This window comes from Chlamydotis macqueenii, chromosome 1, assembly GCF_036417535.1.
Source record: "Chlamydotis macqueenii isolate bChlMac1 chromosome 1, bChlMac1.mat, whole genome shotgun sequence".
Taxonomy (NCBI): domain Eukaryota; kingdom Metazoa; phylum Chordata; class Aves; order Otidiformes; family Otididae; genus Chlamydotis; species Chlamydotis macqueenii.
Genome location: NC_141556.1, coordinates 169,151,492 through 169,295,670, shown reverse-complemented (window position 1 = coordinate 169,295,670; position 144,179 = coordinate 169,151,492). Strand labels below are relative to the sequence as shown.

Genomic DNA, 144,179 nt, shown 5'->3' with positions numbered 1-144,179 from the left:
CCCATCATAAAACTTCACACCTATATTATAAAGCAGGTAGGGAGTATAAGGAGTTAAATGCAGTAAGAAACAGAAATCCTTAGCAAATTGTAAGGAGACTGGTGTTTCAAGTTTCACCTCCCCAAGTAAGGACGAATGTAGAGTCCTTTGGGAAAATGACTAATGTAGAAGGAGCAAAAGACTCTCTTTCTTGGAATAACAAAAATACACATATATTTTAATCTCTGTTCTGGCTTTCATAATGCAACTACATGCTTTAGACTCTCTGGTGCTGTCAGCAAAAATTAATTTTAAAAGTAGCACACATGAGTGACTTCAGCCTTTGGCTTAATTTAGTTTTTCACTAAGAGCCGAGATAAGATGTAGCTGTGCTGAAGAAGGATGGACGGCTGTACACTATATTGTAGGAGATGACAGTACTAAATTAATCATGTTCTATCTGGAATTTGCAATTCTTTCAGAGAGGCTCAAGACAATATAAAAAATTCAGTGGTAACAGTGAAAGTAGGCAGGAGGTTGCAAGGCAGAAAGCTTCAGAGGGCACTTTAAATGTGAAAGATGCATTACAGTTTCTCACACATGAACAAGATAGCATGCCTTACTAAAAATATAATAAATAAGGAGTGTGTTCTGCCAGATGCAGCTGTGAAGGGAGCGCTCTCCCAGTCAGATGTACTGAGCGTGATTGACACCCCCTTAGCTTTGCTGTGATATGACTAAATATGAAAACGAACAGCCTCGGAACAATGTTTGCATTAGGAACAACATACCATTTTGTTACTCTCTGAAGCCCAGCAAATATATCAAAAGTTTTGGTACAAGTACTAGAGAAGTCAGTCTGTTCCTCAGTCATTATTTCACTTTTCATTTGCTCTCCTGCTCTCCTGCTTCTTCTCTGCTTATATTTTCTTTTTTTTTTTCCTTTTTATTTTCACAGGATTGTTTCATTGCTCACTCATGCTACAAACATCAGGTGAATGGAGGGAGATGTAAATTATCCTATTAGTGGTTCACTGCTGATAGTCTGCTGAGATTTGAATAAATATGTGCATCACCGGCTGCGGCAGCAACAGGAGGGAGGGACAAGTTCTCTCTATTCAGGTTCCACCACCATCCCTGCAAGGGCTTTCAACACACACATGGGTTTTGTGAGCCTGCAAAGCTCACTGCTGCAACAGGGACCCTCTCCTTCCAGATAGTAAAACGTAAAAGAAAAAAGTCCCCTTTAAGTTTGGCAATAAATGGGTAACTAGTTAGTTTCCTTTTCCTTGCAACCTACCTGCCACAGTCAGTGGATTACAACCAGGTGTTGAAAGTTGCTCTGGGAGTTTCCACAACAACCAAAGCGTCTTCAGGGGAGGCCCAAAGTCAATTCTGTTTCTAAGGGAAGATTGCTACTGACTTGATCAAGATTAGTGAACAAAAGGCTAAATAAGATCTTCCTTTCCCATCTGAACACACTATTGATGCTTCTGAGACAGGGCCTCTGCGAGGGTGTGTACGGGCTTTTGACTGTAGGGAGGAAACTTTCTCTCACCAGACTGTTATCTTTGCATTCGGGGATACAGGGATGTGGGGAAGACACCAAGCTTTCACCAGATAGCCGTCTTCAGACCATTTTTAATCTTGATGATAAGGTGGACTGTGGTTGTTTATTTTATATATATGATATATTATAAATAATATATATTACATAGGTGAATGTAAGACTATGGAAACCATGGGAAAGACAGTAAAAAATATATGGGAGGAAAACATCTAGAGTACCTTTCCCAAATACAGAGAAAGAGTATATGATGAAACGACTTCAATGTGGATGAAAAGCCAAGGAGCACAGTGAGATGGCGATAGTGACAGTGCGAGCGAGAGATGCTCTGCAGTATAAGGAAGCAGATTCTGAAATCATTGCCTTGTGGTTTCAATTCTTCTGGCAGGTCCAGCTGCATCTTCCAATTTCTGGTTCCAAGACCTTCTTTTGCAACTGAATTTTTTCTCTGAGATCACAACAAAAATGACACCTCACACCTTAGCTTGGGAGCAAGAAGTCTTGGAAAAAATGTAGTGCCTTAAAGGATAATTTTGGATCTCCAAATCTCCTCCTCAGCAGAGCATCTGGAGTATATTGGCCAGTTAAAAAGTAGTTGTGGCTCTGCATCAGTGCAAATCAGCCAAATCAACCACCTCTAGGCTTGATTTTTCACTGTACTATTTGTTCACTTTGACCTCTTTTGGCTCTTTCTACTTTCACCCATCTGTGTTGCAATCTGGGAAAGAATCATAGAATGGTTAGGGTTGGAAGGAACCTTCAAAGGTCATCTAGTCCAATTCCCCTGCATCTTTGACTAGATCAGGTTGCTTAGAGCCTCATCCAACCTGGCCTCGAATGTTTCCAACCTGAGAACAACCTGAGACCCCACAGGGGAATGTTTAATATGCCAATAGCCCTGTAAGTAGATCATTTAAAGAGCAGAGCCAGATGGGCAAATGAAACTGCTGGGCAAACAAGTTGAGTCTGTCATACTGCTGATTCACTCTATCAAAATACTTCCATCCAGGTTAGTTACAGGGGAAGACAGTATTTCGTTGAGTTATCGTTCATGTCTCAAAAGATTCACTTTTGAGTTACCTGAATCTGGTGATTGTAACCGCTTAATACACTAGTTATTAATAACTGTTTCATTACACTTGAATCATAATTGCTCACATTCAATTTATGTACAAAATTTCATTTAACTAATGGAATTCATTTAATTATAGAACACGTGAAGCACGTATGGTATTCTAAAAAATCTAATCATTTGTAACAAAGATTGATAAAACTCACATAACATCTCACTAGATAAATTTTCATTACAGTGCTTAGAAAGCAACTAATAAATCATAAAAATTCTTCAGAATTCTTTATTTTCTCAAAGTATGCACACTGTAAGTGTTGTAAAGATAATCTTGCCTATAAGCCTCTCATTCATTCCAAAAGGGATCAATTTCTATGCAAAATCAAACATATTCTCAGCTTCTAAGTTATTATTTGTGTCTCAATAGCTTTCATTCCCTTCAATTTTTATAAATATTAATTTGATTTGGAGTATATTAGTACCCCTTTATAAGTTTTAGGGTTGTAATAGACACAGTGGGTCCCAACCAAGCCAATTCATGACGTAGAACAGATGGTGGTAGTTTGTTTAAACAATTTTTACTGCCGCCTGTTCTATCCTTGTTTTAAATGTCCTTCACATTATTATTTCCTAATTTCATACTGTTATTAACAATTATATGATGTTGGCTTTTTTTTTTTTTTTTTGCTTTGCAGACAATTCACCTTGACACATGAGCTAATCACTTCCATCACTACGAGTTGCAGAGGTAATTATTTTTTAAGCCTGAGCCTTTAGGTCTCTCCTTGTGCAGTAAATGAAGGTGTGACTGCAGCAGGAACAAGCAGCAGCTATTTATGCCAGCTTTAATCTTGTCAGCAGGTGTAGCAGGAGTAGAGGAGCCATGACTGACTCTTGAGACTCTGGACTTCTGCACTGAGGTCTCTGCTACTACCATGTTGTTATCATCCTTAAAGATAGTGACAGAGCACTGTAACACCACTGTGAATGTGAACTAAATCAGTGAAAACTTGGACTTATCAAACAACCAAACCTCTCTTTTTCTGTGTGGATATATTAAAAAGAGGAAACAAGGCTCTGTGCAAGTTGTCTTGTTACAAAATTACATAGAAGGGTGAGGGTAACTCCAAAGCAGTGTAATAATAATGATTGTTCTTGAAAATGCTTCACTGGAAAATTACTGTCTGATACTGCCATCACTTACAAATAAGAGTGGAAAAGTTATCTTTAATCATTGAGGTGGCTGGGAAGGAAGAAGTATAAACTCTTACTCAGTATGCAGCAGTTCACAGACTTGGTGTGATAGTTGATTTTTTTTTTTTTTGTGAGATTTCATATTAAAATAATTTTAGAGTGACAATATTCTGATGCAGAGTGTTTAAACTTTTAGAGAGCTATTTTAAAACAAAACTTTGTTCTGATTCATCAGTATGTTTCTTTGTAAATTGACAGATTTTTTTTTTCACACAAGTAAATACCAGTTTGTAGGTAGTTCAGTTTTTTTTCTAAGCAGCTCAGTATTTCAGTGTTCCTTCTACAGCAGCCAGGAGTTGAATCCCTGCTTTAAATGAACAACGAAGCACCACCTGAACTCTAGCACTGAAGGCAGTCCTTCTATAATTAAGGTCATCTTCCCAACATTAGAGTAAGAATGTTTTAAATTAAATACTACAAAGCATGTACACATCATCCAGTCTACAAAAATACATTAAGTGGGCATATGTAGCATAAAATGATGTTTATCGTGGATGGAAATCAGTACATTTTAAAAAATGCATGGTAAGCATTCCCAGAAATTGCTCTTAATACAAATTTACTTACTAAGTGGGAAGCTCTTCCATGACTAGGACAGAAAATGTTCCAAGCATGGAAGCAAATTATTAGTGCTCTTTTCTTCCTTGCGAAGTTGTGCAAATCCATGATGGGTTATCACAAATTAAATTATTTTCAACTCTAGGAAAATGGATATTTTTGTTTTGTGTTACATAAAATGTGAGGGGTTTTTTTGGGATAAAATCTTAGCTTCTCTGGTCTTCTAGCAGATTGAGATAAATCAACCATATTCCCCCAAAAAATTTATTTGCCAGCCTGTGAAAACGGCAAACTCTCTCTCTTGTCTTCACTAGGATTTTACATTATAGCAGTTACAATATGTTTACTAAGTGGAAGTAAAGAGCACTTTTTTTTGTGTGTTGGTGTACATTAAAAGTGAGTTTCTTCCTCTTTCCTGGCATGAGAGAATCTGTAGGAGCTCATACACACCCACTACATTTTCTGTCCTCCCAGTGAAACATCTTTCTAAGCAAGCAGTCTGTATAAGTGACCTAAAAAACACGTATTGAGCAAAAATGATTTTGACTTTTCAGTTTGGTTGCTGTTCATGTATTATGGCAACTTACATAGCCATACTTACTTACATTGCAAATTAAATTTTATATAACTTGGAAAAGTACACCAATAGCCAAAATGTCTTCAGTCAAGGATGAAAACATCTTAAGCCTTCAAAACCTGGGCTAGGGTAGAAAAAACTCGAACACCTTTCTTGCTGACTTCTGTGTTGGAGTGATACAGGATTTCTACTATTGTGTTGGACTGTGTGGCTTTTGTGGACAGATTGGATGAGCAAGGATCCACTCAGTCCTTGAAGGTATTGGCCAGAGCTTCACTCAGAATGTGGAAAAGATTTCACTTGATGCTGATGCATTTAAATCTGAAAGAATCTGAAAACCTCGTTTCCCTCCCAAAGGCACCAAATAAACAGAATTAGTTAAGCCAATTCTACAGTATTTTCTCCTATTTAAGAGCATGTCAGATTGCTCCCATGACACAGATATCCAGTCCTACCCTTCCAATGGGACCTTCAAACTTTGTCCTATGCATTCTTGCTTCTCCTGATGATCCTGCTTTCTCTTCTCTGCCTGAGCACAAGAAGAGGAACAATGCTGGAGATGACTGTGTCATACTTGTATAAAAAAATAGTCACGGAGAAATCACTGCAAGACTGTCTCAGAGAGCCTCACTCTTCCGTAGGTGTGATGCAGAGGCATTAGTGACCTTAAAGCACCTTCTCCTCTTCACATCTCTTCCAGTTCCTCCTCTTCCTTACCCCTGCAAAACCGCTGTCATTACATGTCCAGTGTACCATAGAATCATGGAACAGTTTGGGTTGGAAGGGACCTTTAAAGGTCATCTAGTCCAACCCCCCTGCAAGAAGCAGGGACATCTCCAAATAGATCAGATTGTTAATCTCTTGTTGTAATCCTCAAATTGTACCGCTCTTCCTGTTTCCTGTTTTATTTCCTTTTTTTAATGTTACTCTGCTATTTCTTTTCCACCCTTTTACTCCTACTTTTTTTTTTCTGCTTTCAATGTATTGCATATTTTAGCCAACCCTGTCCAGTGGTGGTTGTACCATCCCACACAATTTCTTTTTCCCCAGAAATACCACCCACATTTTTATTTTTACCTTTACTTTTTGTTAATGGTCAGATACCCTCAGCATCCCAGGTACAGTGCCACTGGCTCAGTATCTTCTCCACCATAGCAGTTTCTTCCTCCACGTTATTTTGTTTTCCTCGTCTTCTGTGTCTTCCTTTCTCCTGACACAAAACATTTCCACTCAGTCCATAAAGTGATATATACTCTTTATGAGTTCGCGAGGTTCTCCACAGTCAATATTGTACTTGCCACTATGACTTTTTTGGGGAGGGAAGAATTTGCAGAGATTAGTATCTAGTGAAGATGGGTGATATGCCCAAGGGTATACTTTGTGGAAAATTTCTCCAGCTGGACACTTAAAGCATAAGAGGGGTGAAGCAGCAAATAATTAAAGAAATTAACCAGGAGTAGTAATGTAACAGTCTTTTTCTTGTTCTATATGTGCATATATAAAATCTAACATGATAATGGCAAACGTAGCCAAATGCATGCATTGAAAAAATGTTTAAGGGTAGTTATTTAGTATTCATTTATAAATAACTGCCATTGTTTAGCATAGTGTGCCATCTCATACTAGTGTGCCATAAGGCCTAACAGAGAGAAAGTTCTTGAGAGAGAGAGAATTCAAGGCCCTGATGTTTTAAGTTGTTTTCACATGAACTTATCATGTACACATGCTTTTAAGGCATATTCATTTTCTAGTGTTTCACTGTAGACATAGAGAGTGTTTATTATGGTGTTTTTTAAAAGCTGGTGGTAGTTCTGGCCCTGTTTTTTGCTGTTCAGAACTCTTTCCAGCAGTTTGATTTTTTAGGCGGCTACTATTTTTGCTTGACTTTCGCCTGAAGTATAAATGTTTTTTTGGAAAGTTAGAGCAAAAGTGGAACAGCCATGTTGACACAGGGATATATTCCAGCCTGCTTCACCTGGGAATGGAGTTAGTTGAGAAGAGTATTCAACCAAGGTTGTTTGTAGAGCTCGTCAAAGGATGCCTCACTCTTGTGATGGTGATAGTAATCCCTTCTCATGTCAGTTCCTATTAAGTCAATGGCAGTGTAACCTTTTTACTAAGAGTAGCATAGATGATAGAAACTCTACTTTTTAATTAGGAAATACAATACACACAGACATAAGTCTAGGCAGGAACTCTATTCACAGTTACTTCTTTTATGCCACTACTCCTCATTTCGCATTCTGTTTGCTTCTGCTCCCTAGTCTTGAGTTGGCCCTGATTTGAGGTATGAGGTGAGGAGAGGTTCTTTGTGGCAAAGTGAATAAAAGTTTAGATTAAACTAACTTTGAAGTTTAAGTTAAGTTTTCCATTAAAGAAAAGCATAAGAACTCAATTTTATGCTGAATGCAGTAAAATACCCCGATTTTAGGAGCTTAAGGAGAAAAACAAGGACATGAAAAGGTAGATTTGCAGAGAAAGTCTTTGTCCTCTTTATGGTAACCTATTGATTAGGGCATGCATCCAGAGTGTGAGAGATTTGGACACCAGCCCCTTCTCACATTAATATTTAATAGTTATACAAAAAAGAAACAGCATCTTAAAAGAAACTAAGAACTTAGTATCATTGCCCTGTCAAGTCAGTCCCTGGGGCAATGGGAGACTGATAGTCAAATATCATCACTCGGAAGAGTGAGTTGGACCTAAGGCTCCTATATCCTGGCACATCCCAAATGTCAGGTTGCTAAGTAAAGGAGGAACAACTTTTCTGCCAATATATCCTACCAAAGTTCACCAACTCTCCTCTCTTTCTTCACCCTTGTTTACCGCAAGGTAAAAGGTCAGGAGAATGCTTGAAGAATGAGACCTACAAGTCTGAAAAATAATATACAAAGGTTTATAACATTACCTCTGCCCTTACTCAGCACTGCTGGGGAGTGGTTTCAGAGGTATGTGGACACATTATAACAAAAATAACACAATTGTTATTCAAATTAGTATAATGTGTTTCACGGAAAATGAAATCAGGAAATTAAATTTAAAAACTCTCAGCTAAATTTAAATCAAATAACTCTTCTTTTTCATTTTAAAAAGAAAAACACAACTAAAGAAAACACATGCAAAATAACTAAAGGTAGTATGAATTCAGAATTTGTGGATGATGGTTAGCATTCATCATTCTTTTCTCTTATATGTGTATGTGTAAGTATGTATAAATGTATGTCTATTCATATGTATTCTATGGCATATATTTATATGCTTTCAACTATGTTTATTTTCCTCTTCCTATTAAGTTTGTCACCAATAGAAAACACTTTTAATTAGAACGTCTTTCTCTTCTATACAGTATATCCTGTTTTATATTATCAAGAAGAATTGTTATTGAACAAAATAATGTACCTATTTTTAGCCTTGCAAACAAGCACATGTGATCAGTCAGTCTAGACACATCCATATGAATCCTTTTCCTACTTTCTACATCCTTAGACTAAATTTGACCACTTGCCCAGCATCAGACACAGAGGACAGAGGTTTCAACAATGAGCAGGAGCAAACTGCTCAGTGTCTAACTTAGATCTTGAAGCAGGATTAACTTGATTTAATTTTAAGGTGCAGAACAAAGGAATCCTCTTAAGTTAGGCAGCTGTTCCCAGTCCACTGGAAGAGTGAGGTCCAGTAAGGTCTCAAAAAGCAGGAGATTACAGGAGATTACATCCAAATTTAGAAAAATTTAAGTTTCCTTCCTTCAGGATTCTTTGAAAGCATCTCCACACTTCCCTTGACTTTATTTTGAAATCAAGTGTTTACAGCTGTAGGAATAAGTCACTCACACTGAGGTATCGGGTGAAGTTAAGTGTCTGTGTAAGTGAAGCAGACTGTTTTCAGTACTCTTTTTCTACAAGTTCTGTAGGTAGAGCCTGGGATTCAGATATACATAAGTTCACCTCACAATAACTTTGGGTTTTGTGGGGTGATAGCTGGAGTCAAAGCAGTCTACATTTTGCTATCAAAATAACTTTTCGGAGGAGAATATAAATACGCATGAAGATGGTACGAAAATAATTTTCTTTAGGTCAAGTGTTCATCCAAAATTCTTGATTTTGAAAAGTTTTCTAAGAAACTCCTAGTGTAAAGTCACTTTTTGTGTATACTTCTGAGGTTGATAGTTAGATATGCAAAACAAAATATATATTCTGTGTATTTAAACTGTAGGATTGTTCTGCAGTTCTTTATGGGACTTTACAACAAGGTATTCACAAATTGGCAGCCTCCCCTATCAAGGCTTGTTCCTTCAAGGAGCAGACATTTAAAGAAAGTTCAGATAAACAGCAATGTAAATGAAGTTCTTCAGGAAGCACTGCTTTACCTGCAGCAAACCAATATGCATGGAAAGGTTTCCAATATCTGTATTCTACATTTTGGCTGAACATGGGCCAAGAGGAAGTGGACTAGAAAGCATTCCTAAATCTTGCAATACGGAGAACAGGAGGTTACTCTTCTGGAAATATGTCCTTTAGCTGGAACAAAAGCTCAGAGGAGTCAACTCCTCTCTTGTTCTGGTTGAACTCCTAATTTATGAATCTGTAGAAATATGGACCTTGCAAATGCTTGTGTTCATGCCTGCTTCATTTCAAGGGTAAGCAGCACAGCTGAAATCAGACTACCAACACTCCTGGAGTTCAGAATACAGAACGCCTTTGCAGAGCTGGGCACATTTGCTCACTGCACCTTTTTTAAGCAAGCCAGTATATAATGGTGGTGTCAAGGAGGAGGACATAGGGCACTGGCAGCAGCAATGGCTGCAAGTAATAAAAACTGCTTTTCTAATTGGCTGCAATAATGTTTAAATTTTCCAATAAATAATATTCACACCCATCACAAATAAGCTGTAGGTGGAATGTTCCAATAGACATATTTATGTTGTATACCTAACAGATTACATTTACAGAGTTATACTGCACGGCAGGGAAATCACTCTATACAGAGTAACAGGGCAACAGCCTTATGGCCATCCGGTCCCTTTTATAGCAAAGCACTTAGGCACGTGAGTATTTATTTCAGTGGAGCGGCTCAAGCTTCATATTATGAATGTGTGTTGCTGAACTGGGTGGTAGAGCAGTGCAGAAACCTAGCAACCTTTAGGAAAATATTAATAGGATCCAGGTGGGCTGTGATACGCCCAAGTTCAAATGAAATAGGGAAACTAATTGCTTTCTTCCTTGGTCTTAATATTACACCCTTATGCTACAGGTATAACTGTTAGAGATCTTATTCTTTGAATGTTAAGAATTGCATTCTGCAGAAGAGTAAATGTGCTCTGTCAAGGAAATATACTCACAACAATTAATTCATTTTTTTAATTAAGAGATTTCATACTCCTTGGTACGTTAAGCCATGCAGCTGCTAGTGTTTACTGCAGCTCTGTGTGTGTATGTGTTTGGCCCTTACTTCTGTCAAAATGTTCTCCTCTGAGTATTTCTGTTTTTCCTGTTCTGTGCAGGGATGCATGAGGGAACAAGATGAAACCTGACTAATATTGTTTGGTAATATGGTTGTTTGCAGTTTATTTGTTCTCTGGTGGATTTTATTATAGCTGCGGAATTTTTACTCATTAGTTTAATGGTGGTTATTTTGCAGTTTTCTTTTATCCTGTATTTTTTATTGAATCCTTATTCACAATACCACAGTGATTCGAATATGCTCTTCATGATGCAAAATTTAATTAGATACTAACTAAGTAAGTGGTCCATTAAAATATTATTCAGATTGTACAGGGAAATATTTTGGTAAACATTTTCTTTAGAAGTTGACTTTTTGGTAAGGGAAATGGAAAAAGACAAATGAATGTTGCTGTTTATTTTGTCTCTCAGCATGCAAAGTGTGAGATAGTGTGCATCTGAATTACAGCTCCATTTGCAGTGGGGGAAAGGACCTTGCCATTAGAGGAATCACAGCATCCATTTATTATGCAGTTCAGGTCTATGTTGTAGTCCATCAAAAAGTATTTTAGGAGAAAGATGCTTATAATGTAGCAGGGAGCTCCACTGTTTGAGTGATTATGATGATGGTGCATCGCAGTTGCTGAAGCCACATAATACGCATTGTTGGAAAACGTCCTGAAAAAGATTTGAGCTGGAAATAAAGATATACATTGTGTGTATTTAAGTATGGCTCCATTCACTAACAAGAGAGGCTTTAATTATACATGAGTTTTCACAAACAAGTTAGTTCAGAGAGTGTTCAATTCACAAAGGTCTCTTTGTCTATACTCTGGGCTCCCCGTTCTAAGCAGTTTTGCAGCTATTGAAACAGCTGCACAGTTTTTGATTTGGTCATGGATACTTTTAATGTGCACATAAAATGGAGAGGAGAGGGAGGAAACGTCTCTCCGCCAGCTCCATGCAGAAGAGCGAGCCAGCTTGGTATCTGAAGAATACTGAATGGGTCTGTGCTAACCTCATGGAGCTGGAAATCAGACCTCCCTAAATCACACACATAGCTTTGATGGCAAGTGGTTTGCCAAGTGGCAGCACATCCTTTGGTGACGAGAGAGAGGGAGAGAGACTCGTTAGGTAGAGAGGTGAACGGGAAGAGAAAAGGTCAACTGTTAGAAGGGAAGAACAGCACATGAAGCGAAAGGACTAGGAGAAATGTCAGAATTAAAAAGGAAGGCAATTTCTCTCTCAACAGTGTACTGAAATCTGTTAGCCAGAGATCTGTGGTCAGAGGCTGTCTCTCATCCCTCAAATAAACTATTTATTTTAGTACCATGAGGCTTCTTTCTGCTTTCAAGAACGCCCTGGCGTGAAGCACCAGCTGCTATCTGTTCAGGTGTGGCCATGGGGAAATGTAGTCAACATTTCAGTCGTGGTCTTCATGTACACATGGAGTGTGGAAACATTTATATCTAGGAAGCATGTTTAAACCAATGTTATAGGTAAAGGGAAAATTAAAGTGGGAGGCAGAGCTTCAAACTGGAAGATGCCCGGCAGAAGCTCTTATTCTTAAATGCTATCATTTGGCAGATCAGTAAGCCTGTTGAGGGAAAAGTTCATCTGGGAGTTGAACGGGAATAAAAGACAGAGTCTTAGGGGAATGTGGAAGAAGTGAGCCTTTCAACATGACTAGTGGGATTTTTTTTCTATGTTAAAGGATATCTTCCTGGTCCGAAAAGGAAGCCAAACCCAAGTAACATTCAAAGTGCTCTACATGGGAGAGCGTCATGTCCAGGAAAGACGAAGAGATCTGAGGACACCTTTATAGCCAAGACTGGTTTCTCGAAGAACTATTTCTATTGGCTTTCTGGCAGGTCCAAAAACAGGTAGATTTTTCCATCAGCATAATGGATGATATCTCATTTGTTATGAATTTACATCTTTAGGCTCACCTCCCATGTGAATTGTTTGTAATGTCACTGCTTGTGTTGCAACCTTTCTCTCCTCTGGGGCAGGAACAGGAACTCCTGCCTATTTCTATAATGGCTTACTTCTACAAAACTTGTAAAAATGTAGCACCTTATCAAATGGGGTTAAAATTGGATAACATATTTCAAATTATTATGGTGAGAAAGGCAGATACATATGCATATATGTGTGACAATGTATAAATGTATAGACAATCACAGAGCACTCTTATGTGAGCTTCATATCCTTGGGAAACCAGATAAATTACAGCATTTCAGACTGAAGAAAATAATTATGTTTGTCTTTTGTTGATCTGAAAGGTTGAGAATTCTAGTTGTTTAAAGGATATCAATAAGAATTTTGGAAATTAACTAACATTTCCAGGCTTTTTTTTTTCTCACAAAGTATTTGCAAGACTATCTTGGTATTTCCAACTTTGTGGTTCTCAGCCCATTCCAAAACTTCAGTGGAAAAATTACATCTAAATCTGAAAAAAACCCCAAACCCTCCCCCAAAAAAAGAACAAAAGAACCTCAAGTATGGATGCAGATTGCTAGACAGTTTTTCCTCTCTCCCATGTCGTGTTGGAGCAGTTGAAGTCCCTGGAGGATCAGGATGCCTTTCTGCTATAGAGATTTCATACATGCATGTTGCTTGGTCCCTATGACCTCTTACATAGATGGACAAGACAGCATCATTTCTGGGGAAAAGTTCTTCTCCATTTCCATTCCTTACCTTCCCCCAAGTAAGCATGGAGAAAAACATAGCATCTGTGGGAATCTGTGTCTGATAGCTGTGTGACTTGTTGAAACTCTTAGAGAGATCCTAGAAATTAGTCTTCCTATGAGAGCCAGATCAGGCAGGGAAAAATAAAAAGGCATTGCAGGACATGAGGGTGGAAAAAGGTGACTATTAAGCTCATGTTATCCATCTCAGGCTCCCTCCCTCCCTCCCTCTCTCCTGCATGCAAAACATGATCAGCTAACTGGCACTTTAGCTTGCAAACAGAGAGCAGCAGTTTTCTCTTGTGTGTACTGTTTCAAGTTTCAGCAGGGCTTGAGTAGTCTTGCTTTAAAATGTTTATACTTTATTCAGAAAGCTTAATTGGGAGTTTTTCCTATCATAGCTGAAGCTATGGATAGAAAAAGTTTTAAAATGCTAGAAAATTACCACTGGCAAGTAATTTTTAAAGCACAAGGCAGCACAAATTCTCTACAGAAAACCAGCAGTCAAGGACTATGCTGTATGGACAGTGAAGTCATGTTTTCACTGCACTTGTATTACAACTGTGCCAGAGATAAGTGATCCCTGATCTCATCTCCTTTTTTTTTTTCCTATGTAGTTTAATCAGGTAATATCACTCCTTTTATGTTTTGAAGAGTAATGGAGTAATTAATGACACTAAAAGATAGTGTGTACTGTAATGTGAATGTTTTGGGCAAGTCTACCTCAGCATGGGTCTTTGTGAAGCAGGTGTGATGCTGCAGGTGACATGCCTGAGATGCCTGCTCATGCTTCTTCGGTGGCTCAAACACAACTGTAGTATCCCACTGCCTTTAATCTCCTTTCTGCTTCCCTCTTCCTCACTGCCTGGCAACATTCCTCACTGAAGACACTATATCCACTGTTTCTGGTATCTAGCGCTGCAGACGAGTGTTACTCTGCCAAACTTACTTGCTACACTGAACTATGCAACAAAAGTGCCTTCTTCCTTTGAGCTATGTCTCAAACCAAAGAGATTTAAATAAGAGACTTACAGATAGGAGCAAAGGAGAAACTGTGGAGAACTCAAGGATATTTCAGTGACAACAGGGCCCCTTCATTAGGTGATTTGATCAGGTGCATTTCTAAAAAAGAACCCAAAACTTATAACAGGTCTATAGTCTTTACCATCAAAATGGTGGTTGCTGCTGAAGGCATATGTTTACATAAGAGTCTAGAGGAGACAGTTTCTCATGCAGGTTAGCATAAGACCCTTCTACAGAAGCAAATGCTACAGAAATTTAGTAGATCCCCAGAGAGTCTACCTGGTCATCTTCATGAGTGTTCTGGTTTTGTTAGTGAGGGGGGGCCTAAGGTGGTAGCTTCTGTAGGAAACTGCTAGAAGTCGCTCCCCTTTGTTCAGTGGACTCGGCCGGGCCTAGGGCGGACCTGCTGCTGGCCAAGGCCGAGCCAATTGGTAGCAGAATGTCCCATGATAACGCCTCTGCGATAACGTATTTAAGTAGGGGAAAATAGGAAAAAGAGGAGGAGAAGATGTGAAGCAGCTGAGCGGGGGGCAGAGAGGGGGAGGCGCGAGCCTCATGGGCCTTGCAGGCCTCACCCTCTGGCCTCCCGCCGGGCAGCCGACTGGGCCCAACTCGGCCCGGCCCGGCTGCAAGAAGTGGAGAGGAGATGAGAAGTGAATAAGATGTAAAAAGGATCCTGAGAGGCGTCTGCCAGCCTGTTGTGAGGAACGGCTGCAGACGCCAAGGTCAGTTCAGAAGGAGGGGGAGGAGTAATATGGCTCCTGGCCAAGATTCCTCTGCAACTCGTGGTGAAGACCATGGTGGAGCGGGTTGTCCACCTGCAGCCCATGGAGGTCCACGGAGGGGCAGAGATCCACCTGCAGCTCGTGGAGGACCCCACGCCAGAGCAGGTGGAGGCCTGAAGGAGGCTGTGGCCCATGGAGGGCCCGCTGGGGCAGCTGTTCTGAAGGGACTGCACCCCGTGGAAGAGATGACCCACGCCGGAGCAGTTTCACGGAGGACTGTGGCCCGTGGGAGGGACCCCACGCTGGAGCAGAGGAGGAATGCGAGGAGTTCTTCCCCTGACAATGATACAGCGGCGTAAAACAACGCGTGATGAACTGACCGCGACCCCCATTCCCTTTTCCCCCCCCGTGCCGCTCGGGAGGGGAAGGTAGTAGAGATAATGTTAAGCCCGGGAAGAGGGAGGGGTGGGGGGAGGTTATCTTGTTCCCTGTCTCATTCTCCTGCTAGTTTTAGAAAATAAATGAATAGTTTTCCCCAAGTCGAGTCTGTTTTGCCCGTGACGGTAACTTTAAGGATTTCTCCCTGTCCTTATCTCAAACCTTGAGCCGTTTTTCTTATATCATCTCCCCCTGTTCTCTCGGAGGGTGGGGGGAGCGGGAGAGAGACTGCGTAGTCTGGTCCTGATCAGGGCTGAACTACGACAATGAGTAACTTGGGATCCTATCATGAAATATAGTCCCACTAAGGTCAACAGGTAGTATAGTTACTTCCAAGAAGTAATTTCAATGCTTCTGCTGTTTTGATGCTTTCAGTTAACTTTTCTTCCAGAATTTCTTGTGAGAGATCAAGCTATTGCAGGCACACTAAAACGAAGAAGCTGATCTAGATATTAACTCAAAACACAGGTCTTTGTATTAAAACTTATAGTGACTTGTAGGGAACGTTTTAGAGGAAAAAGAAAGACGTATGAGTCCATTTGCGAAGCTGATATGCTACATAGTCAGTTTCTTCTAACTACTTTTGATCTCAAAAGGTGCAGACATGGGAAACTTTCTGTGGAGTTGGTGAAAGATGTGATGTTGGCACGGAGCCATTTTAGTTTATGGGAAAGATGAATGGGCTTTGTAAGGTGTTACTAGTGGTGCTGTCCGTGTGTGTGTGTGTGTGTGTGTATATATATACACACTTTAACATACTGCCACTTAGTGATAGGAATGCAATACGGCAAGGGAAGCTACACTTGGCTTCCACGGAGGAGTAGACATCTGCCATAAAAAACCTCATTTATTTTCACCCCAGTAGGTATGCTGGGGAAGTGGGGAGGGGAGGTGTTGGTTTGGTTTTCCTTGCATTTGATTTGGTTTTTTACATAAATAGTTTGATGAGAATCTTTCTTTTCCAGTCGTCAGAACTTATGAAGCTATTATTAGTTGAAGTCAACATTCCTCTTAGATTAAAGCCTTTTACTTGTATATTTACACATTCTCTTCATTGCTTCAGACATCTCTCTCTCATGCTTTGCCTGCAGTCCATCTTGTATTTAAAGCTGATTGCAGGCCTGATGTCTAGAGAGAGAGGTTGTCTGAATCTCACTGAATCCAGTGAAAATTAGCCTCAGAAATAGGGCAGAAGAATTGAGTTCCTATATTTTGTCTTGATCCTATCTTGACTGCCAAGCTATGTTCCCTGGATTTTACTCTGTGTGAATTTTCTAAAAGCATAAAAATATATTGTCGGAGGGACTGCTACTGATATAGGATTTTGTTTTGTCATTATTGTCCTGAGCATGAGATAAAATGACGCATCTCGGTTTAGTCACAAAATATGTAATATTCCCTCACTGTAGGACTAATTTTTATTATGAAACTTACTCTCAAAGATTAGAGTTTTTCCTGATATTTCAGTCCAATTCAATATTACCAAGAGTGACTGGGTAGCACACATTTTCTCTGTCATGAATTTGACGAGCTGCACATTAAAACTGTTTCTTTGGGGGGTTACTCCCATTTTTTCATGTGGGAAAGCTTTATTTTTGCTGCTGGAATCTATAGGAGAAACTATTGTCATCTCCTGTGTACATTTATTATGAGCTAAACTTTTTTTATAACATGGCTGATGCTTAGGTTTTTTTTTTTTTTTCCCTCTGGAAGTTACTCTGATAAAATTTTAGAAGGCAGTGTTATCCTGTTTTGGTCCTTGCTTTAGTCTGCTAATTTCCATTCTAAATGTGAACTTAGACCTTGTCTTTTTTTTGTCTTTTATATTATGATAGAAAAGTAAAGATGAAGGATCTTCTCCTTGTAATTTAGACAGAAAGGGATTGATTTGGAAAGAGAGATTGCTCCTACTACAAGTTACATTTATGTTGTCTCTCTGGTGAATAAAATGAGGCAGGTATCTAGTTCTTGGGAAAGTCCTTCTATCTCTTTGATTAGTTTTAGAAATTATAGTAGTTAAAAGATCTCTTCTCCTGGTGATTGCTTTGTATTTTTCCACCATTTGCAGTAATAATTGCAAAAGTGGTGGAATGTGAGGTTTTAACCCATATTTTATGGGTCACAAATGGGCTCTAAAAACACTGCAGTCTTGCAATTTCATCTCAAGATAATTATTAGATAATGCCAGTAGTAAATTATTTGCTGCTCATATACTTCCTAATATTCACTACTTGCAGGTAATTATTCCACCATTTAAAAAAGAAAGTACATTTGAGACTATTTGCTATCACTTTTTAAGAATTGTGCACATAATGAGCAAACCATTGCCTCAGCATTGCATACTCAAAGTAGCCATATCATTACAGATGCTGAACTAGAATCAGATGTGCCTCTGTCAATCCAAAAGTCTTGGAGTTACCGACCTGCATAGAGTTGCCTCCTCATCCCTGATGGATCTCAGTAGAATCACTCTGGGCTCACATGGGTGTAAGAGAGGCCAGAACCTTCCTTTTTTGTGTCATGTCCTAAATGCACCTAAATGGCTCCATCAAATACATGGGAAGATTTTGGTTCAGAAAACCTGTTTTGGTTCAGTTATCTTGTTCAGATGACTGCTACCCAGTATAGAAAGAACTCATATAAGACTTTTCTGTCTTAAAGTAGATCTCAAAGGCTGAAAGAAAGGCCATTAAACCATTATGACAGCACAAGCACAGGAGGTTTAAACTTCCCATTTCCAGGATAATACTGTAAAAATAAGGAGGATTTTCAACTTGCTTTTTTAGAAAAGCTAACTCACTTGATGCTGGCTGACTTTAACCATTTTACTGCAGAAAAATCAACCACATCATCGCCTATAACTTACATGCAGAGTAGACTGTGCATGATATTTCTAATCAAATCCATATTCTATTCACTTGTCCATTCCAGAGACCTGAAAACCATCTCTTCTGTTTTAAATTACAGTCAACTGAGGCAACCCAGATTGTTTCCTTACTACCACAGACTCAGCTGCCTCCTGCAAAAAAATACTCATAGGGTGAAGTAAATTAAATGATAAAATTAGTGGTAAATTAATCTAAAACACACTCTTTACCTCCAAGAAAGCAAGATTAGAAAGAAAAATATGTTGACAGCAATTTCAGTGCTAACGTATTGTGCTGAAAGCTCTGCATGAAGTTAGTTGGTTCTGGCACTGACAAAATTACTCAGAAGTATTCAACAGAAGTGCCAGGATAGCCCGGACTGAAGCATTCAATATCTCTGAGAATTAAGGTCTTCTGCAGAAGTCTTTACAATGTCTTATCACTTTTAGTAACAGCATCTGGACTCCATTTCTAGGCAAACTTTTTCTGTAAATAAATCTACCACATGATGCCTCATATATTTTTGTATTAAGATCTGGAACCTCTACAAAATAATAATAATTTTTTAAAAAAGTTTTAAGATTCTATTACATTGTGTAAAGCCTCAAAAGAAAAAAAAAAACCAAACAAACCAAAAAACCAAAACTGCTTCAGTTCTGACTACCAGTAACAATGGCTGAGTCACACGAATAAAACTGTACCCACTCCTCAGAACTGGGACTTAAGGAGTCCCCTCTACTGAACCCTCCAAAAATGGGTCCCGTTCAGTGTATTGGCAGTGCACTTTCCATCACTGGAGACTTGAAGAAAAGGAAATAAATCCCAAATCTGGGAGAAGTCTGTATCAGTATCAGGTTGTGGTTTTTTTTGTTTGAATTCTCCCTTTTTCACAAGACTCATTGCTTAAGCAGATGCCCCTTACTAAAACTGCTTCGGGTAGATGGAGGGGATTTGTCACAGCTGTGCCTGGAAGCTTACAAGGCAGGCTGGCACGGTATCTGTGTTAGCTAATGCCATCAGCATCTCTTTCATGAGTACTTAAGTCATCCCAAATTTTTTAAAAGACTTGTCATTGTTTTTCATGTAGATAAAAGCTTCATTACATTTCAGGCTACCGATGCTGCCTTCTTCATGAGTTAGGTGATGTTAAACACCACTAAAAATTGATAAAGAATCAAATCACTGCCTAATTTACAAAATAACAGTCAACTGACACCACATTAAAAGGCTGATCAGCCTTCAAAATTATTACAGTGTGTTTATTTTTTAGATCATTTTTAGTCTTTGAAATGTCAAACGCAGTGATCCATCTGAGCTGCAAATGTGGATGAACATACACGGGAATGTCATCCTCTTGGAGAAGAGTTGAAAGCAATTGCACATGGATTCATTACAGAACTTATACCTGCTCTGCATAAAATTCATGAAGAACAATGTAACCAGCCAGCCTTCATTCTGCTACTTAATCAGTTTAACTTTTGAGAAGTATACTAATGTTTTATCAAACGCGCCATGCAGGAAAGACAGGCTCATTGTACCTGCCCTCTCCTGCTCCTTCTGTTGCTGAAGCTGATGAACCTACAGTCCTTCATCACACATTTCTGATGCAAGTCTGATAGACTATTAAAACAAGAGCCTAAAGCAAGTCTCCTCAAGTTAGCTCTTGTTTTAAATAATAATACTCAGGCTTCACAAAAGAGTTGAGCTTCTGCAGCCAGAGTTCTCTATAAATAGGGCATATGGACTCACCAATTCCATGTACAGGGGTAGCTAGGAAACTAATGAACTTTGGGAATATGCAGCCCTGCTTATGGGCTCTGTAGAAACCGTTACTTTTTGTGGATTGCAATGGCGTTACACGAGGTTTTCCACTGACTTTGCAATTCCTTGAAAGGTTGTGGTTGTTACCAGTTTTATTGCAGAGGCTCATGCTGTGCAGTACTAAGCAGATGAGCTCCTTGACCCCAAGTGAGCGCTGAACAGTGCATGGGAGAAAACAGAGCTAAAATTATACTGGAGTATAAGAGTGGAAAAGTGGAGTACTTAAAAGTCCTACCAGAGCTGAAACTCTTAGTATGGATAACGTCTGGAGAAAGCAGTGAAAACCTTTCACTCTGTCACTGCAAAGAGTGAAGGAAGAGGTTGGGTTTATTTCTGAATAATTTAAATTTGTAAATAATTTTCTGTTGACTTGGGCAAAAATAATTAATTATAAACTCACCATTGACGTATGTGTGGTGAATTTTTATATACATGACTTCCTCTAAATTGTAAGGATAGGGTGGAAATTGTTTTCCACAGTTGAATGTCTTGGTGCAGTGTGGTTTCATTGAATAAAGTGGTGTAGAAATAATTCATAACAATGTCAACTGTTTTATTTAATGGAAAACCAGATCGTCTTTATCTCTAGTATCCCATTTAAACAGCTTGCTATTATAGATGGTTTATGGAATTTTAAAAAGATATAATACAAAATACAATTTGTTTCTTTCAAGCTAATCTGAAGAACTACATTTTTGATCACACAGAGAACAGGCAGATAATTCATTTTAATAAACTATTTTTAAAAACCATGCAAGCAAGACTAGAATGATGTATACAGAGTGAGAGATAAAGAATTCTGCCTTGTCAGATCTGAAAGCATGTATCCTGAAAAGTTGTTATTAAATATGGTTAATAGATTGAAAATGCAACATTTGTGATACTGTTAGTGCTAGAAAGAAAGCTGATATTAAAGCTCTTACCATCAAAGCACTCAAGAATCTCTTTAAATCTTTGTAAAATCAAAAGACGTTAAAATCCATATAATGTTATAGATGTACCTACATCCTTTGTTGAATATATATGGACTTGAATGTATGCCTTTCTGAATGTGGGTATGTAACCGGTTCATAGGATTCCTATGCACAAAGATCACCCAGCATATGATATTTAAAAGCACAACAGTATTTATCGCTCTATTATAGCCTTGCATAAGCAGTTACTAGCACAATCAGTTACAGTTCCTAGCATAAGCAGTTACCAGTGTATTGTTTTCCCTTTGTGAGAGTCTTACCACCCCGACTAAGCCAGAGACACCGCCGAGCAGGAGAATGATGATCAGCGGGGTCAGAGCAGAGCAGGGAGGGAGGTGCAGCACTTTCAGGGCGTCCCCTGTTGTTCGTAGAGTGAGCTCTGGGTCCTTTCTGTCCCTCTGCTCTGAGTCACCTCTGTTTATACCCTCAGCAGGTTCAGTGGAAGAGTACTGACCAGGTGTTGATGCACGCGTGGCCAGCGCATGCAGCAAGGCCTGCCAAGTACGTGCCCTGCTGTCTAACAGTGGTTCCCGGATAGCAGCAACATCCTGCTCAATAACAACCCTCCTAGCTCCCCTCTCCAAGGTCACCTTCTCACAGCTGTGTGCAGCTCGTAATTTCCCACAGTGGCCCTACATGGACGATCACTGAAATCCCTCACACAGGGTATCAATGGGAATGTAATGTTAATTATTTTTTCAGGAGTCGTGATTACATTACAAAACAACAGACTTAGTGGATGTGTAATTCTGGTCCCGATGTGCTATCATCAATAAAAGTTTACCAGAAGCAATTGTCTCGAGAGACTATAAAGTGAAACATTTTTGGAGGCATCTCCAAATAAAACTGTGTAATTAGTAACCATTATCTCAAGTGTCTAGAATAAAAGATTCATTAGCACTAGATTTAAATCAAACAAAAAGGCACCAACAGTTTTCTCTCTAAATTTAAGGTTTAAATTGATAACAATTTTACACTTAATTTCAGGCTGTTTTCAGGTCTTGTGTTCCTAATCTAGAATGTTTGTACTTTTTTTCCACTGGTAAATATTCACATTGTTTTCTTCTGGCAACCCTTGAGACCAGCAATTTCTCCATCATGGATTGGATACCTGGTTTTCCCTAAGATCTAATGTATAAATAGGCAGGCACAGGTTGAGCTACCTCTTTTTTTTTTCTAACATCTTTCGGGATGGAGACACCAGAACCAAACACACCATACCAGCTGCCACACACTGTACCAGTTGCCATGTCACATCCTATAAACTGGTATCTCCAGTTTGAATACGTCTAATGTGTATGTGACAGGGAGGTGTGCTTCAATGTGGTTGAAATATTGCACTGAAAACTTGCCTTCAGTACATCATATAACTTAATTCTCAAAACTTCCTCCTTTGTCGTATTTAATGTATGCATTCCCTCTTGCAAGCTTGATCCATGTAGACCCATGCCAAGTCTTTGTCTCTTTTGTCTTACTTGTTACACCTTCAATTTTGACAATTTTTATTAAGGGCAACCATCCAGTTTCTAATCCATTCACCACTGGCTCTGTATTTATCCTGCAAAGTGCAGGCTTTTTTCTGTCACCACAGTTCAGAACAACATTCACTGAAATTTTGCTCCAGTCAGAAGAGCAACATCAGCATTATACAATAAAATGTATTTTCCATAAAATCAAAAAAACATTTGAAATTAACTTTGCTATTACATTTCCATTCTTTATTACTTGTGTTCCACCTCAGCCATTCTGCAGGAGAAACCTCAGGCTGAACGGCCTACGGTGATCCAAGCTCAACCTGTTTCGTTATTATCTCAAATTTTTTTTCCTGCACGTTTTCTTACAGAGAATCTTTCATGTCAAAGCAAAGCACTAAGCATTAATCATTAAAAAGAAGGCCACAAATGAAAACTTTAAAAATAACTAAGTCAGTTATAATTTTAAATATCCAGGCTTCTGTCCACTTTTTTTTTAATATATTTTCCATTTGTAAATAAAATAATCATAAATAAATGAACTGTTATTCTTCCTGTTCTAAGTGTTGAGACAATTCAACACTAATGAACTAAATCTAAAGGTAAGATGGTGTTAGCTTTTGTTTTAAATATTTTTTTTTTAGCTAGGTATATGTGATGAAAGCATTGTGCTCACATATACACACACAGGTTATTTTTACTTTCACTTCTCTCAAATTAAGCAAGGATTAATTTCAAAAGAATCAGGCTGCTGCACATTTAAACACTTTAAAAAGAGATAGTTTTCCAGTGTGCAGAAATATAGTTATTTTTGATAAGTCTCCCAAACTCTGATGAATTACAGATATTGACTACTCAACAGAGGAAATTAAGGCATTTAATTTTATATTCATAAGAGAATATGGGTGCAATTTTATATTCATAAGAGAATATGGGCGCATAATTTTCACTTTAAGAAGCTAAGAACTGGGCATAGCACATAGTTGATGTCGAAGGTCTGACAACTTAGACTTGCAACAAGCCTGTTTCAATAGTTCTTATATTTCCCATGTTTTCAGCCTGTTGAACTCTTTCCACTCCTACTTGTTCTTTCCAATATAAGAAGAATGAAAACTCAAAATTTAACAAGGGGAGAGAAAAGGAAGAAATACATCAGATTTGTCATTTACTTTTATAGAAATCTGAATGTAATAGCATGATTTGGTCTGCGAATTTCCCTGCTGATGTTTCATTATTCTTTGTCAGCCATGTCCCAGATTTTGCAGTGTTAGCCCACAAATACACTGTTTGTCCATCATAAGCAAGCAGTCATGCTGAAGCAGTGGTTGTTGGGTTTTTGGGTGTTCAATTCTTTCCGTGAAGACTTTTTTTGCCATGACTGCCCTGACCAAACTTATTTCCTTCTTGCGACTCCAACCGTGTCAAGAGCAGTGGAGATACAAAATGTTTAATGATTTTGAACTAGAAGTTAGATGCTTTCGAAAATGATGGAAACAGAGGAGGAACTCATACTGAAGCTTCCTCGTAGCTCAGGATGAAGTCAATCAACCATGTGACACAGTTCTACTGGAAACTAAGCTTCATTAGTTCTGGTGCTCATGGTACTACTTGTTTTTAATTAAATTACTAAATGAGGGATTACATGCAGAGACTGCACTGATACTGTAATTGCTTCCAGTGATGAAATTCAAATTTCAAGCCATGAGCTTCTGTAATACAAATGGATCTTTTATCTAGCCAGAATGTAGAGCTGCAGTCAGTTACAAATAAGGTCATAACACAACAAAAGGGCTGTTCTGATGTTAACGTCATGATTGTTCTGTGACCTTTTCAAATAAACATGCATTTAAATATGCGCTCATACCAGTGCATGAGTCGCACAGAAACTAGAGCTAAACTTGTATAATAACAACAGCTGTCAGTTTTCTTCTCTTGCAATCCAAGTATACGAGACATAAAACCCCATTTTAACAGATTCAGGGTTTGCAAAGGTAGTAAGAGCCAACAGGAACATCTATTCTGACCTCTGTCATAACAGTGGCTCTGGAACTTCAGTCAGTCCTTTCTGCACCATGTGCAGTAATTTATGGTTGAACTACAGCAGAGCATTTAGAATAGAGTTTCAGAAAGAAGATTCATCCTGCCCTCAGCTCAAAACACATGGAGAGGTAGGTTATTCCAAAACTCCAGACTCAGGAGCTGAAAATGCTTGTGTGCAAGAGTGGAGCACGGATATGGACATTCACTCAACAGAGAATTGGCTGAGCATTGTTTTTAAGAAGACATCAAATCTTAATTTAAGAACATCACACAAGAGCGAATCACCTTCTAAATTACCCTTGTTAAAATTTACCCTCGTTAAAATTTCCCCACAGGACTTGAAGAGCTTTCCTTTTATGTAGAATGTGTCAAGTCACTACTTTACCTTCTTTTTTTTTTTTTTTTTTTTTTTTACTAAACTAAGAATGGCTTACATCTACTCATATAGGACATATTTTTCAGTTTTATTTTTATTTTTGCAATATATTGACATACTTATCATGGTGCAACTAAGCACTGATCAGCTGCTTGCTCGCTTACCCTGCAGTGGATGGGGGAGAGAAATGGGAGAGTAAAAACTAGAGAAAACCCATGGGGAGAGACAAAGGCATTTAAATAAGTGAAGAGAAAAAAATACAACAAATAAAACAAGTCATGCAAAGGCAATTATTCATCACGTCCCAGCAGTAGAAGGACTTCTCCTTCAGTTTTACTGCGGAGCACGACATCACGTAGTGTATCAAATACCCCTTTGGTCAGTTGGGATCAGCTGCTCTGGCTGTGTCCCCTCCTAATTTCTTGCCCACCTCCAGACTACTCGCTGGTGGGGCTGGAGGTGGGAAGAGCGAGAAACAAGGAAGGCCTTGAAGCTGTGCAAACACTGTTCAGCAACAGCTAAACCACTGGTGATTTATCAACACCGTTTTGGTCACAAATCTGAAGCAGAGCATCACACAGACTGCTAGGAAGAAAAAGAACTCCCTCCCTTAATGAAAGAAAGAAGTCTAGACCTTGGATTTGATTCTTATGGTTCGCAGAGCACTGATACCCTGAACCATGTATCTGTGGAGCAAAGCTGTAGGTTGAAGTTTCTACAGTAATAATTCAACTTAAATTGCAATGGATTATGATGAAGCTAAAGAAGTACCCACCTTCAAGTTTCACAATTATATTTACTTTACAACACAGATCAAAAAATAATGAAATGCCACTGGTACTGGATGAAGTATATGAAGTCAAGAAAACATCCACTCAATTACACATCTGTAAAAGAAAAATAAATGTAAGTCACTTTTCTGACTGCAGCCACATTTTAAGTTACAGTTGCTTAAACAAACAATTTTGATACTGTCCCTTTTTTTCCAGGACAATGGTTTTCCCTGCAAATCCTGGCTCTATCTCTGTCTGGATCTTTAAAGATGACTGTTCAAATTAATTAAGTACGTAGCTCATCAAGGTATTAGTTTGTGTTATGTTATGTGATTAAACACTTAATCTCCGCAAGCACAAATGTGCACAGATGAGCAATGGCAAGAGGGGTAACCCAATTAAAACCCTGCCCAGTGACTTCCAGGCCCATCACAGGAGAGATGGCAGCCCTAGGAGTGAAACCCATCACCACGAGACAAGGGGAGTAGCTCTCCAAAGCACTTTTGGACTGAGGGGTGTCACTACCTAGGGGCACAGGACGTGTTATGAGGGGCAAGGGAAAAGCGTTTTGGGATTGCACAGGACTTACTGTAGGATGTTCAGAGGAGGAAGTAGCTGGTGAGTAGGCAAAGTGGTCCAAGAGCCAGAGAGTGTGTGAGGGTAAGACCTTGGGAAGAGTTGGCTACTTGAAGCATCAGGAGAGTCCCATTGGCTTCTGGAGAGATCTTGGCACTTAGGGGTTGGCTGAGAGACCCATGTGTGGGTGTACATGAGGCACCCGGAGACAAGAGGATCCAGGGGCAGCCACCAGCCAGGCTGCGTGTTGGAGCACAGTTACAGCAAAGATCTACTTTGCATATATATCCGTATTTTTCCCACAAATGGACCTTCATCCTCATCAGCCAGAGGGGAGAACAAGATGAAGCCATAGGTGCTGTTTGTGTTCATGCGTGTCTGTCTGTGTTGACCTATGTGGCCGAACAGGCATGTGTATTTAAATACACGCACTGTATACATGCAATTGTACACACGCCTACTGGGAATGCATACCCAGCCTTGCCACTGGTCCAAGCTGGGTGCCTGGAGCTGTGGCAACCTTGTCTCCATGGAGCTGACAGATTTGGTAACTCTGACGAACCTGTACTGACTTCTCAATGTATGTTGTTTCACAAATATTGAAGACTTCTGGATCGGCTTCAATCTAAAAGTACTACATATACGGAAGTGTAACAGTCACCTTTGTTTTGCTCATTCATGTTGAAGTGTCCCTTTCTTTATTCCTTTACTAACGCCTGCCTTTCTACCACGTCTATGTTCATATTTTAGTTTGAAAAGATATCTGGCAACTTACTTTATTAGAACATAAGAATGTTTTTCTCTAGATTGGTAAAGTTCATCGAAGTTCAGAAGTACCTTCGGCTAGACAGGTAAGAAATACTGTTGTCACCTCTATTGTCCATCTCTTTACAGCACATCGATAGCATTGCTCTGTCTCTGCATGTGGAAGGCAGGCCGCTGAAATCAACTGTGGACGGCATACCGGAGATCCCACTTATTTTATTATTCGTATTAACCTCAGCTCATCTTCATTTTATGTGACTATTTTGATTCTGGTATAAGGCAGTTTTTATTATGTTATGTGTTTGATTATTGTTCTTCCACCTTACACCCCTAAAGGTCCCAGTGGCCTCCATTTCTACTGTTTGACTCTTTGCAGTGTTTCAAAGTAACCACCGGGTGCCTGTCCTTTTTAGCATCTAATTACAGTTTGTAAGGGCTTGATTACCAAAATGCATTAAACAATAATTAGATAAGGATAATTTACATCCAAACAATAAAGTTGAAAAGAACAATATAACTGGTAATTGGCCTTGACCAAGGTAAATAATGTCTTCTTTTTTATTTACATTTGGTTTTCCCCATAAACTGCCTACTGGGTTGTACAGAAGTAAGAGGCTAGCAAAAAATCTGAATCCCCATCCATCAGTATTAATCTCACACTTTACTGAGGCCCCATCCATTTATCTTTCCGACACAAATTAGAAATTCAAGAGTTTTAACAAATGAGCCTGCAAATGTAAACTTATTAGGCCATATATTTTTACTACACACTGTGCAGTGCCCTCCACAAAGCTGTCCCTTCAGAGAGTGTTTTCCTATTTTGTGTTATTGATGGCAGCTAACTAATCACATTTTTAATGTTGTCTTTGGGGAGGGCTGTTTGAGTGAATGTGCAAACTAAACTACCCAGAATAAATCTACCTTATTAAATGCTTGAAATTATGTGTCTTTTACGATAAAGAAACTCTCAAGCATTGTTACATTTGCTACGCTTCTTTTTGCAGAAATCAAAAGACCGGGATTAATTAAAATAATACATCAAAACAGGGGTTTGTGCAGAACGTGTCTGCGCGCGAGAGAAAGGCCAAGAAAAATTGGTTAATTGGTCTCCCTTCATCCCTACTCTCTTTCCCTCCATTGAAATATCTTTAAAAATAGCTTTTAAACTAACCTTTTTTAGCTAAATGTTGTAATTGTCCAGGCTTTCAGAGAATTTACTAGTGAATGGATCAAAATGCAAACATCGAGACACAACCTCCCTCCTGCACTTGTCATAAGAGTTTGTCAAATCTTCTGCGCAGCAGGGAGACTCTCTGAACAAAGCATTTCAGAGCTTTAAAAATCCGGTTATTTTACTGATAACTAATTCCTGAAAGTTTCTGTTAAGTGATAGATTTAGTTTTCTACCTGCTTTTTTTTAAGGCGTAGTTGTTTGTATATCTCTTGGAGTTTGCATAATTTTAGAGAAGACTGGGAGAAGAAGAGACTGATCTGAATGGCATAGGCTTTTCTACAAAATAACTTTTAAGAGCTTTTAATATGCACAGATAAACATCTTTGATCAACGATATCCATGCTGTTTTATTTCATCATTCTTGGTGTTTAACAAAATGATGTAATTACTTTACTACTTTGCTAAAAGGAGGGTTAAATCATTTTAACCAATGAACAGTAGAAATGCTAATTGTCCTTTTATTGCTCCCTTCCCAGCAGCAAATACAAACATGGGCGATATCTGGATTCTTATCTTTAAAAATCAGGCATATTGTCTGTTTCCAAGATCTTAGCAATGATGCTGGCTTTGTTTGATTGGGATGTTCAGGACTGTTTAACGTAATACATTTCATTACTAACTCCAACAGAAAACACAGAGAACATTTTCTGGTTTTCAAATAGGTAAGAAATGAAACTTAAGGACTAATGATTCTAGTTTTTTTTTAAAAAGGGAAATATTAATTTTAAATATTCTTCCTCATATAAAGAAAGGGTGATGGTCTTACAAAGCAAGGCAGGGGATGCATTTCACTTTGCCTTACATATGTAACAGTGCAGATGTCTGCTTCCACACTACTCACACTTCAAAATCAGTTCCCATTTGCAGCAGTCGTTTATAGCAATGGTTCCATGAAAATAAAAATCAAGCACCATAGTTCTTGATATCGCTTCAAAGGAAGAAAAGAATAGGCTACTTGAAAGGTACACAAATTTTATTTTACTTTTCTCTATTCTTGCTCACATACTCCAGTTACTGCAATGGACCAGTTAGTCATCATTTTTCTTTTCTTATTTAGACTTCAGATTCAACAGTACTTGGTAATTAATACATTACTTGGAATATTTTGTATCAACTGTATTTTTATATTAAGCATATGGTTTTGCAGCTGTTGTCCCAAGCAGATTTATTAGATGTAGTCAGGTTTTTAGCAAATTACTTGAAATTCTGTTTGAATTTTTTTATTATTATTAATATGTACCAATTGAGAATGCTGTAAGTGCCACTATGGTAGTAAAATTATCTAACAGAATTTCAGAGCAATGAATATTATGCCATTTCAATACAATATATATCCTATAAATAGCACTCTAATGCATATGAAATTACAAATACTGTTATGTTGTCGAAATCCTATGGCTTGTGCTATAGAGGAGGTCAGGCAAGATGATTATAATGGTCCCATTTGGCCTTATGATCTATGAATTTCCAAGAGTTATAGGTATAGTTTAAGTGCACCCTCAGCATGAGTTGCCTTATTATTTAGCAGAAAGGGGGAAAAAGTAACCTTGTTCATGCTTATACTATAATACAGTAGGTCAACACATGTTTTACTCATAGGGTAAATAAGTTTTCTTTTTTATATATAAAAATCTAATGTATCTCTTTCTTGCCATATACCCACAGACCATGGAGATGTGTATGTGTAACTTGCTAATCTTTCTGTGCGTGCTTATGCTTTAGCACTTAGCTATAGTCAAGAGCTAAGCTCATGGGAAGGGGCTCAGCTTTGTATAATAGAATATATAGGGAGAGATGGAGCAGTTGTCTCTCTTACATGCTGATGAAGTTACTTGCAATCTAAAGCAAAACAAAAAGCAAGTTAATGGAAGTTTGTTTGTTCTAACACCGAACCTAAGAGACTGAACTAAGGAGAAACCTTTATTTACCCAAGTGGACCTGGGAAAATGAGAAAATCCCCATGAATTACACAAGGGTACTCACAGAAGCAGGGCAGATTGTTTTTAATCAAATATCAATAGATATCTAGTTGAAGGATAAATGGAAAGTGTACATTTTATTAGAGCTGAGGGAATAAGGCAAAATATTTTCCGTTAATACTTGTTCAAAATTTTAAACGCATTTTTTGTCCTCGCTCTGTTCTGTTTCTCTGACTTGCCTAGCAAAACATTTTATGGATAAGGATATTGAAGGATACAGAACTTGAAGAAATTTTGCCATGTAGTTTTTGAAATCATAAATCAGCCATTCACATCTACATAAGACACAGATAAACTTACTGAAGAAAGTTTAAAATCTAATTTCCCTTTTCAGAAACTGTCATTTAAGCTCTAGTGTTACAAATATTTTGGCTGCAAAACCTACCCTGAGAGTTGATATTTTATAATAATTATTTTGATATTTTAGAACTGCCAGAAAAATGTCCATTATTTGCATATGTCTAAATACCAGCTTTTCCTATCAGGTTGCTTTTAGAAGCTTTCAATGGTCTTTATAGTTTTGTATCCACTATGTCCACCTTCTTAAATGATGATAGTTATGGGCAATTTAGAGTATAAATAACATTGATACAATTGATACGTAGATGATTTTTTTTTTGCATATTTGTATAGACAATTGTTTGGCTAATTGTTTAACCTCCCCTCACAAAAAAAAAAAGCCACATGACATTCAACACTTCTAATTGGTGACCTTTTGGTATACATTATAAGAGGTGATGTGTAAATTATACAGATAAGAGAAGGTGATCTGACATAGAAGTATGATAGCAGTTGTAAGTACATTAGGAAAGCTCAGTCAAACTCCAGAATTTTGAAAAATCACAACAATTTGAACAATACAATCCATGAGCTTTCAATGCTAGTTCTAAAACGGGTCTTAATTTCAAATGAATACAGCACCTCCGTAATAGGCTGCCACAAAGTACCCAGAAATAAGAACACAATTTTATTTACTGTTCCATTTTGAGAAGAAAATAGTCTTCCTTTTGAAATAATGTATGTTCCTCCTATATAAAATCAAAAGCAGACATTTTCAGGGTTTATAGGAGGACAAGATAAAATGGCAAAACGCAAAGGCATACACCAGTAATAGACTGCAAAATCAATTTAAGAAGTGCAACTGCAGTTGTCTTTCCCGGGTTTTTAATTATGTGTTTGTTTGCCATGGTGGCCTAATTTAGTCAAGTAGATGAGCCAACATTAAAAGCTGGTAGGAGAGGTAAGTAATCCCCAGGGTGGGCTGCTTGTGTAGAGAGTTTAAAAGCTCCATGTACAGAAGCAGAAGCCAAGGCAAATTTGAGAAGGGGGTCCACATGATAAACAGTGAAAAGCCAGCAAATCAAATTTTTCACAATTAGTTGAACAACAACTGTGACAGGTTCAGCGCTTAGCATTTTCATTTGTGTGTTCAAATTTGGTTATCCGTCCTCTTTTATGCAAATGTGATGTGACAGGAGAAGCTGGGAGCACTCAAGCAGGCCGATCACTCACAACAGGAGCTAGGTCTGTTCAGCTGAGAGCCCTGGATTAAATGGACTGGGTGCTGAGGGATAAACGACATACGCCAGGCTGAAAGCCTCATGAAGTGATTTAGACCTTCCACAAGATGATGCCCAGAACATCAATTGCACTTTATCCTCAAATGTAAAAATAGAGGGGAGAAAAATATCAGCTTCTGCTAGTGAATGACCATGCCTATAACCTCAGTAAATCCAGCATGCTTGTTGCCTACTAGAATACAAAAGTTGGGAAAACTACCTCTCATAATCACTTATGCACCACCACATCACTGTACACCTCACTGTGGTGTTTTTGTGCCTGCATGAGAGATCCAGAAAGCTGATTAGGCAATTAAAGCATTCACCCTGCTTTGACAGATGGGAACGTAGCTGAGGAAATATACACAGACACAGAAAATATTTTCACAATGTATGTGCAAGTAATTTGACAACAAAAAATATCTGGTCAGAGAATTCTATCCTGCCACAGAAGGTACAATAATTAAGGTGATGTATAGTGCCAGAAAGCATACTTACATATGAAGGGCTAAAGGCAGTTTATAGGAAAATGCAATTTTATAGGTAGACTTGCCAGGAAAGTATCACAGCTTGCCCCTTTGATTACAGCATTGCATTATAGCTAGGTTGATTTTGAAGGTGGCTGATAATACTTAGCAGATAGTTCAAGAGACCTCCAAACTTCACTAATGATAGGAAAGTTTGAGTATAACGGCATATGTGTATTTTAGCTTTAAGATTTTTATTAATTTCCTTTAACAGGGCTTCTTCTAACTCTGTATCTCACAAGACCATCATGTATTTTACACTTCTCGTTAAATCCAGTAGTTACTATAGTCTATAAATTTTTGATTGCTAATTGCCATTTATTTGTGCATTAGGAAAGTACTAGGATTTCATTTTAGAAGTATGCTTTCTCTCTTTTAGCTAGTGACTTTTATTGCTAGAGAGGATGGATTCCTTGCAGAACAGTGTTGTCGACTGTCGCTGCCTTTCCCAAGAACAGATCTTCTTTCAGGCCCCTCCATCTACCAGTGGAACTAGACTCCACTACCTGCTGCTGTTGGACAAAGCTTGGCATAAAGATACTGCACAACTTGGACCACATCTGAATTAGTAAAACAAAAAGGTCCAGCATATGTCATAGGCACTGGAACTTTATTGTCTGTACTATTAAATTGCTAGGCCTTCGCATCACAGAGACCTGGATCAGCTATCCCAAGCCAGAAGACCATGCCCAGCAAAGAATGTAGATGCGGTTGTCCTGCTTTGAAGCCTAATAGTGTGTATGAGAGTTGTTCCATGCCAGTTGGCCTTAGCATCAGAGAACAGTCCTAGCCATGTTTAATTCACTAGTATCGATGTAGACTAAGAGGCTGAGCACCAACATTCAGACAGGGAACAAAGGCACTGAAATAACCTGTCTCTCCAGTGAGTTCTGCTAAAAAAAAAAAAAAGCTACAAAGACATGATGAAATGTGATAATGTCAGGTAGGCAGCAGACTAAACCACAGCACGACTGCATGACACCAAGGCATTCAGAAGCCACCACAGTCTACTACCTTGCAATATTTTCAGGCATGGTACTACAGGCAGGAGCAGTTGCAAGAACATTGACGGGCTTCTCTCAACATTCACTTGTTGGGGTAGAAGTGCAAGTTGTATGCAACTGTTTGTCCTTTGTCTTACAAACACTCGGTGTAAAATTCAGAAGTACCTAATAGATCCACATCATTTAAAGTTTCATTCAGTATCTTTGCAATCAAAATTACAGAATTTATGCTGAGGGTTCCTAACACGATTCCCATAATCACTAAATAATACTAAACAGAGTGGCTAGAGAAGACTACTTATTTTGCATTTGGACATTGGAAGGAAACAAACTGTTGAGTTCTTCAAAAGGCAATGTGTATTTTTGCAAGTAACAGTACATATGGTATTTGGGTACATTTTAAAGATTTGCTTATGTTCTACTGTCAGCTTTGAGAACTCTTTAAATTGACCAGTGGATCTACAGAGATAAAAGTAGAAAATTAGTTTTCATTGTGATTTTTGGACTCCAATAAAGATGTAAGATTACAGTCTACCTTTCCTTTCATATTAATATTTTCATTTTGACTACTTTTGGTTACCTGATTTTAGAAAGCAGTCATCAAAGCATCAAAGCTGGGCCCAGTCGGCTGCCCAGCGGGAGGCCAGAGGGTCAGGCCTTGCAAGGCCCACAAGGCTCGTGCTTCTCCCTTTCTGCCCCAGCTCAGCTGCTTCACATCTTCTCTTCTCTCTTCTTTTTTCTTTCTGTTTTCCCCTTCTTAAATACATTATTGCAGAGGCGTTATCACAGAACATTCTGCTACCAATTGGCTCAGCCTTGGCCACCAGCAGGTCCGCCCTAGGCCTGGCCAAGTCCACTGAACAAAGGGGAGCGACTTCTAGCAGTTTCCAACAGAAGCTACCACCTTAGGCCCCCCCTTACTAAACAAAACCAGAACAAGGAGTCAGGCACTGAAATGCTTTGCACTGCTAAAGTGTCCACTTTTAAGGGTTCAATTTACACGGGGTCCTGTTAATGTAACTGTAAGAGTTTAGACCTGTACATTCCAGCTTGATGACCAATAAGGATCCTATATTTTGATTCTACATCAGCTCATCATCATTCATTTTCCTATCTGAAATTACGGTCTGCATGCTAAGCGGCTCATGTAACTGCTTCCCAACTTGCTCACTCAGGCAACAGGGTGAAACAGTCTAAATAAAGGCAAAGATCCGTTACTTGTCCTGTTCAAGCTAACCTAACTTGGACAGGTAGGCTTGAACACACAAACACTGTTTGACTAGAAAAGGACAGTAGCCTTTCAAAACAGCGACTTATTGACAGCACAACACTCTCCATAGGGATTCATAATAAGGAACACTGAATCCTGTTATCCCTAAGCCATGCAGAAAGAACCAGTAAAGTAAGGTTTCTGTAAACTGTTAGGCATCTTGGATGTTATTTTAAAATTCCAGATGGAAGCCTTTGTGAAAACACAGGGCAGAGAATCAGTATTTCATTGCCCAATTCCATGGATTTCGCAGCATTTCCCAGGTCTTTTATAGAAAGTCTTTTCTCTTGTGCAACAAACTGGGCTGCCCACAGGTGTGGCAGACAGTGGGTGGACTGCAGGAAAGGAAACACGCACACAACCAATTGTTTGGGCAAAAACTCGAAATTTCAGCTTCCATCTGCCTCAGCATCTCCTTCTAACAATTTAATATTGGTAGTTTATTTCACCAACACCCAACAAGCTTCAACAAAACCAGCCTTGACACTGCCTAACCTAAGTATATAGGTTACAGTATATTACATCCCTATACTTATCCTACTCTCTTCCCACCTGCTTGGTTCTGTCTGGCTAAGGTCCCTATATGCCCTCAGAATTGTCCATGTTCCCTTTCAGTGGTTTAACTTGTCTTCACAGATCCGTTAGAGGCAACTATCCCTTCCTGCTGCAGCTTAGCCTCAGAGCTGTATTACCCAGCTGGCAAGCCTGAGTTCTCCTAGAAAGTGAAAGTGCAGGCACCATAGCCCCGCTGCACAATGGTGATGTGGAGGAGGAAGCATCTCCTACTTCACACAGCCTTTAACACAAAATTACTATAATCAGAACAAACTAGGCGAAGATCCAAAAGGTCTGACAAAATTCTTCCAAGGCTCCCAACGCCTCCTTGGGAGGTGATTCTTAACTCATCTGAGTGCCTTTCCACTCCCTACCCCATCAGAACCACTGAGGGATACACCAAAAGGAGCCAGAGCACCCACAGCGAAGTCCCTCTTTATTAGGCCATTAAGACTATGTTTTTATTCACTTCCAAATGGTTACAGAGGGTCAGCAGAAATCCAGGGCCATGCTTTCAATTTAGGAGGTCTCTACTGGACCATAGCATGCCTTGTGTTTGTGGGGAGCCTGTGGAAGCACAATGCTTCTGCTTTCATTCACTCTTCTGACCTTCTGTGGAACCGCTTCAGCTTCCACATTTTGCTCACAAAATGCTTTGTTAAATGTTTTGTCCTGGCTCCTGTAAATTGGGAGAAGAGAAAAAATCAAGAGCTGAAGCCTAACACACAGAACTGCACCATGTTGCCAGTGTCCCCAGTGGAAATCGCTCAGGTTGAACCAGACCTGTGGGATGAAGAGCTCTGCCCTCGCATCCCCAACACTAATGTCTTTCCAGCCAAGCTGGTGAAGTACATTGGGAAGGTAATTCAGTTGGACTACTCTATTTTTAAAAGCATAGCCCAGCTCCTCAATTACTGCATTATCACACAAGTAACTGCTCTGTCAAGCACAAAGGATGGGCAGGAGTGACCAGCTAGGGTCATCTTTAATGCTGGTGTGGAACAGGACAATTTATGATAATATTTTGTGCATCTTAGTCTCGGTCATGAAAGAGTTACTCCTGCTCTATCCAGGAAACGAGTTATTGAAAATCACTATAAAGTTCAGTAGTGGGCAGAAATTATTTAACAAAAAGATTCGAAAGCTAAGATAGCTCAGTATTTGTTAATTCAGGGTGACTCCAGAGAGTAATTCATAAGCTTCTAAATTAATATTTTTAAGGAGGTCATAAAATGTGAACTTTAGTAACTGCTACAGCCAATCAAGCTGCCATCAATCCTGCTTTAGACTACTAAAACACTAGTAATTACTTACTCAAATTACTTTAAAAGTTTAACAAAAGCTTATCTACGGATAGTGTAGCATGATATACTGCCATCTTAAAAATGGCAGTGTAGTGAATGTTACTGGGTTAATCTTTTTATTATTTCAGATTCCAGTTTCTATAACTTATTCCCCTAATAGAAAGCTACATCTTCAGTGTTTTCCTGGCAAGCTGTCTTCAAAAAATTCAATATATTATAAATTTGCAGTGAACGGCCGGTACAAGACCAAACACATCAGTATTTTCAGTACAGAAAGTATTACAGTAAATGAGGATGGAAAAGAAAAAGCACTTAAACTCACTTGAAAGAATGCTTAGAGACAGTTCAATGGAGAAACAGAAGAAACGAATATATTTTAAATTATTTTAATATTGAAGTTATCAAAACATAAATTTAGTGAAGACATACAAATAATCTTCTGGCAAGTTCACCAACACAAAATTGCAAATACAAACAGCATTAACCTGTTAAAAGTTAGCAAGTTCTAATGGTGACTTATGTTCCTTAATTTTTCACTATATACCAACAGAAAAAAAGCGCTCAGTTTTCATTCTGCTACACTGCCAACATCCTTATATAATTTCTAATAGAAAAATTATTTTGTAATTCAGGTCAGGCACTAAGTCTGCTGACCAGCACTTGGCATGTTAACCATCTCTCAGCTTCTTCCACCATAAAGGCTACTGCTATTGCTCTTTGCTCTTTCATTTCACATTTTACAGTAACAGAATACTTCCAGACATAAATTTGTCTACACCACAATAATACATCTAAATAAACTATGTACAGGATATTGCTTCTGGGAACGAAGAGTTCCAAACTCTAAAATCAGAAAATGAATGCCTTTTTCAGATTCCAAAATGTAGCTTTGCAAACTAACTGATGAAATTTTACCACGGGGAAAAAAAAAAAAAAAAAAACTGCCAACAGAAGTATTTTAAAAGAAGACAAATTTTTTAACCTGAAAAATACTGAATAAGTACTCCTGGGATATAGCTGCAAAAGAAATTCTATATTCTCTCTGTGGCAAGATTAACCCATTTAAAAGGTGTTCCAGTAGATAAGCAGTTTTGGTTCTTTTTGGTTCCATATCCAGTACTCAGGCACAGAAAATCCATCTCTGTGAACATCTGTATTGCACAATTCTATACTGCAGCAAAGTTTCCTAAACCTGCTCACTTGCTACTTACTGGGTATTTCTATTTTTGTGTTGATAAAATTTGCAGTTCTACTTAACCTTACACAACTTGTTTTTTGTCTTATACATGAAGGGTGGTACAGCCTATAGGAGAATTTTGAAAAGAGCAGCAATGAGAAAGGTTAAGATTGTGCAATTTTGTAAAAAAATAAATTGTATCCTACCACTCTTCTCTTTTTTTCTAAGGTAAAATATTACAATGGAGAATGTAGATGGAAAAACTTAATTAAAAATTGTATCAAAATAACACATGAAGATAGGATATCTTTTATGTGCTACCAAACTGGTAGAAAGACCATATGGAGGATATATAATTTTAAACATTACTTAATACCTCTTCAAGAGCAGCAGTGGGTAAATATTAGCAATCTACTAGATCTGAATGCAAACAGATAATTGTGATTTTAAAAAAAAAAAAGTAATTTTTTCAAGAAGAATTTCTCTTCTCACAATCACTTCTGGCAAGCAAGGTTTCCATCTTTAAGTGAATCCAAAGATACTGACGTCTTGGAAATTTTCCAGCATTTGTCTCTCCATGGGTGATGATACAGCTGACATCTTGCAAGAAAAAAAAAGAGCATATAATAATCTCCAGATAGCTGAATTTGTGAGTTAGGAGGAGCGTAACAAAATTTGTAATACCTCAGCAGTTTCTGATATCACACTAATGACAGAAAGGGGAAACAAAACAACACAGAATGAGTCATGTTGTTGGCCTAAATGTGATTTGTGTGCATGGACATTGCACATTCAAAGTTTCAAGTGTAGAGATGCATGGGCTACCAGTAGCTTCCCAACGCAATGGGGCAAGACAGTACCAGACAGTATATTGGTAGTACCAGGATGAACAAGTATTCCATACTGTATTTGAAAAATTGTTCATGTACTTACACCTCACCAGTTGGTGGAGCTACAGTAGTAATTCTTTGATGTATTTAACATGAGTAGACCACAAAGAAAAAATAACTGGCTACAGTGTTGAAATTTCATCACATCACATTAGGCTGGCAATTGATTTTGCAGTTTATATAAAAATGTAATATCATCTGCCATTTCTGCTCCTCCACTTTCCAGCAGTAAGCTCTAGCTTTCCATTTACTGCATATCCTCTATTCTAGATCATAAACGCATGCTTAGAAGAATAATTTTTATGAAAAGCTTTGACAAACAGGATGTAGCTACCCAAAGTTTTCTATAACTTCAACTGTAATCTGTCAAAAACTAATTCAACTCCCAGAGCAGAAAAGGAGATGGATATATGCATCTTGTAACAGAGAAATTTTCTTCTGTTTTATTCAGATTTAAGCACCTGGAGTCATGTTTTATCATTGGTACTTAAATCTAAAGAGAGATACTTTGTTTCAGTTCACACAAATAGAATTTCTGCTGACATGGCAGAGATGTATACAGGTTTCTGCAAGAAATGCAAATATTAGTATGAGAACTGAAACAGGAAAAATATCACAGAAGTGTTGAAATGGGAGCAAATTACTTCCAGTTATTGTGTTTCACTTATGTAGCCATAGTGCCCTCTAGCAGTCGAAAGAGAAAATACAGTGCTTTATTCTCAAGGGAAAGAAAAAAAAATCCACAAAATCAGAATTGCCTCTTTTTTTTTTAAGCAGAGAAAGGATAGTTTCCAAATGTGAGGAAGAACATTTCTTCAGGTTAAAAACAAGGTACTTTAATGGAAAGGACACTTCTCTGAGCTTTTAAGGCAGCAGAGTCCTGCAGAGCTGGGAAGCTCTGTAAATAGAGAGTTCTTGTACCCTAAAGGCGTTTCTGTGCTTCTGCAGATCTCTCTTACACCATACACACATTAGCAACATGCACATGATTTTGGAAAAAGGATAGCAATTTTTACATGCATAGATCAACATACTTTTTTTGTGAAGTCTTTGTTTTCTCTACCAGGAGGAAACATTTTGGCTAAAACATCTTCACTGCACAAAATTCTGTGCAAGAATAAATTATGACCTTTATAACCTAAGAAATTTTTCTCATTTCCCTAGAGAGCAAATTATTGTATAGAGAGAAGAGTTAGTATGCCTTAGAGCTGAGAAATTTTCTGTCTAGCTGCAGATCATTAGGAAAACATTTTTGAGAAGTTAGTGTTTCTTTTTTTCTGTGCATTTAAAAGAACATTAAGCCTAAAAAGCAGAAGGCATTCTTTAGCAACTAGGAAATAGTCATCTGTATTGGTCGAGTTTTGAGGTCTGTAAATAACACTTCAGATTTCAAATAATCTCCATAGCTTGTCAGGAGGAACCATAAACACCAGTTTGCTTTCTTCCTCCCTTCCTTTTTAAATAAAAACATATGCTAGATGATATAAAAAGACCTGACTTACCCATCAAATTACTATCCAAAAATGTGATGTGAAAGTGTAACATAAGAGAGTAAAATAGTGTAAAACAGTGAACAGACAATTTTACCCTCTCTGCATCCCAAAGGTCAAAATAAATAAATATGTGTACTGCAGATGTTTCTCAGAAAAAATAATTTTTGAAGAGTATACATGTCAAACTTTTTTCCTTCCTGTTGCTGACAGGGAAATACTAAAATCCAGCTCATCAACTAGCACAGAGAGATTTGCTGGATTTGTTATTCCAGTCTTTGCCAGAGAAGTGTGAGAAGCTGAGTTAAGTCTGTTGTAATAACAAAGCAGGAAGGATCTTGGAATTAAAGAATTCAAACTAACATAAAAACTATTAAAAAATACCACAGGGTCAGATGAGATGATTTTCAAAGACATCAATTGGTCTCAGCATTACAATCTTACTGTAAGAAGAAAAAAAAAAATAATGTTCACTCACATGGACAAAGTACTAACATTTAGATAAGCTTTAGCATTAACACACACAGAAGCATTTTACAAATGACCCACTAGGAAAAAGAGAAACTTTTTGTGCAGTATGTTATTGAAATCTCTCTCACTAGTGTTACAATTAGATCTAAAGAGATTTTAAATAAGAGACTGAGATCACTGAAGTCTATTTTTGCTGCAAGTATTTTTTATGTCTACAGATTTAAAACATGGTTCAGACTAAAACATGCAGAGACATATTAAAGTAAAAAATGAAAATAATTATTGTATAAAACTACAGTATTTAAGCAACTGTGTGACAAGCACACTAGTGTATTTATAAAGGTCCAATGAGTCCAGAAAATCTAAGAGTTCATTTTCACCAAGGACCAGTTTACAGCTATATTGGCTCAACTGGAAAAGATAATTGATATTGTTTTAAATATTGATCAAGAACTTCTAGTTTGTCTGACTTAACAGGTTCACTTGAAAGTAATCAAGTGCTATAACACCAGTACAGTAAGAAACAGCTTCATTCAGAATAGGATGATGAAGAATAATCAAAATTATTTAATTTTTACACAACTCAATTTTTTTTTCCAAACTCCTCAAATTTATGCAATTTGTTCCAGTTTTCTAATCTTAATTTGTTAATTGTAACTTAATTTGCTAATTGTAATGAAAGGTAAGTGGTGTAGGATTAAATCTGACTATATCTTCTTCAGTTGCAACACTAAAATAATGCTGAACTACAGTAAATTAGGTGCTTCACTGAAGGTCTATGTCCTTTTATGTTACTTTGTGTATTGGTACAACAGCGTCCCCTGTTCCCTCCTCACATACTTTTGGTGAGACCTACTACAAGATTTAGTTAAAAAACCAGAGAACATCCTAACCCAGTTCCTCGAGTCAAAACCAAATTCTTGTGCATCTCTTTGTGCTCTTTTATGCTCATAAATCAACTGATAATTGTCCATTCAATCTAAAAAAAACCTGCAAAGTTAGTAAAAGTTATCCAAGGGCTGACAAAAACAGTAAGCTTTGCTGGTTTGGGGACCTCTTCAAAGTGGACCGTGAACAACAAAATCGGATGTTTAAATTAAGTACAATCATCCTACGCTGTTCTTGGACACCTAAGTTACCTGGATAGTATTTTTTCACCCCTTTCTAATTAAGGAGTGTGGTTTAGAATAGCAATCTACTTTAAGTGCCTGAAATTATAAAAATACTTTTCAACAGGTGCTTTTTCTATTTAAGAAATAGACCTGCTTAGACTTGGTTGTAAAATAAGTCCTGTACCTTTGTGTTTCACTAGTAAGTAACTTTTATTTCTTTTGTAAGTTTTCTGATTCGAAATAAGTAAGTTTTAAGAGAACAAAAAATTAAAATAGCAATGCTTGTAAGTAATGCTTCAAAGAGGTATTATTGTAGCTTTACCATTTTGTAGACAGACTGTAATACAGCCTGAATTACTGACTCCCATTACTTAAATTTTTTTGTAGTTCAATCAAATGTGGTTTACTACAATATTGTCATTGAACTACATGTCAGACCACATCTTATACAAGTCCTTTAGCACCTAGCTGGAAAAAAAAAAAAAAAAAAAAAAAAAAAAATCTTCTTACATGTTTACCTTTTTTTTTCCATAGAAAATTTGAAAAGCTGTCTGGGGAAAACCAAGGTAACCAACCCCGCTCTTGGTGTTTCAGACTAGGAAAATCCATTTGCAGAACTGTTAAAAAAAATACAATGATTTAGCTAATCACAGTGGAGGCATACTCAGGAATGCATTCAGAAAGATCAACTAAGTAAAGAAGGGAATGAGTCAGCAGGATGCTTGGTTTGTTGATTCAAAGAAGGAAGGATGCTGCTCCAGGCGACAACAAATTTCAGTGAAGGCTATGCTAATAAGGATCCAACTGAACTGAAAAGACAACAGTTGCATTAGCAAAACTGGGCAGCTGCAAAAAAGGGACAGGAGAGCAGAACTAAACAAGGAATACAAGGACAGAGCAACCCAAAAAGGAATCAAATAAATAAAATAATTTGATAATGACAGAAATATGTACAGAATCAATTTAGATTGCAACCAGGACACTGTTCTCTTACACTGAATGGCATACAGTCACAGATCAGTTTTGACCAAAACAAACATTTGGATTTGTTTGTTAAAAAGAGAGTAAACCAATCCATTCTGATCCAGGTGTTTTTCAGTCATGCAGAGCATCACAAGGTAACAGCAGGGGATAAAATACATGACAGTAAAAATTCCCCCCGAACACCTTTCATTGGTGGAAGTTTGGGGGAGGAAGGTGGTGAGAAGAATTTTTAAAAGTATCATCTCCTTACAGGTAGACCAGGGTGCAAACATTTAACAAAGAAATGAATCCTGCATGGATGCACTACCAAGCTGAATTCAAAAGAAGTAGACAAACTTGCAATATTAATTTCAAAATTATGTAATACGGCAATTTCAGATGATTCAGAAGAAGCATCCATGTAAAGAAGACACTAATAGTTTTCATTAGTTTGTGCTGATCCACTGCAGTGAAAAGGCAGGTTTGAGCGACAGACCAAGCATGCCACAAACCACCTTAAGGCAGCATGCACAATTCCTTCCTTTTTTGTACCTGTTCTGTAAGACACCACGGAAAAATCTGCCACCTTCCAGAGTGTCAACCTTGCATCCTTCAGATGTACTAAATAACTAAAAAATAAAAGTAGGAAAACTTGTATTCAATTCAGTGAACTAGAGCACTGGATAAAAAGGTTCATAAAATATTTTATTTTACCTGAAATTCAGTGTAAAAGGAAATGAATTTCCCAAATACAATTCCTTATGGCAAGATTTGGAACTTACTATAATAAGCGTGGCAGTCAATTGTGACATTGCAATGTGAAATTAACACTATACTAAAATGTTAAGTGCATATTTTTCCAACAAGATATGCATACACACAGGGACATAGCGGGAGGAAAAAAAACAAAACAAAACAAAACAAAAAAAAACAACCAAAAAAACCCAAAACCACCAACAGAAAATCCTAAAGCAGGATCCAGGCCCTCAAATAACTGAAAAGCACAGAAGAGAAAATCCTACAGATGGAGTTGTTCTCTCTGGGATACTACTGCTTCTACTTTCCTCCATCCCTATTTTGGAATTAAAAAAAAAAAAGGGGCAGAGCCATGACTTGGAGCAGTTCTTCCCCCTCTCCTCCCCACTAAAAGACAAACTCATGAACTAACAGAAAATACACTGTTAACTGAAGTATTATCCTCTGCACTTATCTGATAAATGAGAGAGTGGTTTTATGCTGCGCTCATTAGTGAATTGTTGGGGGGACAGGAATAAACCCCTCAAGTCTAATACTTAATAAATGGATTTTCATTTGAAGACAGATCAGCAGAATGCCACTTAATGAAAATAAAACCAAATCTTCCTGGTGAAAGTGGTCATTTACTGCAAAGGACAAGGCAGTTCCCCTTCCTAAGAAGAGGAACTTCAGACCTCACATAACAGAATGTCCTGTTAGAGACAACTAAGGATTTCTGTGGAGTAGAACTCTAATAATATTTCACGTATGCACACTTTTAAATGATGAATATACACTATAGTGTGAACTTAGTTATCTGCTGAAATGAAATGCTGAACTTACTGTCTGCTGAAATTACTTTTGAAATGAAAAATGTAATCATAGAAACACAGGAATAAAAAAAGATGCATTAGTGTGCGTAGTCAAAATTTTTAGAATAATAACTACCGAATATTCCACTTTACCTAATGTATTTTCCTAAATTACATTTCAGTACTGCATATATTTTTGTAGGATCAAATTTTCTTCTACAGTTGCACAGTGCAGGGATACAGAATAAATTCCTTATTGTTGGAATATTATTCTACTTACCATTTGAGATTTAAATCAGTTTAAAATTCAGAAGACATCCTAAAGCTTTTATGCAACAGAGTACACCTGTGTGTCAATGTAAAGGAAACACCACTATGTTGAGAATTTTTTTAATATTCAATACTACTTTAGTATAAGTGATAGTGATTAGAGCTCCTTTTGTGAAAATGGGGGTGGGGGTTGCCATTTGGAACGGTCTTTTTTCTTTTCTTTTTTTTTTTTTTCTTTCTTTTTTTTCATTATGAAGGACCATTGCCTTAGCTTTTTTGGTTATTGCTTTTTTTTTTTCTTTTTTTTTTCTTTTTTTTTTTTTGAAGACCATTCCATTTCTTTATTTTTTAACATCTTAAAGTCATAAGGACTTATATGCAAAGCAGTCATACACTTTATCATTAAAACCCATAGGTAAAATACGTACACAAATCCAACAAAAGGCTAGTACATAGTAAAGCCTAAGCATACTACTATGCAATATTATGAATACATAAATTTAGAGACTTCGGTTTAGTACTGTTATCTATTCATTTCTGAAAACATTCACAAAGATTTTAAATGCAAATTTTCATTCCGTATCTGGAATAGAACAAAAATTACCTATGTTATAACAACTTTTGGTCATTTGTGTTTGACCAATTCGGTAAATTACAAAGAACCCAAAGAATTCTGTAACTTTCTGTAGAACTATGTAATAAAAACATTGCATATGTTCCTAGTATGATGTCTTTAGCAATCATTTACTGAAATGTAACTCAAACATCAATCTCTCAAAACGTAAAACCGACCAGCTGCTTTTTAGTCTACATCCAAATCCAACTTCATCACAAAACCCCTTTTAATACAAAGATGCAGAAGTACATTAGGTAATACTAATGCAACACAGGTGCAGTTCTAGCATTGTCATCAATCAGTTGAATCATCTTCTCCACGAGCGAGATTCATTATCCTCCTCCTCTTCATCATCGTCTTGAAGCAGCGAGTCATCCACCAAAGATTCTTCCTGAAACTTCAAGAGAAAAACGTGATACTTGGTTGATCTTTAACATTTTCTGATGTAAAACGCAAAAATATAAATCCCTGATACTTGCGATACTTTTAATTGTAAACAGTAACACTTTCAAAAAAAGTATACTGCATGTATATGTGTTTTATATATATAAATAATGAAACGTGTTTTTTCCTTTTCAGTGGACTTCAAAATGACCAGGACATATGCATTTCATACTCAAACAGCTCTTCTGATTCTTCAGCATGTCACTCATGTCCAAGCTACAATGCTCCCATCAACTTAAGATGCTACACTGAAAACTAGTGTTAGTTTCTTCACATTTGCAATAACTACCCCTGTTTTCATCCAAGATCTTAATCCACCTGTGCCACAGTACTAAGAGCTGAATCTGAGACTTTTTGATTTTGACAGCTTAATCAAACTTAAAAGAGATACAAAGATTTAAAAGGTGAGGGCAGGGAGACAGGTATTTACAGAAATTTAGACAAAATATATTGATGTATTTTCAATTGCTTTCAGTAACAACACAGTAACTTGACAGACTTCACAAAACCCTAAACATTTCAGATAGACAGTTACAGGCTTCAGAGAGGCAAAGTCAAAAAACGAAAGATAAACAGTGAGTTGTTTATAGACACAGGGTTGTGAATATATAAACTATCTCGTCTCAGAACATTTTTGAGAACTGCACTTATCACAGCAATTTCTGCATAGCTAAAGAAAGGACTGAAACACAAGGATGCCTTTCCCTAGCAAAGTCTCCCAGCTGTTAGCTAACAGTTATGGCCTTCCCTGCTTACTCTTCTTGTCCCACTAACTGTAGTTTTATGCTACATAATTTCCAAATTCAACAGGAGGTGTGAAAATTGATTTGTGAAATTAGGGAGCCTTCTGGAGAGATGTGAAGCTCTAGGCTGAAGAAAGCCTAAAACTAAGCCTTCTTTCTTACTGGTAGGATGTTTTACAAAAAGGAGAAACTCCTATCATCATTACTTTTGCCTACAGAAAGTGCATTTTAAAAAGCAGTTCTGCCGACAACTGACCTGTCTGTCAATGTATGCTTGGGTACTCTGAGCCAGATCAGAACACAGAAACCTTCTGAGGACTGAGCCTCTTCTCCTAGTGTCTAGATGTCCAGCAGGCTAAAAGACAAACGTGTTGTCAAAAAATAGTTGTCCTGGGCAGTGCACAACACAGACTAAGGTGCACAAGGCTGAGTGGCAGCTGGGATGATCAAAAATCGTGGAACAACTTACATTTAAGGGAACAACTGCAGAGACACTCTCTGGCTTGGAGAGAAAGTAACTGAGGGGAAGTATGACAGAAGTCCATATATATATATATATATATATATATATATATATAAAAAATAAGTGTCTCTGAGAAAGTGAAGAAAGAATGATGGCTTTTTGATGCTGGAGTAGGAGAATATCAAAATTAAACATGCAGGTGGCAGGTCCCATATAAAGATACTTATCCTTGGTAGACATAGTTGAACAGTAGCATTCCCTGTTGCAGGACATTATAGATGCTATTCATATTCCAAAGAAACCAGACAAATTCATAAAATGAACACCTATCAAGGGCTTTCAACTACAAAGAAACCACACATCTGACTCAACAGGTCCTGGAACTGCAAACCACTGATGATTAAAAGCTTATCTCTACTCACATGTCTCATACTCTTCCTGGGCATCTGTTGTTGACTCAGAAGAGCCAACTCTTTTGTTAGGCACCCAGGTGTAGAACGTAAGGCATCTAAGAAGATTAAGGGAGATTTTCTATAGGAGATTTTCTATAGGAACCAAACCCAGAAGACTTACTTCATATTTTCATAAATGACTAGAAGCTCTGCTTCATTATTAAGAATGTCACTCTGCTGAACAATCTAGCTCCCTTTATTTATTTATTTTTTTTAAACATCAAGGTACTTATGTTTCACTGAAGTATTAAGCTTGCTATCCCTTTTTAGCATAGTACTCCTTAGCTGAACTAAAATGGTAGTCTAGACATGGAAAAATGAAGGAAATCCTTTCACGTGTTTACAATAGCTTCTACACAACGAAGTTAAATAAGTAGCATGATGAACTGTAGGCATGCAGAAACTCAAGATATTTTACATGTATAAAGAATGTATGACTGAAATTCAGGCTACCAACTATAACAGCCTACCCCATTCTCAATCCAATCCTGCATAAGCATCTAATTTTAAACAATAAAGCTATGTAAAATTTATTTTATGAAATTCGTTGAACTTCAGCACACAACCACCAAGTTCTTGAACTCAACCATTTGGGAACTGAATCACAACATTATACTTTGAATTCTAATTTAACCAAATGCTAGAGCAAAACAAAGCTCACAGAAGGAAAGAGTGTCATAATTTAAATGCAAAATTTACCAAGGATTATTAAATAGAAATCCCTTGTGTAAAGACATTTAGTGAAGGTTAAGGAGACAAATTCAGCTGTAGAAAATTCAGATAAAATCCAACCTCATTACACAAAGAAGACAGGAAAGCTACATATATTTGGCTTTTTTTGAAAACAGAAAAGGGTCAGAGATAAGTACAATCAATCATGGTAAATAAAAAAACCCAAATATGTAAACACTGGGCCAAGTAAGAATCCAGCAACACTACTAACAAAGATATAGGTAAATTAATATTTTTATATTACACATTTGCTATTGCAAAGATTTCAGTAAGCATACAAAAGCAAATAACAGCTAGGGTTTTTGATCCACATTCTCCATAAGAATAATTAGCCAAGGAATGAGTGCAGAAACAGTACAGAGACAAATAAAACAAATTAAATTAAAGAACAAAATCAGATCTCAAGAAAAGTGTTAGAAAAATAAATGGTCGGGGGAAAAAAAATTACAATAAAGATAAACATTCAAGTAATGAAATTATTTCTTAATAACAAAAAACCTGTTACTTCCTCTTTTTACTTAAATTCTGAAAATCGGGAAAGTTTTAGATGAGTCTATCAATTTATGAATTACAGAAAACAGTCTTTTCAGTCTTTTCCCTCTGTTTTCTTTCCATACCTGATGACTCCTGTTAAGGGGAACAACCATCACCTAAAATAGATGTATCCCATTATCACAAACGCTTCACAGCTGACAAGATGTCATCAAGCATCTAGGCCTAAGGTCTTTGTAAATTTGTCCACTCCCTTTGCCAGGGCAGACAGTGCATGTAGCTCGTTACTATCTTCATTCCCTTTCCCCTGCTACCTATACCCCATGGGTTCCCTCCTACACTCACTGTCTTCAGGTGGAGTTAAAAGATCAGTCTCACTGTAGTTCATCTACCAACGAATCTGTACTTTCCTTCCTTTACTCTACTGAAGCGCTTGCATATCCCTCCATGCCCTTCCTTCGTTATGCAAAATGGAGAAGTTATCAGCAAAGTAGTTATGCAATGAGACCTCTCACTCCTTGCAGCAACAAACACTACTGTTGGTCTTCACAGGCAATACATCCCTGAAGGAGAAATGACAAAGCATCTAAGATGCTCTGAAGATTCCCCAATGTAGCCTCTTGCTCACTCACAGCTCATTTCTATCTGGCAACGCTTAAGGTTTGTGTATACGAAGACAGTAATATTTAGTAAGTCAGAACACACAAATGCCTACTATGGATACACAGTGGTGGAGGTAGTCTAGTCTACCTGTCTTCAGCTGACATGCTAAAAAGAAATTAGCATTTTTGGAGACATAAACAGAAAAACTGGCTTTCTTCAGAAAAAAAGTGAATACTACAAAATGTAAAAAATCTAACCAAATTTTGTTTTGATAAAACCATCTCGTGAAGCTGCTTCTATGGTAGGTCTGCCAAAATACCACAGAAAAAAGATACAGACAAAATACTGAGTAAGTCAATGTGTACTTCAGCTCTTCTGTGGCAATTATTTATATACAGTTAACTAAGTGAATTAGAGAAAAGATTCCCTGACTTCTTTCCCAAGTGATATTTAATTTGCAGAATTCACAAACATTGGTATTTGAGTGTAATGAGTTAAATGCATCAAAAAATGTTGCCCCACTATTCCTATATGAACCAATTAAGGTTATTTAGACAAGGCTTTAATATCTTTCATGCACCATGATGAAGACTAACACTCAGCAGGGGTACCTTAGATGTCTGAATGAAGTCAGTAAATGCTCTAAATTATTCCTTCACCTGTATCCTCCAAGCCAACTCTCTCTATAAAGGAAAACTAGATTCTGAAGTGTGATACTCTAAGAAATAAGTGCCTGAAGTATATGGAATAAAACCCCATGTTTAAGACAAAATCCTCAATCTCTGTCATCCAAGTTCAAACTCACCTCTTCCATTTTCTAAATATATCCTCTATGGAGTTTTTTGTTGTGTAAGAAATTGAACATTTCTGCAAGCAAAAGTAAAGTATCTGGACTTTCAACAGCTTAGAAAACAAGAAATGTATTTATAGAGAAACTCACTTTCTGATATCAAAACTTGAGTTAGATTCAAAAATAGAATTATGAATCAACAGATGACGTTCTTTTGAAAAAGCTACATTATTTCATCTCAAAAATAATAATAAAAAAGCAAACTTACTTCTTCTTCATCAGGTTCAGCTTCTTCTGTTTCAACAGCTGACATACTAGCAACAGGCTTGTTCCATGCCAACTTCAACTCTTGTCCTTTAAAACGAGATCCATGAATTGCAGCCTAAAACAAGTTTACACATTTTAGTTATATATTTCTTCATCAGAGGAAAAATTAACTTAATGCCAGAAATAAACCAACAGCATGCTTTTGAAAAAGAAAATTCAGGTTGCAGTTTGTTCATACTGAATTACTGTTAGTAGGTTGAAACAAAACAACTTCATTCACTGCACGTGGAATTCACACATTCTTTCAGGAAAATGATCAAAATATATTCAGAAGAAAATAAGCTTTGAAAACCAAAAAGCATTTGGTGATGTGAACAACATACTTAACCAACACCTTCCTGGTTTTTAATATTATTTTGATAAGTTCTTCACCTTTCAAAGAGGGACACAAAACTGTTAATGCATAACTTACTGGAAGAAGTAAAACATTGCACAAATACAAATGATTTAAAAAAAACCCAAACAACCAAACAACTACAACAGCTCCTTTGTGATTACAAGTTAATCTACTGGAAAACGTTCCACTTCCTGTAAAGTCGTCGTAATTGAAATGTAAAAATTTTTAACTTATGGGATATTCATGCCTTTCTAAGTACCAGCTGCATAAAGTGGCTTTTGGAAATAGTATGTTCAAATTAAAGTAACATGAATGAGCATAAATCACTGTTAGCAACATTCCGAAATAACCGTCACGGTCACAAAAGATTTATAGTACAATCTGAAAGCACAGCATAATGTGAAATGTAGAAACAATTACATGTTCAATGACATCTGAACATGAATTGTGTGATATTAAAGTCCCCAGGTATAAATTTTAAATCTGTACATATAAATTTATGATAAATTTAAAAGATCCTATGCTTATTAAAATGCAGCTAAGGAGCTTTTTGTCCATGGTCTCATCACAATGTCACACAACCAGAATTTTTAGAAGTACTTATACGTGACATTTAGGTCCAGAAACAACTTGTAATCTTTGGAATAAATTACTACTACATAAAAATGGAACATTTTACAACAGGGAATCCTCTTCTTCCTTCCAGGCTAGAATATATATGGTCATAAAGCTTAGGCCTATTTTCATTTAAGAAGGTAAAATATTAGCTGCATTTACGTCACAATTGGCCTCAAGAGACATTTTTAATCATCAGCTTCTACAACTTCACCACTTGCCAGTCTTAAAGTCTGCTTTAGTAGTAAATACAGAAACTGCAATGGAAATATATTTAATATATAAGAACATCTTAAGGAAAATACAGATTTTACTATACTTAATCAAACACAGTTTTCATAAAATTTTAATTAAAAAATGAAGGCGCAATTAGACACAAAGTAATTCAACAATTAAAAACTTTAACACTAACTAGAATGTGGATATCGCAAACACAGATCATTAATTCTTTCTGACTCACCTAAAATATCCCTACTTTCCAGAGCATATGCTGAACCTCACCTTGAACACAGCTTCAAAACTCCACCTAATCTACTTTAGAGTGGCTGAGGAAAAACATACTGCTTTTCAAAAGCAGTGAAATTCATCATAAATAAGGGGGGAAGGGCGGGGGGGGGGGGGGGGGGGGAGAAAAGAGAAAAGTATGTAACTTTGACTTCAACCTTTCCACCAAAGATATCTCTCTTCTCTCCCTGCCCACATCTTTCTTCATTCTCTGCTCTACCCTCTTTTTCAGGTGCTTCCTATCTCTACACTTCTATGTTTGGTTCCAAAATACTATAATTCCCTGCTTTTTTTGGGTACAGAAATTTAGCTAAGGCTGAAATGATTCTCCACATCAATTTTTAGGCAAAACAAGTGAAATTTCGGCAGACCGTGAGGGTATTAAGCCTACAGGTGAAAACACCTGGTAATTAAATAAAGATAAATCAAGACATTCAGCTATCAATACTTAAGTGTTTCTCTTAATTTCTCTCTTATATCCTGTATGTGAGTTTGCTATAAACATCCTCCTTTCCTAAAGATTTCAGTAATACACTGTTCTGACAGATTTGTTTAATCTATAATACAAATTTTGTGTCATATTTCTTTAAAATGTTTTAAAATAAGCAGCACTATTAAATTTAATCAAATACAGAAGTATAACATAACTAGAAAGTAGCTGAATGTTACCAAGTATTTTCAACAAAGACTATACTCACAGCTTCAGCTTCTGCTCTCGTCTTAAAGGTAATCACTGCATGGAGAGAAGAGTCATCTATCTGGCAATCTTCAATTTCGCCATATTGCTTTTAATAAATAATAAAAAAAAAAAGCTTAGTGAAATAGTTCTCCATCTCTAAAAATGCTGTCCTAAACCAAATGCCCTCAAAAATAATAAAATCAGAATAGTGTACCTTTCACAGCCTTAATGACAATCAGAGTACTTGTCTTTGCAAGGAATAGTTAGTTTTACTTGCATTTCTAAAACACAAAAGTGCTGTCGTCTCTGATTTCCTGATAGTAAACATACAGGTATGAAGCAAAATTATAACAGAAAAAGAGGTTCTGATTCAATACTTCTCTCTTGATCACAAGGAATGGATCTTGAGATGATTCCATTAGTCTGTTATGAAACTCTTCCACAAAAAGATTTATGAGACACAGGGACTGTGGAAAAAGTTTCAAAACTTAACTTGATTTCAGCACCTGAAGAACCTGACCCATCTATTCCTGTAATGAGCTGTATTGCTACCTTTAACGCTGTTATCACTGTTACGCTGCAATGCCCAACATATCTGTACAAGCGGAGTGCACTGCTGATGCGCAGTTGTGATATCGCATCACAGAAACAGAAATATAGCTTTAGTGTATTTCCGTGGAATGTGGAGCAAGTTTAAAAATAGCAAATGCACAATCTGCAAAATGAAATAATTAACATTTTTTTTCTCAGTGTTATACTACTAACACTGTGAATACAACTGCACTTGTTGCTACAAAGATTTTTTTGTTAATATTTTTGTTTGTAAAAGACAGTAAGTTTAATAATCCTGCAACAGAACCAAAGTATAAGAAAATGCTAGGTTCTGAGCAAATTTATGACCATAAACTGATACCACACAGCAAACTTCTGCAGTTGCAGATTCTCCGTCTTCATTTTTATATTCTTTGCAGTCAGTAAGAAGTACATAATGAAATGGAAACCAGGAAAGGTAACCAGCAAAATTTACTTCAGCAATATTGATAAAGCAGACTAAATCACAATATCATGCTGTGATGAAAAATTTTAAAATAAAACTTAATAATAACTTAAAACTTATAAAAATTGAAACTTATAAAAGATAAAAATTCATAATTTTTTTTTTCTTATACTCATCATTGACACTGGACTTAGAAATGCCCTGTGGTTGACCAAGTGGATTGCATTACTTCATTAAAGTTTTATGTTCTTAGTTTTACACCAAAAATTTGTGAAGTCATTGCTCAAGCGTTCAGTCCATCACACACCTCAATAGAAAGTACTTTTGTTCCCCTTAAATATACATACATATATATATAGGTATGTATAAATGTTCCGTCTGACATTCATCTCAATAAAAAGTAATTTTAATAGAAAGTAATCTTATTCCTTTTATGGGTATGATGATTCCCATTTTGTTCCCCTATATATGTATGATGCAGTGTATTTAAGGGGAACAAAATATATATGTACAATTCTATAGCTTCTGGAAACATGAAACCTTAAAATCCCCAGTAGAACTGGGGATTTATAAATTTATCTTGATTTCTTATGTTATACTTGCACATAAAAAATTGCTAAAAAACTATGTACATCAATTTATAATTCTTTAGACTAAACAGAAAAAAAAAAAGTAGAAAAAGCTCTGATTTCTTAAGCTCACAGAGACAGAGAGACAGAAACCTCTGGCTGCCCTGCCGAGATCTGCATATAGATGCACAATTCTCATCTTGACTCTTATATTCAGAAAGTTAAGCAAAAGCACTGAGAATTTTCAGTAAAATTTTTTGTTAAGCACTTGTTAGGATACTTTAATAAAGATAAATAGACTTTAGGTATTGAAAGTTTGGCACTGAATCACTCTTTGTTCTCACGATCCCTTCAGTTATTTTATCCTTCTACATCTAAAAATTTGTAACAATTTCACATATATCCTGAAAGGATAAATATTCTAAGTCATTACTTTATACTCTCAACTTCCTTTCTTTTCAAGAAAAAAACCAAGCCTTGTAAATGCTACGTGGTTACAGTTACAACTCGTTGCATCAATGGTGCAATTTCTCTTTGTTTCACCTTTTTCTGATACATACTCTTTTTCCATAAACAGGTATATCATGTTAAAGATTCATTCCTAAATATTATTTTCAGATGAACTGAATCAAGAGAAAACAAGTAATTCAATGGAAGAATGTCATTCAAACAACAGAAGTGAAATTGCCACATACCGCAAAATGAGGAAGAAGATCTTCTCTATCACTTTCTGTAAATGCAGAGATTTCTAATGCCCTAGGTCGATGATCCACAACTGCATGCACAGGAACTCCTCTGCCTCTACCCCGGCCTCGTATTCCTCTACCTCTGCTACGTGATGCACCCCGACCTCTTGCATGAACCCCTCTACCACGAACTGAAGAAAGAATCCCTCGTTTGGCAGCCTAAGATGTTTATACATAACATATTGATGTATTAAAAAGCATAATCTAAATCTTTAAATAAAATTAATAAACATACATTCTGATGTTTCCTAAAAATACATCCCCAAACAAGCCTCAGAAAGAGCAGCTTACAGGTCTTACAATAACAAAAGGCGAACATGTTAATAACACTAAAAAGTTCACATTGTTAACAGATCAAAAATAGGATGGAAACAGGAAAAAAGAACTAGGTATTAAAAACAGATATCAAAAGAGGCCTTATCTGTAAGGATAATTCCGCACAGGAGAAAGGAGGTGTAGTATAACATTTACAATTTCATTAACAATCAACTTTCTTGATGTGGTGACTAACTACTTATTTTGTCTTTTTAATCTTTGTCTCTTAATTTGCCTCTGAAAGTCCAGCCAAGACTTTTATTCTGAACAGAATTAATCTAGCATAATAGCTTTGGCCACCGAATTGTGAGGTACAAAACAAAGGCTCTAAGGAGCACCTCCAAGGACAAAGCATTCACTAAAAAATCTGGCTCTACATACATGCTGATTTCTGTTCCCACAATACCTGTGTATCCCTTCTAAAGAACAGGCATGCACTGTCCAAGAAAAGTAAAAAGGCTGATAACAGTATTTCTGACAGCCATTTAAAAACAATTTGCAAAAGTTACTTTAACTTTAAAAAAAAAAACCACTTAAAATTATTTCATTTCAATGTTTATAACAACAAAATAAGAAAATCTTCTCAAATCCAAACAGATTTGATGTAGGAATCAAGTGTTAAATGAAATCACCACAACAATGTTTTTAACATATCCTACAGCATTTACAACTCAAGCACTGGTAGCACTACTTTAATGCATGCCAGTGATATCACCCATGAGGCCTCATAATATTAGTTTACCTCGAAAAAAAATTATTTTCTTGAAAGAGCTACATTTTTTTTTTCCAAAGTTGAAATACAGACTCAATCAGAGATGAAGTAGGATTAGCACACTTCGATCTTGAAAAAGCATCTATTTTTCTACTGCTATTTTACAGATCATTCAATTAACATATTTTCTAAAATGTTTGATTTATAAATAAGCTTTCAGTATGCCTATGAAATATTATTCACTATCAGAATACATACGGTTAACAAGCTTTTATGCCATCTCTTGGCTTATTAACAAACCTTTTCACAATTACCAAAGCTGCATAACAACTTAGTTTTAAAATAAGATTTTAATGCAACTTAGCCGTACGAATGTGCATTGTGTTCATATGTAGTTACACATAAGACATGACCAAACTTCATTAAGACAAGAGGGATTTAAGCGACACAGCAGCCTGCTTAACAGTAAAGAGAGATAAGATTATCATGCAGTTAAGCAGATAGTACAGTCATATAGGCAACATAGTGCAATATAATACAGAATAACACCCACAGCACTCAGAACCTCTAAAATAAGACAGATATGAAGAATCTTGCACAGCCTTCTGAATTTTTTAAAAGCAACTACTTTAAGAAAAAGTATGTTCCTATACATTGAACATGTCTTGAAACACTGTATTTGCTTTTGGTATGTCCTCCTTCTCTTGAAACCAATGCTGTAATACATCAAGTAGTGTTTTTTTAACTGTTCTGTATCAAACAAAACATCACCTACAGGCAAGAATTTAAAAACATTCCACGCTCTCAAGGAAATATTGCTACCACAAATCTATAAAATATCACATCATCTAAATAGTTACAGAATTTAAATAGATTACCAATCAAAATTAAAGATAACACTATTTCTCTACCTCAGTGAAATTCAGAAACTGATTTTTTAAAAATATTATTGCTAAATGCCTCCATCTACATGCATCTTAATATTGCACTCTGCAAAAAAAAGCAGTTAATGATACAATACACAAGCTAATAAACATGTATGAAAATATGTGCTTAAAAGTTACTTGCTACAAAAGAAGAGACAAACATACTTCCAGCTGCAGCTCTGTATATTTTCGTCTTAATTCAGTAACTTCCTCCCCAGCTTGCATCTTCTTGTATAAATCCAGCTCAGTATCTAGTAACTCTTTCTGCATCTAAGAAATTGTTACGGTACATTATTAGTTCCACAGTTCACATTCTCTACTGAGGAAACAATCTTCCGATAAAACCCAAGAATCTATTGCTATGTTCCTATCAGCAGGCTATTTCAAAAATACACAGAGACTTCAGGATAGGCCAGTGTTGGCTGCCAGGTAAGGTAGGAGTTGGCCACAGCACCTCTATCTGGAAAACAAGTTCCTACAAATTGTAAGGGAAAGGAATTTGAAAACTAGAAGCTCTAGTGAAATTTTAAACTTAACCAAGATTACAGCTGTAACTTTGCAGATACACTGCTACTACCCTAAGTTTCCATCTTCAAAAACAAACCAAGCACAAGTTTAGGACCCTCCTTGGCAAGATAAAACTTCAATGTGTAGTAATATGTTTCTGAGCTTGGTGATGTCAAAGCTCTTAGATTACCACATAAAGCCAAATACAATGGAATTTTTTCTAAACCAGAGACACGCAAAACAGAAAATACAAAATTATATGGTAGTAATGATGAGATAAACAGGGATTCTACAAAAAAAAAAGTAGTACTATTATGAATGAATACAAAATCTATAATCAGTAATGAGAAAAAGCATTTAAGTTTATCACAATTCCATAAAGCAAAAAGCACAAATGGTAGTTCTGCTCAGACCACAGCAGGAAAAAACAGTAACAAGACCTCTGCTAACAAAAGGCTGGTCTCTGATGCACCTGGAATTGCCTTCCAGCACACAGTACGTTGAAAAAAAATATCAGAAAGTTCAAAACTATCTATGAAACTGAAAGGTATCTCTGAACCTAAATTTAGACATGTTCGTTGCAACCAGAGGTACAGGTGCTGGTACGGGTGCAAGAAAGGGCTTTATGTGACCATGAACATTTTATTTGAAGTTCTGTTCCAAACTGAAAGCTTTCTTTTTGCTTTTTTTTTTAAATGGAAGAAGCAGCAGCCAAAATGCTCCAATGACATCACAAATGAAGAATAAAATTATAGATGATTGTGAAACAATTTTACATTTACACTTGTTGATGTAAAACCACAGCATGTAATGTATTCAAAGGCTGGTTGTCAAGAGATGAAGGTTTCGCAGTTGTGACAGTTGGAAACCAAGTATCACCACTGAATGATAAAGAAGGGATTTTTTTTTGTTTCTTTGTTTTTTTTTCCTGGAAGCTTTAAAAGAAAAAAAGCTGGATTATTCAACCGGCAACTTCAACGTGAACCCTTTTCAGACCAATTTTCTGATTATTTACAACAATCACAGAAAAAAAAATCCATTATCTCCTGTATAATGGTTTTCAAAGTTTTCAAAATTGCAAGCAGTGTTTTTCTTAAATCCCACTGTGTTGCAACACATGAATGACATGGTAAACAACCACTCCTGAAGTTTCATAATGACAAGCAGTTAGAACTCAGAAAGTAGTCAGTGACATAGGTGTCATAGAGAAAGTCTCCAGACCTTTGAGGTTTATTTCTAGTGCTCTTAATGAAGACTTCCCTTTTATAGAGCTGTGCCAGGTCTCAAGAGGAAAAAGAAGAAAATACCTCCTTCAAGACATATCAAGAAGCAGCAAAAGTTTCTACATTCAGGGGGAAGAGTATTTTGTAATCTGCATGAACTGCAACAAGACAAAAATAGGTAAAGATAACAGCACAGCCACACAAGCCTCGTCTACCTAATGGTTCAAGTTTGCAGGGTCTTCTGAGCTGTTCAGGTTTTAAATACTAAGAAAATGCAAGAGAACCTAGAGCAAAGTCTATCAGAAAATTGTCAAAGTTGTAAATTTTAACCAAAGGCTCTGTTAACTCCTCACTTTCACAAAGGTCAGATGGGACTGATTGTTTTTTCTCTTTCAAATGTTAACAAAACAATGCTCACAGATAATGCAAAACCTCCTTGAGAGGAAAGCGATTAATAAAATCAACTTTTCTACAGTTTGGATATTTTGTCCATTATGAAATGAGTTTGCTTAAAATGTTTCTTCACCGTCCATATTACAAAGGAAGTAGAAAACCAGCTCAAAAACTTTGCTAAAACTGTACTTCAAATTAGCATATCACCTCACTTTACTAAGTAAAAACAACAATCACACAAGGAACTGGTGGACCAGGCTGCCAAGTAAAGGGTGATGTGGGGAGAAGAAATCTCAATATCAACAAAACTGAGTTGAAAGGGGAGACCACCTCAAGCATACACATACCAACCTACACAAATGAGACAGGACCGACAAAACAGTATCATGGGGGAAGATCTCATTTCTTTTCTGGGAAATCGGTGCCTCTCTGAAGAGCCTGTACACTAATATACACACAACATATGAAACAAAGAGAAAGAATTAGATGTCTGTGTGCAATTACAGGGCTACAGTCTCACTGAGACTTCAGAGAAATCATAGGATATGGACGGATATGGTCTCTTACGGAAGGACAAGCAAGGATGGTGAGGAGTGGAAGTTGCCCTTTACGTGACATGAATGCACGGAGCTCCGCCTGGGTACAGATGATGAGCAGTCAAAAGTTTGCAAGTTAGAATTAAGATGGCAGAGTAACGCGGGCGACGTTGCACTGGGTGTATACTACATATCACCTGATCAGGCAAAAGAAGTAGATGAGGCCTTCTTCAGACAACTGGAAGAAGACTCCTGTTTGAAGACCCTGGATGAAGATATTCAGGCAGGATGATATTCAAGAATCACATCCTCCAAGTTCCAGAGCGTGCAGCAAAGGTGGCAGGAGGCCACCTCCTGGATGAACAAGGAGCTCCTAACCAAACTTAAATCCAAAACCCAGGTGTACAAGAGATGGAAGCAGAGTCAGATCACAGAAGGAATATAGTGAAACTCTCTGAGCATACAGGCACTGGTTTTGAAGGCCAAAGACTGTCTGGAGTTGAATTTGGCAAGGACAGTGAGGAACAAGAAGGCAGGGCTGGCTTCTGTGGGCATATCAGCAGCAAAAGGAACGTACTGTGAAAAATGTGGGCCAACTGCTGGATGTGAAAGAGGATCTGTCAACAAAGGATACAGGAACAGTCAAGGTACTCAATACCTCCTACTTTTTAGTCTTTAATGGAAAAACTCGCCTTCAGCAATCTCAGATCCTGAAACCAGTGGAAACATCTGGAGCAGGGATGACTTACCTTTGCTGGAAGAGAATCAATTTAGGAAACATTTAAACAAACTGGACATACACAAATACCTGTGACCCAATGGGATGCAACTTAAGTACTGAAGGAGCTCATTGATGTCATTGCAAAGCCAATGTCAATTATCATTGAAAGGTCATGGCATCTGGGGGAGGTTCCTTAGGACTGAGAAAAAGCAAATGTCACTCTGATCTTCAGGAAGGGCAAGAAGATCTATAGAACTACATCCTGGTCAGCCTCACCACAACACCTGAGAGGATAAAGGAGCAAAGAACCTTGAAAACTATTTCCAAGCATATTAAGAAGGTGATTGGGGAAAGGGAAAGAGAAATCATACTTGACCTTAACAGCCATCTACAATGAGATGACTGGCTTGGTGGACCAGAATAGAGCAGTGGAAATTGTTTATCTTGGTGTCAGTAAGGCTTTCAATACTGTCGCCCACAACATCCTCAGCCAAAAGGATGACATGCTAAAAAGATAGGCAGACAGTGAGATTGACTGAAAACTGGCTGAACTGCTAGGTTCCAAGAGCTCTGCTCAGTGCCAGAAGTCCAGCTGGAGACCAGTCACTAGTGATGTACCTGAGCAGTCAATACTGTTTAACATCTTCATTACATGGATGTGACGTGGATGGTAAGACAGAGTGTGCCCTCAGCAAGTTTGTGGACAATACAAAATTCACAGGAATGGCTCCTACATCAGCCGGCTGTGTTTCTGTTGAGAAGGATCTTGACACACTGGAGAAATGCGGCAGGAGGAACCTCCTGCACTTCAATAAAGGGAAATGCCGACTCCTGCACCTGGGGAAGAATAACCATAGTGACCAATACAGGTTGGGGGCTTCCCAGATGAAGAGGACTTGAGGTGTCCTGGTAACAGAGAAGCAGCTGAACATCAGCTGGCAATGTGTCCCTGTGGCAAAGAAGGCCAACAGCCTCTTGGGCTGCATAAGGAAGAGGACCACTAGCAGATCAAGGGATCCTTCTCCTCCTGCCATAGTAAGGCCACATATGGATTGCTGTGTCCAGTTCCAGGCTCCCCAGCACATGAGAGACATACTGGAGAGAGTCCAGTGAAAGGCCACAAACATGATTAAGGGACTGAAGCATTTACTATTGTGAGCAGAGGCTGACAGAGATGGGATTTTTTGACTTCAGGATGAGAAGGTAGCGAGTGGACGAGACTTTATTCATGTGTATAAATACTCAGTGTGGACGAGTAAAGAAGACATCCCAGATTTTTCTTAGTGGCACCTGGTAATGGAACAAGACAATTCCCAGAGACCACTTCCAACATCAACCATTTTGAGCAATTTAGCGTTACCAGACTATTTTCTTGTCTGCTCTAAGAACTTACTGGACCACTCTCAGGATAAAGTAACTGTCATGGGTTAAAATGCTGCATTCCTGGTTTTCTAGTCAAGAATTTACTGAGTTTTCATGATGCAACTTGCTTCTTGATTTTTATGGGTCTGAATTCTTTACCCTATTTTTGATGAAACCCACAGCTGTTGTTCTTGGATCAAAAATGTTATCAACTGTTTCTCCTGTTCACTGTACACCACTGGTAGAAGAGTATTTCTCAAAAACATGAGACTTCAACAACCAAATGCAGCTTTGAAAATACTGACAATTTCTAGGACTTTTATAGTTCAAATTCATTCTACAGGTAAGTAACTTCCCTCAGACTTCTCAACCAGAAATAGACTACAAGCAAAAGAAACAATCATAAGATTTTTGGGTTTGAGTTTCTTTTTTTTTGATTTTCCAGATGATGTAATATCTCCGTAACAGTGGATAAACCTTCTAGACAACAGCATGGTTTTAAAATTAACTATGTTCCCTTAAAGAGGGCAAAACCAACCTCCCTTCAAAGATGACTTCAAAATTAAAACAGTATGGTTCTAAATACTGCTGATGTGGTTGCATATTTTTATTCTGCTGACCTAAGCATGTGAATTCATTTTACTAAAAAGCTGACCAAAACTTTAGTACCTGAGTCTTAGTTTTCATGCTTTTTAAAGGAGCCCCTCCTCCTGGTGATACACCTTTTAATTCATCCTTTAACTTGGTAATGCTATTAGTCAAAATTTCCAGTGTTTTCATGATTTCTGCTTTGTCTTCTGACTTCATGGCTTTATTCTTCTCCAGCTTTGAAATCAGCATCTGTCCAGTTAAAAAAAAAAAAAAAAAAAATCTTTTTACTTAGCAACTAGTATTACAGATTTGTTTTCCAGTACTCATTACAACTAATGGAAAAAAACAGGATACTGCATTTCTTCTGCTATGATCTTCAAACTCAACAAATAGGGCTTTTAACAGCTTATATTAAATTAAAATCTTTGTCTGAATCTCTGATTAACTCATTTGCTAATGAGCAACTGATATCTCAATTTCATTTGGACAGATTTGCTCAACATACTTAACTTGGAGAGCAGTCATGCATACTTTTCTACATCAATCACTCCTGCTCTTGTCAAGTAGAACTCTCAGGCTTTCACTTCTCCCAAAAAAACATACGCATGTTGCACTCAAATTAGGCAATTTTAACTAAAATTGCACCTAAATTGCTTAAGTTTGTAATTTTTTAAGCCCACGAACAAGATAAATTAGACTAAAACTCTAAACTTAAAATAATGTGATAATATGATTATAAAAGAAAGCTTATTTTATAGGCCAGTTTTGTAGCTCATGCTTACAGATTCGGAAATGTTTTAGAGAAGTGAACTAAGAGTTTACAAGAGATTTACTGATTTTCTTTAATGCTAACATTTTACCTTCTGTGTTTCAATGTGCTTCTCTAAGATTTCTTGCTTCTTTTTTCTCACATCTTGTTGAAGTCGTAGTGCCTCCTAGAAGCATAAAAAAAAATAACAGAAAGTTTCTAGATTTTGAAAAATAACGCCAGAAGAATAATATACTATACCTCAAAACTACCCAGTAGAAACTTACAATAACAGGGGAAAAAATAGTAAAGGAAATAAGTTACCAATAGGCAATATTTCAAATTATGTTTTGGAAAACAGTGCATCACCAAATTAGTGGAGGATCTAACAATCTTTCTTCGTTAGAACTGTGCTGGGAAGACTTGATTATTACTTACATACAAAGTAACCCCTTACTCAACTCCATTAAAAGCTAAAAGGTAATAAAATACACCATTGCAAGAGGTAAAACATGCAAGAGTTTAAATGTGCAAGGACAGTACCTTGAAAGCAACTGTAAATCAAGTCCATCAATTAATACACATTCTCCAGTACAGTTACAAGCAAAAAGAAAATACGTTCTATTTTCTAAAAGTAAAATGTTACCCAAAGAAAACCATCTCTCTTGTGTCTAACTACTGTAACTTGGAAGTGACAAGTACTACCACTCAATCTGCTAAAACCACAATTTTGACATTGCCATAGGCAAATCAAAATGAACTGAAACTGACAAATTTGTGACATATTGCACTCAGAAGAAGCAGCAGGAGGAGATGCCACAGCTCCTACTAATGCTGCTTGAGAGAAAACAATTGCTTCTTCCTCTCAGATACAGAATGCAGAAGTCTTGGATAGCAAGATACTTGCAGAAAACAATTAAGAGTTTTGATAACAACATATTTAATGGGATAAAAGAGGAGAGGCAGAAGATGATTTTGCACCTCTAGATCACATGGGATCAGATTGCAAGTGGACTACCTTATACAAAGAGTGTAAACGCACAACAGCCATAAAAAAGGAGTAGTAATAAGATTTCTCTATGTCTTCCCAAATACGGACAAATTCTGCTGCATGAAATGTTAGTTTTGCAACACAGTATGCAGTAACTTTTCTGAAGGGAAAGTAAAGATAAGGGAACGAATGTCAAGAAAAACTAGGGAGACAGAAGGAAAGAAGGGAGCGAGTCCCACAAAATCATGTTTTCCTGTAAGTACTAGTACATTGTAATAGAAATCTCTGAAGAGAGGAAAGATCATATGAAAAAAGAGCCAATCACTTAGCATATCTTCAGTGTCTTCTCTCAAAAAAAAACCCCCATCAGCTGTTATGAGAAGTCAATAATTTCATTATGAGCTTTTTGCCATTTCACAGGCACTTAGTGTCGTAAGTTGAAAGGTAAAGGCTCTAATTCTGAGAAACACGTTTCAGGAGACAAATATGAAATGAAATCCCCAAATTAGAAGTGATTTCTTTAAAGTCTGGACCAATGCCAGAAGCTACAAACTGCCATTTCAAATTATATTAGACATCACTTACAGAAGTTTACCAATAGGGTCAAATCTTTGTTTAATGGTTACACTGCTTTCAATACTTATGTTTGAATCTAACTTAGTATTGAGCCCTTAATTTGTGGTTTGAAGCCAATAAAATAAACATTGTCCTATATTTAGTTTTTCTAAATGATAAGAATAAATCTGAAAAAGGAGCTTTACTGGGCTCTTTTGAAAATTCTAAGCAAGCTAACTAAACTAAGCAACCTATTCAAGGCCAAATGTATTTTTGTTGCCTTTCCCCTCTAACACAAAAAAAACCTGAGAAAACACAGTACTATGCAAAAATTAAAAATGGATGCAGAACTATAGTTTGGAAACAATAAAATGCAGTGTTATATAGTTCTCAGTTCTCTCAAGTGAAGAAACAATTTTAGTCATAAGTACAAAAACACACTGAGAATAAAGGCCAGTTGAATGAGAATAAAGGCCAGTTCCAGAAATGCTTGCGATACAAAATTAGTGACTATACTATACTCCCTTCTGACTCAAAATAGACAACTCATGCCTCAACATGGAGATTCTGCTTCCACGAAAAAAAGCGTTTCACATTTTGAACTTCTAAGGAATTTTAAACCTGCTTACATTGCCTGAACATACACTGAAAAAAAACCCAAACAAAATAATGCTGAATTTTCTTGTTCTTTGAAAAGAAACCATTATAGTGAATTTAATCCTACAACTGGTTTCATCTATGCTCTTGAGATGAATATACATAGTGCACTATCTCTAGTGGTCACAAGTTCCCAATATAGGTCCATTTTACAAAGAAGCATATTTAATTTACCTGTTTTTTCTTCTGTGCTTCATTAGAGTCTAGCACGGAAGTGGAAACAACAGGCAAAGATTTCTGTGCTGCCTTCAAAGCAGCAGGGTTGTACACAGTTTTTGTCAAGCCAGTAGAAGTGGATAAAACCTATAGGAGGAAACCATTTTATTTTTTTGCCAGTGAATTTCAATTTTATTTTTTTTTTTAAAACATGAGTGCTTAAAAATATATAAGCGTCTTTTCTTTTGTCTGTTTTGATGATATGGAATATAAAAATTTGGTGTAACAAGTGTATTTGGAGTTGTTGAAGTTAAACGATTTTTTAAGAGCCACCATCATATCAGATATCTAAAAATTATAAACATTAGTCTATAAATCCTTTCCATTGAGATTTCATATGTATTTCCAAGTTTCAAACACATAAAATTTTATGTATTTGAGCATAATTAAGGAAACAGAAGACTGACATTGTCCCCAAAATAACTGAAGTTTTTTTTTTTTTTTTTTTTGAAGTTTAAAATGCTTTTTTTTTTCATGGCTGCATGAATTTTCCAAGCAAAAATTCAACATAATTTTAGAGACTCAGTTCCAAAGTAGATACAATAGTTCCTTTTCATATGCAGTTTGTGCAAAGTAGAGCCTGCACAGTCAACAAGAAGTAACTCAAAGAGAGTGAAGTCTTCAACATTGTACAGCAAAGGAAGAGACTCCTACGTGTCTGTTCTCTTTCCTATATTTGTAATGAGGCAGGAAAATTTTTCCATGACTTACTGAGAACATAGTTGTCTGCTTTACAATCTCTCTAAAGTATACTATGTACATCTTCCCAGTACCTGAAGATCTGGACTATTCTGTTTTCTTATCATGTTCCTTAAAGGACATTTTGGCCATGTTAGTATTAAGAAATCCATGGCTAAGTCCTGGAGACAATATCGGCATGACCCTATCTGCCTTGTAAGCAAACCACAGCAATTATGTAACTGGTATCATTTCAAAGAGTTTGAAAATACTTTTTATATACATGGAAAATCAAAAGATGCATGCAGAGTCTATCGGTCACCATGCACTCCATAAAACAGACACAATGCCCATCAACAGGAGAGGAAAAAAAAAAAAAAAGAAAAAAAAAAAAAAAGAGCCAAGAAACACTACAAAGACAGAAAAGATCAAAAGATCGGAAGAATTTACAACAAGAATGCTTCATATAAAAGCTTTTCACTTCATTGTGCTATTTATACTATTTCTTCCCACAGTAAAGTATTTTCTAGAGTAAGCAGTACAGCGAGAACAACAACAGAAAAATCAAAGCACGTTATAGGGTATTATAAAAGGCAATATAAAATGCTCTAAGCAGGCCATTAAAAAGAAGATGAAGGAATTTTTTAATAACTTATTAAAGCACATTAAAGTATGCACATCACAATCATATAGTTCCTCTCACAAAGTAGCTTTAGGACAGGGTACAATACAGACAAGCAGAGGACCAGGTAAAGACAAAAATATTGACACGCTCCTTTTGCCCTCAACTGACTTCATAGCACAATGAACCATGCTTCCTCATCTCTTTTAATATAAGGAGAGACGCCACAGCAGATGTACCTGTATCAACTAATACAGAAGAGCAAGAAGCAACACATTATGTCTTCTAAATCTCTAAATATTATTCAAGAGAAGGAACAGTGTGAAACTCTTCAGAAGTTCATAAATTCCAAGCCCCTATATAGATCTCGCAACGCCTTAGGATGACTGTTTCATCTCCTTTCCTCCTGTTCTTTGGGAAATATAGTTACTCACTTTCTTACCGGAAAGTTTTTGTCAAACCCAGTCAGAAGCAAAAAAAAAAAAACAACTATGACATGACATCCATGTTTTTGACAGGTGTCAATCATTTAATTTCTAATGGTTATAGAGCATTATCACTGCAAACTAAGCAAGGTATTTCCTTGTAAAGGGACAGTAGCAGGTGAAAATAGCTCAAACCAAGTTTCAGAACTCTACTAAAAATGCCAAAGGAGACTGCTGCTTCACAACCAGTCCACTGAACAGCCCAACAGCTAACCAAAATCAGTCTGTACTATAAGCCAGCACAGCGGAAAACCATTTTAGCATGAATTTACTCTTTGTAGAAAAGTTTTTCAGGATAACTCAGCTTGTGTGGAACGAGAAAAAGAGCATTTCCACTCAAACTGAAGCAGACTTCCTATTGCTAAAGTAAGGATGATGTAAAATGTAGTTCAGGAATACACAGTAAGATATTTATCTGCAATTAACTTAGGACAACAAGAATGCAATTAATCAAACCAACAATAAAATATAGGTAAACTTGATCCTGACATAAGGAGTTTTACAATAAAATTAATTCTACTGAAATTAAACGTGAGGAAGAGAATATGAGATATTCTCTTACCTTTTCATTTGTTGGAGTAACTGGCTTTGACACAAAACCCAGTCTATCCTTCACAGATAATTTAGTCACATTCTGAGAAAACAAAACAAAAGTATAGTTCAAACAGACTTTATTTTATGAATATTTTACTGTTTCCTGTGTAATTCCAAATGTTAGGAATTTAGGAAAAACATATTTAACTAATAAAACCATAGACTTTTGACCAACAATACAAGAAAAATAATATTAAAGCAGTTGATAAAATGAATTTGATATTTGATATTAGATAGTAGATATTAGATATTAGATAGCAGATATTTGATTTTACAGTTAATATATATCTATAAATAGAGTGGGTAAGACAAAGATAAAGCCAAATCAGGAATCAAACTTTGTACTATGTATTTTTTGCATAGAGTCCATGACATGCTAGCTGGCAAACGATTATCTACACAGGCTCTTTTAAATACACTCCAGAGTTTTTGTTTTATAATCTGATATTTGCAGGAATCAATTGCAGGAAGTTGTTATTTCAACTTAAACCACAAATGTTTTCTGAAGTCTGGTGGTCTTCCTTTTAGGAACTAAAACTACAGTAGTGGCACAATGCTAATAATGATATACTTCTAACATAAATAAAAATTTAAGGGCTACTTCTAATGAAGTAGTAACATGCCAGATTCTGTCATTATACATGTTGGTACTGTGGTTACATTCTTCTTTATATTAAGGGTGACATAGAAATATTGAAGATGCTTTTGGATGCTGACCAGACTCTAACGGTTTTAGCTGTTTAACAAATGTAACATTAAAGAAAGATCTTTTTTGCTTTGGATAGAAACCAACTTTATTTTGAAATCTGAAAACGTAACAATTTAACACATTATGGAAATATTTTCAGAGTCTTTTGTTGGTTTGTTGTTTTTTTTTTTTCAAACTAAGAAGCTATGATACTAAAAATTAAGTACCATGCTTGGGTAAGACAGCCAAGTATCACTACACTAAGGAAAACTTGCATTCACAATCAAATTAGATGCACTTATAAGTAGTAAATATGTACTTGCACTATGTGAGTTAACTGTAATGGATACATTCATACACTATGGAACCTATTACAGAAAGAAAAACACGCAACTCATTTTTTGACAATCATACATACCTGAGTGACTTCTGTATTGGCACTCTGTGCTTCTGCAGGTTCAATATTATTTGCAGGTACTGGGCCTAATCGCTCCTTGACTGATTGTTTCACTACCGGTAAATTAGGTTGCTGAACTAAGGGTTGTATTACCTGTAATACCACCACACCCCCAAAAAGCACATCATAGTATTAACAAACAAAAGGTTGCTACATATGTAGTTCAATAAATACACAGTTAAATTGCTGCAATAGCATTTAGATTTACATTTTTTCCTTTCTATCAGTCAATACCTTTTTCACCTGATGGAAAAAATAAAGACTTCATGAGATTTAGGATGCTACACTGACTACTTGCGTAGTAAATATATTTTGTGCTTGCAGCTCACAGAAGCGATCAAACAACTTCACTGTATTTCTATTAATCGTGTTTACTTAGACTATCTTAACTTCTACCTGTTAGAACTGAACAGAAAGTAATAAGCACTCTTCCGATTCCTTTCACAATTCTTTCATCATCAACCATTTAGTTATGGAAAGGCAGAATACAAACTTGTATCACAAAGACTCACTTTTTACAGCGATATGTCACATTTAATCTCCTATAGGTTTAACTTGGACAAAACAGAAAAAGAAGGAAGGATATGGAAACACACAGGCAGAGGACTGGGAAAAAAGAAAACGGAGCAGCTATGTTTGAACCTACCATGGATATGCCCTAACAGCTAACACCTTGCCTTTTTTTATTTGACAAAAACATTGAACACTTAAGACCAAAAAAATATGCTTCCAAGCAAGCTTCTGACATATTTATGACACTCAGGAGGTTACCTAACAGGGCAAAGTCAGCTATACCTAGGCAATTACTGACAGTATCTATCTATCCATCTAGTTCTTACAGATTTCCAATGAAAGAGGTCCTATCACCTCTCCAGGTAAAAGTATCCTTTAGCACTAGAAAACGTTTCTTAATATCTAACCTAAATCTCCTATGCTGCCTTTTAAGCCTAGTATTTCTTGTTTAATCTACCACAGATGTGAAGAGCACACTATTTCTGCTTCCTGACAGAAGCCTTTTATTTGATGATTTATTATGGTTGACTCCCATCATCTTTACTAAGTACATTCACTCCTTTCAGAATTTCCACAATAAGAATTTTCCAAAGTAATCCTGCTGAGGAAACAGCAATGTAAGACCAGATACTACTGAAGGGATAACTTAAAAGTCAACTGATTTTATACAGGAAAAAAAAAAATATTCAAAAGCCTGTCTTTAGTGCCTGACACAAAAAAAAAATCTGGCTGGAAATCATTATAAATATAGGTGAAATTAATTCAGCTGTAATTAATTAATATACTAGAAATCTTGACAAAATTTTAAATACTTACAGTATGTGAACTACTATTAGAAAAGAGTTTATAATATGTAAATATGATGCCAAATATTAATTTCAATGAAAAAGAAAGTAAATATTCACATTCCTGAAAGGCTTATGAATTAAAAATATCTGTTTACTGACTCAACAATTTGGTAATTGTTATATTTTGGGATACAGGAAGATGAAAGCATTGCACTTAAAATTTTCATTTCCTGTTCAAAGTTTTCTTGTCACTGTGTGCCCTCTATCGCACATACAGACTTCAAATTGTAGTTTCCTGACACATGCTGAAAAGCTGTCCTTTGTGAAGCTGGAACCCTTAATATTGTCACCTGGTTCCAAGGGGAATTCATGGTCAAGCCATCGAGGTTAATTTGCCAAAGGTGTTTTGCTAGGAATCTATTAACATAACTAAAACCATAAGACTGCTTAAAATTTGTGTTTTGCAAAGTAACAAATATGTAGGTCAGATATTTGTTTGGAAATACACTAGCTAATAATCCAAGCTGGATAGCATAATTAGCAAATAAGCTGATGTCAATAACTAATCAAGCTATCCTTCTTAAGAGAGCTAATAATTGTATGAATGCAAATTACATACTCCACTGCCCTCTTCTGGCTGATCAGATGTAAACCAAGCTTTGAAAATAGCACTAGTTCAGATCAAGCATCAAGGATATTTATAGATTTGATTCGAAACTCAAATTCAAAGGATGGGGAGATGGGGAGACAGTGAGAAAGGTGTCATTAAACCGGCATTATTTTAGATAAAAAGGGAGGCATTTGTTACAAAAGGAGAGAAAGGAAACTATTACCTAAAATGTCCTACAGCAGGATTGGTAGGGAAAATGGGGTTATTGGTCCTGAATGATGATGATGCTACACGAAGAGCTACCTGACAAGCCTCTATCTAATAACCTACATGACCTGGGAGAATCCAAGCTTCCCCTTATGTTTGAGTAGAACCACTATGCCTGCTGAGAAATTTGATTTGGCTTGCCACAGGTTACAAATCTAAGCTCCACAATAATAATTGCTGTTTCATATTCTTAAAAAGTTGTCAATGCTACTACGCACATGACAACTACCAATAGGTGTTCCACTGTGCAATTCAATCCAAAATGTAGAACAGAATAGTTCAGTTGGAAGAGACCTATAGTAACCATCTGGTGCAACTGCCTGATCACTTCTGCATTAGTCAAAAGTTAAAACATGTTATTTAGGGCATTATCCAAAAGCCTCTTAAACACTGACAGGCACGGGGCACTGACCACCTCTCTAGGAAGTCTGTTCCAGTGTCTGACCGTCATCTCTATAAAGAAATGCTTCCTAATATCAAGTCTGAAACTCCCCTGACACAGCTTTGAACCATTCCCGTATGTCCTGTCACTGGATACCAGGGAGATAAGGACCTCCCACACAAATTTAAAAACGTAAAGTGTCCGTGACCCATTTCCACAAAATTAGTCTCTCTAATGCAGCTCCCCTCTTACACTGCTGTTTGCACGTCCTCTCTACATAAATATGTGTGTTTATCTGTATAGACATATAAGTACCTTCATGTAAAACAAATTCTACTGCTACTTTCTACAGCAGTAGGCATGGTCAACAGAGAAGGAAAAAGGAAAAGACTGGACAAGAGAGCTACTTTTAGAAGAAAATGGAGATTATCTTCCAAGAAAAGAAATTTAACTCTGCCGTCTTTCTTATGCTCACCAGAAGAAAACAAAAAAAAAGTCTGTACTATTTAAGGCAAAATAGATGTTATTTATCAAGACAGTAGCATAAAATCTTGCTTCACATGAGGTAACAACAGAGTGGAATTCTCTAGGAGTCACAGAAGGACTTTCTTTAAATACCTTGGGTCTTAACTTGCTAATAAACTCCTGAACTTTGTATCTGAGGTCAAAGAATCTAGAATTAAAGAGTAACTTTTGGAAAAGAATTACATGAAGTATTCATTATTTCAAAACTACTTAGTTTACTTTCTATAAACATTTTAAAAAAAAGTTTACAATATTGTATTCTACATAACATTGTATATAGAAAAGACTTAGGTCCTCTACCTTCTGTGTAGTGGTTTGGATTTGTGGTGCACTGCCTTCTCGATGCCAATAAACTTTAATAAAACGATTATTTAATACAGCTTCTGTGCTTGATATAGCTTTCTTTGCTTCCTCATGTGTGGCAAACTGAATTAGGGCACCTTCAGGATCACCCTGATATGCAACCTAAGATTTAAAACAGAAGAACAAAACTTACTGCATGTAGGATTTCCATTTGTGTCTCAATTATCATAAAATCACTAGTTGCAAGGCTCAGAAGCTTGCAATCTAAACCCAACACGGGTCAGCAGATAAATACTTCCCATTCATTATTTTGTTTGAAAAACCTGGTGTCAAGATACAACCTTGATATTAAGCTAGTAAACTTTTAAGAATTAAAAAATTCTAAACAAGCAAACTGAAGTAACAGTCAAACAGTATTTTTAACTGCAAATATGAACAGCTGTTTGAAAGGCAAGAGGAAGCATCACTGAAGTAAAGAAAATGGCAAAAAATACAGGGGTCAGTTAGCAAATATCCTACACCTAGTATCAGAGTTAGACAACAAAATTCATTTTGGTTTTCTTCCTTTGAGCATTAACATATTATTTCAGACACCTTCAAAGAACAAAATTATACCTTTTGGAAGAAGAGTATAGCTTGCGATATCTATCTGCATATCCGCCTGTCTCTCTATACACATTCACACACAATTTTACTTGCCTTACTGAATCATACTGCCTGCTAATACACTCATATTCTTAGGTAAATTATGGAAAGGCTTAAGAAATATTTAAGAGTAATTAAGAGAGACTTAAACTCCCTCAGCATTCAGACAGGAATGGGAGGTTTATTCTGTACTATGCCAGTAAGCACAAAAATATTCTATTACATCTTTTTGTTCAGCCTCTCAGTGAAACAAGAAAGTGCACATGAAAACATTAGCTAGCATCTGAAACTTGTTGCTGATAATGAAGCACAATCAAAGAACAGACTGAGTATCTTAAAGACTGGATATGAAATATTGACATTAGACATACACCCTCCAATATGTAACATGAACCTAAGTCAGGCCTTAGTTCTTTCCACCTCTTTTGTATCTTTCTCTAACTGTTTGCTTATTTTTGTTTATAAATGTGGGTCACTCAGACATACTACTAAGTAATTATAAGAGATAAATCACCACTACTATGGGACTAGAAAGCAGTTATACAAGGACTGCTTTCTGGATAAGAAATACAGGTTTTCTGTAATTACAATTCATCTGAAAAAATACAGAGTTTATGATACCAGATCCAAACTTGAGAAAAGGGGTGAAGGAAAAACATTTACAATTAATTTTCAATGTTTTAAACAATGTATCTTAAAAGTCTTACCTGAGAGGAAAGTATTTGTTCAAAATCTAAAGGAAGCCTAGAACATTTCATTTCTGCTTCTTCAATGACAATTCCATTAAAAACAATGAGATTGTGTTTAAGAAACAAGTTAGAAAAATGAGAACAGTTTCAGGGAAGCAGTTAAAAAACAACTGGCATTCTTTTAGCAACTACCTCTATCATTAAGCCAAAACATATTGCCTTCCCTCTGCTGATTCTTACCTGCAAGTTGACTAAGTTTCCAAACTTACTGAAGTGCTCATTAAGTTTGCTGATATTATTAAGTTCTGGGGGAACTTTCCTCAATTCAAGTTTTGTATTTTCATTTCCAAACTGCACCTTCTTCTGGAAACCTGGATTATTTGTTCTGTTAAAATTTTGCCTGCAACAAATAAAAATCAAGCCAGAAATCCATAGCAAGCTAGCAAACACAATGTTAAACTGTATATGCTTGCATAGAAGCATGTGTGTACGAGACACAGAGAGGAAGATCTGTAGAATTAAAAAAAAAAAAAAGTCATTTTAGAGAAGTATAGAAGGTATAGCACACAGGCCCATATACCTGCAGCTTTCCCCATCAATACTCTCAGTATACCCCAGCACACAAATCTGCGAAACAGAATCATAGAATAGTTTGGGTTGGAAGCGACTTTTAAAGGTCATCTAGTCCAACCCCCCTGCAAGGAGTAGGACATCTTCAACTACATCAGGTTGCTCAGAGCCCCGTCCAACCTGTTCTTGAATGTTTCCAGGGATGCGGCATCCACCACCTCTCTGGGCAACCTGCTCCAGTGTCCCACCACCCCCACTGTAAAGATTTTTTCCTTATGTCCAGTCTGAATCTATCTCCCCCTATTTTAAAACTATTACCCCTCGTCCTATTGCAACAGGCCCTGCTGAAGAGTTTCTCCTTGTCTTTCCTGTAGGCCTCCTTTAGGCACTGAAAGATCACTAGAAGGTCTCCCCGGAGCCTTCTCTTTCGCAGGCTAAACAGCCCCAACTTTCCCAGCCAGTCCTCATAGGAGAGGTGCTCCAGCCCTCTGATCACCTTTGTGGCCCTCCTCTGAACTCTCTCCAACAGGTCCATGTCCTTCTTATGTTGGGGGCTCCAGAACTGGACACAGTACTCCAGGTAAGGTCTCACAAAAGTGGAATAGAGAGGCAGAATCACCTCCTTCGACCTGCTGGCCATGCTGCTTCTGATGCAGACCAGGATGCAGTTGGCTTTCTGGGCTGCAAGCGCACACTGCTGGCTCACGCTGAGCTTCTCATCCACCAGCACTCCCAAGTCCTTCTCCTTAGGGCTGCTCTCAATCCATTCTCCACCCAGCCTGTATTTGTGCCTGGGATTGCCCCGACCCAGGTGCAGGACCTTGCACTTGGCCTTGTTGAACTTCATGAGGTTTGCACGGGCCAGCCTCTCCAGCCCGTCAAGGTCCCTCTGGATGGCATCCCTTCCCTCTAGTGTGTCGACCACACTACATAGCTCGGTGTCGTCAGCAAACCTGCTGAGGGTGCACTCTATCCCGCTGTCCGTGTCACCAACAAAGACATGAAACAGGGCTGGTCCCAATACCAACTCCTGAGGAATACCATTCGTCACTGGTCTCCACTTGGATATTGAGCCACTGACCACCACTCTCGAGTGCCGCCACCCAGCCATTTCCTCATCCACCGAGGGGTCTGTCCGTGAAATTCATGTCTCTCCAGTTTAGAGACAAGGATGTCATGCAGGACAGTATCAAAGAAATAATTCATAATAATTTGCTTATGTCAGTAAGTCCTGACTTCCACATTGCTTCTCTCCAAAAACTATTCCTCAGCTACTCCACGGAATCTCCCCACTAATGTTTCAAGTAACTATTACTTCAAAGCTCTCCTCAGTCCCAGTAATCTCTTAAATCCCTTCCAACTTTTTGTCACCCCAGGTATATCTGGACACTAAGCACTGCACCCCATATTCTCTGTCAGTAACATACCTTGCACAACTCAATTCAGAAGAGCAATGATACAATTCACATTTCAAAACGAAAATCTGTCATCCCTAACAACCATCACACTGCAGCTTCTCTGTTTCTTAGATTATTCCAGCTTTCAAGGAGTAGCTCTTGGTATCATCCAAAGCAACTTCAGCTCTCTCTATACTGGTTTTGAGAGAAGATAGTCAAATAAAGATCACTCTACAGCGTGATTTATTTTAGTACAGTCAGCTTATTCTCAGTTTAACTCGCTTGCAATGTATAGAAATTTATATATGTTCCAGATTACGGAAAAGAGCTCCACGGAATTCCAACTATTAGGTCAACCTTGTGTTAATGAGCACTCACTTGTCAAACCAAGTCTTCTTTGTAGGAACTCCACCATCCCCTGCACCAATAGTTCTTTTCCTGGATTCAGCATCTACCACTATTCTCATACTTTTATTAGGAGGTTTTTCTGTAAACAGATGAAAAGATTTTACAATATTTTTTGTATTTTCTGTGTATTTGATTCTAAAAAGGTATTCTGAATTTGCACTAAAAAGTACAACTGTTTATTTTGAAATTACTATGATCTTGTTCAAACTGGATCAAATCTTGGTCATAGACTTTTCTTCTTAACAGATGCTGTGACAGAATAAAATAGCTAATGGCTTTCATTTTCTCACAGTAACATCATACCTAAGGAAAACAAAAGAAGTGTGACAGAAGGCATCAGCCTCAAGATGACTGCACTCACTGATTCACCATGTCCCATGCATAAAATACTCTGAGGCTCACACCATTTCTGCTAACGTCTCCATTCTCCTATGAGATGGCACAGACAAAAATTCTCATGATAGGAAATGTATGGTACTCCAGAGTACTAACACCTAAGAGCAAGATTTAGGGACGGGGTGGAAGAGGAGTGGCTCTTGCTGAAGAACATGAATCATATTGGGGGACTCCTCACTGAAAATACAGCAACAGAAACAAAACATTAAATACCAATACATACAAATGTAAACAAACCCAGATTGAAAAAAAAAAAAAAAAAAAAGTTTTTATCCCTCTCCCTTTTTCATTTTTTATGGTGCTGCTTCTTCTCAGGGCCATAAGAACTATGAGGTTAAGATTACTCATTTACAACTATCTCCTATCAGATAAAAATGACTCCCTCCTCTCTGCAGCAAAAATAATCCTAAGAGACTGTTACAGAAATATTACAGTTTTTCTCTGTAAAAGATGTACAAAGTGACCAGTTATTACAACCAGGCATAAACTGTGCAATACTGTAGCAAGAGTTTCCATTTCACCTGTAAAAATGCACACGCAGAGCAACTATGAGTTGAATTCCCTATTCCATTAAACTTTTTTAATTCCAGAAGATTTTTAAAAATACAGTGTTTTCCAGTATTACGTACTCTGAAAACTGCCTCAATGTGCATTCATGTAAGAAAACCAGCTAAACTAAGTAAGCATAGCTTTGAGAGAGCATACCTCTGGGTGGCAGATCCATATCACCTGATGTGAGTCCTATCAAATTTGGTCTTTGGGCATGTACCCTATGTCTATACATAGGTCTTGAAGTATTTGTTATACTTGGAGCTTCTGGGTTATAGCCATCTGTGTCGTACGTTTCTGGTAACAAAGAAATTGTCTAATTAAAATAAATTGCAGTTAAAACCCCTAAGGTTTCAAATACAATAGTTCATTTAATTACAAGATATAGTTACAATGGAACAGCTATATAACAACTGTCCTAAAAACTGCTATGCCAACTTTTCTACCTAAACACAGAGAAAATATTATTCCATAGTCAAGATTCACATTTCACATGCAAATTTTACTTCTGTCCTAAAATAAGTTAGAAAAAAAGGGTTAAGTTATTGTCACAGTCTAAACGACACAAATTTATTCTCCCAAACAATTAAATTATAATATCTAAAAAATACAGTATAATATGAATCAATGTTATTCTATTTAGCAAACCTTGTGGGCAAAGCCTCAGTACTACACCTGCTGTAAAAAGAGAGAGTGGAGCAGGAGGCGGCTGGTGATGAATACCAGTTGTAACAACAGTAGGAACTGAGCTAGTTGCTGAGTTTGGGGGAGCATCCATGCCAGCAGGCTGCAATGGAGGAAGTGGTGGAGGTGGTCCTGTCAAAAACAAAGGAAAACACCTCATTCATTTTTTATCCAATAGACTTACATTACACCTAATTCATAAGGAAATTGATCTGAGATGTTTTTAAGGCTATCCAAAAAAAGGTGAGATGGTATAGACATGATGCTGTACCATCCCATTCAGATGAAACCATCCCCACCAGCAAATGACTCAGAACTGAGGTTGCAGAGAAAACCATTTTAATAGTTGAACAGTTCTCCAAACACCTTCCTTCTAGAAGCAAAATTTAATTGCTAAGCCAGTATTTATCTTCAACAGATTTTTAAAGCTCTAGAAATGCCCTCAAAGAAACAAATTCTATTTTTAATAGTATATAAGAAAAATACTTTGTGACGACAATAACTAACTTGATTGAAATTAATTTTCCAAGCACCCAAGAAGAGACAACTCTGATAGAAAGCCAAAGCGACCCTTCTTACCAGTGAGGGTTTTGTTTGTTTGTTTGGCTGGTTTGATTTTTTTTTACAACAGGTAATATGACACTTTCAAAGCAAAGCAGTCAAGCCTGACCTTCAATTTAATCACTGTCAAAGCCATGTTTTGGAAAAAGACACAAAGTCACATATTTAGACTTTCCACACTGATCTGGAAATTGCATGTGAAGCAGAACTGATCACCCCAGATCTTACTTAAATATACTATCAACTGGAAATGAAAACAGCTTAAGAAACTTTCAAGAAATATCAAATATCAATTGTTCTTGAATAATTTTAGGAAATGGACGTCTAAGTTAATAAAAAAAAAGAGAGAAAGGAATAATCACATAAAACTAACATAACAGTTTTTAAACCACACAAGGGAACTGAATACTGAACTGCAATTTTACAGGTGACAGCCAGGCACACAAGTCTTCATGCAATTTTTAGTACCTGAGCCAAAGTAGTTTCCAATGAAAGAGTAAACAAGCTGGAGAACTTTTCTTCTAAGGTATTTTAAAAGTTTAGTTTCAAAAATAATCACAAATGACATTTTCAGGCACAAATTTTATGTGGTTATAAATTCTCTTTAATTTTAGTATTATAACTGAAACACCAAGTATCTGTCGTTTCCAGGATTTTCCCTTCTTCTCTAACGGTAGCCAGTTGCAGATAACTTCTATAAAACTCAAGGAAGTGAGTTTTGCCATGCCATGCTTTCGTGTAAACACAATTAAAATATTACTCCATGTTCAAGATTCACATTTAACATGCAAATTTTACAACAATCACCTATGCAACAGTTACTATAAAAACCAATCATTTTGGGGTAAGCTATGCCATAACAGAGCATAGTATAACTCTCTAAAATATAGCCGGCATTCTTAAACCAGCTTTTTGCACTGCTTTTCCACTAAAAAAAAAAAAAAAAAAAAGAGTTTTAATCTTAATTACCTGTTACAGGTGGAAGGCTAGGTGGTAGGGGGCCTGGTGGTGGCACCGGAGGTCTAAGGTTAACAGGAGGAGGACTCAGAATTGGTGGAGGGGGAGGAAGTCCAGGAGGAGGTGGTCCTTCAACAACAGGGGGTTGCGCTGGGAAAGGCAGAATGCCAGGAAGGTTCACATCTTCTACCACTACTGGATCACTTCCATGATCAAAAGGGCACATGTCTCCTCTCATACAGAACCCCTTTTCTGAAACACCAAAACCAAAAAGAATTGTTAGTATTCAATAGCTGTAGTTTGGTTCAGAGTAGGTATGAGATGTTCCATGTGCAATGCAATAGTTTATAAATTAAGAGCTTCACGTACCAGCAGAAATTTGTATTAGAAAATGAAATTGGCTGTTTAAGTTTATTTTAACAGTCAGTACTCAGGAAGATTGCAGTGACATTCTAGCAGAATAAATATAGAAGTTATATTTTTTTCTTGATGCATTAACTCTGCACTGAATTGTAACAAACTGTGAAAAAAAGAATGAAACCTAGGTGTCATCACGTTAACAAAAACATAGTGTTTCCAAGTAAAAAGGGCAGATACTGGGATTGAGAAACCCCTATTAAAGTTAGAAGTCAATATCATAAAATTCCAACATGAAAAAATTCACTCTAATTTTTTCTTTTGCAATTACTTCAGGAAGAATTATAAGATTTTGCCATAGTTTAATGTGGTTATGTATGAACAAAAATTTTATTATTTACATATATATGTATTGTGCATGTGTATATATACAAACAAATGTAAATATGAAATACAAACATATAAATAAAAATGAATATGCATTCATTTCTTTTCTTCTGCATGCAAGTGGGTTCAGAGGAGGGCCACAACAATGATCAGGGGGCTGGAGTACCTCTCCTCTGAGGAAAGGCTGACAGAGTTGGGGTTGTTCAGCCTGGAGAAGAGAAGGCTCCAGGGAGACCTTACTGTGGCAAGAAAGATGGGGACAGACTTTTTAGCAGGGCCTGTTGCAACAGGACAAGGAGTAATGGTTTTAAACTAAAGAAGGGTAGATTTAGCCTAGATATAAGGAAGAAATTTTTCACAATTATGGCTGTTGAACACTGGAACAGGTTGCCCAGAGAGGTGGTGGATGCCCCATCCCTGGAAACATTCAAGAACAGGTTGGATGGGGCTCTGAGCAACCTCATCTAGTTGAAGATGTCCCTGCTCCTTGTAGAGGGGTTTGGACTAGATGACCTTTAAAGGTCCCTTCCAATTCAAACCATTCTATGATTCTATCATTACCTGTTTAGCAACAGCCGCCACAAAAAACCCCAACACAGTACAATGCAGTATGGGGGAAAAGTTCAAAATATGTCCTAAAAAAACCAGGAAGAAAATTGAGTGTCCACTTCCTCAAAACATGATGCTGAAAAGCAGTCTGTATTAACTCATCTTTAGGAAGAGTTATAGAACGTATAAATGGAAACATTAAGGAAAAACACAAGTTCTGCAGAAGGCCAAGCAGAAAATATGAAAGTATACACAGAAAGAGCAGTGTGTTGGAAACAGCTAGTCACTGAAAAGAGAGACGAGATTATAAATTTCGAAGACACAACCAGCCACGAGAAAAGCCAATGGAAGAGACATCTACTGAGAGACCTCAGTAACAGTCAGAAACTTAGGGAAAACAAGCAAACAAACAAACAAACAAACAAAAAACAGTAAAAATTTGAGGACAAACATATAACATTTTCCAACACATTACCATTTGCTTCCTACTCAGGACCTGGAAATAATCATCTGCTATAGAAGACAGTTTGATAAAATTTAAAAAGTCCCAGTGTCATGCCTGGAGATGCTATTTCAAAAGTATACTAGACTGCACCTTTTGTTCCCTTCTAAAAAACCTGTAGAGCTGGGACACCACGACACAATGTTCTGCAGCTCAGCTTTCATTAGAGGAAAACTTCAAAACAAAACTACACCTTAACAACTCTACTTGCTCCACAATATTGCTGTGATGGATAGTGGCAAAGCTATTCTTCACAAGTACAACTCTGCCAACACTTGAAAGCTCAGCCTCTCATTCTTTCTACTTAAAAATAAATTCTATTCCAATCAGAGTTCTGAATATAAACTGGCCTAGATCTTAAACTTGTCATCGTGATACAAAACAAAAAAACCCTCAGAGAAATCTTCAGGGGGAAATTTAAACTCTTCCAGCTGAATTTAGCTAAGTCACTGCCAACTGCAGAAGCCTGTTGTGTGGATTTTAGCACAAGATATGTAAAAGGATAGCTTAAGACACCCAATTTTAAAAAACATCTACATGGAAAAAACAGGTTAACATGAGCCTGGGAAGTTGCAGCTCTAAACCTTCCTAGTTGCAAACTATCTCTTAGATAGGATGGAACAAAAAAAAATTATGAGGTCAGTAAGGTGCTAATCAGTCAAAACTACCAAACATAGCATTGGCTTGAACATGACATAACACAGAAAAGCTACATAAAACCAGATTTTTTAATAACAATATACTATTTTTCATCTTTATAAAATAATTCTATTAACTAAAAAGTAATAAAGCAAGCTAACACCTAAGTTAATAAAAGTGGGATAAAGTTTGCATTCAAGAACTGTAGTAGAAAAAAAATACATGTTAGAGGAGATCAGCAAAAGAACAGAAAATTACCTCAGTCTTTTCAGAAAGGGGTCAATCATAGCTGCAGGAAGCAATTAAAAAACCACAAACTTACCATCATAATCTCTACAGCGTTTCTTTGGCAGCGGAGGTCTTCCATAGGAGTTGTGGTCCAGCTGCTCTTCATGAAACTCCGACCAGCTTTCAGTAGTGTTATTTCCGTGATGAGCAGGAGCAATAACAGTAATAGTGCTGCTCAGTGTAGGGACAGGGTAGTGGCCAGATGAAATATTTGTCACGGAAGAAACTGGAGTATAATTGTTCTCTAATGGATCTGTTCTATCCATATCATATTTTGGCTTTCCCAAATCCCTTTCTGTATCAAAAAAAAAAAACCAAAAAAAAAAACCCCATTATACTGGATGATTCTTTCTGCACATTTTCATGAGAAGCAGCCACTAACCTGTTTAAATATCTTTATTCTACATCAATTCAACTCAAAATACAAAAATAATAATTGAAATATTCTACACATTGCCCAGAGTGCCTGTAGAGTCACCATCCTCAGTGTTAGTTATAACTCAACTGAACAAGGTCCTGAACAATCTCCTCCAGTTTATCTGCTTTGCGAAGAAGTGTTGGACTACATGACCTTCAGAGGCCTCTTCCAACCCCAACTATCCTACGATTCTACATTCCAAAGGTTTACTCAGAAAAATAATAATCTTAAAAGTACACAGTCAGCCACCAGGGCATTTTAATAACAGCTATATCCACAGTAAAGCAGAAACTCTATTTAACTTCAAGCACAGTACATCTTCAGCAGTGTTGCATATATCCTAAGAACTTCAGATGGTAAGTTATTCTGAATAAAGGGAAGAAATGCGCAAAAAAAAGGTAACCACCACTTAAAAACACAATAAAAATTACACATCTTTAATGCTTCAAGATATTGTTATTTTTGTATCTTTATGTTGTTTACTGTCATTTTATCTGCCTTGAAATGCATATATTTACCACATGCAAAGCTTTATCATGACTGGAGAAATAATAGTGCTTGACAGGTATGGAACAATCCCGGACAGATACAGCAATAACACAACCTTTTACTCCGAATACATACAAACTATTCTCTTAATTTTCTAACATTGCCATCAAATAAACAGTAAGTATCCAGATTAAGACAGAAAAGTCCTGACACGAGGTAAGTTGGTAGACTCAACCCCGCATTCTAACATTAATAAAAATGTCTTAAAGATGGCAGATAAGTGTGTATAAAATAGGCTTTTCTTAACGTGCTTAGAAAAAGAAACAAAGCCTTCACTATAAGACATGGTCTATAAGATATTACCACTGCAGCTTACATAAAATAATCCTTAAGTTAAAGTTTAATCACATTGTTAATCTTTTAGTTAAACTGCTGCATGCTATTAACTTGCTTGTTCATAAGCTATTTGGAAAATATCTGCTTGTGTATTTTCAGGAACTCTGCATTCCTACTTTTAAGGCTAAGTTATCAAGGCCCATTCTACAGAAATAAATTCTACAGGAGACTTAAACCAGACTATTTCTACCTCTATATTGTTTAAGATAAAGATTTAAATGACTCTAAATGCTCTTTTCCAATCTATCAGCAACAGTATTGGGGGGAAAAAGCATTCTTTTCAGTCAAATGAACAGCTTTGGTTTTAAAAATGTTTAATTCGGAAAACTACTGCACTGAAGCCTGATGTCCTACAGCTATGTGTACAAATGCAAATATTTACTGTAGTAATTTCAGACCCTCCTTATGACACCAGAGGGCACAAGACAAAAAGAACAATGATCTGTCAAAGAACACGACCTGTCAAACAGGTCATTTCTGACAGTTCTACCTCCATAGATGGGTATTATTTTCTGTATCTTCCCAAGCTAAATTCTGAGTTTCCTAAAACTTAATGAAATGCAATTAACTCTGATTTTTCTGCCTCTCTTACAACATTGCTAAAAAGTGGCCAACACAGTCAAAGGTATTAGAGGAGAATGGAGGGAAAGAGGTAAAAACAAGCACTAAGAACATAATCACATAAGCCCTTATTTCCGCAGAAAACCAAGCTAAATTTGAACAAAGAAACAAGAATAATAGAGGAAATGTTGGTATATATTGAATACAGTGTTTAAGTTTAGTGTCTAAATTTTGTAGGCAACATTCACCGTGTTTTAGAGACCAACTGTTGGTACCTCTGCTTCGTGTTCTGCTCCGGCTTCTGCTTCGGTCTCGATCCCGGTCCCGCAACCTCTCCTTACTCCAACTTCTACTTCGACTCCTGCTGTAGCTCCGACTCCTCCCTCTTCTTCTGTTATATCGATCCCTATAGGAATCTCTTCTGGGAGGATTTCGATCATAATCTCTCTTCCGAGAACGTTCATCTTTTTTCCTTTCATCACGGCTTCTAAACATGTAATTTTGTAGGTTAATTATAAGAATTATGAAGCCATAATTTAAAACTTTAACTACCATTAAAAACCCAAGAAATATCAATCAGAAATTAGAAAAAAGCTACAAATGGAATCTAACTCCTTCTCAGAAGACTTTTAAAATTCTTTTACTTGGTTTATCTATTTTACTTCTACCATCTCTAAGACTTGAAAACATAGGTAAAATTCTGTTTCTGCCTAATATTGCACCTTTCCCAAAGTTAGAAACACCAAAAAGGTAACAATTACTGAAGGGAAGGCTTCTAAATTAATTATCCCAATTCTATCTCAATACTGAGCAGAGCAAGTGTTGCAATATAAACCACAAATCTAACATAAAATGAATTATAAAACTCAAATGTGATAGCTGTGCAGAACTCAGAGACAGTTTACACTGCCACTCACATACTCGTCATTTAAATACATACGCATAAAAGCAACAAAAGTCTTATTTTTAGGCTTATTAGGTGACCATACTGAAGGAAAATATTTAATTTAGTAACTACAAAAATCCAAATCCATCTGATTACTTACAAGAGGTTAAGAAAAATTTACTACCTGGTATCTCTGTAGCGAGAACTTGATTGAGGAGGGCTGTGATTTAATCTTCTAGAAAACTTTTTCTCTCGCTCTTCCTCTTTAACTATCTGAATTTAAAAGTATATACATTAGATCAAAACATGAGTACACTATAATGGAGACTTCTGCACAATCAAACAAAAACAAAAAATTCAAAATGCTAAGTAAATCAGCAGTAAAACTGAAATGAAATAACATTTTTGCATCTAATGCAATTAGAGAATCTTTGTAATGTATTAGATTTCTATTTCTAAGAATATTCAAAGCATAGGTTGGGAGAAAATAAAGCATAATAACAATTCTTATCGTGCTGCACTGAAAATACATCTGCTTTTGCTATAAATGGACAGAAATCTGTACTAAGGGGCAAGTGACAGATCGAGGAATACATTAGTATTCAACAAATGACATAGTAAGGTCTTTTATTCATCAGCAGGTTAGCTGGTTCAGATCATTGTTAAACACTTTGATGCAGCCAAACCTAGCCTGCTGCTGAAAAGTACAACCCTACTCTTCTGTCTCAAAGAGCAGCACAAACACTTGTGTCGGAAGAAGGATGTTACCTGGATCGAGCAGCTGCAGGAATGACGACTACCATTTGGAATGGCAGCCTGAATTTATGCTGAATTAAAGGGCAGCATAACTACAACAGCAATCCTGGGCAAATAACTAATGCAGCCTGTACTGCAACTCCTACACTACCCAATAACTTCATTTACATTTGCTTAGTCAGAAGCACTTTGGTTTACCTCTGAAGCACCCACTTATGCTTAGAAAAATTACACAGCAGTACTCAACGTACTAGGTACAAATCTTCTGACATATTTTAATGCTGTAGGATAAGTTTGGAAACTTATTAATAAACATGAAGTTGAACCATATAAGTAAACTACAAGAATGAGGAAAAAACATATACATTTTAAATAAAATCAATAACTACCTCTTCTTTTTTTGTCTCTTTTTCCTGGTGCTGAAAAAATTCTACTTTCAGGCTTCCTGATGATGGCTGTTCTGGTGGAGGTAGGTAGCTTTTTGTATTCACAGCATCAAACAGTTTTTCCACAAATATCTGAGTTTCTAAAAGTACAGAGTGTATAAATACTCGTTACTCAAAACATCAGTTAACATTTGCTTTAAAAATAAAGAAATTTTAAAAACCCTCAACATTCATCTAAGTTAAAACAATAAAGAGCATTATCTTTAAAGATTCTGCTGCTAATTTTATATTTAAAAAGAACATTCGCAAAGTCAAGAAATGTCAATAATGACAATGTTTCATAAAGGTTTTTGATCATTGAATTATTTAATATCTCTTAATAAAACATCTGGAAGAGTATTTCTGGAATATATACAGAGCTCTAATACTTCTAATTCTGGCAATAACTCATAATATCTTAATTTTCTTCCAGGAATACCAATAGACACAAAACATATACCTAATATATGCATATTGTGCTATACATCTGTTTTTTAAAACAAATTACTTCATGAAAATTGTATTACATACTTCAGAGTAAGAAAGCTGATAACGAGACAAATGCACGATCCTATGGTAAAAGACTGTTTGAATTAATTAAATGAGAGACTTTTCACTCAAGCTTAATTGTTATGACAAAGACCATACCTTTCTGAAGAAATACATCCAGCTGATCAACACACAATGCCTTCAGTTCCTTTTCACTTTTATCCTTCTTTACCAAAGCCAGAACATATTTAGCTAGGGCAGATGGATCTGCATCACATCTGCAAATAAATAAATAAATAAATAAATAGGCAAACAGAAGCAATTATATTACAGAAGTTAACGTCTGAAACTGGTATTACCAATATTTATATAGGTGATCAAAATGTTTCCTAGCAAAGTAATTGAAAAACACTCAGGGTATTTTTTAAGACAAAGTCCAGATACACAACATTGCTAGGTATCACACTTCTTTTCCAGAGAGAAGATTGCCTAGAATATTTCCAAGTAATATTCCATGAAGCACCTCATAGCAAACTGGAAAGAATTATTTAGAATTAAACAGTTCCAACTGTCTAAGTCTTAAAAACAATTACAAATATTTCCATAATTTCCCAATTATGAAATCAGTAATTCTGACTGTAGTATTAAGTGATTGTTAATGTGGAAAAGTCGGACTAACTAATAACAAATGAATACAGTGACAAAGCAGAAGTGCTATTAAAAAAATCAGACTCTCATAGAAACTCTCTTAAATATGTTTTTAAATAGTCTTATTACTGCCTACACATGAACACCATAAAAAGCAGATTAACTGAAAAAATATTGATTTTAAAGCCTAAGGAAAAAGCATTCATACAATATTATCACAGAAATCTCTGAAAGAGGTACACAAACAATTAAATGAAATTTAGGAGATGATTATCCATTTTAGACACCTAAATTCATTCTGAAATTAAGTATGGAGCACTTCAGTGTAGAAGCTGATGGTCTCGTGCACATCAACAAAGAACTGAGAGTAAGCTGCATAGCCACATTAAGTACATTACTTAATATAGCTGATATAATTTTATCATAATGTTTCACTAATACTATTCTACCATGAACTCTGCAGTTGTGTTATAGAGTAAAACCTGCCAAAGTAAGCGAGAATACTGTAGAAAACCATTTCACACTTCATAACTCAAACCCAGTAACTAACAAAATGGTTAGACATTGGTTTATCAGGCAGAATAGCAGTATTTTCTTGAACTATTTAATCCCATTGTTTAGCACAAACTAAAGGGAGACTTCAGACCTCACAAAACCAGGCAGGACTTAACACACACACACTGGTTACGTGAGACAGACAGCTAGCTTGTTTGGGCGGCGATCAAAGTTAATACTAGTGTTTTAAAGAACTATAACAAAAGGAAAAAAAAAATTGCAGTGATGCATCCTAACTACATTCTCTCTAGCAAAAATAACTGAGAAATACAATTAAACTGCAGCCAGGGACATCACTCAAATACTGTTCCTGCACAAAAGTCCACCAGTCACAATGACGGAATAGACCTGCAGTTTTCCATCTCTTCCACGTTAAAACAAGTGACATTTCAATGCAGAAGGTTAATTATAAATTTGAATGTGGCTCATTTAAATGACATGTATTTTCAACAGTAGGAAGAAGAAACCAAATCCTTTGCCATATCATGCTACCCAATTCCTCTCTCCAGAGAAGCTATCCCCTGCACAGCAAGCAACATCCTCTGGGCAAATATATCCACTGAGCAAAGGAAGCAGATCTATCAGCATCCATCCTGAGGAGATTCTCTGGATGGCCTGGGCCCCGTCCAAAATGCTCTGAAGTTAAAGGTCAAAGCTTCAAACATAACTCAGCATCCTCTAGAAAGCAGGCAGAAGCAGAATTTCATGCTGTAAAAGCAACTTGAGCTGCTAGGGGACATACCACGTATTGGTTTGCATTATTCATAGATATGGGAGATGGGAGTTCACAATCAGTCTGCATTCCAGAACTTGCACACACTAAACTGACAAAACGCAAGTATATACTGTTAATTGAAAAACGGACTGCACGCTGATTGAAAATTCTTCAGAAATATTTTCCTTCAACTATCACATCTGGTTTGTCCCCATGCAGATTTAACAATTCTCCATCCAGGAAAAAAAAAAGCTGTCCAAGCACCAAGTCATCTTAGAAGCAAGCACACAAATCACCTCCTACAGCGGTAGGACTGCATGGTCTCTTTTACGTTGCTAGCGCCTAGGTACATCATCCGAGCAGATTATTTGAAAGCCTGATGTCAAGTAGAGTGTTTGTCATAGGCTGCATTGACAGTTCTCGTCCCCCCAGGAGGCCCTAACACCAGTATTTCGTAATTTCTCAATGCTTAAATTTGCATAAAAATTATTTTTTTTTTTACTGTTCCTTAATGCAACTACTGAAGATTTTCAGTTCTCTCAGAGTTTCAAGCTGAATCATGCCTCAGAAAATCTACAGTCATAATAGGAAAACCATTTTGGGGGGGAGGAGGAGACACTTTTCACATGATAATCCTCAATTCTTTTCTTCTCTTTTCTATTCTCCACAAAAATCAGATAAAACATTACAAGCTGAATTGTTTTATTCCATTTTCCACAAATATGGTTCTCATCTGATAATATGAACAGTCAGCTGTCACTGTTCAAAATCTACTACAACTGATTTAAATTGTGACACACGCACTCAAAATTATTTAGTAAAAAAAAAAAAAAAAAAAGGTCAGTCTATATGTTAAAAACCCACTGCTTTTAGTTACTGCAACGTACTTTAATTCCCCAGCTCCTAAACTAGTTACTATAGAACCTCATATTCAGTGTCAAGTAACTCCCCTCTCACGAGCACAGAAGATGGAAAATCTTATCTAGAAAGCCATCTAGACTCCAAAAGGCATATTAAAAATTTAAACAAACAAACAAACAAATTCCTCAAATCTAAACAAACAAAAAAAACCCCCTCTTGTTCAAAAAAAAAAAAATTAGTTCTTTCCTCCCCATCACCATTAATGATTATTTTGGAAATCTTAGCAATATTGTCCACCCTAGAATGACCTCAGAATTTCAATCCACCCATCCAACTCCCAAATACTCTCAAGAAAATATCCACAATAAAAATATACATAAATGTACTTTTAATTTCCAAAACAGAATACTCCTGTGGCACTGTCTTAGCATTTATCACTCTGTATGCAATACAACCACATCTCAACAATGCAAAACAATTGTACTGAACTCTATTATTATTATTCAGTATGTCACTGTAGAAATTCCCCTGTACACAACAGGAAGAACTTACATGCTTTCAAGTTAAAACTCTGTATTTATTTTGGCTATTCAACAAATACTATTTTTTTAAGAAATGCTAACACATGAATGACTTCAAATTGATGCTAATTAAGCAATAATGAATACAATGCATTTTGTGGTAGAGTGAGATGGAGAAAAATGTTTTTTGTAAATTGACAGTATAATTTCATGTGATAGCTTTTCACTTTTTAGAATTAAACTGACAATTATCTTTACACAGCCAAAGGCTGACTTCCTTTTTTACGTACTGACTTGAAACAAGTCTCCTTTTCTATATCTGTTGTTCAAAGCTTCAAAAAAACCCCACAAACAACTGTTTCTGTAGCTAGTATTTTAGACAGATTTAACAAGGTTATAATCTGATCTTTTACTGCTTTTCAGACTCTTATAAAATGCTTTGCCTTTTTTTTTTTTTTTTTTAAATGATGCTGAAATTAAATGGCTATTAACCTGAAGTGGCGGAACCTCTCCTATGAAAACAGGTGGAGAGGGTTGGGGTTGGTCAGCCTGGAGAAGAGGAGGCCCCAGGGAGACCTTATAGCGGCCTTCCAGTATCTAAAGAGGGCCTACAGGAAAGCTGGGGAGGGACTTCTGACAAGGGCATGTTGTGATAGGACAAGGGGTAATGGCTTTAAACAGAAAGAGGGTAGATTTAGATTAGATATAAGAAAGAAATTATTCACTGTGAGAGTGGTGAGGCATCGGAGCAGGTTGCCCAGCGAAGTTGTGGATGCCCCAGCCCAGGAAGTGTTCAAGGCCAGGTTGGATAGGGCTCTGAGTGACCTGGTCTAGCGGAAGGTGTCCTTCCCCATGGCAGAGCGGTTGGAACTGGATGACCTTTAAGATGCCTTACAACTCAAACCATTCTACAATTCTATGATTCTAACTGAGAAGTAACTAGTCTCACGAAGTAAAGAATTAAATTAAATTTTACAGAACTGTGAATACAGCAGGTCTGCCTGAAAATTTCTGTTCTTTATAGCTATTACAGTACTGGATATTCTAATTAATGGTTTTGATTCAGGGAGAGTTGCTTTTTTTAAAGCAATTCCTCCTCATTCAAACTAAATTCTGAAACGGCTACAAATTCTCCATCCTTTGGTTTAGTCAAAATTTGCTGGCTTGGATTATAGGGGCCTTGAGTTCTTCTGATAAACAAGATCTTACCTTCTCTGGTTTGACAGTATTTTCTTACAGAATAGTAAAAACTGTGTGTGAATAATATGCAATATGCTTGTATCTTTGTTGTGCAAACATCCATTTTTCACCCATTTTGAGCTAGCTTTATCAGTTTTTCTAAACCTCTCTGTCTTGTACTTTATGCCCTCATAGTTGACATTATTTTCTTAAGTGATGTAACTTTAAAGAAAACAGGAAAGGCACCCATGCTCACAGCAGCAAAATATACTGTGTAGCACAAGGACTTATCACAGAGTATCATGCTATATTCTTGCTGACTGTAGGATTAATAGGGAAAGGTCTTTAACTGACAAATCGGAAAAGTGAGAAAAAGTAGAATACCATCTACTGATTTCAAATAGCCTAAGTTGCATTCAAAATTTAAAACAAATCTGTATTTCAATTCTAGTGTTCACTGAACAATACATTTTCAGCTGTTAAGATACCAGGTGAATCCTTAGCTTGACTTGAACATGGTGCAGTACATCACAGACCTGAGTATAAACTGAATTTGTGCATTAAAAGTGTGACAGAAATTTAGACGTAATTTCATTCTTATGCATTCAAATGCATTTAAACATATAAACCAACATTTTTCAACTTTGAATCCCAGATCTACAGCCCGTCAATTTTTTGTAGGTGTGTGCTATGAGCAGTAAAAAGCATCAGTAATTACACAAATTTCTAACTAGTAATGCTAAATGTTTTTACTTCTAGTAACACTTTTTTTCAGAGTCTGTACTCTGACTCTCAGTCAGAGAATATGCAGTGTCTACTGCTCTATATTAAACAAGGAAGATTACTCTGATAATCCTGCTCTAACACACAGTATTTAATATACAAGCGTAGATGGAAAAATTCTCTTGCTAGAGCTCCACATGTTCTTCAGAGAACTCATCTGGATACCTCCAATTGCTAACCACCAGAGAAAAGCTTCAAAAAGGAAAGTAACACCCAATCAAATATTTTGTTCGAGTGTAGGAGCAAGAGTTCACAGCCATAACAAATCTCACCAGAAGTTCTAAATCTATCTTTCAAAATCCTTAGTTTCTGATCTCATGTGGTTTTGCAATCATTATTTGAAATTACCATATCAAACAAAGAAAATAAAGCAGAAGAAGAAATCTGAAGTTGTTGCAAGTAAACTTAAGCCTTAAATATATCTATCTTTTAAATAATGAATGTTTGAGAGAGGGGAAATAATTTGGCTGAAGAGTACTGATCTCTTTGTACAGTCTTTTTTTTCTTAATTTAATACTTAGCAATTCATTAAACACCACTCAATCTGTTTCCAATACTCAGATTTACATATTTTAAAATATAAAATACTATATATGTACTTAGAATCCACTTTGACTCTTATAATCACCATGCAATTACAAGCACCAGCCTTAACTGACAGATTCAGTGGATCAGGAATATATAGTGAAGGAATTTGCAAAAAAAAAAAAAAAAAAAAAAAAAAGTTACTGGTTTAGCTGACATACAAAACTTCGTATTAACAACGGAGCTTATACTGATGTAGAAAGACTTTGCCAAAATAGCTAGAAGTAATTCATCAAGGCAAATAAGCTAAACCAGAAAAATATCTTTGTACATAAATATTGCATAGGAACCATTTTAAAAGATGCTGAATAGAATTGTACAGTAAATATCTCTCAAGTCTTAAGAGAATGAACGCAAACTTTGAATACAGCATGCTGAGGACCTATTTTTCCAGGTTAGTACCTATGAACATGCTTAAGCATCAGTACAAAAATACATACTAAAATTAAAGACCAAACATGCTGTTTATTTGAGTATTTTTAATGTAAAAGGTACCAAAAGAGAAGGCAGATCTGAAAGCCTCTGCTGGACTAAATATTCCACTGTTAACTGAGAACTTTGGACGTGTCTACCCAACAGGGCTCTGAAGTTTCCACCAAGTAAATACTGACTATAAGGCCACTAAGACTCCTGTTACCATACTTAGACCAACAAAAAAAAAAACCGAACCAAACAAACAAACCACCACCTGAAGAATTCTTAAATCAAAGAGGAAGAAAGGCAAGGAAACAAAAATCAGCAAGCAGACTCAACAATGACAGTTGTGAAGTTGGTAGGAATATACCTGAAAAATTCACATCTTTAAATAGCTTAGTAAGATTGCCTATCCTGCTGCAGCCTGACTTCCTCGAATGATGTTTTCCAGCATGACAAAGCACAGAATGAGTAAAGCTACATATTCTAGGTATACTAGATACGTACCAAGCTGAAGCCGTGTCAAGTATTAACTAATTAGCTGGAGGAAAGGTCTGAAATATCTAAACCCAGATATTTTCCTCTCAGAAAAACCCACATCTCCAGTGCTATGAAGTTCCTTGTGCTGCTATTTATAACTTAAGTCAGTTCTTAATAAGCAAAGTAGCCACTCTGAACTGGAGCCTTAAAAAAGTAATTACTGTTGGTCATTTTCTTAAAAGTAGTATCTGCACTATTTGGTGCAGATGTGGTACTATGGTGCTGTAATGAAAACTACAGTAATCAGTTTAACAAGAGCATAATCCTTTATTTTGCTAAAAATCTCACTGGCATGGCATAACAAACTGCTGCTTAAATTTTATTTATTAGACAACAACTCAACCATTACATAGAAAACTAATTTGCTTTTTTAAGCTTTTTGGCAATTTAACTTAATTCACACTTTCCTACACATCTTTTCTACGAAAAAAACCCTAGTATTTCAAAGTCTACCCTCTGGTGAAAACGTCTGACAAATGTATTCAAATTCCCAAAGGGAGATATACGTAAATAGTCTTTAACTCTAGGGCACATAACCTTTTTTACCACCTGAAAAAAAAAAAATAAAAAAGAAAAATATTCCCACGCTGAAGTTGTCAAACTGTAATCTGACAGTTTTCACAAAATTAATATGGTTACTCACTTAGGGGAAAGAGTGTGCTGGGGGAGGGAGAGGAGTGAGGACAGAAAAGAAACTTTATGAAAGCGTCCTTGTAACAAAAAAAAATTACATGTTCTTTTCAGATATATTTCACTGCCTTTATTTCAAGCTAATGCCAAGACTCTCAGTCTAGACCTCATTTTGGACACAGCTCACTCCACACTACTTTTTTAAAATGGTAAAAGAAACTACATGAGGGGTATTTTTTTTCTTCTGTATCTAAAATGGATGTACAGACCAAAAAAAGGTGCTGCAAGCCCTGAAACTAGTTCCTTGACAAATTTAAACTACCACAATACATTGAAACTGCAAAAGCATGTCTGAAGTTCTCCCGGCAGTGAAGGGTCTTTCTGTAAAGGAAATAAAATGTAGGTGCATGTTATTTGTTGTACTCTGATCCTGAGAATTTACATTCCAAATTTCAGAGTCTAGTTTTGTTGCCTGAAGATTAACATTTATACTTCTCTAGAATACTGCTCAGTTTTTGACATTAACCAAGGTGGACATGGCTATGTTTGAAGGCTGAGAGACATGCTTCATATTTGCAGGGCTGAGTGGGTGCAGAAAAATGTACGCTGTACATCGGGCACACCAGCTAGTCTAATTTAGGCAGTTGTACCATTCTGTTGCGTTGCTACTAAAAAAAGATCCATAAAAAGCTACAGTGTTCAACACGTAAAATGAATGACAGGCTCATTCAGCAAGATCTGACTTTTATCTTCAGACACTACTGTAGACTAGAAGGATCACTCCTGTAATGCTTGCTTTCATTAACATTTTAACAGTACTTAAAGTAATAGAAATACACTGAGGGATGCAACAGCCTCCAATGCTGTTACATAAGTTACTGATGTCATTACAATAGCTCTAGATTATCATGATATACAGATCTGACATGTTCATACAGCTGCAACCAGTAACCAGCAGCTGAAAATGCCACCTCTAGATTCAAGATAGCTCTCACGAGGCAGAACAGCTGTCAGCTTGCTGGTTGTCCAGCACGCATCCAATGCAGAAAGCAAAAATCATCACAGTGGCTCCATGACTTACAATGCAGCCAAGGGGCTCCATTTTGCTGCTGATGTTCAGTGTAAGCATAATAAAGATTTCCTGTAACAGAAGCAATTTTCTTCCCTTTATTTTCTGCTTTCAACTACACCTTATAATATCAATATTTTAATTTTATCATAGTATTTTTACACAGAAGCTTAGCAGTTTCAGCATTTTAAGCCAGGAATTTCGAATTCTCAAATACAGCAGCTCTCCGTAAGTCAGGTAAACCAACTATCAAGTTTCATAATAGATGCAGAAGAGTAACTTTACTAGTGTTAAGAGAGAGACACACTAATGACGAGCATTCGTGCTTTATTTATCTTAGTTATAAATAGCTTAACGTAAAGTGTTAACAGAGTAAGTGAAATGAAGAGAAACATCTACTGCTTTTAAACTTCCTGGGAAGTTTCATGGGAGACAAGAGTGAAACCTCCTGGCGGGTTGACGACTGTTAGTAGGATAATGTGCCACATGTATGTGGAGAGGAATGCTGAGTTTTTAGCTTATTTCTATTCTTTCAATATCTTGGCTTATTAGCATATCCCTTACATTACTGTTAAACCTTTTTTATTCACTACCGTTCATAAGCAACTGGGTGAAGATAACTAACCAGTAGGCTGTTAATAATCAAGCAAAGATCCAAACAGCCAAAAATTACAATGAGATTTAACAACGAAGGGTTGAAAAGTATGACAAACAAAAAAAATAAAACAGTGAATGCATAACTGAATGCCAGAACATATTGAAAGTTTACCATAAAATATTCCAATGATAAATATACTCACCATATTCTTTAAAAAATTTGGGTTTTATTCCCTCTGACATAAGTAGTTACAATGCCATGATCACTTACAGAATTAATCAATGCAAAAAACCTTTCCATTTTAATAAGGTATGCCTAAATACTGCATAAACATTGTTTTAGATACCTTCCTTGCAAGTCTGATTTAGTGCTTGAACAAACTTTCATAAAAACATAAATACAGCAAAATGAAAAAAATTAGCTATGGGACCCTTAATCAAGTTTTAAGTAAAACGCAGTGGGCCAGCGGAAGATTTTAATTAAATTTATTTTACACAAGGTAATTAAAAACAAGAAAATTTTCCACTGTAAAGAATTAGGGCAAGTGGCAGAACATTACAGTGTCCTACAAAGCAAAATGGTGAGTGTATCACTAGTATAAAAGAACTAATTTTTTCACAGGTAGAGATTCAAATAAATTCAAGAAAAAAAAAAGAAAAATCTACTTGGAACTTTGCCAAGCCAGATTCTGGTATTCTGGCAAGGATTATATACACAGTTTATACAGGATTTGGAATGGACTTACAGAAAAGAAACCCATCACAATAGATATGGTTCAATGCAGACCTTGTTAGTACAGAAATTAGAAATGACAGACATAAGGTTGTATTCCAAATTTAACATTATTTTCAAACACTTTACAGGAGCCATGCCATGGATGAGAAAAAGCGTATGACACTAGAAACTAAGCATATGGCTGTCTGCAAGCCATGAAGACTGTTGATCAATGCTCTCTTTACAGAGCTGACCGGAGTTGAAGATACAAGATAGTTCTAGTCAAACACAGAGCAGCTACAGCACAAAAAAAAAAAAAAAAAAAAAAAAAAAAGAAAAAGAAACAACCCTTTTGCCACTTTGTTTACACTGGTACTACATTCACATAGATGTAACGGTTTTGTGTGCATATTTTGTAATTCTCTGTACACCAAACTGAGATGCTCGAAGAGTTATTTCCAAAACCACAAAAACAGCCTCTCTGCAAAACTGTAGAAAGTTATTACAGAACTATCAGCCTCAAGCAGAGCTGGACTATGTAAACGCTCCAGCATGGTAGCATTTGCAATTTCTGCCTCACTGCAACACGACCAAACTCAGATAAGCAGTGTTTCTATGGAGAATCACCAAGGCTTTGCCAAAAGCATTAGATGTGCGGTCCAAAACAAACAAAAAACCCCAACAACCTAACACAAACAAAAATTTCCAAAACTTAAATTCTCCATCATCCCTCTCCTCCAAACATTCTTATCTATGAATAGTGTTTCCCAGAGGAACCATGTGAAAGCAATCCAACAACCAAACGATGTCCAGTTCATGCAATTACATAACACACTTGTTTCATATACTAAAAAGTTAGCATTCTTGCTAATGCTTTAAAATAGTTTAAAGACAAAACTTCATAACAAAATTAAACAATTTTTATGAATATTGCTGTCTTCTAGTTCTGAAACATTATGTTTCAGAAGCACACGTGTTATGGCCTTTGGAACAAGCTATACATCCTGATTAAAAACTGCTGGCTACATGGAAACGGGCAAATTGGGAAAATGAAGAACTACTCAGCTTTAGATAACTAGCACATAACCATAGACCTATATAGGTGTATATAAAATATATTTATGTATCTTAAATGCACTTCTCCACTTAAAACTATTGAGACAACACCTTCATAATGATCTAACACAGTGGAGTCTTCCTTAGCCTAGTCAGGAAATTCAGCTTCCTACCTTGCAGCTAAAGCTCTCTGAAAGAGCAACAAGATTAAAAACATTTGGCACAGGGTTTTTTTTGGTTTCATTAAAAGGAAAAGATACGACAAAAATTATTTTCAGGCTATGGTAACACCTCCAGACGAGTAGCACTTACGGTCTCATTGTACTATACTAGTACTGCACCAAGAGAAGTTACTTCCTTACAAGTAACTTCTAAAGAAGTAACAGCATACTAAAATTTTCATGCAGCCAGAAGCTATGGCTGTAGGCACACATTTCAGATAGCTGCGATCAGAAGCAGCTCCAAGAGTATCTGACCGCTAGAAAACTACAATACTTCTCCACTAATTCCAGCACGTATTGGAATAATGCAGTTACATAGGACACTGCACAAAACTGAATGGGAGTCCCTGCTGGCTTGTTTCCTCACCCAATATCCTCCAGATCAGCAATTCCCTACACCACGACATAGTTTTCCAGCATGAGAACCACATTTTAACAGAAACATAGTGGTCCTTTTGGTCCTACAAAGTTATCACAAAAGCTGAAAATCCCGAGTTCACCAACTGCTGACTGCAGATATGACAGTTCAATATTCAAACAAATAAAGAAACATGGAACAACCTGAGTTTGTTACCTGGACAAGAAGTTATTATTACATATCACTAATGAACGGAGCTTGAGGCAAAAGACTGAGGAACCATACTGACCTCCAGCTAAATAGTATCTAGCAAACATTTGCCACTTTCCAAATTATGAATAGGAAACTTTTATTATTCACTGGTGAAAGTTAAACCTCACTCCTTATGCATAATACTCAAGAAAGGGCTGAAGAACAGTATAAATTAATTCTAAACACACATCTGCAGAATCAAAAGAACCTAATGTATTTACTCAATAAAGGGATTTTGTAGTCAACTGAAGCCCTCCCGTAAAGGCCACTAACGGACTTTTAATTTCAGGTTTCATAGAGTTTAAAAACACTGCTTGTAAACTGTTCAAAGCTAACATACCAATCTCCAGCTGCAGACCAACTGAGAGCTAAGTGTGTATGACTTACCATTTCAAATTACCAACATGTATTTTGGAAATTACATGATTTCCCAAAGTTAAATACTGCCTGTTCCAAGCCTCTTGACCAGCACACTCTAAATACCGGTATCTATCTTCTGATTGCCATTAACAGAATATCCATACAAGGAAGTATCCAGAGACTAACAGGGAGCATTCTGCACAAGAGGACTAGCTGGATCTATTACCACAGAACACAACCACAAAGTGCTCTGTTATTCTAATATTACCTTACGGTGATCCAAGAGGAAGATCAATTCACCTTCCCAAAACTGCATCTTTACAAGATTTTTTCTTTGCCAACAACAACAACAATAATAATAATAATAATAATAATAAAATCCTATCATAGTCTTAAGAGTCAAACCTTTTATGTAAAGTCACTCACTCTAATTTGGTGCAGGCCTAATTCAAAGTCCACTGAAATTAAGTTTAAGACTCATCTATCTCAATGTGGTTTGGATTAGGCCTTATGGAAAAAAAAGCACACCATACCCACTCCCCCAAACACAAGTGAGGCTTTCCTAAAAATGTCCCAGTATTTTATAACTTCTTCAAGTTATTTCAGCATAAGCCATATAAACTATACACATACTTAAATAATGGCTATGGAAGCCATAAACTTTTTTTTTCCCCATTTGATAGCATCAGAGTAAAACAAATAGGGGCCAAACATCTCAGAAAAAAAGTTAATACCAGAATTAATTTGTAAGTTCTAGATCTACTGACTCAAATCAAGCACCAGCAATTTAATTGAGAAATGTTAAAATGGTGTTTCAGAATAACAAGTCAAGCACATGCCTTGACCTGGAAAGTCTATAGACACCATTATTCCAGAGGATGAAACCTGTAAAGCCAAATTCCATGTCTCAGTTCTACTAAGATATCATTCAGAGAATGAAGAAGTGGACTATTCGCAGAAGAGCCCCAATTACTCACATGAATGTTATGCTTAGAGGCCAAGCAGGTATTCACAAACAAGTAAATTATTCTCTGATGCAGCTACTCCCAAGCGCTCTACTGATGCAACTTTTACTCAGGGGGAGGGAAACGAGAGTATCAAGCAATCAAAAGGATTGAGAACAACGTACAACGAGTCTACAGAAAACGCTACTGGGAAGATCCTAGGACGCTGGAAAACATCCCAGTGGCATCTGAGCTATGTCAGAGAAGGTCACTGGACAAGGCGGCTGGCCACGGCTATTCACCTGGCCTCTGCGAGGACTGAGAGCAGGGCACAGCGAGCTGCTCACACAGACACATTATCTCCCGCTTACCCTGGGCTACAAAGGCAAAGACGAATGCGGTCGCTAGGGGGGGAAGCTCCATCCTCCCGAGGACGGCGGTCCCACCCCCCCGCCGGGGACGGCGCCCGGAGAGCGGGAGAACGACGTAGCCCCGCAGGATCCCCACACAAGAGGGCCGGGGGAGAAGGGCGCTGGGAGGGCACCTGCCGGGATGCCTTCACGGGCCTTTCCGGCACAGCGTTTCCCTCCCCTGAAGATTCCCGTCTTTTCCAAGGGAAGGTTTATTTCGGAGGGGGCGGGGGAGAGAGGAAGGGTCGTAGCTACTCACATGGGCTCCAAGGTTTTGCTGAGCCAGGATTTCAGCGCCTCGAAGTTTTCTATGATCATTTTAACCACCATCCAGAGCGGCCCGGGCCCCCCGCCTCCTCGGCAGCAGCAGCAACAGCAACAACGGCGGCGGGGTCCGCGCCGCCCCGCCGGCCGGGACCCCGGCTCCCGCTGCGCCTTCCCCCACCTGCCGAGGCCGCGGCCGCCTCCCGGTTCGGCAGAAGCCGCCTGGCAAGGGCCGGAGGCCCAGCGCCACGAAGGGGGCGGAACCAGCCGAGCGGCTGCTGCTCCCTGCGGGCCCCGCTCTCGCCGCTCCTTGGCCGGCGGACCGCGGTCCGGTAGTTCCGCAGTTCCTTCTCCGCCCCCGCCTCAGCGGCGGGCGACGGGCTCAACGAGCGGCTAGCCCCGAAACGCAACCCCTTCCCCCTCACCACCACCTCCCAACCTCTCCCCTTACGCCGCAGAGCCAAATCGAGCGAGCGAGAGAGCAGGTAAGATGGCGGCGCCCCGCCGTCGCGAGAATAAGGAGTCTCGCGAGGACGGGCGGCGCGCGGGGGCTGCCGGGAGGCGGGGCCGGGCCGGGCCGGGCCGGGCCGGGCCGCGCCGCGCCGCGCCGCGCCGCGCCGCGCCGCGCCGTAAGCGAGGTGGGAGGGGCGGCCGTTGGTGGCGTCCGTTGGTGGCGTCGCAATCGGAGCGGCCGGGAGCGGGAGGGGAGAGGAGAGCGGTGTCCCGGCCTCCTGGGTAGTCAGCCTTCCCCTGAAAAGTTAAACGTACGCTGCTGCTTTTGCCAGTGTCCTGGATTAACTGAGCTCCGAAAGCAAATGTCCGCAGTGAAGCTGCCTCAGTCAGCTCGGTGGGCTTCTGAAAGACTGGCGTCCCACCTGAGCCCCCGAGTGAGGCTTTTTTTGCGCAGTCGATGAAAGAAAGGCGAGCATTTCAAGGGAGTTGTTTGCTTTGCGTTTCTTGGGGCAGGGTGGACGGCTCTCTAAGCTGCCTGCCTGTTTTTCTCAGATAGAGAGGAAATTCAGGTAATTGACAGGTTACATCTCAGCTATGGTCTTGGCTGACCTGTCAATTGATGACCATCCTGAGGTCCTACCTTTGTCACACGGAGTCAGGATAACAGCAGAGGTACCCCTAGAGAGCAGGACCGAACGTGAGAAGATTATTTTGGATATAAGGTAGGCTGCCTGCCTGTTCCCTCAGCGTGGGAACTCCTTCAGGATCCGTCCCCGGTTTCGTGCTGCTCGTGCGAACCCACCACAGACCGCTAGTACTTACTTTTGTTTGAAAAAGCTTCACTTCGCTTTGCTGCATCTCTAACAGTTAGAGTAAGAGTCATTGGCAATTATGGTCCTTATTTACAATTTTCCATACCACAGAAAATCACTTGACCTCAGCAGAGAGACTGCCAAAAATTCTGGTATCTGAGACAGCTAAATAAGAGCTGGAGGAGGCTAAGGCTGCCTGCATGCGATTATCTGTGGCTTGATTATCATCCTTGAAAGTTTCTTGAAAACTGGACAGTGTAGCAAGCCAGCCAGATAAACTGCCAGCTTAGTAGGTACTTCAGTGAGGGCTTCCCAATTACAAGATACCCTTTGGTTTCCTTGCGTATTGGAGAGTGAACAGCACATCCAGTCAGTAGAGAGAAAATCACCAGAGCCTGAAATTCTCTGGAGACTGTTCTGTAGACATCTAAAAAGTCCTTGGAGCACAGTCACCAACTTGTAAGTTAACTCCCCCTGAACATGTAAAAAGGATCACTAAGCTTGGGATTCTGATGTGTCTTTGAAGGGACAGGCACATAGAAATTAGGCATTGTGATAAGAATCTAAATTTGGTTTTGAATCTGGCCCTTAATCCTTTGCAAAAGCCAGTGTCTAGTGGAAATAAGTCGGGCAAGCATGTGTCAGCCCACTTCTCTCTCATATTTATAACTACCTTTGATCCTTAAATATACAATGGCCAGCAAAAAAACACAGCCTCTAAGTCTTACCCACATAAAATGTATGGGTAGAATGATGGTAGTAACTTCTCTGTTTGACATTTCGTTTTCTAAACTGCTTTCCAGCCATTCAGAATCACAGTGCTGTAATTGATTTTGTGATCAGCAAAAGGATTTGACAAATACGTTTTATGCACTAGATAAGACTTGTCTGCATGTGGGAGGTTTTTAACGTTACTGTGTTGATAGAAGTATGCTGTCATGACCCTTCTGTGGCGATATTCAGAGTAACTAGAATAAATAAATAAATAAAAGCTGCTGACATTCCCAGTTCTAGGAAGTCTAAGACTTGAAATCTTAAGGCCTCATAAAGATTTAGATTCCACATCTTCAGAAGTGACTGCAATGTTCTGTAGCATCTTTCAGGCAATTTTCATTTCACTTCACAGCAGGAATCAGAGAAGTATAAAGTAAAAATTTATTAGATCTGAGGAAACAATTTCCTCTGAAATATAAAGTGGCTTCTATGCGTAAGGTGGTTTCTATTTAAGACACAACATCTTTAGGTTCTTAATAACAATTTTAAAACCAATGAGGAATAGTCTTAAATTAAACTTCAGTCACACGTGAAATCAGTACTTTGACTGAAGAAAATCCTGAAGATCATGTTTCATTTAATGCAACATAATAGAGAATCCGTGCAAAGGGTCAAAGTAATTATTAACTTCTACAATGTTGTATTTCCATAGGACAAATAAGTTTTTATTTCTCCTGTAGCTGCTCAACATAAAATTCATAACGCATCCAAGGGAAAATAAAACATACCCTAAACTTAATCCCTATCTGTACAATTAAAGCCCTGAAGAAGTTACCAAGGGAAAGAATGAATCTTTGAAAAGACTGGAAAGCAACCAAAGAAGAATTAAACACTCTCTCTTTAGGTTTCAACAATTTAACACCTTCATTTAAAACATTGTTTCCTATTGCTAAATGATGGTGATATTCTATGTCATGTATGTGACCTGTGGGTACCAAACATTTAAAAGGAACTATAAAAATCTCAAAAATAAAAAATAGACATATATATTCTCTGGATTAATATATAAAGTGCATTTTAACATAAATAATCTTAAAATATAAATAAATTGTTATGTTAATAAAGTAATAAGAATGTAATTCCCTTATTTATTCCTACCTCAGAATTACAGATTCCTAACAGCCCTTTTGGCTTATGAAAACGTTGTTAAGTTCTTCAGAGTAGTATAGATGTTTTCATGTGCAATAACTCCCAAAGTCCATAGGTTTGCTGTGCACTTCTTATCTAACTCAATTTAGTGACCTTTGATGTCTAAAAATAATAGGCTGTATTCATTCACCTACTTATGGGGAGAGCTGAACGTTGCCAGCCGAGACAGAGATATCAGTCCATCCTGAGATTTTTGATATTTTATTTCCACAGATTCCTCTCCACTGGACTTCTGCTCATAAACAATCTTTGCCAGAAGGTAAAGCCGCAATTTTCAAGTTTTAAATATTTTTATTTTAAAGCTTACATTTTCTTGAATATCCATAGATCTCTTTTTGACTCTGACTTTAATTTTTTAATACAGAAGGTAGTTGTAGAAGAGAACAATTTTGGGACACATCCATCTTTTTGACAAACCTATCCTACCTTCATCAATCAGTGTCATACAGAAAAAAGGTTAATCCTTGTTCTTGTTTTATTTCTTTTTGTGTTTTGTGGTTTTTTTTTTGTTTTGTTTTAAGTGAGTTTTATTTTTTTGAAGCTGCCAGACTGATCTCTGGCATTATGAAGTGAAATTCTTCAATCTATGCTTCGAACATTTCATTTTTTAATTTAGGAAAACGTGATTGCATTTGCAATTGAATTTCAGCATTCATCTCTGTAGGTTTTCTACTAGTGTTAAATGTGAGTCTGATTTTGCATAGTGGATGTAGTCCACCATTTCCAGACATGGGGCCCCTATCATCTCCCAGAAAAAGCATTAAGCATTATAGGCCTCAGACATACGCGAGTGGATGATGAGGAGATCAAGGATTTCCTGTCATTGTAGCGTACCACAGCCCATAGCATCAGAGCATGGGCTAAAACAGCAGGGCTGATGAAACTGGATGGCATTAGGATGGCTTGATGGAACAAAACCATTTTTGTATGTTCTTCAAATTTTTAGTTTGTACTTTCATTGAGTTTTGAGTTTGCTGCTAATTGCTATTTAGATATGTATAGATGTACATAGAATCACAGAACAGTTTGGGTTGGAAGGGACCTTTAAAAGTCATCTAGTCCAATTCCCCTGCAAGGAGCAGGGACATCTCCAACTAGATCAGGTTGCTCAGAGCCCCGTCCAACCTGGCCTTGAATGTGTCCAGAGATGGGGCATCCACCACCTTTCTGGGGAACCTGTTCCAGTGTTCCACCACCCTCATTGTAAAAAACTTCTTCCTTATATCCAGTCTGAATGTACCTCCCTCTATTTTAAAACCTTTACCCCTCATCCTATCGCAACAGGCCCTGATGAAGAGTTTCTCCCCATCTTTCTTATAAGCTGCTATACTGGAAGGCCGCTATAAGGTCTCCCTGAAGCCTACTCTTCTCCAGGCTGAACAACCCCAACTCTCTCAGCCTGTCCTGATAGGAGAGGTGCTCCAGCCCTCTGATCATCTTTGTGGCCCTCCTCTGGACCCTCTGCAACTGGTCCATGTCCTTCTTGTGTTGGGGGCTCCAGAAGTGGACACAGTACTCCAGGTGGGGTCTCACCAGGGCAGAGTAGAGGGAGAGAATCGCTTCCCTCGACCTGCTGGACATGCTTCTCTTGATGCAGACCAGGATGCGATTGGCCTTCTGGGCCACAAGCGCACATTGCCTGCTCACGTTAAGCTTCTCATCCACCAGCACTCCCAAGTCCTTCTCCTCAGGGCTGCTCTCAATCCATTCTCCGCCCAGCCTGTATTTGTGCTTAGGATTGCCCCGACCCACGTGCAGGACCTTGCACTGGGCCTGGTTGAACTTCATGAGGTTTGCATGAGCCCACCTCTCCAGCCTGTCAAGATCCCTCTGGATGGCATCCCTCCCCTCTAGCGTGTTGACCGCACCACACAGCTTGGTGTCCTCAGGAAACTTGCTGAGGGTGCACTTTATCCCACTGTCCATGTCGCCGACAAAGATGTTAAACAGGGCCGGGCCCAACACGGACCCCTCAGGAACGCCACTCATCACCAGTCTCCACTTGGATATTGAGCTGTTGACTGCACACATCTGTACATCTGCAGATGTACTGCCTTTGCTATCTGTGTGCAGAGGACGTCAAACTATAATCCTCCTGATACTTCTCATCAACTCTATACCGAGTTTCATCTCAGGAGGCATCAATATGAGCTTTGAGGATAATGTCACGGAATGGATCCAGACCTGAAGACTTGCCCATCCGTCCTTCACAAATAGCTAATACCTATCAACTCCTGAGCATCTGAAAGCTGAGGCACTTCTGCCTTTCCCCACAAATACACTACTAGTGCTTCAAAAGAACAGCAAGTCAGCTTTGTATTACTCTTCCTTGACTGTGTCTCAAAAAGATGAACGTTTATATGAATGTTTAGTCCTTTGCTTTTTTATGTTGACTCCTGCATAGTGAATTGAATCACAATGAGCCATTGTCACTTAAAAACTGGGACCTGTAAAAGCTCTTGAGAGCAGATGGTCTTTAAGATCTGAAGGTCTACCTCAAATCTTGAAACCACAAAAAAATTAATTATGAAATATGCTGTGGGCATTTAGAACTTTCTGTGACCGTGGTCTTTCTATACAACAGACCTGAGGTATGGGATTGTATATCTCCCCTGCTTTCTTTTGGTGCAGGGAGAAGACAGGTGATACAGCTGAAGAAAAGGGCTCTGTGTGGCCCTGCTTGAGCAAAGGTGTTGGACCAGATGACCTCCAGAAGTCACCTCCAATCTCAACCATCCCACAATTCTGTGAAAGGCTGTTGACAGAGTGTCCCAAAGCCACAGATGTTTGAAGTATTTGTAGCTGGTGTATGTAGATTGCAAGTCATAGAACTGAGCGTTGCTTTTTTGAACTGACATTAACAGTTGTTAAACAGGTTTTCTTGAAAGCCAAGGTTGTTACAGTCAATAGCCAAATCTGCAAACTCTCGTGTTTATTATTATTTTTTAAGTATAGAGACATTACTAGTAGTGGATATTTAACAACATACATCACACTTCCAAAGTCACCCTATGCTAAGTCTATATTGTATATCTCTATATTGCATATCTCTTGTGTTTTGCCTTGTGTTTTAAAAAAATAAAATGGGTCAGTTTTGTAATACAAGATGCTCGTGTTGTGGAACCTCATTAGCTTGTACTAATGTGGGGACAACTTGTTGTATACTTGCTCATTAGCTTATACTAATGTGGGGACAGGATTGCTCCACTTTGCCAATGGCAGCAAAATGAAGCTTAGCACCTGCTTGTGTCTATGGGGAGGATGACTGGGAAAGAGCCCAGGGTGTAATTAATACCTCATCTTCTTCCCAAAATGAGGTGGAGCAGGAAAGGAAAGACATGACTCATAACTCTGCCCCTATGACACCAACCAGTAGAGCTTCATCTTCTAGAAATCTTAGTACAGTCAGCAAGTAACAACTGTGTCATTCCAGTCTGCGCGACCAAACGATTACAGGGCAGAGCCACACTTGGATTTGTGCCTGCGCATGGGAGTAAATGGCCGCTCAGATTCCCCAATTTCCTCCGGCAAACCAGTATGACAGAGGCAGCTGCGAGGCCCACACGCCTTGAAGGAACATGGTAGCTCCGTGAACCTGGCCGAGGCTGGAGGCAGCTCTGACGCTGATGCCGGCACTGCAGTCTCAGCTTCGTGTCATGAAGCACATGCTCTTTGTGTCAAATTTACTGCTAGGGAAGAGAGGTCGGTTTCCTACTAATTAAGTAGGCCCATCCCAAATGTTATTTCCGAACTGCTGTCTACTGTGTGTGTTATACACCAGCTAATGCTCTGCCCCATTTTTTACTATAAGCCTACAGTTCTGGGCCACGTTGCGTAGCACATGGACTGTTGATTCCTGGAGTGGCAGATTTTAAGTTGACGCTGTCTAGTGCATCTCACTATGCCAGTCCTATGCAGAAATGGAAGATACAGTATCCTTTCCATTCCAGATGTTAGTCATACCCTGGGAAGAAGCAAGCAGGATCTTGATTTTGTCCTTCCTGCTACCCCTTATGCCCAGCTCACCTTCTTGTTAAATTGAACAAGTGTAGAGTTTCTCCCCATCTTTCTTATAAGCTGCTATACTGGAAGGTGGCTATAAGGTCTCCCTGAAGCCTACTCTTCTCCAGGCTGAACAACCCCAACTCTCTCACCCTGTCCTCGTAGGAGAGGTGCTCCAGCCCTCTGATCATCTTCGTGGCCCTCCTCTGGACCCTCTGCAACTGGTCCATGTCCTTCTTATGTTGGGGGCTCCAGAACTGGACACAGTATGATGAGAATAATCAATCACAAGTGGCAGAATGTGCTTTATCCATTTATCTTGAAACCACACATTTAGTTTATTTATACATAAATAAGTCTTTTTCAGTTAAAATGGAATGCCAGCCATCATTAGAGACTGCTCTGACAAGCCACGTGACTAACTCAGCAAAGATGGCTTCGTACTACAGATGTAAGAGCTCCATGTTGAACGCATTAGAAACACTGTCAAATTTAAAGGATACCCGCTGTCAAACTTGAGGTGAAAGTTACATTGTTTCCATTATCTATTGTTCTTCATGATAGACTGCTGTATAAAGAATCACGTTTGGCGAAGCCGCAAAGTCTTGGTTGTAGGAGTTCTTCCTACAGAGATATACAAATAAATCACTCCTGACAGGATGAGGCTCTCTATTTTTTATTTCTATTACTGTTTGTTTTGGGGGAGTTACTGGGTTTGCAATTAGACAATTAAAAAGAATCTAGTTTTAGCATTTAAAAGGTTATTTAAATCTTCTTTATGAACAATTTATTCAATAAACTTTTATTTTTAATTTTTCATATTGCCCACCACAGAGATCATTATTTCTGTAACTGTTTGGATTATTAAAAATTACTGCAATATTGCAAATATTGAAAAAGTGCTGTCGTCCTTTGTGCAAGGCATTTTTATATTTTTCAACTGGCTGGAAATAAAATATTTTTTTAACCATTTTAATTTCCATTTGAAGCAACTTTTAATTGTTCTCTTTAAGGAAGCTGAAACACCACGGTGCTTTACGTTTTTGCTGTCTCTGTTGTGCACAAGCCTCAGCCCTGATGTCAGCACGGTTAGAATTCACTTAGGTCAATGCTGCTGCAGAGCCAGAAGAGGGAGCCACAGGCATTGTTTCTTCTTGATGATGCTGGAGAGGCAACTTGGATTATTTTGCAGAGAAAAATCACTAATTCTGTTTTTAAAGGAGGTATTGTAGAATACATTTTTCTTTCTTTTTTAAAAAAAAAGATTTTTTAATAAGATTGAATTAAGAGAAAACTAAGAACTGGATATATTTGTCAATTCTTATAAACACAGAAATCTGTTCAAAATTTTATGAATGGGTGGTACAGTATTTTAACATTTTTCACACCTTTTATAGAGTATTTCTACATTTTCTTCTGCAGCCACTGAGGAAAGTGAAACTTATCGGAATCCAAATATAGTAGAAAATCTTTATTAACTTCAGTCTAGTATTAGAAAGTGTCTTTAAGCATGTTATATTTGTATTGTAACTTCAGATCATATATTTACTCAGTGATTTTCAGATGTATTTGTATTTAAAACATTATTTTAAAGACACGAAGGATTTAAAATTCTCTCCAACTTTTTAGTAGTAATTGTTAGAACTTCTCATATCTCACCTCTGTCATAATTTCTTACATTTCTCAGTTGTTATAGTTTCTTGTACCACTTAGATGTTCCTGACTTTGCAGGGAAAGTAATCAGAACGTGCCTTGTTGCAGTCTGATAATCATTTCCAGTACTTAATCTGTTGATAGAGGAGAGTCACACTGCTTTCCTGTAGCAGGACTTGTGTGAAGCTTTTTAAAGAATTCCCTGAATAAAAGGTAAATGTGCAATCTTTGTGATGGCTTTGTGGTACTGAAAAAAGACTCACTCTTAGGCCTTTTGTTTTGCCTAAACTGGCTTCTGTGTGGGATTTGCGAGAGCAGGACCCGAGATCATCTATGGATTACTCCTTCCAAAAGAGGACATTTGCAAGTGGTCTGTGGCATTATTTAAATGAAACTAGCTTTTTTCCTTATTTTCTTTCATGCCAGTGTCTTTTTTTTTTTAACAGTACCATACGTGTTCCTTCAAACTCTTCCTGAAATCAGTGGTTTTTGCAGAACTGCTTGTGGGTGTTCAGGTTTTAATGATGTTTATTTGTATTTGAAATAAATCTTATAGATCTTGTTGATTAGATTTGAACTTCAGATGCCAAAGGCATTAACTCAGGAAAACTCCACAAATATAATTATTTTGGTTGGCATTGAAATAAGATGGGGAGAATATTACTAATACTGTATTCTGGATATGCTACTGAATGTGTTCTATTTTGAGCACATATTCCTGTACTGATGCTGCGGTATCAGCACATTCACAAATCCCAAAGTTTATACCTTAGCATAATTTTGTTTAAGCCAATGGAACTGCAGCCCACAGGAGTCTTTTCATGTGGCATATTCACCCCTGGGATAGCCCTGCTGCCATAGTGATTAAATTTGGTTGAAAATTCCCAAAATTTTAGAATTAAACAATTAAGAAAAAAAAAAAAAGAAACAGAGAGAAAAAAAAAAAAGAAAAACAAACCAAACAAAAGCACATAGAACCCTACAGTAGGGAAAGGGATTTGTAAATGCCTATAAAGAATTGCAAGGGTGAAGGTATGCCCCATAACCAAAGAACGTTAGCCACTATGTAGACGGAGAATAACTTGTTAAATCTCAGTAAGATGGAGGGTTTTCTGGTGAGCAGAAGTGGGCATTTTGAGACTCTTATGATCACAATACATTCCTTTGGCAGAAGACCCCTTCCAGCAGCGGTCCCCATTTGAGAAGTACTGAGCTCCCAGGCAGTAATTCTCCTGTAATTTGTCGTTGGAGAGAAAACGTAGCAGAGAGAAGGCCACAAGCCTCATCTAATCCAAAGCATAACAGAACATGGCAGTGCATATTCTGGCAGCTGGCACAGAAGTCATTGTCATCAAAGACGTTATGGATACACAGCATCGCAGAAGCACAATGGGTTGCAACAGACCTAGCCCTCATAATTTGCTCTTTACACAGCATCAGACAGTGCCATAGTCTGAGGACACCAACTCCAGCAGTATGTGGTTATCTGTAGACTAACAGATCCTATTCCAGAAGTAATTTTTCTCTACAGATTGTCAGTGGCCCAGGCCCAGGTAGCGTGGAGTCTCGCAGTCACAGCCATGACTAACAGTTCAGCTTCTTACATACAAAGAGTTGTAGGGAATGGGACTGCATCTGTCTGGCAGCCAATCAGCAGCAGTGTCTGTGCAATCCTAGTCAGCTTGCTGATGATACCAAACTGGGAGGTAGTGTTGACTCTCTCAAGGAACAATAGACTTTGCAGAGGGATCTGGATAGACTGGAGCACTGGGCTATCATCAATGGCATGAAATTTGAAAAGAACAAATTACAGATTCTGCACCTGGGGCAAAGGAACGCTTAACACAAGTGTACACTAAGAGAGGAGAGCCTAGAGAGCAGGCCTGCAGAAAGGGATCTGGGGGTGCTGGTTGACAGCAGGCTCACTAGGAGTCAGCAGTGTGTCCTGGCAGCCAAGAGGGCAAACCAAATCCTGGGGTGCATCAAACACAGCGTAACTAGCCAGAAAAAAGATGTGAATCTCCCACTCTATATAGCGTTTGTGCAAAGTTACTTTCAGTACTGTGCGCAGGTCTGGACCACACAGTTTAATATAGGTGTGAAGGTCCTTGAATGTGTCCAGAGGATGGCAAAAAAGGTGGTACCTTGTATCTTGTGGGTTGTTCCTTCTGAAGAGGAGACGAGCCCACTGCCTGCAGCCAGGTCAGCCACTGCGCTTGTGGCAGCAGCCAACACAGCAGCGACAGGAGCCAAGCTGTCCCCTTCCACTGCAGCACCAACTTCAGATCGACCCATCCACGCTCTGCGTTGGAAAGGCATCATACTAAACTGCCAGGCAACACAAAAAATCCACCAATTTTATCAGGGTAGCTTTAATTGTTGTTAAATAAGACTTCTCCGTCTCAAGGCACCATCACCAGTAATGTCATGGGAAGCCCCTCAAGCCTCAGGACCATTGGTTGTTGCTGCAGCTGAAGGCAGGACAAGTGTCAAGATGCATTCTGGCTTGTGAAGCTCTTAAGAAGGCAAGGATCAGCCCTGGCCACTTCAGCCAAAAGGTTTCCTGAGAAGCTAGAAATACCTGTGTCTGCTTTTTGGCGGGTGCTTTGGTTTATCTGCAGTGTCAAGAGAACAGCAGAACTTCCAAAGTCCAAAGTCACTTGGACGCTCGGCCACCGCCCCATAAAGAAACTTGTATGCAAAGAACAGAGCTTGACTCTCACTGGTGTCACATACAAGAGGGCTTGGCTGATTTTTCACTGAGAGTAGCAATCATGGGTCATACAGCTGCAAAAGCTGTGCTCGTGCTTCAACCATGCATTCTCCTCCAGGTACCTGCAAGAAATGAATCTGGGAGCTACCAGATTCTTAAATAACACCTGGAAATGCATCCAAGTTGTTTCAAGTTCCTGTATTGTCCAGAAGGGCAGCTGTCAATGCCAGCACGCACAGGCTATTAGGGAACAGAGACACTGTCTGCAGGCAGGCCCCCATCATCCTTTGATCGTCTCTACCTTGTGTCTGGGTCCTGACCAGGACGTTGCCTTGCTCTTGCAGCACAATGGGGTGTTGCTTTGCTTTGAGGCACAGTACCTGCCCAGGGACTGACAGGAAGGAGGAGTCAAGAGAGCCAGGTCCAATGCTGCCCAGAAACCTGGGTCAAATGCCACTGGCAGATGCAAAGATAAAATACATGTGTGCTCCCCTCTCTCACTTTTCAGCCATCCAACGCGTCCTTCTCCAGACACTCAGCTTTGCAAATATACACTGCACGAGGTATTGCAGTCGTGGAAACTCTTTCCTACCACTGCTTCTAGAGGGCTTCCAGAGAGTGCTCCTCGCTCTTTCTCTCTCACTCACCTGACTTCTTTCCGTCCTTCCTACCGTCCTTCCTTCTGTCCCTCCTCCCCTTCCTTCTCTTTGGCTTTTTTCCCTCTGCCGACTGTTTTAAGCATCGCAGGAAGAGTGGGAAGTGGGCAGGACATGTCTGCAGCCCCCTCAGAGGCACTATTCTGGTCTGCTCTGCTTCTTGCAGTTTGCCCCCCCCGATGTTCTAGAGGCTGAGGAGTAAAAAAGAGTGCCAAGCACCGCCTTTTACCCAGATGCTATGTGAAAAACACTGTTGGTGTGAAAAAGTTGGAGTTAAAGAACAAAGGCAAAGATGGAGTTGTGCGAAAACTCTGTCTCTGGACTGTGTGGCCAGGGTGCATCCTCTTTCTCCCTGTCCCAGAATAAAAGAGCCTTTCCACTTGGCCCACTGGTTTGGCTGGAGGAAGCACGCCCTTCTCACCCTCACGGCAGTGGCACGGGGAGATCTGCCGAAAGAAAATGAGACGGACTGTGGATGGCACCCTTTTAGCACAAAGCATCCTGGGAAACATCCACACGTAGCTTTGCCCCAAAGAACCTTGGCAAAACTGCTGGAAAGCAGCTTGGCAAAAAAGGTCCTAGGGTGCTGGTGGACAGCAAGGTGACCAGGAGCCAGCAAGGTGCCCTTGCTCAAAGGCATCGGCAAGCGTTACCCTGGGCTGCACTGGGCAAAGCCTTGCCAGAAGCTGGAGGGAGGTGACCCTTCCCTTCAGCTCAGCACAGCTGAGGCCATGCCTGCAGCTCTGTGCCCGGGTCTTGACTCCCTCCCCAGTATGAGAGACATGGGCATACTGGGCAGAGGTCCTCAGGGCCCCTCCGCCAACAGTGCCCTCAGTACGATGGCTGAGGTCACAATGGCATGGAGCGTTGACCTGGCGCCGGCCCGGCAACGGCTCCAGTGCCTGCAGGGACGACGCTGTGCCAGCACAGAAGAGTGCTGGGGAGAGCCAAGCTCTTGCCCAGCAGCACTGTTTGGCACCAGGACCTCGCTTGGCAGCCTCTCTTGGGCCGGCTGGGCACTGTCCTGAGTGTATCCAGAAGTGTCCCACCAGTGTATCCTCCGCTAAGCTTCTCCTGGCCTTGACAGGATGGGCCAGGTGAACTGCTGCCGCAGCTCCAGGTAGGCTCCCCCTGCAGCTCGGAGACATGTCGGCAGAGCTGGGCCCCGCAGCAGCCGCCTCTCTCCTGCCCGCTCGTGTCTGTGTCTGCTCTGCAGGGTTGACCCTGACCCCGTGCAGCAGCGCGTGCCTGAGCCGGCATCACCTGTGCCACTGCTCGGCCAGTGTGTGTGGGTGAGGCAGGGCCGTGTGAGGAAGAAGAGGGATCTCTTCCTCTTCAGCGACACCTTGCTCATCGCCAAGTCCAGGTAAGACTGGCAGAGCCCAGCGGCCTTTCCTGCCAAGGCCTGGCCCTGGCACCAGGGCAGGGACTGCCAAGGAGCAGCCCCAGGTGCCCGGTACCCTGGTGCTGCCTGCACCCACGGCCGTGCCCATGGCAGGGGCAGGCTGGAGGGGAGCCACTGGGCTGGGCCACCTCCAGCTCACTCCCTGCCGCTCCTCTCTGCAGAAGCAATGGTGCCCTGTGCCGGAAGGTCAGACTGCCCCTGGGCCAGCTGCAGGTGCTGAGCAGTGCCAAGGGGGCGGCAAGGGAGGAGGAGGAGGAAGGCGACGTGACCAACTCCCTTGTCCTCATCTGGCCACGCGGCTCCTGCGTCATCACTTTCCAGTGAGTCTCAGGACTACCTCCCACCAGAGGTGTGGGCAGCACCTCTGTCCTGCCCCACGGGGCTCTCTCCTGCCTCTGTGGCTGTCCCCATGGGGCAGGGCTGTGTGGGTGCCTGCCTCTGCCCAAAGGTTGGGGCGCAGCACGCCCTCAGGCTGTTTCTCCTCTCTTTCTGCAGCTCCCAGGTAGTGAAGGACATGTGGCTCAGCGCATTCCTTGAGTAAGTGCTGCCTGGCAGTGCAGCCTGCAGGAAACCCGTGCTTACGTCACACGGGGAGGCTCCCGGCGAAGCCACAGGGCGCAAAAACATCCCTCCTGAGCTGGGGAGAGGTGCCCCCACAGCTGCAGGCAGCTCTTGAGCGGGCAGAGCAGGTGCAGCTGCTTGGCCCAGCTGTGCGCAGCCAACACCTGCCCAGCCCCATCCTCACCACTGCCGCTGCTCTCCGCTCCACTGCTGGGCGCTACCCGGCTGCTTTGGGGCAGCTTGGAAGTGCTCCCTGGGCCGGCAGCAGAGGGAAAAGGTGGCTTGGCTCTCACACAGCTCTTTCCCTGCCCCTTCCCCATGCACAGGCCACCAGAAGGAGTGCAGGGAGCCCGTGTCACCCAGCTGCCCTCCATCAAGCTCCTGCTGAAGGAGCTGAGCAGCCGCAGGGGCGTGAGTATCCCCCCAGCCGCACTCTGCCCACAGATGCCGCTCCAGCCCAGCATCAGGCACATGGCTTCTCACCTTCTGCTCTTTTCCCCTTGCCCAGGCGTGCAAACTACACGCCAGAAGCCTGGAGAGGCTGCTTGAGGGCCAGGCAAAGGTGAGGATTGCTTGGGCTGCAATCTCACTCATCCCCATCTCTCACACGTGGCCAGGGGCCAATGCAGCTTGCTGTGGGCCCTTTCTGCTGTGGGGCTGTTTGGTGAGCGCAGTGTGTTTCTTGCAGGCTGCTGCAGAGCGGCGGTCACCTGCTGTCTCCTCTGGCAGCCAAGCTGGACATGGCCACGCTGGTGAGTTTGCAGAAGATGATGGCAGGACCACCCTTCTCTCCTCCTCTTGCAGGCCAGCGCTCCTGCTGCACTGGGGCTGCTGCTGCTGCCCTTCCCCCAGGGCACGCCCATCCCCATGGCTCCCTTTGTTCCCAAATGATGTCTTTCCCCTGCCCTCAGAGGCAGGGGGACAGTGCTGAGAGGGTCCGGGAGAGCTGGCCTGGCACTTCTCCTCCACGGCTCTTTGCTCTCTTTTCCTTGGCAGCAGACGGGAGCCGCAGGAGGAGGTGGAGGTGGCTGCCCCGGCCCTTGGGGCGACGATGGAGCTCACTGGCTGCAGAGGTGCCCGGGCTGTCAGGCTCTGCCGCCACCTATACCAAAATCCGGAATAAAACTCCATAACAGCAAAGGGAAATTAAGAAGTAGGCACTTCTTTATTGCAGCGCTGGGCGTACAGGGATCACTCCACCCAGCCTGCACACCTGTTCGATCAACAGCGCAGGTTAAATACACATTTATTACACATATTCACCAAATTTCTGAGAAATATTATACAGAAACATCAATTTCCCAAGAAATCAGTGTAATATTCCCCACCCACTTGCCTATGCTCAGTCTTGAGTCTAGGGTCTTTTGGTGGTCTTGGTGGTCGTCAGAACGCCCCCTCCTCGAATTCGCTGGTCAAACTCCTCCTTGAAATCTCCGTATCTGGTCTTGAGAACAGGTCGCGTTGCTCCTTGATTTTCCTAGCTCCAAAGTGATGTCTCAGGGCCTATTTCTACAGGTGGCGTTTGGGACCTACCATTGTTCTACCACTCCTCTTAACTACCCCAGACATGCTAGACTAACTTCTAACAAACGAGGTATTATAATATCTCTAAGGTCCCATTGCCTCTAAGGACAAATAGATTTCATATAACATTTAACCTATGTGACTACAGCTCTACAGTTAGCAAGAATCACCTCATATTGATATTTAATTTCCAACGTTTATGTCATGTAACATTTCCCCCCTTTGAACCTTATTTAATTTTTTTTTCAATAAGTCTCATTTACTAATAACTAATCTCCATAATCAGTAAAACAAAAAGTATTATTAACATTACTACTAAAATTCCTTTGATAATAGATTTCATCATTATTGATATGATTTTGTCTAATTCATTAAAAATGAGAGACTGTTAACTTCAAATGACAAGTTTCTTTAGAAATCCATTGTTTCTGTTTTGGAGGCTGTGCTTCTTGACTCTCAAATAATGAATCCAAGCATCAATATCTTCCAATTTAGGGGCTGTAGATATTGCTAGACGCACCTGATATGGTTCTTTCCATTTTTAGTGAAAAGATTCTGATTCCCAAATTTTCAGGTACACATAATCTCCTGGTTGAAAATGGTGAACTGGGGAATCTAAAGAAAGAGGCTCTGCGGCAGTTCCATATCCTTTTAAAGCATTCAGAGTTCTTCCAAGGGATGTCAAATCCAATTCCATTTCATTATCCCCAGTAACCGTCACATTTTGATCAGGGGCTGGAGTCTGACAAGATTTTCCATACATCAACATATGGACTAATTTTAGTCTTAGATCTGGATTGAATCTTGATTCTCAGAAGTGCTTAAGGAAGAGCATGAGGCCATTTTAAAGATATTTTCTGACAAATTTTAACTTATCTATTAGATTGTGGCCTTCAAGGAGTGTGTAAATTCAATTTAATTCCCAGAATTTTGCTCAGTATTTGAATAATTTCAGCTACAAATGGGGACCTTTATTTGATGACATTCTTCTGGGGATTTGAAACCGTGATATTATTTCTTTTAACAGATTTTTAGCCACGTCTCTTGCCTATTGGTGCGACAGGGAAAAAAAAACACTTTTGGCCATATCTACTACTACCAATAGATATCTATATCCATGTTGTGGCAATTCTGAAAAATCAATCCGCCAATAATTTTCAGGCAAGTTTCCCTTATAAGTGGTTCCTGGGGGTGGTTATTTAATATTTCTAGGGTTATTCTTTAAACAAATGTCACACTTTTTGTTAGTGATTTTATTAGCTTTATCATCCTAACACTAATCACCTCTCTTCTTAAATCACTGGTCATTGCCTCTATTTCCCAAAGAATTTCTCTGTGTTTTTAGCTTTGCTTGTGGTGAGACCACAACTTGATTTTTAGCAGTAATCATCCATCATTTCTCATTTTTATTTGAATTGATTTAGCTAATTCCAAATCAACCTTACTGTAATTTGGGGTTTGTTGTTCAAATCTGGTATTATTGTCATGATGCCTTTTTCTGCTCTCTCTCCTTTGCCTTTTGATTGACTAATTTATTTCCAATATTCACTGGGGAATTCCCAAATTGGTGGGCTTTGCAATGCATAATTGCAGCTTCTTTGGGTTTCTGCACCACTTGGAGCGGTTGCAGAATTTCTTCTTGGTGTTTAATGGATGTTCCTTGTGCTGTCAGCATTCCTCTTTCTTTCCATGTGGCTCCATGGGCATGTACTATTCCAAAAGCATACTGTAAATCTGTTCATATATTCACTTTTGTCTTCTGTCCATTTTAGGGCTTTTATGAGGGCTAGTTATCAATTCAGCCTTTTGTGCCGAGGTGTTCACTGGGAGCGGCTTTGCATCAATAACAGAGTTTGTTCTTGTTATTGCATATCCAGCCAATCTTCTTCCATTCCTCACGAAGCTGCTTCCATCAGTACATATCTCGAGTTCAGAACAGAAAGTACCATATGCAGTACATAAACTGTTCTTGGCTGTCCCGTTGTCAGCTTACGAGCTTCTTAAGTCAGGAGGACAGTTCCTACTACAGCTCATAGACAACCTGGTCATCCTTGGCTAACATTGTCCAATTGTTGGAGAAATAACCAGCCGGTCTTGTTCATTCTCCATTTTTCTGAGAAAGGATTCTTCTGAGAGCCAAGTGTTGTCTTTCATGCACAAACAGTTCAAAGGGTTTGGTTAAATCAGGCAACCCTAGAGCAGGAGTGGACATCAGAGCTACCTTTACATTCTGGAATGCCTTTTGAGCTTCAGGTTCTCACACAAGGGGTCCTTCCTTCAATTCCTTTAATCCACAGGTGACACCAGCCAGCCATTCCCAGAAATGTTCGCAGCTCCTTAGCTCCTTTTGGTTCCGGCATTTGGCAAATTGCCTCTTTTCTCTCATTTCCAAGTCGGCTTTGTCCCTGTGTGATTTCAAATCCCAAATACATGACAGTCTCTTTTCCAATCTGTGCTTTCTTCTTGGAAAATCTGCTATCACTTTGGCCCAAGACATTTAGCAGGTTAGTAGTCAAGCTGAAATATTCTTCTCCGGTTTCTGTGGCTATGAAAATGCCATCTACATATGGCAACACCAGTCTTTCAGGATTAATTGTTTTGCATGTTTGCAAAACAATGTGATTTTATCCATTCCTCTACCACACCCCGACCTCATCCCCGGTTTGTTCCCCTACTGCTTGTCAAAGTGGCGGGGCAAGGCTTGAGCCGCTCCTTGTTCTATCTGGTCTTGTCGGCTGCCAGTTCTCCCTGCAATAGGACTGAATCCCTCATAATTCAGCTGTCCCACTCTACAGCTCCCACCAGGGGTTCGGTGTTCTGCCCGCTTTTCTACTGTTTCATTTGTTAAACCTGTATCAACACTTACAGACAACACATAAAGATAACACAGAAATTTAACACATCAATTCTATGTCTTCCTCTTCAGTTCCACATTTTAAACACCACTTTCTATACTACAAGCGAAACAAGATCATTTCAACCTTTTCCAGTTTTATTTTTTTTTTCTTCTTTTAATGCCAAAACCATTGGATCTTTGGGGACATATCCGCAATCTTTCTGCCACTCGGGATGATTTCTCAAAGTAAAGAACAAATCAACATAGGGGACCACATCTCACTTTCCTTCCCTTCTACAAGGTAACATCAACTGTAAAATATTGCATCATTTTTTTTTCCTAGTCATTGGGTCTCCCCTTATATCCTCCCAATGTTTAAGAACACATCCCAGTGGAGAATTCATTAATATTTCCCCTCCCATTGAGGTAGACATAGAAGATGACAATTGTCCCAAAATCACAAATGTCCAAGCCAGCAATAGCTTTCGCTTATGAGTTACGGGCAGACGCCTGGGCTTCCAGAACAGACGGGTACCCTCTAAGCCCCAACCCCGCGAAGCTTTCGCCGCGCCTCACGGGCAGGCTATCCAGACCGGGCAGATTTCACAGAAGTGCCTGACCCTTTTCTCCAGGGAGCGTTGCGAGGAGCTTTGTGAGTCGAGAGCGATGGGTCTCCCCGAGAATACCTCGGTGCCGGCTGGAGTTCCATCAACACTCGATCTCGTTCCGACTCACTCGCAAGGTCCCACCTGGGTCGCCAAAACTGTTACCGAAATGAGCAAGGAGGCGCTGCCCCCAGCCCGGGGAAAGGCCCGACCCCCGCCCGACCCCCGCCCGGCCCCGCAGCGCCGCAAGAAGCGGCGGGAGGCGGAGGAGGGGCTGCCCGGCCCGAGGGCACCCCCCCACCCCCGTCTGCCGCGCCTGGGGGCGCCACCGCCCCACGGCGCGCGCACCCCCCCGCCCCACGGTGCCGCCCCGCCCCGAGGGAGCCGGCTGCCCCACGGGGAAGGGGGAGGACATCTGCGACCTGCGCCCCCCCCCGGCCCCCAAATCCCCTCCCCAATAAGGAAAAAAAAAACAAACCAAATAGTAAACTGTTGCACCTACACAAATCGGTGGCTAAACAGCTAAAACCTGGTCACACAGTCCCCACTTCCCGCCTTTGCTGACAGATCCACCAGAGATATGAAAAAGAGACTCTTGAACAACAAAACTTGATTTTATTGTAAAACGTATATAAACCAGGTTAACAACAATTAACAACAAGGGGAAACAAACAGGAACTGTGAAAACAGCCGCTCTGAGGAGTGGCTAAGACCTTTGGGTTTGTCTAGTTTGGAGAAAAGGGAGACTTGAGGGCCCACCTCACCGCTCTCTACAGCTTCCTGAGGAGGGGAAGCGGAGAGGGAGGTGCTGATCTCTTCTCCCTGCTCTCCAGTGATAAGACACATGGGAACGGTTCACAGCTGTGCCAGGAGAGGCTTAGACTGGACACGAGGAAGTATTTATTTACGGAGAGCTGGTCAAACACTGGAACAGGCTTCCTAGAGAGGTGGGGGATGCCCCAAGTCTGTCAGTGTTCAAGAGGCACTTGGAGAACGCCCTTAACAACATGCTTGAACTTTTGGTCAGCCCTGACGCTGTCACACAGCTGGACTAGATGAGCGCTGTAGGTCCCTTCCCACTGAACCCTTCTATGCTGTTCTGCTCTAACCCAGAAATTACAGTCTTTCCACCCAGAGAACAAGAGAAAAAATTAGGAATGTAGAACCAATGTTTCCTTTCTAGGTGATGGGCAGAATAAATTAGCTTTCCTTCCCTCATTTCTACTTCTTAATTTCCACACCATCTCTTCCCAATGAATCTTACAAAAGACACATTTCACCAGCTTTACCTTTACAGATTTTCCATTGCAGGCTCCAAGGGTACTTGGCTAAGGCATTCATGGGGATGGAGCTCAACTCTAGGTTCTTCTGGTACAACAAATTGCTCAGCCATTAACTTTGCTTTCTGCGTTTTGTACCTTGTGGGTTGTTCCTTCTGAAGAGGAGACGAGCCCACTGCCTGCAGCCAGGTCAGCCACTGCGCTTGTGGCAGCAGCCAACACAGCAGCGACAGGAGCCAAGCTGTCCCCTTCCACTGCAGCACCAAATTCCGTTCAACCCATCCACGCTCTGCGTTGGAAAGGCATCATACTAAACGGCCAGGCAACACAAAAAACCCACCAATTTTATCAGGGTAGCTTTAATTGTTGTTAAATAACACTTCTCTGTCTCAAGGCACCATCACCAGTAATGTCATGGGAAGCCCCTCAAGCCTCAGGACCATTGGTTGTTGCTGCAGCTGAAGGCAGGACAAGTGTCAAGATGCATTCCGGCTTGTGAAGCACTTAAGAAGGCAAGGATCAGCCCTGGCCACTTCAGCCAAAAGGTTTCCTGAGAAGCTAGAAATACCTGTGTCTGCTTTTTGGCGGATGCTTTGGTTTATCTGCAGTGTCAAGAGAGCAGCAGAACTTCCAAAGTCCAAAGTCACTTGGACGCTCGGCCACCGCCCCATAAAGAAACTTGTATGCAAAGAACAGAGCTTGACTCTCACTGGTGTCACATACAAGAGGGCTTGGCTGATTTTTCACTGTGAGTAGCAATCACGGGTTATACAGCTGCAAAAGCTGTGCTCATGCTTCAACCATGCATTCTCCTCCAGGTACCTGCAAGAAATGAATCTGGGAGCTACCAGATTCTTAAATAACACCTGGAAATGCATCCAAGTTGTTTCAAGTTCTTGTATTGTCCAGAAGGGCAGCTGTCAATGCCAGCACGCACAGGCTATTAGGGAACAGAGACACTGTCTACAGGCAGGCCCCCATCATCCTTTGATCGTCTCTACCTTGTGTCTGGGTCCTGACCAGGACATTGCCTTGCTCTTGCAGCACAATGGGGTGTTGCTTTGCTTTGAGGCACAGTACCTGCCCAGGGACTGACAGGAAGGAGGAGTCAAGAGAGCCAGGTCCAATGCTGCCCAGAAACCTGGGTCAAATGCCACTGGCAGATGCAAAGATAAAATACATGTGTGCTCCCCTCTCTCACTTTTCAGCCATCCAACGCGTCCTTCTCCAGACACTCAGCTTTGCAAATATACACTGCACGAGGTATTGCAGTCGTGGAAACTCTTTCCTACCACTGCTTCTAGAGGGCTTCCAGAGAGTGCTGCTCGCTCTTTCTCTCTCACTCGCCTGACTTCTTTCCTTCCTTCCTACCGTCCTTCCTTCTGTCCCTCCTCCCCTTCCTTCCCTTCCACAAAATGCAACACAACAGCTTGGGTTTTCATTGTTAGCTTCTCCGGACTCAGCTTCGTACATTCAGGGCCAAAGAGACTCGAGCAGGCAGGACGACTTTCTTCCCTCTGCCGACCCTCTTCAGCGTCCCAGGAAGAGTGGGATGTGGGCAGGACATGTCTGCAGGCCCCTCAGAGGCACTATTCTGGTCTGCTCTGCTTCTTGCAGTTTCCTCCCCGATGTTCCAGAGGCCGAGGAGTAAAAAAGAGTGACAAGCACCGCCTTTTACCCAGATGTTATGTGAAAAACACTGTTGGTGTGAAAAAGTTGGAGTTAAAGAACAAAGACGAAGATGGAGTTGTGCGGAAACTCTGTCTCTGGACTGTGTGGGTCTTGACTCCCCAGTACGAGAGACATGGGCATACTGGGCAGAGGTCCTCAGGGCCCCTCCGCCAACAGTGCCCTCAGTACGATGGCTGAGGTCACAATGGCATGGAGTGTTGACCTGGCGCCGGCCCGGCAACGGCTCCAGTGCCTGCAGGGATGACGCTGTGCCAGCACAGAAGAGTGCTGGGGAGAGCCAAGCTCTTGCCCAGCAGCACTGTTTGGCACCAGGACCTCGCTTGGCAGCCTCTCTTGGGCCGGCTGGGCACTGTCCTGAGTGTATCCAGAAGTGTCCCACCAGTGTATCCTCTGCTAAGCGTCTCCTGGCCTTGACAGGATGGGGCAGGTGAACTGCTGCCGCAGCTCCAGGTAGGCTCCCCCTGCAGCTCGGAGACATGTCGGCAGAGCTGGGCCCCGCAGCAGCCGCCTCTCTCCTGCCCGCTCGTGTCTGTGTCTGCTCTGCAGGGTTGACCCTGACCCCGTGCAGCAGCGCGTGCCGGAGCCGGCATCACCTGTGCCACTGCTCGGCCAGTGTGTGTGGGTGAGGCAGGGCCGTGTGAGGAAGAAGAGGGATCTCTTCCTCTTCAGCGACACCTTGCTCATCGCCAAGTCCAGGTAAGACTGGCAGAGCCCAGCGGCCTTTTCTGCCAAGGCCTGGCCCTGGCACCAGGGCAGGGACAGCCAAGGAGCAGCCCCAGGTGCCCGGTACCCTGGTGCTGCCTGCACCCACGGCCGTGCCCATGGCAGGGGCAGGCTGGAGGGGAGCCACTGGGCTGGGCCACCTCCAGCTCACTCCCTGCCGCTCCTCTCTGCAGAAGGAATGGTGCCCTGTGCCGGAAGCTCAGACTGCCCCTGGGCCAGCTGCAGGTGCTGAGCAGTGCCAAGGGGGCGGCAAGGGAGGAGGAGGAGGAAGGCGACGTGACCAACTCCCTTGTCCTCATCTGGCCACGCGGCTCCTGCATCATCACTTTCCAGTGAGTCTCAGGACTACCTCCCACCAGAGGTGTGGGCAGCACCTCTGTCCTGCCCCACGGGGCTCTCTCCTGCCTCTGTGGCTGTCCCCATGGGGCAGGGCTGTGTGGGTGCCTGCCTCTGCCCAAAAGTTGGGGCGCAGCACGCCCTCAGGCTGTTTCTCCTCTCTTTCTGCAGCTCCCAGGTAGTGAAGGACATGTGGCTCAGCGCATTCCTTGAGTAAGTGCTGCCTGGCAGTGCAGCCTGCAGGAAACCCGTGCTTACGTCACACGGGGAGGCTCCCGGCGAAGCCACAGGGCGCAAAAACATCCCTCCTGAGCTGGGGAGAGGTGCCCCCACAGCTGCAGGCAGCTCTTGAGCGGGCAGAGCAGGTGCAGCTGCTTGGCCCAGCTGTGCGCAGCCAACACCTGCCCAGCCCCATCCTCACCACTGCCGCTGCTCTCCACTCGACTGCTGGGCGCTACCCGGCTGCTTTGGGGCAGCTTGGAAGTGCTCCCTGGGCCGGCAGCAGAGGGAAAAGGTGGCTTGGCTCTCACACAGCTCTTTCCCTGCCCCTTCCCCATGCACAGGCCACCAGAAGGAGTGCAGGGAGCCCGTGTCACCCAGCTGCCCTCCATCAAGCTCCTGCTGAAGGAGCTGAGCAGCCGCAGGGGCGTGAGTATCCCCCCAGCCGCGCTCTGCCCACAGATGCCGCTCCAGCCCAGCATCAGGCACATGGCTTCTCACCTTCTGCTCTTTTCCCCTTGCCCAGGCGTGCAAACTACACGCCAGAAGCCTGGAGAGGCTGCTTGAGGGCCAGGCAAAGGTGAGGATTGCTTGGGCTGCAATCTCACTCATCCCCATCTCTCACACGTGGCCAGGGGCCAATGCAGCTTGCTGTGGGCCCTTTCTGCTGTGGGGCTGTTTGGTGAGCGCAGTGTGTTTCTTACAGGCTGCTGCAGAGCAGCGGTCACCTGCTGTCCCCTCTGGCAGCCAAGCTGGACATGGCCACGCTGGTGAGTTTGCAGAAGATGATGGCAGGACCACCCTTCTCTCCTCCTCTTGCAGGCCAGCGCTCCTGCTGCACTGGGGCTGCTGCTGCTGCCCTTCCCCCAGGGCACGCCCATCCCCATGGCTCTGCAGCAGGAGAGAGCTGAGCCCCTGGCTCCCTTTGTTCCCAAATGATGTCTTTCCCCTGCCCTCAGAGGCAGGGGGACAGTGCTGAGAGGGTCCGGGAGAGCTGGCCTGGCACTTCTCCTCCATGGCTCTTTGCTCTCTTTTCCTTGGCAGCAGACGGGAGCCGCAGGAGGAGGTGGAGGTGGCTGCCCGGGCCCTTGGGGCGACGAGGGACCTCACTGGCTGCAGAGGTGCCCGGGCTGTCGGGCTCTGGCGCCGGGGGGGCTCTCTTTGGCCGGCCCCTGGCAGCTCTCTGCAGCCAGGACGGCACGCTGCCCCAGCCCATCCAGGTAAGCAGGCCTGGCCAGGGGGTCCGCATCCCTCTTCCTACTGTGGAGAGGTGGTGGCCTCAGCAGAGGCACGGGTGCTCGTCATCAGGCTCGGGGACAAAGCCAGCTCCTCCTGAGGCTGTTTGAGCAGTTTTCAGCCAGCAGGCTGGCAACCCATGGTTGGCTGTGTGCAGGTGACGCAGCTGGTGGAGTTCGTCATTGAACAGCATGGGGAAATCTTTGAGGAGGAGCAGGCTGGGCTTGCCGGAGCATTGCCCGAGGAGTTGGCAGCATCAGGGGCAGAAGCAGAAAGCACAGAGGTACGTCAGGGCCACAATGAGCGGGACAAGATAAGCCTAGCCCTCAGAAGGTGGGGCTGCTGCCACAGGGACAAGCAAAATCATCCAGCAGCCTGCAGCTCTGCAAAAGTGCAGAGTGAGGCTGTGGCAGGTTGACTGTGGCACTTTGTGCGCTGGTGCCACCAGAACTGGCTCAGCTGGGCTGAGCAAAGCCATCCAAGGGCGCTGCCTTTCAGAGCTAAGGTAGCAATTGGGCAGGTAGCTCCTTGCCGCCTGTCAACTTCCACATTTCCATGGCAGGTGCCTCCAGTCGCTCCAGAAAGCGAATGCCTGCAGAGCCCATCTGGGGAAAGAAGGTAACAGGAGCACGCTTTGCTTAAGAGCAGAATTGGCTCAGGTTAATCATGGCTTTACCTGTCTAACAATACGATTGAACGGAAAGGTTGCCAGGCTCTTCACAAGAACCCAGAAAGAGAAAGCCAAGCTGGGAAGAGGGGAGTGACGGGCAACCAGAGAGGAAGAGGAGAAAGTTGGAAAGAGACCTGGCAGGGATTCGTAGGCGTGGGCAACTGAGGAAACCCAAGCAGGGCAAGAAGAACCAGGAGCGCAGGTGTGTAGCAGACTCTGCTTTCCTTCTTTCAAAGCTCTGAACACTGCTCTGAGTATAGGAGCTATCTGCGAGGTGCACACAGATGGTCCCAGACAGGAAGCCTGCACCTGCCCTTGGGAGAAGACGTTCATGGAGAGAAACATAGCACTCCAGTGCTGGCAATTCTCCTTTTGCGCTTGTTGAAGCTCTCTTGGTGCAAGGCTGAGCAGACAGCCCAGCAAGGTCACAAGGCTCACAGTTTTGTGCTCTTTGAGCCGCTGCCTACAGAAAAAGGCAAAGTCCCAATTCTCTGTTCGTGTCAGCTGGCTATCCTAGCACTGGCTGGTGTTGTCTGGATCCCAAAGACACAGCAAGGAGTTGTTCTAAGTAGCTGTAGACACTGAGATATTTGCACTTCTTAAAAAGCTCGTATTTCACCTGGAATAACTGAGGTAGGAAAAGAAAGCAACCCGCCATACAAGAAAAACAAAGCGTGCTTGGCCTGCAGACCTGCCATTTCAGCAGGGGACACTGAGGGATGCTGCTGGGGTTTTGGGAAGGATGCCATCACAGCTTCCCGCGGGCGCTCTGCCCAGCCCTACCGCCTGGCAAAGGGCACTGCACATCTCTGTCAACTTGTTGTGCTCTGAGCGTATCGCACGTGTTGCCCAGGGGCCAAAGCAATAGCAGAGTCGCTGCCCGTAAGGGTGTTCTCTCCCGTGCCAGGAGTGACCCCTTTTGCAGTGTACTTGCCAAACAAGGGGGGATAAAGGCATGCCTGTTCCTGCCTTCATGGTTTCATCAGAGCTTTCTGACCCTTTCCTTGCAGGTGCCACTTCACAAGAGCTCTGACTCCTGGGATTCAAGGGGCACGATGCAGCCCGAGCACCACCTTGGCGGAGGTGAGGAGAGAGTAGGCTTGGTGCCGGCTAAAAAAAAAAGTGTAAGCCTCTGTAACCGTATTGAAAAGCCACGATGGCACGTCGCTTCTCACCTTCTGCTCTTTTCCCCTTGCCCAGCCGCAGGAGGAGGTGGAGGTGAGCCCTGCTGACCCACAGCCCGGGGGCAACCACGAGGTGCCAAGCACGCTCACGCCACCTGAGAAGCAGGAGTCACTACCTGCAGCACCCATTTTCAAGATGCCCGTGGATGTACCAGTGGTAACGTTTTCTCCTTTCCTTTATTCCTTTATTTTTCCTGTTGCTTGGCTGTGCTGGTGTCATGTTTTCTTATTATTAGAATGTCACTATTGAGCCGCCACCGCTCGACGAAGAGGAGAGGCCGAGTCAAGTGTGCGATCTCCATGCCAGGCCATCAGTGAGGTTGGTATCACTAATCTCAAGAGGTCTGCTTTAACTTTCGTGGTTGTTAAGGTTTGCCTTTTGTTGTTGTTTCACTTGTAGCTTCGCGAGACCTGCTGCGGGGGCAGAGAGAGAGGGAGCTGGCGCTGCTCGTGGCGAAGATGTTGAAGAGATTGATTGGCCGTGTCTGAGGATGTTTATTTGGTTGCTGTTAGGGGTGGCAATTATCCGTGCTCTTTTTAGGTTCTCTGCTTTACTGTTAGTACTATGATTGTTGTGAATAAGCTGTTTTCACAGGCTTTGTTTGTTTCTGTTAGTTGTTAGTTGTTGTTAATGTGGTTTTTATATGTTTTACAATAAAGTTCAGTTTTGCAGTTCATCAAGGGTCTCTTTTTTCACACCTCTAGTGGATCTGTAAGCAAAGGAGAGAAATGGGGGCTTGGGGTGGGGAGCGGTGCTGCTTCGGTGTGGGTCTATTTTCCACGGGGTGCAGTCCCTCTGGAAAGGCTGACCCAGCGTGGGCCTTCCATGGGCCACAGCCTCCTTCAGGCATCCCCTGCCCCGGCCTGGGAACCTCCACGGGCTGCAGGTGGATCTCTGCTCCTCCATGGGCCTCCATGGGCTGCAGGGGAATCTCTGCCAGGAGCAGCATTACTCCTCCCCCTCCTTCTTCATTGACCTTGGTGTCCGCAGCCGTTCCTCTCACAAGAAATTCTTCACAATTGGCTCAGGCAGACGTCTCTCAGGATCTCTTCACATCTCATCTCTCCACTTCTTGCAGCCGGGCCGGGCCCAGGCGGGCCCAGATGGCCGCCAGGAGAAAGGCCAGAAGGTGAGGGCTGCAAGGCCCACAAGGCTCGCGCCTCCCCGTCTCTGCCCCCGCTTCAGCTGCTTCACATCTTCAGTTCGTCCTTTTAATTCTTTTTCCCCTGTTTAAGTAGATAATCACACAGGCGTTATGAGGGAACATTTTGCTACCAAACGTCTCAGCCCTGGCCAGCGGCGGGTCCACTCTAGGCCCAGCCGAGTCCACCGGACAAAGGGGAAACTTGTAGAAGCTTCTTACAGAAGCTGCCACCAGAGCTTCCCTCACAAAACAAAACCAACACAAACACAGCATAACCAGCTAGGCAAAAGAGGTGATTATTCCACGGTATTTACTTACTGTGCACAGTCTCTCCCCTGCCCTCAGTGGCAGGGGGCAGTGGTGAGAGGGTCCGGGAGAGGTGGCCTGGCGCTTCTACTCCACAGCACAGTGGAGTAATGATCAGTTTTCCAGGTTAATTTAAATCCAAAGTATGCTTGGTTCTGGCTAAGAAAAAATGCCTGAGCCTCTGTAAACTTATTGAAAGCCACATTTTTTTTCAGTTGTGGACACTTTTAGCTTCAGCAGTTACTGAGCTGCTGCCTACCATACTCTTAGGTCCAAAGGCCATCAGCATTCTTCTCAAGGCTTTCTACCAATGTTCTATTTTTTGAGATGCCACTCCATTAAAACAGGACTTGTTTATTAATAGGTTTTTAAACCAACCTGTTCCTTGTTCGCAAAACTAAAAACACCATGAGTCGAGGCTGTCTGAAGCCTAGCCACTACGCTTGAACAAAATGTTCCTTTAGTTTCAGCGGGCAGACAAGGCACAGTTTGGGAAGCCTGCTCCACAATATAATGCAATGCCACAGCTCTGTACCTAAAGAGTATTAACTCATTCAAGGGGACAATCACTCACAAGGCAGGCAATGCCCGAGTGAAGACTGGCAGCTGTCCTGATAGCTGTCTCCATCCTTCATGGCCACCAAGTGTATTTCCTGGGCTCATGGAGCAGGAGGCTGTCTGCTCCCTCAGAGAGCTCAGAGCTAAAACAGCAGGTCGCTCTGTAGCTCACCATGTCTCCCCATAGGTGCTTACCTACCCGACAGATAATATCTTGTTATCTGTTGTTTATGTATAGAGAAGGACTTGTAGGAGATGTGAAGGTAGGTGAGTGTCTTGGCCACAGCCATCACAGAATGGTTGAGCTTAAAAGTTTTGGTGTAATCAGGTAAAGAACAGCAGAGTGGCCTGTTTAACTGACTTGATATCTATCTATGATAAGACCACCCGTCTCATGGATGAAGGGAAGGTGGTGGCTGCAGTTTGTCTGGATTTTAGTAGGGCTTTTGATACTGTCCCTCACAGCATTTTTCTGGACAAATTCTCCAACTGTGATGTGAGCTAGGTGAAGAGCTGGCTGAGCGGCCGGCCTCCAAGGGTTGCAGTGAATGGCCAGTATAGTAATGTCAAGTAAATGAAGGTCTCTCATTTTTAACTGCTTTTACAGAGTGTTTTCACATTTCCTTCTGCAGGCACTGAGAGAGGTGCAGCTTTTCAGCATGGATGAATCATAGTGGATGAAAGGAAGGCAGTGGACGTAGTTTTTCTGGATTTTAGTAAGGCTCTTAAATGCTGACACAGCAAGAAGACAGAACTTTCTTGGAGGCTAATCTGAAACTGACTTACTTCCTAGAAGAATCCATAACTACACAAGAATTTTCTACCTGCTATTTATGCCAAAGTTTGCAGGATTTTGCTATTTAAAAAAAATGCAGTGCACCTAATATAAGAAACCTGGTTTGTTGTTTTTTTTTTTCCCTCTGGGAAAAGGGGGATTGAAGATGCACGCACAGAGTAGATGAGAATCACATTTTTTACAGTTCCATAGAGAACTCTGAGTTAGCCTGACCTACAATAATTTTTTTTTTTGCATCTAACTTCTGATGATTCTAGTAAAATGCCCTTTTTTTTCCCTTCCTCTCCTGAAATTGCAGAGTAAGCCCATCATGTCTTTCAGTCACGAGTGTCTTCCAAAACCCCTCCTTCTTTCCCACTAGAGAGCTCTCCCAAAATGCTCATGGGAGACAGTTCCAGTGAGAGATTCCTCCACTCTAGATAGGTATTTATAGTCATGTTTTGGGCATGATAATGGCTAGCATGCAATAAAATGAAATGAAACTAAACGAAATTAAATCTGCCACGTTTTGCAAAAAAAGAATTGGATATTAGTGTTTGCTTATTTAATATAGGCATATATTTTCTGGGAGTTTAACTAAAAAAAGAAAATCTATGCACATCCTCAGATGTGAAGCTGGCAGAATTTTCGCTATGTAAGTCTTGGAAATGTACGGAAAAACAGAATTTATACATAAGTATTTGACATCTTTGTTATCACCCACAGTAATATGTTCATAAAGCTATTGGCTCAAGAAACCTTGACTCTGCTAGAAATCTGAAACTAAACACTTGCACTAGCACTCAGTAAATATGTTGTTCAACTAAAAATAGATATTACTGTCATCAGCAAAGGGTATCTATGAGAGAATGATGTTTCCTATAAATATACTAAGATACATGTGGATTAGTTTAATCTAATGGTAAACAAAACAAAGGACAGAGCTTTGAATGGAGGAAGCAGGATACATAGAAAAGGTTCAAGGGAAACTTTTCTGCTAGTTAAATCATCAGAATTCTATGATTGTATAATATTAAAGATTTAAATTAACAGAAAAGTTTCCCTTGAACCTTTACCATGTATTCTGTGCATTCTTTCTGTGTATCCTTTTCTATGCATCCTATGTATCCTAGCCTATGTATCCTTTCTGCTAGTTAAAATCTTTAATATTATGCCTTGTTTAAAAAAACAGCACCAACAGAATTCCTTGTTAGTTGAGAAACTATTACATTAAGAACTTTTAAAATACTCTCCCCAAACAAGTCAACCAATCTTTGGAGGAATTCCAACAGGAAAAGAATTTCTTCTATACTTACCTTACATTTTCAAATATCAACCTGTGGTTTTGAGTATCTAAATTTTAATTTTCTGCCTAAGATACCCAAAAAGGGGCATATTTTCAGGACTTGATTGCTTAGTATTTCCTGATTGTAGCATTTTCTCAAAACCACGCACATTTATAACTCAGGTGAGGGTCCCAAAAACTCATTCAAAATAATTGTTCACATTTTAAAATTTTGGCCATGGAGTTAAAGACAAGAAAACATTTTATAAATAATAACTGATTTGCCTGCTCTAACCTTACGTTTCCATATTTACCTGTAATCAGAAAATGAAAGCTAGAAATTAGTTTGATATTCAGATAATTTTGGCAAAACTCATGCATAAAAAGAATATCACAAGTTTTATAAATATGGATGAGGATAACAATATGGATAAAAATACTGATAATAATGCAGCTTACGGTCACAGATTACAACAGGACTCCTACAGAAATAATTCCTTTAGATTCATCTGCCATGAAATTACAGACACAAGACACAGAGCGGGTTATTTCAACTCCAGAATTTGACTACTATCAACATTTATTATAATCTCATTGGTTTGAAAACCAGTGTTCCTCACTATTTATTCAAAGAAGGTGGGGGGTGCGGAAAGCCCACGGATAGATGCCGTGTCAGAATATGATGGAGCAAGAGAAAAATGCAGCTTCACTGACTGAGGAATTCTCAGCTGTGCCGTGCAAGGAAAATACCAGCTGGCTCTGAAGCTCAGCCAGATTTAAGTGGGTTAAATTAGTTCACGTATGGCCCCGTTAAAGTCAGTTTGTACATGGAGTCAGTGGGCAGTCTCATCCAAGGGCACAAAATAACTTTGGAAAAGATAATCTAATTGTTCTTAGGCAAAAGTTACAAAGTAAAGTAAACTGTAATTTAAGCAGAGTACAGTTAATCTCCACACACACACACAAACTATTTTAATAAGTGAAATTAAAGTAGTGGCATCTCACCATTTAACACACTACAAAAACCCGTAGACATTTTCTATTGATTTTCTCAAAGGTACAGCCCAAAATTATATGGGGTTATATAGATCTCAACAGATATGTAGCAAAAATAATCTGGTATATGTTGGATAATTGTTCTTCTAAAGGATAATGAGCAGGTAGAGAAGATAAATGACTTTCTTATAGCTAGACAATAAAAAAATTATTGACCAGATATACCGTCTACACTTGGCCTTTTTTTTCACCATAATGTTGGCATTTTCTAGTTGGTAGAGGTCATACTTCTGTTATTTGGTTCATGACAAGTTACAAGCAGTTCCAAAAGAGTCTGTAGCACCACCTATAATAAAAGTACCCATCTGCATCCCCTGATGCTCGATGTACAGCTGTGTTTGCTGACTGCTTTAGAGCTAGGCTCTGTCAGGAACCAGCAACTGCAGAATGCTCTGCAAGGGCAGGGGAGACTGGCAGCTGAGAGTGGCAGGAGGGCTAGCAGGGCAGCAACTCCCCGACAGGGCACAGTCCCGTGGCACCCAACCAAGGAGAAAAGAGAAGAGCTGGTGATGGAAACTGGGCCAGCCAGCAGTCCAGGTTGCTGGTTGTGTCTGTGGGGACAAGTCAGGTCAAGTTCAAGGTCAAGGTCCTGACATGATGGACAAGTGGGTTAGGAAAAGATTCTTGCAGCCATCCAAAATAATGAGGTATGGGGGGGGGGGGGGGGGGGTATTAGTCAACATTTCATCTCAAGTATTGGAACAGTGCTGTCACAAGCAACATGGCTAAATGCTATGTTGCTGTTTTCCTCCTCGATTGTTTCTATTTTTTAATGACCTAAAATCTCCAGATGATGCCAAGAGCTTTGTCAGTATGCCACTGCATACTGAAAGATCACTTGTAATCATACTGATTACAAGCTAAGCAGAAAATACCAATACTATTAGCCTCATTTTTCCAAATGAGGAGCAGAACTTGGTCAAGTTATACGAGAAGACCTCAACTCAGCTTCAAGATTTCTGTGCAAGACAAGCCTTCTGTCCATCGCTGGCTGACGAGTGATCCAGGTTCCCTGGTAGTGTCTAGCAGATGTGTATTCATAGTTGGAAATGCCCATGACACAGAACTGGTGTCAGTACTGGAGGGTTTCTGTGCTCTAACCAAACTGGGTGAAGCACTTTTGCTACTTGACCAGCGTGTGACCACAATGGTAATGTTTACATTATCAAGCCCAGGCATATTTTAACGTTCTTCAGAGTGGATGCACAGCCAGCTATGAGACACAGGTACATGCTGGTATCGTATCTACTTGTAGGCCCTCATTTCTGAGTGAAAGAAAGAGGTATTGAGGCTAGACAGAAATCAGAGAGCCACAGCTGCCTCCCTGTCTGTTCTTTCAGGGGTTCAGGACCCCACAGCATGACTCCAGCAGGTCAGCCTAGACAAAGACACAGAGATAGGACAAGCTGAGAGAGTTGGGGCTGTTCAGCCTGGAGAAGAGGAGGCTCCAGGGAGACCTTATAGCAGTCTTCCAGAACCTAAAGGAGGCTTATAAGAAAGATGGGGAGAAACTCTCCAGTAGGGCCTGTTGTGATAGGACAAGGGGTAAGGGTTTCAAAATAGAAGGAGGTAGATTCAGACTAGATATTAGGAAAAAATTTTTTACAATGAGGGTGGTACTACACTGGAACAGGTTGCCCAGAGAGGTGGTGGATGCCCCATCCCTGGAATCATTCAAGGCCAGGTTGGATGAGGCTCTGAGCAACCCAATCTGGTTGAAGATGTCTCTGCTCCTTGCAGGGGGGTTTGACTAGATGACCTTTGAAGGTCCCTTCCAACCCTAACCATTCTATGATTCTATGACTTAAATGGCTGCTCAAGTCCTATCCAAAACAGAAATGCTTTTGAATTAAGGCATCTCCTGTCATCATTTAACCTTCAAGTCAGTAATATGACTATTTTGCATACCATGCTTAACTCCTAACTTGCCTTTGACCGAAAGGCATGTGACATTAACATTCAACTACTTCAAAACAAGAATGTCATACTGCATTTGAAAGCTTAGGTATTCCTGACACAACTCTTGCCTCTACATGGTGTATTTGTCTTCAAACATTAGCACCCCCAAGGCACACGTGTGATTGAGCCTCGGGAAGGTGTATTTCCTTTTGAAGTTTGTTTGCATTGCTAATTCACAACAGGGTGCAAAGTTAAGATTTCTGAGCACAGAAATAAGGACTGATTACCATTCTTTTATTTTCAGCATCTCATCCATACACATGTACATTTTGTTTACATAAATATTGTAAACTGTAGACTTTGTACATATTGACATTAGTTTTGTACTAGACTACTACTGGAAAATCTAATTTAGAGACAGATTTGTATCTATTTTGCTAACCTATTACAAGGAAAATACCTCATAAATAACAAAACTGTTAAAAGATCACGACCACTGAATTAACATGTTTGTTGGTGTATACAATATAGATTAAATGAAAAATATTGGATAAAAGTATGTGACTCCTGTGACTTCATAGAAATTAAGTGGGTGCTTAACTTCAAAATACAAGTAGTGCTACCATGTGTCTCAGATTTAGCTAGTTTGAGTACTTGCATTGCATTAAACACTAGCTGCATACACTGTCCTACTCCCAATGGAAAATGAGAACCCTCAGCACCTTTCAAGATGCATTCAGCTCCCCTTAGGGTTAGGACGCTTCTTGGACTCGCAGGTGTTATGCCTCTAGAATGAGAGTGTATTTTATCCTGGATTAGGTTGCAAAGGACAGGAGTTGTTTGCTTGGACCCATTCTTTTTATGATTAAGAAAAGGAACAGAAAGATAAAGCTAGGAAATAATTGTTATAAAACAGGAGTGTAAACATAAGGCCCCCTCCAAGTCCTTAACAACTGAACAGACAAAATTATGCCTTAGATACCCATCTGAATAATGTCACTTTTCTTTCTCACTTTGTGAAAATGCTCTCCTTCATCACCCTATTTTTCAGTTTTCAGTCTTGAAAATGCTTACGTATGTGCTTACATTTCAGACATCTCAACAGAACTGGCAAAAAAAAGTACTGTTTCCATGTAAATTTTACACTTGGGAAAATGTATGCAGGATAAGTTCTGACAAAGAATTACCTGAAAGAGTATTTGACCTATATTTTTCAAATTTTCCTTCTACCCACTTCACTCAATACCCATGCTCTATATGTCAGAAGATCATCTTCTATGTTATATCATAGATCTGTCAAAGAAAGCAAAGACTGTTCAAAATTATCTTCTTTATTATTGTTACTTGGCAACATTAATGCTGTCAGTGGTCTTCATTGGAACACCTGTCTTTCTGTATTAGCACAGTTTAGTTATTTCATAGAATCATAGAATGGTTTGGGTTGGAAGGGACCTTCAAAGGTGATCTAGTCCAACCCCCCTGCAAGAAGCAGGGACATCTTCAACCAGATTGGGTTGCTCAGAGCCTCATCCAACCTGGCCTTGAATGTTTCCAGGGATGGGGCATCCACCACCTCCCTAGGCAACCTGTTCCAGTGTTCTACCACTCTCATTGTTACAAAATTTTTTCCTAATATCCAATCTAAATCTAACCCCCTCTTATTTTAAAACCATTACCCCTCATCCTATCACAACAGGCCCTACTGAACAGCCTCTCCCCATCTTTCTTGTAGGCCCCCTTGAGGTACTGGAAGACCGCTATCAGGTCTCCCCGGAGCCTCCTCTTCTCCAGGCTGAACAGCCCCAACTCTCTCAGCCTGTCCTCATAGGAGAGGTGCTCCAGCCCTCTTACCATCTTTGTGGCCCTCCTCTGGACCTTCTCCAGCTGGTTGATGTCCTTCTTATGTTGGAAGCTTCACAACTGGATGCAGTAGTCCAGGTGGGGTCTCACCAGGGCAGAGTAGAGGGGCAGAATCACCTCCCTCAACCTGCTGGCCACGCTCCTTTTGATGCAGCCCAGGATGCGGTTGCCCTTCTGGGCCGCAAGGGCACATTGCCTGCTCATGTTAAACTTCTCGTCCACCACCACTCCCAAGTCCCTCTCCTTAGGGCTGGTCTCAATCCATTCTCTGCCCAGCCTATATTTGTGCCTGGGATTGCCACAACCCATGTGCAGGACCTTGCACTTGGCGTGGTTGAACTTCATGAGGTTGGCATGGGCCCACCTCTCCAGCCTGTCAAGGTCACCTGAAGACCACTGCAGAAGAGTCACATTTTCTTTGTAGGAACCATATTTATCACTCAGCAAAATTAATTACTATTATTCCTCCAGAATTTTTCTTTCAAATTTTGACTCTTGACCATGCATGGCCTAGGACAGATCTTCCAAGCCTAGGTTTACTTTGTTTCATGCTGGTATTGTTATAATTACCCACTTAGGATTCAAAGACTTCTCTTCCCTCTTTACATTTTTCTTACAACTGTAGTAGGTTAAATAACTGAGTATATTTCCAGTAGACATTCACAGAAAAAAACGGTCAGGATTTACAGCCAACACTATATGCTTAGTCTTCTGTTGTCTTTATTAATGATTTTTACTGAACGGAGTCCAGTGATTAATCTGAGCTATCTCTAGATATGGAACTCTGCAGCTTCTCTTTCCACTAAATTGAACCAGTCAGTGGATACATGCAGAACAATCACATACTTGAACGGCAAAAATGAAAATAAATAGTATTAAAATGTGCTCTCATACAAGCCTTCCATATTTTTCATTAAAAGCCTGATTGCTAAAACTGATATTCATGTCCTTAGTTATTAAAGCAGACATCGCTCAAATATGGAAGCAACTACTCCCACTCAGTTGCTTATCCCTCCCTGCAAAATATACTCTGTGATAAAATAGAAAGTAACTGTTGATCAGGACACTATCACTTCAAGTCCTATGATTATTTGAGAGATGAAGGATGTTTAGAAACATGGATTTCAGTCCTGGTTTATACGGAAAAGCTCACTAGACAGTTAGCTGGAGTGTCTAGACAGATTTTTTTTATGGCTATGAATAATAAAAAAAATCATACTAGATTCTTGCTTTTTTAATTTTTTAGGAAAAAACAGTATTTTGATAATGACTGTGATTGTTACTTATAATTTCCATTATAATGTTCTAATAATGTATTTGATTTTGGTTTTTTTGAAGTTGCCCAAATAAGAAAAAAATTAAGAAAATTAATTTTGTGAGTATATCAGAACGTGTAACCATTCTGTGCACCTATTTGTAATGCCTCCCTACTTTGCCAAGTGTTACTCCTTTTGTAATTATGTTACCGATGCCACACAAGCATTTTGAATACTACAGAGTTTCAAATGGAGTTTGGAGTCTCAAAATCAATGTACGGACTGAATGTGAAGACCTCTAGATGAAAAAATGAGAATCAAGATTTCAGTAGTTCTTATATGCATGAAATAGCCTCATTAGTCTAACTGACCATAGTAAAGTCTATAAGGAAGTTTTCAGAAAAAAACATTAAACATTTATATGCTTTGGGATAAATAATCTCCGCTTCAGTTCTTCTTACTTCTCTGGTATAATAAAAGGATGGATTTTACCCTGCATGTCATTTCAGGGGAAAAAAAAAAGAAAAAAAGAACAAAAGACCAAAAGTCTCTCTCTGAGGAACAGAGAAAAACATGCTAAATATTTTCCAGCTCCTTTTTCTATCTGTGTTTGCACAGCTGATGCATTGAGGCAACTCAACTGGAGATATAAGCACAATAGGCAGCAACTCTAATAATAGTACCAGATGCTTCAAAGCTCCTGCTCAGATTGCTGTGAAGATTTTTTCTCTCTTTGTCTGAGGGATCCTAAGGCTTGCTGCAATCTCAATAGGGAGCAGGGTCTTTCTACTTACTTACGGAGGAAACTGATGCCTTAAACTTAGCTTTTGTTGCCATCCGGCTGCTCTCTTTTACAATATTTTAGAACTGAAAAACACAATTTCAACATCTCATGTGTGGATAATTCCCTCCTTAAATTGGTACCAGAGGAAGCAGACAGCTTTGACAAAATACACTTTTTTTTTTTTTTTTAATAGCAAATCAGGAGGAACAGGACCTCCTTTTACGAATTTTTGTAGTCTTCATACAAATGGAAGATAAGAAAACTCTTAAATTAAACTTGAAATTAAAATGATTGAACTCAGTTTGAGTCAACTTTTGAATTATAATTGTCAGTTATGGGAGAACTGGACGCATCTTCATTGCCACTTTCTACGGCAAACGGTACCATGGTAGACAAGTACAGGTAGACTCTGTTCTCTTTCTCAGACTTTCTAAATACTAAAAAGAAGCAATATCTCCAAAAAAAGAAGCAATATTTCTAAGCAATTTGATGTCTGAATCAGTACTGTTTTCTTAAAACATGGTTAGACTCTGACCCAACCCTTTAATGCCAATTAAATCTAAGAAATTTCCTAGTTTCTTTACATATAATCCTGAAGGCAGTGCTCTTTCGACTTGTCCTTCTGTCATCACACAACATGGTCCCCTTCAGTGCATTTCATGCCATCCACTCCTGCTGGCCATTGCCTGAAGAAAACTCCAGAACTAAGGATACATTTCTGCTTACAAGTGAAACTGTGCAATTCACAAAGGTAACTTCATGAGAGTTGTCTTTGGAAAGTTCATGACATTTTGTCTTTCAAACTGAATAACTACTTTTTTTTTTGCTAGAAAGCTTAAATCTGCATGAAGAGATACAAATACTTTGCTGACTGATCTTTTTTTCCTTCTTATATAGCTTTGGTCTTACCATGGACATATTTAACTTTTAAATCAGCATCGTAATTAATTTTTCCTTTCCTTTATGGATTTACTGTGTTGTGAAAGGTTCCAAGTTTCAACTGCTGTGTGACAGAGACCCAAACCAATCATAAACCCATGGAAAATAAGGTGGGGAGTGACTCCCAGGAACTATGCATACCTGTGTTTTTCACCATTGTTATTTATTTCCACCAGAAGCAACAACATTGATGATAGTGCACCACTCAGAGTACGATATTGTTTAATACAAGCAAGAGCATCACGGTCTGGCTGCCTAAAAAGTACAGTACAAGAAACAGGACTGAATCCCCAAAGAACTGCACCAGTACACCTCTAACTTTCACAGGTTAATGTGTAACCCCATATCTAAGAAACTGAGGTGGTGAAAAGCTGGAAGGAACATCCTAGTCTAGTGGGAAAGGTATAATAGAAGGTCTTTACTCACTGATACTAGTAAAGAAACAAAGTGGTTTACGCTAATCTTTTCCAAATGAGAACACTAATAGAGTAAGAGAAAAAATCCAAGAGGTCTTGTTTTCAGAAATCCTGAGCGCCTAGGAATGCTTACTAGCCACGCTTGTCTTAGCAGTTAAAAAAGGCTGGAGAGTGTCATCAGGCACTGTAATTTAATGGTTTACATCATTAAACTGCAATTACAATCCCTTGGAGAAGTCTGGGCTTTGCCTAGCTTTCTAACAGTTCCCAGGCATGCTTTGGGTAACAGCATGGGTAAGAGACTGTTCCTAACAAGCAGTTTAGGCCAGACCACCCTGTTCTGGAGATCTTAGTCACGTAGGTATGGAGGTGCAAGCTGCTCCATGCCAATTGCCCTTAATGCCAAAGAACAGTCCTTGGTATATTTGATTTCTTAATATAGACCAGTCAGCTGATGTGGAAATTTCCAGATGCCTGACAATTCAGAAAGTCCAATTGATTAAGTTGAATGTATGGATTTAGGGCCTAATTATAGAGCTATTTAAAAAAAAAAAAAAGATGTTGGCCTGAATAACTGAACAAGGGCAGGGCAAAGAGTTCTTCCTTAATGCAGAAGGAAACTTGATGGCTAGAAGACATGCCAGCTGCCAGCTGGATCGCTCCCTCTGAGCACTGTATTGGCTCTCCCCTCCTCTGGCTGCTCAGTAAGTGCCCAGAAATGCTCCTTCCATTGCCCATTTGTACATAATTTATGCACATGGAAAGACTTAGGTTATCACCAGCAAACAGTTGTGACAAAAATAGCAACACAAGTGACTGGACTTGGTTTGCTTACACTCCTTCACCCTCTCTGCTACAGCACTGCACTTTCAAGCAGATTACATCTGAAAACTAGTTATGAACTAACAACCTTCAGGCTTCAAACATGCAAAATAAATCCTCATGTTAGATACTCAAAGAGGGTAAAAAACCCCACTGTCCAGAATTCAGTCCTTGAAGTGCATGGCTTCTTTTGGCTTTAACAAATCATGAAAATATCAAGGGGATAACTAGCACCTAAGTACTTCCATGTTCGTAAATCCTCAGATTACTTTAATAAGAAAAATAGTTTTGTCAATATTGTTCAGCATTGCATCACACAGTTCTACTTTAGTTTTTTGGTAGGTATGAACTGTCTCAAATTTTTAGTTCTGTTAAAGAACACACATTCTTCAGCAGTCACTGCAGGGTGACGATCCTTTAAAAACCCACAGTGGAAAAATGTGCAGGGAAAGTGAAAGAACTGACCTGTTTCCTAGGAAAATGATACTTGAGTGTTTCCTTCCTTTTGAGACTATTTACTATTTCAGGGTATTCTGGAAGAAAATGCAAATGACAATTACATTCCTATAAATACATTTGAAAAAAAAAAACATTTACCAACCCAAACATAAATTGGTACTTTATTTTATAATCTATTGAATTGTCTTTCTTATTCAAATGTTCCATCCATAGAAAACAAAACTTTTAAGAATCTTTTATATAAGAGATAGTCTGCCACAATTAATTTTTGGGGATAAAATTATCTGAAGAATAATTATAAGCATTCTGTCTGCGCACTCAGACCTTAATTTACTCTGTTCCCAAATAATTCTCAATTAATGTTTGTAGGTACTTAAATTGCTTTAACTTATTGATATTTATGTTTACAGGCTGGTGGCTAATATCATTTGTCAATAAGTTTGGCTTTCTTTTTGTCGATCTTAAATTCCTTTTTCTTAATCCAATTTCACACCTTATCTATCTCCTATCATAACCAAATTATTAGCATATCTAAAAAGACAGTAGAACTCTTCTGTAGTTGTGATATTCTGAAAATTTTACCTTCTATTAAACCATTTTTTCAGTAGTCATTTAAAAAAGATATAGTATGTCCTGGAGTACTCATGAACTGTTACAAAACTGAGGAGACATTTCCCTCCCTGCCTATATAGTACCTTCTTCACTTCCAAGTATCTAATTTTATCATTCAAGTGTTTTATTTCAGATTCCAAATTTTTCATCAAAACCTGAGACTATTTTACAGAACGTCATTATGTTCTTTTTTTTTTTTTCAGATTTGATATTTAATAGTATTTTCCATGTTTTCCTTAAGCAGCTGACAAATGTAAAATACTTGATTCTCCAGGGGTACCTTTATTCTAAACTCCAAACTGATATTCCCTTCTCATTTCTTTTGATTTTGTGATACTGTAATAAAGATGGCATTAATGGTAGAGATTCCACCACAATCTTCTGATTTAATCTCATCATGCTTTCTCATAATGTGGTATGTGTTAATGTTCATCTGTTCCACGGAGTTACTTCCAGACTACTAAGCCTAGCTTCTAAACTCTTTTTGTGATCTTATGCATTTAATAATTGATCAAGAGATTTACCAGTATCTGTTACCTTGCTGTTCCCAAGCAATCTAATTTCCTTTTCAATTTCTTTTTAAAATTATTTCTTCCATATTTGCTTCCAGAAGAAGTTCTTGGTTTTCAAGATAATTCAGAAGTGTACTCTAATCTTCCCTCAATTGTTCTATAATAGTATTCTTTAAAACAAAAAGATGTCCATTTTTGTTCTTCATCAGAAGTTCTCCAGTTCAGTGAAAACATCTTCCCATATTCCTTTCGTCCTACTCCATCTCCTTCAGAGCTACATATGTAGCACTTTTGCCATCAGCTCTTCACTGGTTCTTTCAATACCAGACCTTGGAGGTCTGAAAAAGAGAAGACCCAAGAGAAAGATATCAGCAGTCTACACAAGGAGGGTGGACAGTGTGAGTAGAGATCAATTGCTCATTGCCTTTTCGAGAAAAATAAATAAGGGATATAAAATAAAGGTGGGAGGCGACAGATAAAAAAAACCCCAAAATAAACCCAAACAAAACCAGAAAAGGAAATACTTCTTCACACAATGTAGAAGTCTTGGCCATGTGGCACCAGAATATTAAAATGCCACAAGAGTTCAGAAAGCAATGAAAAATTTTATTGAAGAAAAGCCTACCAGGGACAGTTAGATAGAAAGATAGTGCATACGGTTTGTCAGCCACAGGTTGCTGGGAGCTGGGCAAATATTCTAGAGATGTGTCGCTATACACTTGTCTTGTTCTTACCATTCTCTCTGTGCATCTACTATTGTCAGCTTTGGGAGCAAGACCCTGAGGGAGTAGGACATTTTGTATGACCTAAAGGTCAAGGCTGTCCTTGGTCTCTCTTCTGCCTTATTGCATTTTCCAGAGATTGTTTTTCCAAATACATATGATCTTTGAGGTGCATCTATTCTCAGGTATTCTTTTCCAGTCTTTATCAAGTCTGTCCATATCATTCCTGTTGCCATACTATCTGACAGCCTCCTTTTTTGCATCAAGATCAGCCATAACATCCACACAGTTTTAAAATCCACAAGCCTGTTTTATTAATATTATCCGATACCCCTATCTTTATTTGGATTCCTCCAAAACACTGTATTTTATGAACAACTCAGCTATTGTTTTCCATTCTGTATTGAGCTAGGGTTTTGTTTTTTCTTCACTGCCTTTCAGTGCTTCACAGCCAACTTCCCTTATTAGTATTCTGACAGAGAAAAGCTAAATGATCACCAGCTGACATCATAACTTTTAAAAGCATCTTCTGAACTTATCATTTTGCATATTTAAAGCATATATAAAAATTCTACATATTTAATATAGAAAAAAAGTCAATATGAGTAATGCAAGCTAAAGATGTTCCTTAAATATGAAATGGTTGAGAGGCAGAGGCTTTCCATAGCTTTTACTTTTCATTAATATTTGATTGGAACTCAATCAGATTCCAGGAACGAATATTACAGGACCAAATTTTATTATCCAGCAAATCTCAGGGAAAAAAAGATACTTTGCAATGGAGCAAGAGAATGGCTAGGCAAGAGAATATGACAGCTCAAGTCCTGGACATTCTCAGTATTTCTGATCTCCTGCTATATCTCCTCTAAAATTTACCATTTATTTGATTTATAAAATACATGTGGAAGTAGTGCTGTGATTTTTGTGGTAGTCCAAGAGTAGAAATGAGGCAAGATCTGTGGGAGAGATATTTAATTTACTAGGTAACTGCTAGAACTGGGAAAAAGGCAAGCTTTGAGGCACAAAAGTCTTTTTTTTTTTCAGGATTTTATCTCTCCCTACACACCTTCCCTCCTTTATGTAACATCTGTATAATTTAAATTCATTATTTGCCTGGGCATTTTTTGTAATAGCAGATTATTAAAGGAAATAGTTATGGATCTATACAGTATTTTACACATTTGCTGGGCCTTTGTTGTTAGCTTGTTGTTGCATTTACTAATAATTTGTTTCTGTGGCAATTTAAGCCAGGCTGTCCATTTTTAATCTTTGAGAATTATTTTTTTTTTTTAAATATAGCAGAAAGATAATTTTATCAACTGAAAAACAAGTTAATTCTGTGAGCTCCTTCTTCATTTCATAAGAAGCTGCCATGTGGGCTTCCTGAGCTGTGTGGAGTAAAGCAAGAGAATTAGACAGAAAAGATACAAAAGTTTGGTTCAGTTGCCTCAACTTTCAGTTGCCATTTCAAAGGCCCTCAGGTTTCTCAGATGCTACCTGACATCTCAGAGAGCTGAGGGATCCCCTAGATTCTGCCATGCCTATTAGGATGCACTGAGTATCCCAGAGCATTGCGGATGACCCTCATCTAGAGGCTCAAATGATGGAAAAAGGTGGAAGGCTTTTTGATTCTTTTTTTTTTTTAATCTAGCATTTCCAGCTGATGTGGTGTAGTACAACTATAATGTGAAGGGAGACAATGAAAGGAATTAATTGCAGTAATCCAGCCTTATTTTCCCATGAACTGGGGGAAGTCTAATAACTGCCGTAAGTTAATAGTGTCTTATGGATATGTTTTTGGTTTTTTTTTAATTCCAGTGGTCTGTATTCTGATTCATGGGATATCTATTTTATTCTATAAAAGTAACTGTTAAAAAAAAAAAAGGAAAAAAATAGTTTTGGAGCAATATAGCAGCTTGATGACACCTGAGAATTTATTTCAGATGGTTTCATGAATCCTGTTTTTATAGCTGCTTCATGCCTTTGGGCATATCAAAACAGTTAGAGATATGTAAAGTATTTGGCCCTTACAGTTCAAAGATGTTTATTTTAGCCTTGCTTATTTTAACCTTAGGAAGTTCTACTGTTGTGGTACTAAATGTTGTTGCAAAAGGCACTATTATCTCACTCTAGGATCATCTAAAAAGATGAATGATTCACTGAATGAATTATTCATACTTTGCTGAAGTGACAACACGTTATTTTACCAAGATACAGCAAAATATAAAATTGTATTTGCTCTTTAGCTTTGGACACAATGGTATTTTTAAAAAATCAAATACTAATGTGTACTTTGGCACAAGATCTTTAGGATTTGTGCCTCCTTCTGATAAAAGGTGATGCAAGAGCTTTCATCCAGCCTCTGTGCAGACAAGGACACTGCTTCAGGGGAATGCCAGACAATGCAGTAGCTCTTCTGTAGTAGCCAGGGAAAGCACACTTCCCCTTACAGTTAGCTGCTAAGTAACCTTGGTTTTATCCTCTCTACTTTTTAAGTACCCAATTCTGCTCTCATTGAGGTGAACGAAAGCTTTTGCAGGAAATTTGCTTTTGTTTCATAGAAATTTACGGGAAGGAAATGGTCTTTCAGGAAAAGTTCATTCCTCTGCCTTTACGAATTTTCTATAGCAAGGTTCACAGCAACAGCATTTCCATTACATTTACATGTAATTCAGAAATAACCTTAAACTCTCACTTCTGTCAACTATGTATACTTGCGTTCAGCTGTCTAAAAATCAAGACAGATGTTTAAGATCTTTCTACGACCTTGGAAGACTAACTTTATGTGCTTTCATAAAACCCAAGAA

The 144,179-nt window shown here is 39.4% G+C and overlaps 1 protein-coding gene and 2 long non-coding RNA genes across 9 annotated transcripts; 1 reads left to right on the top strand and 2 right to left on the bottom strand.

The window, feature by feature from the left end:
- Positions 1–35,525: 35,525 nt before the first annotated feature.
- Positions 35,526–40,420, bottom strand: LOC147602340 (uncharacterized). 2 transcript variants are annotated; one of them, XR_015261538.1, is made up of 2 exons: positions 40,335–40,420; positions 35,526–38,191 (listed from the first exon to the last, which is right to left on the bottom strand). It is a non-coding gene; the product is annotated as an uncharacterized LOC147602340 (long non-coding RNA). The 2 variants fall into 2 exon arrangements; XR_015261533.1 differs by having other exon boundaries at positions 40,356–40,420.
- A 4,094-nt stretch (positions 40,421–44,514) lies between these two features.
- RBM26 (RNA binding motif protein 26) lies at positions 44,515–99,902 on the bottom strand. 6 transcript variants are annotated; one of them, XM_086771531.1, is made up of 22 exons: positions 99,479–99,901; positions 85,966–86,084; positions 85,282–85,418; positions 84,321–84,409; positions 83,499–83,737; positions 81,421–81,681; positions 78,677–78,916; positions 77,111–77,278; positions 76,619–76,759; positions 75,488–75,596; positions 73,383–73,542; positions 71,806–71,970; positions 68,382–68,513; positions 67,244–67,315; positions 64,855–64,983; positions 62,590–62,664; positions 61,808–61,978; positions 56,562–56,666; positions 54,393–54,602; positions 52,151–52,237; positions 49,938–50,051; positions 44,515–45,347 (listed from the first exon to the last, which is right to left on the bottom strand). In XM_086771531.1, the coding sequence occupies exons 1-22, from the start codon at positions 99,547–99,549 to the stop codon at positions 45,258–45,260; spliced, it is 3,084 nt and encodes a 1,027-aa protein (XP_086627657.1). In that variant the 5' UTR covers positions 99,550–99,901; the 3' UTR covers positions 44,515–45,257. The 6 variants fall into 6 exon arrangements, with proteins under 6 accessions (XP_086627657.1, XP_086627671.1, XP_010121338.2 ...); XM_086771545.1 differs by having other exon boundaries at positions 77,138–77,278; XM_010123036.2 differs by having other exon boundaries at positions 77,138–77,278; positions 83,526–83,737.
- Positions 99,903–125,736: 25,834 nt separating this feature from the next.
- LOC147602339 (uncharacterized) lies at positions 125,737–126,480 on the top strand. Its single transcript, XR_015257763.1, has 4 exons — positions 125,737–125,865; positions 125,983–126,123; positions 126,203–126,285; positions 126,367–126,480. It is a non-coding gene; the product is annotated as an uncharacterized LOC147602339 (long non-coding RNA).
- Positions 126,481–144,179: the final 17,699 nt, after the last annotated feature.

Bases quoted from the DNA above. Each gene is read 5' to 3' on its own strand.
- RBM26 (XM_086771531.1), bottom strand. From the start codon at position 99,549: ATGGTGGTTAAAATGATCATAGAAAACTTCGAGGCGCTGAAATCCTGG. The intron at 77,279-78,676 runs GTAATTAAGATT...TGTTTTTGACAG, and splicing joins TAGCCTTCCACCTGTAACAG to GACCACCTCCACCACTTCCT. The intron at 50,052-52,150 runs GTGAGTATAGTC...AACTTGTTTTAG, and splicing joins CGAGAGCAGAAGCTGAAGCT to GCTGCAATTCATGGATCTCG.